The sequence below is a fragment of the Protomyctophum parallelum genome (genome assembly GCF_964188405.1).
Source record: "Protomyctophum parallelum genome assembly, chromosome: 10".
Classification (NCBI taxonomy): domain Eukaryota; kingdom Metazoa; phylum Chordata; class Actinopteri; order Myctophiformes; family Myctophidae; genus Protomyctophum; species Protomyctophum parallelum.
Window position 1 is genome coordinate 12,779,872 of NC_139704.1, and position 144,179 is coordinate 12,924,050.

At 42.3% G+C, this 144,179-nt stretch overlaps 2 protein-coding genes across 2 annotated transcripts in view; one reads left to right on the plus strand and one right to left on the minus strand.

The window, feature by feature from the left end:
• Positions 1-8,123: 8,123 nt before the first annotated feature.
• Positions 8,124-101,352, plus strand: khdrbs2 (KH domain containing, RNA binding, signal transduction associated 2; the record flags this gene model as incomplete). Its single annotated transcript, XM_083774883.1, has 9 exons — positions 8,124-8,218; positions 29,886-30,022; positions 55,581-55,697; positions 59,938-60,084; positions 75,972-76,114; positions 77,970-78,075; positions 96,666-96,739; positions 97,429-97,487; positions 101,258-101,352. Exons 1-9 carry the CDS (start codon positions 8,128-8,130, stop codon positions 101,350-101,352), a joined length of 969 nt encoding a protein of 322 aa, XP_083631009.1. The 5' UTR covers positions 8,124-8,127.
• Positions 101,353-128,169: 26,817 nt separating this feature from the next.
• prim2 (DNA primase subunit 2) overlaps positions 128,170-144,179 on the minus strand; it is a 53,404-nt gene continuing 37,394 nt past the window's right edge. Inside the window, exons 11-14 of the mRNA XM_083774632.1 lie at positions 140,455-140,581; positions 138,620-138,702; positions 133,122-133,190; positions 128,170-128,592 (exon numbers count right to left, since the gene is read on the minus strand). Coding sequence (XP_083630758.1) covers positions 128,341-128,592; positions 133,122-133,190; positions 138,620-138,702; positions 140,455-140,581 — 531 coding nt within the window. The 3' untranslated portion in view covers positions 128,170-128,340. The remainder of the gene's footprint in view (positions 128,593-133,121; positions 133,191-138,619; positions 138,703-140,454; positions 140,582-144,179) is intronic.

The window sequence follows — 144,179 nt, forward strand, 5'->3', positions numbered from 1 at the left end:
CCAGAGGGCGCCCAGGGCGGCCCCTGAAAAGTTGTCTAGCCCGGGGGCCCTTGGGAGGGTTAATCCGGCCCTGCATGCACACAGCACCTTCAAGCACCTCAATTGAGCTATAACAAACACACTGTGTTATTCTGTCTTACTATTTATTACTGCTATAATACATTGCTGCATGGAATATAGTCAAAGAGACTATTCATTTTTTCGTGTTTTCATTTATGTCTATTTTTATTTCAACAAATATTATTATTATAACAAAATAATTGTAGGCCTACTGTAGGCTAATATTTTTCCCCCCTCATGAGTTTGGGTGTTTTCTACTATATGGCTGTCTGTTTGTGTATAACCTGCACATTCTATCCAAAAATAGCAGTAGCCTACCAAAAGCTTAATTATTATTCAAGTGACGAGCTGTGTGTGTGTGTGTGTGTGTGTGTGTGTGTGTGTGTGTGTGTGTGTGTGTGTGTGTGTGTGTGTGTGTGTGTGTGTGTGTGTGTGTGTGTGTGTGTGTGTGTGCGCGCGCGTGTGTCGTTTGTTTTCCATTATTCCACCTTTTTCTCAACATAAGTAGGCCTACTGTGTCCAGTCAGTGTGCCCACACGTCACACTTAATCCCCTTTTAGACAGTGAAAAGCAGTGCAACAACATGATTGCACTCTCTGATCATCCAGCCACAGCCGAGTCTGAAAATATCAATTGCTTATTTAATAAAGAGCTAGCCTACGATACAGTGCCTGCAGCAGTTTGAAAGAACGGTCACACAAAATAATCACACAATCACACAAAAGGGCTCGTTTCTTACCTGTTCACTGTGAGATCGTTCAGTGACCTGAGAGTGTTGAGGGGAAAATCTGCCATAGGCCTACAGACAACTAAAGACAACATGGCCATAAACAGCAAATAATTACCCTAACTCCGGCGGCGTCCATTCAAGAGTTCAAATGGGGGAGGGGCTAGCTGCACATGGTTCACTAAGCAATTCACTACGTCAGTTATTCTCAAAGTGGATTCTGGGGCCCACCAGGGGTCCTTGAGAGAGTTCCAGTGGGCCCCATACTGTAATCTAAATGTACCAAGTCTCTAGTGTGTGTGTGTGTGTGTGTGTGTGTGTGTGTGTGTGTGTGTGTGTGTGTGTGTGTGTGTGTGTGTGTGTGTGTGTGTGTGTAGACCTATGTGTATATCCACATACTGGTAACTCGAGATACCGTTCACCCCACCTACTTCAAATTCGACACACGTTCCACACTCCTACAGGGAGTGCAGTGTCCAGTGTCGAGACATCACTTCTGACATCTGTCCAGAACCGCCACAAAAGTCCTCTGCCTGGGCTCTGGGCAGGGCCCCTGCTCAGGCTCCCACGGGCACTGGCCGCCCGGGCACCGCTCTAGTGTAGGCAATAGGCATGATAATTCAGAATCATAGGTTTCACTGTCTCCACTCTTACCCCTCCTTATATGTACTAAATCTATATCTAACCCAAGAAGAAATGTTCTTCTTCTATGGGGGTCCCTGGCTCAAAATAATTTCAAATGGGGGTCCACAGCCGAATAGGCTACATGTCAGTTTTTTGTCATGTCATGATCATGTTTGGGAACCACTGCATTTCAACATGAAATGCCTCTTATCTTCTTTTTTAAAGTGACCTCTTATCAATAGTTACAAAAGGCCAGGGACGCTTGGTCTTGGACAACTGTGCAACTGAGGCAAATGAGGCAATAAAATTGACCATACGGTTGTAAAATGCATGTACAATTGTCACATATTGAGACAAACCATTTTTCATTTTTCAAACCATTTTTCATTTTTCATTAAGACATGTAGTCTTAATCCTAATACTTTACGATGCTGCATTGATTGCAGTCAATTAACTATGCACATTTATATTTCTCATCACAGATCATTATCAAATGTGCCATTGCAAGAAACAAATTCAATTCACATTCGATTCAATTACATTTTATTATATAGTGCTAAATTACAAGTTGTCTCAAGACACTATAAGGACTGCTACTTATAGGGTTTCCACTCTGAGCAAAATTAATTTCAGTGAGAAAATGCACTGGATGTTATTCACTTAAAAACAGCAGGAGGGACTAGAGCAATAGTGTGGATTATTAATGCTGTCATGGTTCTGCATATTATTCAGTGCCTGAGGCAATATAAACAAATATATAGACAAAACATAAAGTAAAGTTCATTTATGTAAAATAACAAGACCTCCTCCTAATAATAGTTAAAGCGGCACTATGTAACAATATTTGAATGAACAAAAAGTAATTTTGTCCATTCTATATGCAGTATGTTAATATAATACAATCTGTATGGTGGAGTATGTTAATACAATATAACTTATACAATCTGTATGGTAGAGTACATATGTTAATACAATCATCACGTGACACATGGTCACAAAGCTGTGACCACATTTTATGGAGTCAAATTATTGTACTGGCCTCAACAGTATGACAATGTAAATATTAATTATTAAAAACGCATAATAAAAAGAAAATTAGGGTGGACAATACTGTAGAAACTAGAAGCAGTGCAACTTGCATAGAATAAAATAATGTAAGAAGGAAGTAAAATTCCATCTACACAACCATAAATTGTGAGGCTGTACAATTGATATCCTACTCATGGCCATACATGGCTGTACAAGCAAAGTATGTACTGTACTGTACATTACAGCAAAGCAAGCATATTTAGCCTACTTGATGTTCTGCAACTGAAAAAAAACATTTATAACCAAATGCTGCAAAAATCAATCCAAAGGCAAAAAAATGAATGTTGCAATGTTCTACTTTGACCACTAGAGAGCTGTAAAACCCCATAGTTTATGACCTGCCTTTATAAAAATATACTCTTATGGGGAATTCTTAGTATGTTATAGTATAACAAAAGGCAAAACAACACTATAAATCATTAAAAATATGTTCATATCTGTGATGTGAACTTTTCTTCATTGAAACATGTGTGGAGCTGTTTATGTCTCTATTTCTCTTTGTTTTGTCATATCATGTGTAACTAGAAAAAGTGCCCTTCTGGGCACAGGTCTCCACCAGGATAGGAATGTAGGACATTGCAGCTTGCCTTCATCTGGTGGTTGGATAAAAGGGCAACAAAAGTAAATTATCCACAGATCCGTGCAGTTAGAGGTAAAAACACTTTTCGGCCAGTTATAGCGCCACCTTGAGGCTGAGTTGAAATTGTTCATGTGGCATTTCGTCCTCGGCCTAGTGGGAATGTGCGTGCACAATTTCACGGAAATCACGCGATGTGTTCATGATTTGCAGCATTTTGTTTGAAACTGAGCACTCCTGTGAACTTTGGAAGCCAATCTTAACCAATCAGGATGGAGTCTGAGAAATCTGAAAGACCGGTTTCGTTGAATGGCTCTAGAGAGACTGTGTACCAATTTGCGCGATGTTTGGACAAAATCTGTAGGTGTACTGTGCAAAAACTTGTTTTGCACAAAGCGGCCTCCTGGTGGCGCTATAACAGGCCGTTCTGGAAAGTTTGGTGCAGAGGTTCATCGTTGGCATCCAGGGAGTGTGTGTGCAAAATTTGGCATCGACCGGGTTAACGGTGGCCGAGATTAGCTGCTCACGGACACACACACGGACACACGGACGGACACACGGACGGACGGACGGAGTGCAAAACATACTCTCCCCCCATGCCTTCGGCCTGGTGGAGACAATAATAGAAATGCTCATAATTCTCATCATAGTCATCAATTGCTTGGTGATACATCAACAACTTTCAAACTGGCAAATATTAAAGTATAGGCAGTCAAGAAATATCAAAGATAGCAGATCCACAAGCTCACAACACATCACATCAGTGTGAGCTACTGAGCTTGTTGATCAGCTATTTTGTTCTTTACTCCACCGTCCATAGTAGGCTCTATAGCGGCAACGTAAGGACCTATATTTTGGTATGTAACCTAGCTATTTTTAGATATATTTAGTGTATGGTTGAAGTCAGAATGAACTATAAAAACAATATTAACCACTTGCCCTGTATACTTTATACTGTCATTATGTGATGTGCTTGTGGATCTGCTATCTTTGCTATTTTTGACTGTTTTTAAAACATTTTGTAAAATTTGCCTATACGATAATGCCCAAATAGGCATGCCACGGCTGAAAGTGGTTAATGTATCACCAAGCATGTACTGCAATAATAATACTGGCTTCATGCTGGGCTGCTCATCCATCCTGGAATTACATCTAAGCAGATGAAAACAACAGCTCATATGCCTGCATAGAAAGCAGAAGAAAAGCCCATTTGCAATAAAGAATAAACAATGTTGCAGCGAGAAATGACCCTGGGATGACCAGTGATGAGTAGGATGAGTTGAGTAACAATCTGGTGGGTTGGATATTGGATTTTCTGACACAAATAAGGGTAAAAGTAAACTGCATTTCATTATGTTCGCCTATACTGACTCACCCCCTCAGGGATATATTGCATCTTCGCTTTATATTCTGTACACAAAAGTAAAGAGAGGACCATATGAAATGTGCAGGCGAAACAGTCTGCTGCACAATAATGAATCCAGCCATGGCCCAGACATTGAGAAGTTGGAGTGGAATCTTTCTTGGAGCTAAAGTACATAAAAAACAAATGACATGATCATACATGTCAGAGGTCATTATAAAAAACAATATAACTAATACTCTCAATACTAATGATAATACTAATAATAGTAATAATTAATTCCTTCAACTTTGACTATGATCATTAAAGTCTGGACTGTGTAGGAAGCTGCAGTATCGTGTAACATGTATAGATTCACACTGAGTCTGTTTGTTTCAAAGTTCAAACTGTTCCCGAATACGATTGCCTTCATTCAACTGTATTCAATGCTTTCTCATTGCAGCGATCCATATCCCTGTACACTTCATTCAACTGTATTCAATGCTTTCTCATTGCAGCGATCCATATCCCAGTACACTTCATTCAACTGTATTCAATGCTTTCTCATTGCAGTGATCCATATCAGAGTACACTTCAATCGGTCCCAGACTACCTCCAAGTGGTCCCGGGAATGGTTGGGTGATCCGCTCTGAGGAACAGTACGCAGCATTCACACTACCACAACATCTGCCAAGTGGTCCCGAGTGCATACCCAGGACCATATCTGCCCATAAACTAAATTGACTTTCAACAGTGTGTTTTGTCTCAGAAAACTGTCCTGTTCTCATTGATAAAACCATGATCATACTCTCTTATGTGCTTTGTATTCAATCAATCTGGTCCACTACATCCCTTCTGCCGTGCATTGGGAAACTTTCTCTGCAGGACTGCTGCACTTTCCACGGCGGCTCAGGTGTATAGTTGCCGGTAGACTGGGTAGAGTGGCCAGATGGAAACCGTGAGGTTCCCAGTTCAATCCACTTCCACATACGTCACTGTCTATGACTTGACCACCGTGTCCACAGAAATGTACACTCAGAGGAATGTGTCCACAAATGTGTGCTCAACTGACTCAAATGTATATATTTGGGATCCAGCTACTATTTGGTACGGGCGTTTAATTCACAAAATGCTGTAAAACCCTGGCTACTATTTGGAATTATATGGGTAACCAGAAAAGCATTAAAGCTTGTTTACATTGGGAGTCCTCCATGTTCAATTCATCAGTGGAAACAAGCAAATATGTCTTTCTTGGGTTTAAATCCTCTTAGCATACAGTGTATTGCACTGTACTTTCCTGTGCTTTTCTGCAAACTGTTAATAAAGTATTCAATCAATACATCAATCGCTATGCCCATGTTAGTTAGTGCGTGCGTTTTTTATCTCTGGATTGGTGAATCTCTCATCTGTACAACAAATGTACACTTTGGCACCATTACCCACTTCAGCCCTCTATACAGATCTGCAATTTTCAAAAGAATATTATACATTTGAACACTTAATAATATGGGATAAGATAAGATGGGACAAATTCTGCATAATCAGTACTTTCTACTTTAATGGTACTTTAAGCACATTTTGATACCAATACTGTTGTACTTTTACTCAATTAGGCTAGATTTTGTATTCCCCTTAGTTACTTTTATTTATTTTTTAAACTGAACTATCTCTTTAAGGTTAAATTACAAATCACAATGCAAAACAGCCATGTGTGCAAACATGCAGTGTTGATTACGTCAAGTAAAACCGAGTGTAAAATCAGTCTACAAAATCAACTGTACACTTAGACAAAAGATCTTTAGATATTTAGTCGAATAAAACTAGACTAAAACTAAAACATTTCAGATTACTAAAATGTGACTAAATGGAATTTTATTCAAAAGACTGACATAAAACTAAATCAAACTTTTCTGTCAAAATCAACAATACCATTTTGCTGCATGTTGCACACAAGGCTGTTTTTCCATTTGTAACTTAAGCATGGTCTGCAACATGCAGCACCATTGACAGCGACAGCATGGTCTGCAACATGCAGAACCATGGACAGCGACAGCATGGTCTGCAACATGCAGCACCATGGACAGCGACAGCATGGTCTGCAACATGCAGCACCATGGACAGCGACAACATGGTCTAGTCTGCAACATGCAGCACCATGGACAGCGACAGCATGGTCTAGTCTGCAATATGCAGCACCATGGACAGCGACAGCATGGTCTGCAACATGCAGCGACAGCATGGTCTAGTCTGCAACATGCAGCACCATGGACAGCGACAGCATGGTCTGCAACATGCAGCACCATGGACAGCGACAGCATGGTCTGCAACATGCAGCACCATGGACAGCGACAGCATGGTCTAGTCTGCAATATGCAGCACCATGGACAGCGACAGCATGGTCTGCAACATGCAGAACCATGGACAGCGACAGCATGGTCTGCAACATGCAGCACCATGGACAGCGACAGCATGGTCTAGTCTGCAATATGCAGCACCATGGACAGCGACAGCATGGTCTGCAGCATGCAGCACCATGGACAGCGACAGCATGGTCTAGTCTGCAACATGCAGCAGCAGCACCATGGACAGCGACACTGGCCATTCAGGTGCAGGTCTGTGTGTCTCTCTCTGTATCTGTATCTCTCTCTCTGTATCTCTCTCTCTCTCTCTGTATCTCTCTCTCTCCCCCCCGCCCAGTCATGAAAATAATGAGCAGCCCGCTCTGCAGATTACTGGAGTGCCAATTACCTCAAACACACTCGCCTGGGCCACCACCACATTGTAATGTATTTGCTTGGTGTTGCTGAACTTACTATAATAACTTACTATAGCGCTGTTTGTCAATGACATTATCGTTTTGCATACTGCGCTGACTCTCTCTCTCTCTCTCTCTCTCTCTCTCTCTCTCTCTCTCTCTCTCTCTCTCTCTCTCTCTCTCTCTCTCTCTCTCTCTCTCTCTCTCTCCTCCCCCCCCCCCTCTCTCTCTCTCTCGCTCTATCTCTCTCTCCCTCCCCCAAAATCACTGGAAGCTAAATGGCAAGTTAGGAGATAACATTTGACAAAAGAAAACTGCTCCTCGTTCCTGCAACTTCAATTGTAGCCGATCGATAAGCTCACAATTAAGGCAGGCGAAAATGTCATGGTTTATTTTATATTTTATTTCTTTCCTTCTTTTTTTCTTTTTTTTGGGGGGGTGCTCTAAATGCCAATAGGGCAAATGCATTGATGTAGCGGTAGCCTATATGTTATTAAGAGAGACCTATATATTGATTGAATTGGGTTCCTGCCAAGTGCAACTTCAATCGTGTAGTGTCCTGCCTGGACAGCAAGATGTCTTGCCAGCAACTCCAGCTGTCCTAGGATATGGCCAATAATGGTACCAAGGGGCGGGGAGCATTCTAGACGGCTTGCAGCTCTGAGAGAGACAGACTGGCAGAGAGAGTCTCCGACGAGGTGCTGAGTAGCCTACAAGAGGGAGCACAGGGTTCGGAGAAATGGGCTCACACTCACACACCTCTGAGTCTGAATTCAACTCACTCTTCAGTCAAACCCGTTGCGTGGATGATCTGTGAAGTCTGAAGATTGTTTGGTTTCCTTCACTGTGCTGAACCGTACAGACGGACTTGTGATCAAGAGAGTTGATTTCATTCCGACGAGCATTACTTCTTTTGTCTCACCTGCGCAATCGGTGAAGAGATATACGCTATAATGCATCAAGACAAGTACTTACCTGAACTGACGGTCGAAAAGGATACGCTAGACCCCTCCTTTGTGCATGCGATGCGCCTGCTCGCAGAAGGTAAGCTGTTCAAATATGTTATTTCCCCCCCTTTTTGTTTGTTTGTTGTTCCCCCCCTTTGTGAGTGAGTGGGCATCATGGCTTTGCATATTATGATACGTTTCTCTCAGCGATAAGTATGGGCAAATGGGCAATAAATCAAAGCAAACCTGCTGTATAGCGATTCGTCCTTGACTTAGAAATATGTCCCGTTTAGCAGAATCCATATAACTTTGCCAAGATGTTCTAATCAGGAGAGAAACGCAGCGTGCAGAGTAAAGTGAATAAGACATATTGGCGCCTAACTACTGATGCGTCCTCTGAAGAGTGGTATAGGCCTACAGTATAGGAACCTAACCTAATGCTGCCCTTCAAGGTCAACATTTACAATGTTTAGTTCGATTAGGAATGTTATACTGACTGACAGTCAGATTAGCCTGTTTCAATAAGAAATGAAATTGCTCCAAATCTATTGTGAGATTGATCCGATATAAAACTTCCACGTCATGTGTCCACATCTGGCATATTCACTCAAGCTAAAGGAAGCATGGTGTTGTGTTTGCATCTAAGTTTATTTTATTTTATTCAGTTTATTTTGATTTATCAATTAATGTGAAAACGTATTGACTGACTGACTGACTGGCTGACTGACTGAATACTTTATAAACAGTTTGCAAAAAAGTAGCCTACAGTCGTATACAAATATCATATACTAGTTTAAAAATAGAAAAAAGAGGAGCTGCAGGAACCAGTCAGTGGCTCTTATTAGGTGCTCTTTGCAGGTACTGTAGGAACAAAAAAAGTGGTTTTCAATGTACTGTACACTGCTTCATTCCCAAAACGTGTAACCTGTAGACTTGCAAAGAAAAGGATTAGAAGGCACTTCGTCTTTGATGAAAAAATATATGGATTTATTTTGAGCAAGGCAGCAAACATGACCGCTTATCAAATGGTCATCATCGGGTCTGTTATCGTAATACAAAAAATAAATGTGATTTCTGGTATCAGGGACAGGGACAGTTATACATTGTAAATACCTTTGGCGCTCTTGTATGGCGGTTTTGAAGGAGATAAGGAGCCACACTTTTTTATGACTGTCTGTTGGTAGCTGGCATTCCATTTGATGTCATAACAGTATTGAGCCTATATAAAAGGCACTAAGTGCACCTTAAAACTAAGAGAAAAAATGTGCCCTCTTATAATGTAGCTTCCCTTTAGCTAAATATGACTTTTATTATGTTTATAAAGCATAATCATCAAACATTACCAGCATTTATGGCATTTGAGATTAGGAAAGTTGTTTTTGGTGCTGAATTAAAGATGTAAAACCAGTATTGTTTCTATACCGTAACATCTCCAGTGTTAAGTTAACTCTGGAACATATACAAAAATGAATCCGCAGAGTTATCTACAGTAGGCTGAGGATCTTTACTGTGTGCATCAACAGTTGTGAGCAGTCCTGTACTGTGCCACTATGTGTGTCAGCCACAACACACTGAAGGAGCACAACACATCACTTATACCAGTGGTTTCTCATGCCACGTTTTCATGTCAAGGACCCCCAAATTGACACTTCAGACCCCCATTTGAGCCAGGGACCCCCATATGAGAAGATTTTTACGGCTCTAGCAGTGATTCTCAGCCAACCCAGGTTTGACATGCATTAGGCTGTGGACTAACCTGACTCCGCCAGATGGTACTGCCACCATCTGGCGCAGTCAGGTTAGCTGCGGACCCCAATTTATATTGTAAAATCAATGTTAATTAACTCTGAGAGTGTACAAATGTCATGGAAGCCATAAGGGTACATTTGGTTCCTAACTATTTATCATTTAACCAACTCCCTGGAACTCCCTTAAGGAGAACCACTGACTTACAATATTAATATGTTACAATGAACAGCTGTTGAAGGATCATTTGCATAACACACATTTTCTATACCTGAATATATTGTATACAATGAGTCGGTTATTGCAACACAAAATATTGAAGATCTACCCACTCATACAGGGTCATGTAATCAATTTGAACCCACAGCCTTATATACTGCCTCGGTTTCAGTCACATATGAGTCTGTCAGCATTTAACAACAAATCAAAGAACTCATTTAGAAATGGAATTTTAAGAATGAGTCCAATGTAACCTAATTGGATCCAGGCAGGAACTCACCCAAAATTGTCTTTTGCATCATTTCAACTTTATTTATTATGAACGAGAGAGCTGGAAATGTGTCGTTGACCTCATCCTGTAGGCTCAATGAGGCTCAACATTGTTTAAAAACAAAACATCAATAATAAACAAACAATGGCAATACAAAGAAATACCCCCAAAACCTCAGTGCATAAATAACCCACGCTCTGGCCTCTCTGTGACCTGATGTGGAAATACAATTTACAATTTACAATTTACAATTTAGGCATTTAGCAGACGCTCTTAATCCAGAGCGACTTACATTAAGCAAGAACAAAAAAGCATGGGAATACATCACATAAAAACATTTATCAAGAAACATGCGTAAGCTAAGAAAATACATCTTTTCATGTCAAGGACCACCCAGAATTATATGTATTTGGCCACCCACCCCCATCTCAAAATGTTTGGTTCCAGGGACCTCCTGAAGCAAAGATTTGAAATGTTCGCTTTATAAAATATATATTCAAAGATTAGCACAGATTTTCCAGATTTTTCAAAAATAGCAGATCTGCAGATCGATATCTGCTATTTTTGAATATAAGTATAACAAATAAGTATAAAAAATGCAATAAAAAATACCTGATTGTGCACAGATTTGAGTGTGCGGAGCCTGACTTTATTTTTGAGGGGCGCTAGCCCCTCCTATATCCAGCTTTTGGTGTGATCTCACACGTCTCAATATTTGCCATTGACAATGAAAGGAGAAATTCGGTCAAATGTCAAATGATGAGCGGTGACTTTTTTCATATTTTTGTCGAATAGCCAAAGTATAAAATAATGATTAAAGTGGTTAAAAATGTAAATGACACAGATGCTTTCCCGATTTGAATGGGTTAAACAGTGGGCGCTTGCGTCTTCCCCTGCCTTTATACAATCTCAGCATCTCAGCAATAACAAAAACAAATCACTGTCTGCAATAAGATGAGGGACTGTATATATGACTGAAATCAAATGGATATGTCATATGTGCATGCAACATTATGTCTTTGTACATTAATACTTTATTAAGTTATCAAATATTTTCCATCAGAGGGGAATTTATTCTCTGGTGGGAGAGGATGTTGTCCTTTGAGATAGGATACCCTGTCTGAATAACATTGACGAGACACCTGTAAATTCAAAAGAGTGTTAATTGAACTCTTAAAGAGTAAAAATGGACTGTCCACCTTTCAGAGGATGACTGTTGTACATTGATGGTACATTTTCATGTAATGTAGAGTGGATCAATTTTGCCAAATTTACGTAAGTAGGCTAAACCCCAGCCTACAATCCGTTAACTCAGGGGTCTTCAACAGGGGGTCCGGGACCCCTAGGGGGGTCCTCAGAGTTACTACAGGGGTCGTCAAATCTTTGTGTGAAATTATATATATGTTCTTTTTACATAAACCACCTGAACCCTAGCATCGCTATTCTGGGGAGAACTTTAGCCAAAAATAGCAGATCTACAAGCTTGTAGATCGGTTATTTTTGGCAAAGAGATTTGGTGTAGTGGGGAAAAGGAGCAGACCAAGTACAGAGTGAAAGTTTAACTTATAAATACACATTAACATGAATCCAACACATAGCTTCAAAGTGCAAGTTTGTTAAGCTATCTATGAAATCTGTGGATGTTGTGAGGTTGTAGATTGGATATTTTAGCCAAATTCTTATTTGCCCGCTACATGCCCAGAAAAGGGATGTTAGGCTTCACGTGGTTACGGATGGTACAATATGAAGTTTAGAGTGTAAAGGCTGCTCAACTGTTGTAGAAAAGACACTATTACGTTGAAAACATTACATTTTGGTGTAGTAATACCTTCAGATAGAAACTGGTACAATATTAAACTAAATATGTTTTTTCACAAGGGAAATCCAGCAAAATCCAGCAAGACAGCACAGCAAATAAAATAATGCATCACAAGCACAGCAAATTATGCACATCGAAGAGATGCACAATCGTGCACAATTTAGTGGAACAGCATACAGTTTTATGTATTCAAAGCTATTCATCACCAAACACAAAGATATGTTCACCATCCACAACATGAATATGGAATAGATGTCATATTGTACAGTAGCATTTCTCAAACGATGTGTCTCAGTATATTTATAGTCATTAGAACAAAGCCTGTTCTTTGAGAACAGAAGAGTTTAAAATCTCACCCACAGAGGCAGTAGCACTTCTTAAAACAGACTTACAGTAAGTGAATTGTAGAGAATAACATTTCTATTCCACTAATTAAGAAAGCATTTACCACTAATTACATACATTACGACAAAATGACAAAATGTATACAGTAAAGGTATGTCTGTCAAAAGGTGGTTTGAAATGTTGAATGTCTCCAGAAGGTGAATTTCCAAGCTTATAACGACCAAAGCAACAAAGCATGGACCACGTTTGTGGTGTTAAAGCCAATACTTTAAAAGTGGACCAGGCTAGCCCAGGCTGTGTGGAGCTCTCACCTGGATTAACCCATGGAGGCGAAACAAAACATCTACAGCACAGTCAAAGAACAATCCAATTCAATTCAATTCAAAGGGCTTTATTGGCATGAGAAAACATACGTTTACATTGCCAAAGCAGAAAGAACAGTACAACAATACAGCAATACAATCAAAACAAAAACAAAAATTATGTACTTTGTCAGATTCTTCAATAGATCAACTTCTACAATCCATACTAGAGAGACCAGACCAGGGCCTCTGGAGAATATAGAACTCTGAAAACTGATTGTGAAAGTCGAATCACTGTGGAGAGCCTATGGTTAGAGAGCTGTGTGTTATCAACCAAGTCCAAGAAACGAGCTGGATGTCAGTTAAGGGACATTTATTCACAGTTGGGTTGTATGTGTAGTTCTGGAAACATAACAGAAAAACTAAAAGCAAGTAAAGAAAATACTCGACAATTATTTACCATACAGTAGGTCACCTGGGGTGAATATACAGCGACATTGTGAGCTTTCAGATCGGCGATTTTTGGGTAAGATATTTGGTGTCGAGGGAAAAAAGGAGGGAGCCGCCCTATACCCCTGGGGGATTTCAGTCAACTAAGTACAGTGTAGAGTTTAAGTGGTTAGGTGCAATTCAAATGTGCATACTAAACACATTATGGACATGTCTGTATTCCACCACTCAGGAATCTACGTTTACATCATTGAAACTATTGTTGTTGACATTGTTCAGCCGATGTAGTACATGAGTACAAGGTTACCAGTTGTTAAAGAGAAGTAGACCTGGCCTGTTTAGCAAAGATATGACATGACGACACCAGGCCCAGGAAATAATTCCTAATGCATTTTCCCCATAGACATTTCAAAAAGTATTTATTTAAAGACCTTATAAGCGTACAAAGCCAACTAAGTTGTGACAAATCATGACAACAAACAAAACAAACAAATAATTAAGAAGAAAAACAACAAAAAAGGGTTGTAACCTGTCGTTTTGTTCTTCTTTCTAATTATTTGTGTTTATTGTCATGATTTGTTACAACTCGAGTTGGCTTTGTCTGCAGCGTAAACGTCTTTAAATAAATACTTTTTGAAAAGTCTATGAGGAAAATGAACGGGAATAATTTTCCCGGTCTCTCGAGGGGACGGGACTGCGACGCTCTATACCTTTGTATCTGACTGCTTATCCAACACTATATTTAAATACAGTCTGCAATACAATATAATCTGATACATTAGGACACTGAAATGGGAGACCCCTTAATACATACAGAGAAAACAGATCTTTTTTTGTCCTTTATTTTCCAGACCCATTCCCAACCTGAGTAATTTCTGTCAATATCAGACTAATCAGGCTCACTAAAGCATATACTTTTTATGCACAGCTTTGTGTGTATAGCACGGAATGTGATGATTTTTATTTTCCATGTTAGCTCACCACATTATGATTCATAGATCAATTTTGATCAAGTAATCCACCAATTTACATAGCATTCTTCCATTCAAATCATACACTGAAGAACATAAAAACAAAAACAAAATTTACAAGAAAAATAAAACCAAGGGCAGTAAGAATTAATGTTCTTTAAAAAAAAAAGAGGCATCCCTGTACACTGCAGGTACAGTATGTCTTGAATGGGGCTTTAAATGAGCTCCTTTTGACAGGGCATGCAATGCCTATAGCTGGGAGCACTGCCACTGACAGGTCACCTTTTGTAATAAGCTTAGTTCTCAGGACAGCTAAAAGGGCTCTGGCAGTAGACCTCCAGCCGCTTTGTGGCTCATAAGGGATTTACAGATGTGACATATACAGCTTGAAGCATAGATCTGGAAGACCAGCTTAAAATGTATCAAACAAATCACTTTCAAGAACCACTTCCAACCTTGTGTCCCTATGTTGTCTAGCCTGGGTCCACACAATAGACCCCGCCCACTCCACTGAGTGGACTGCTTCAGTCTGATAATCAGGCTATATGTTGGCTATACTGTGTAGGTTATATATATATATATATGTGTATATATATATATATATATATATATATATACATATATATATACATATAAATATATATATATATATATATATATATATATATATATATATATATATATATATATATATATATATATATATATATATATAGGGACAAGGACCAACAGATACAGATATCTCATTAATATGGGCATAAAAGGGACACCGGTAGACAGTATAAAATAGGCTCATAAGGGCGTAAGTTGTTAAAACTAATAGCAGTCTGTCTAAAATGGAGGCAAATTGGTCCTTAATCCTCCTTTCTCCATATTGAGTTAGAATTCTTGCAGCTGCATTTTGACTGCACTGATGTGGACAGAAGTACAATAGTCTAAACACAAAGTAACATAATTATATGAATAATTCAAGGTGTTTATTTCTCATTTGGAACAAGCAAGAATCACTTTACCTGATCATCAAAACAAGGTTGTGTTCTGCATCTATATATTTCTTTATAATGTATCTTTCTTTATAATGTTTCTTTATATGTAAGGGATCAATAATATTGATCCCTTTATTATCCCTTTATCTTGTAATATTATTACAAGATAAAACAGCTTGCCCCAATGCCCCACCATGAATCAGCCCAATAATGGAACATCAGAATGAGGCTTATTATAATGATAAAGATTTCTGTGTTTGATGGCTATGGAAATAATGATTTCACCCCCCCTGAATCCTTGCCCTGGAGTGGTGCTACAGTGTAGACGCAACCGAACAGCCTGCAGAAGGAAATCTACACTCAGTGCTATAAAGGGTACCTTTTGGCAGGACAGCAAGCCTTATCTCAAGGTGCATTCTGCAGTGTATTCAGTAGTCCTATCTAGCTACACAGATCCATAGAAAGCATATGCATGCGCGCACGCACGCACACGCACACGCGCACACACACACTCTCTCTCTCTCACACACACACACACACACACACACACACACACACACACACACACACACACACATACACACTCCTGAGTCACCCACTGGCAAAGCAACGACTAGCCTTGTGTTTCTATTTCTTCAATTTCTACTTGATTTGAATAATGCCAGCAGAGCACAACTGTGACCAGCCAGTGGGGAACTGAACATACTCACATTTTTTACTTAACTTAAGTAAAAGTATCAATGTAGAAATACTCTGTAACAAGTAAAACTCTGGGATTCAAAATTAATTTGAGTAAAAGTAAGAAAGTATTGGTATCAAAATGTAGTTAAAGTACCAAAAGTAGAAATTACTCATGCAGAATGTCCCATTTCATAAGTTTTTAAATGCATATATTTTTTTGAAAATAGCAGATCTACAAGTGCACAATGCATTGTATGGTGATGTGCTGTCAGCTTGTCAGCTTGCTATTTGCAGCGAAAGATTGCCCCACGATACGGATGCTGGGGTTTAACACATTCAGAACGGGAACCCCTTTTGATGTTTCAAGCATTATGTTATACTTTAGCTATTGAAAAATATCAGATCTACATGCTCATAGCGCAGCGAGCTTGTAGGTCTGCTATTTTTGAAATATCGCGAAATGTGGCACACATCTTTGAATATATATTCGTTCAGAGCGAACATTTTTAACTAAAATCTTTGCTTCTGGATGGGTCGCTGGAACAACATATTTTCAGATGGGGGTCGGTGGCCAATTACATATAATTTTGGAGGTCCTTGACATGAAAATGTTTGAGAACGACTGACATAGAAACATGGGTTTTTCTGAAAACTGATTTTGAAGACATTTGTAGAATCGAACTTGGGTCTCAATGGGTTGTCATTGAGCCTAATTCATACTGGTGAGCCGGTGTCGCACGCCGAAAAATAGCCAATCTACAAACTGGGAATAGGTTGCAGCACAACGCGTTGGGAGCTTGTAGATTGGTTATTGTCGAGACGGCACAGTTTTGATTTCTAAACTTTCAAAAAGAAAACAGAGGTGTCTTTGGTTGCTGGGGACTGTCTGTGGGGAAGAACAGGGGTTATTATTAGTCATCGAGGAGAGGTAAGCAACTGGTATTATTTTCCTTTTTAGAACAGCTCAGCTGTGTCTCATCTCTAAGAGTGATGCCCTAGTTAATGGCTTCTTTTAACATTTGCATTACTATAGATTTTATATATTTAACAGTGGAAAATGATAGAGTAATGCATTTCCCCCCATTGTGAATTAGAACTACCATTAGTTGCTATACAATACAGTACATAGTAGGAAACCTGTAGTGCCGCTAAAGGTTAAAGTATCTTAAAGGAGATTTCCGGACTTGCAGGTCGATTAACCAGTTCCAATAATATTACATATCATGTTACAGTTTTTAGAGCTGGGGGCGTGTGGTATGTCATATTGCAATTTTGGGCATGTTAAGAAGCGCTTTCGACACCCCGTGGATTGCGCAAAAACGGCCTTGAATTAGTCATGGGTGTGTTTAAGGCGTGTTTGAGACGTACCCAATCAACATGTCCGTACTATTCTCTTTACCAGTCAGCTGATGTCACATACGGAATGCGCACTTTGGGGATCGTGGTATTACATTTCTTCAGGCTGGCACCATAGAAGACATGACATGACTTTGTCACATTTGGGTTAATTATTCCTATTGCACTGCATGCTGTCACCTTTATGCCTCAAAATAATTTGTTTCTATTGAAAAACACCAGTAAAATAACGTGTATTATATTTTATTTCATTCAAGTCATGATGAAGGAATGAGTTGAATGTTGCTGCTTAATGCTGTGCCTGTGGCCCCGATGTTATATGGTCTTCGCTCGTAGCATTTTATTGAAGAAGACTTGAATCGGGTGTGATACAGCATATGAAAGCAAACTTCCCAAGGATTATGGAGATGTTTTTATTTATTTTTAAGGTTGAGAAATGACACAGAAATGATACAAAAGAAAGACGCAAAAAAAGGCAGTTGCCATGTCTCATATTTTGATTGTCCACAAAAATAAAGTTCTTCCTTATTTTTAAATATGTTCTTGCACATTGTTATAATGATCATTATATCCCCCTGCAGTCAGAGTTCATAGTTTTAATGAATGAATGTGATGCATTGTGAGCTGGTATAGATCTTTCAAAAGTAATCTTGGAATTTTGTTATTTAATTTTTGGATTAGCCGTCCTTAGTTGGGCAAATGCATTCATCTGGGGATCCTTGACATGGGAATGTGCTGTGTGAGGATCACTGGTTTAAACAACATTAGGAGAAAAGCCCAAATAACCACTTTAGAAACAAGAAAAGCAACCACAAAATAGTACAACTACCAATATTTACAAGCAACTTTACAGAAAAAGAAGCCGCTTATAATAAACAGACACTCTACCAGCCTCCCAGAGCCGCTCAAGTGTAAAATCAAACAGTGCTTGTTGCGTTTATGAGGTGGTCAGACCCACGTCTAATCGTTATGCGCTGAGTGTCTTTAGGTCAAGGGGCTTAATAGCAAATTGCGCAAAGCGAAAATAATTAACATATGGACACTCCCACAATGCTAAAATATTCAGGAATGCCGCATGCCATAATGTGTGTGCGTTCAACACGGGCCGAGTGCGTTCAACACGGGCCGATATGCCTTTCATAATACGAATGTGCGCAGAGCGAGGCCAATTTATGTATTACCACATGGTAAAACGCACCTTCAAAATCTAGGCCTAGGTGTTTTCTTATTGTCTCCACCAGCCGAAGGCATGGGGGAGAGTATGTTTTGCACTCCGTCCGTCCGTGTGTCCGTCCGTCCGTGTGTCCGTCCGTCCGTGTGTCCGTCCGTCCGTCCGTCCGTGAGCAGCTAATCTCGGCCACCGTTAACCCGGTCAATGCCAAATTTTGCACACACACTCCCTGGATGCCAACCATGAACCTCTGCCCCAAACTTTCCAGAACGGCCTGTTATAGCGCCACCAGGAGGCCGCTTTGTGCAAAACAAGTTTTTGCACAGTACACCTACAGATTGTGTCCAAACATCACGCAAATTGGTACACAGTCTCTCTAGAGCCATTCAACCAAACCGGTCTTTCAGATTTCTCAGACTCCATCCTGATTGGTTAAGATTGGCTTCCAAAATTCACAGGAGTGCTCAGTTTCAAACAAAATGCTGCAAATCATGAACACATCGCGTGATTTCCGTGAAATTGTGCACCCACATTCCCACTAGGCCGAGGACGAAATGCCACATGAACAATTTCAACTCAGCCTCAAGGTGGCGCTATAACTGGCCCAAAAGTGTTTTACCTCTAACTGCACGGATCTGTGGATAACTTTGTATGCCAACTCCCTAGAGGCCAAGGAAAAACCTTTGCCTGGAATTTTTCACATCTGCTCTTTATAGCGCCACCAGGAGGCCGACATATGTAAAACACATTTTCTATTATTACTCCTTCACATTTTATCCAAATTTCACGCAAATCGGTACACATGATCTCCATAGTCATGTGATCAAGACAGGTTTGTTTGATTTCTCATATTCCATCCTGATTGGCCACGATTGCCTCCTACAGTTTTCAGGAGTAGCAAATGACCACAACTCCTCAACGCAGCGTCCGATTGCGATGAAACTGTGCACGCATATTCCCACTAGGCTGAGGAAGAATCCTGGTGGAGACCTGTGCCGATTGGCACTTTATCTAGTTTCATCTGATGTTGTCATATCCCAGAACGAGTGGTACGGGTGAAGATTTTCATAACTCCATCCCGAGTCCACTGCAGCTCCGAGCGTAAGCGGTGGGGTTCTGCGATAAATTGCTTATTGCGACGGTAGGTCGCATTTACTATGAAAACCTGCATCTCCCGTCCATCAGTTATAGTTAGTCACCCCACGCCTCCATATATGGTCACGCCTCATGACGTCACACCTCCATATATGGTCAGGCCTCGTGACATCACGCCTCCATATATGGTCACGCCTCGTGACATCACACCTCCATATATGGTCACGCCTCGTGACACGTAACACCACCATATGGCCATCTCCATATAAGATCACGACATTGACCTCATCTAACCCTGGATAACCATACAGTACATGGAGAAGACTGGATCATCACCAGTTGACCTCAAAATGTTAGAGCATCATGTTGGTATTTCAGGCACTGCCCTCACATGGTTCCAATCGTATCTCTCAGAGAGAACATTCTCTGTTCACTTAGTATCACCTGTGGCCCCCTTTCTTGTGGAGTGCCCCAAGGCTCGATACCGGGTCAAATTTTATTCCTCCATTATATGTCACCCTATAGGAACAATACTGGCGAAGCACAACATGGCCTTTTATTGCTTTGCTGATGTTCAAAGTTACTTTCCACTCAAAACCAACTCCAACAATCCATTCCAGCCATTTCTCAACTGCCTACATGCCAATGTTCTCAGCCTCACTGAAAATAAAACTGAAATCAACAGACCGCTACTTGCTACCGGAGTGTTATGAGCGCATACAGTACATAAAGTACACAAAAATACACAGTTGATAATCGTAATTAATTAAAATAGGCGTCGAAAGGCGATCTCGGCGCCCGGGGCCTTTGGAAAACATGCGCCAAATCGGCTATTTTCCAATGGCCGAAATGTATATAGGGCTGAAGTGATTGATTTTGTAATAATAATCAAAACTTATGAAGTAACTACAGTGGTAACTAAAGCTTTCAAATATTGTACACAACTACATCTTGTCAACTTGTATCAATAAATGTAGCAGCTGCCTGCTACCTGCATAGGAAAACATGCATTTTACAGCTCAACTTTACTCTCTCTCCGACTCCAACTCCGACTATCCATTAGCCTCTGTGTCTTGTGTAAACCCCACTGTGCTGGCATCTGCCACCAACAGTTGAAGTTGCAGTACATTTCCATTCTTGCTGGGAAATGTATGCCAACTAAAGCATGATTATAACTCACATGTGCTTTGCACGCCTTCCAATTTGTAGGCCTAATTAACTCATTTCTCAAGTCAGCATCATTGCATTTATAATCTTAGCAGAATCCTGTGGTGGCATTAATCTTTGGAGTATAAGGTGGAATTGAAAACTTAGGAGAAGAATATATTTACCAATCGAGGTCTTGCCCTTGAAATATTATCGCTCACACACACACACACACACACACACACACACACACACACACACACACACACACACACACACACACACACACACACACACACACACACACACACACACACACACACACGAAAAACACTCCTTGGCCATAGCCAAATGAGCTGACCTTGTTTTTAGGCCAAGGAGAGTTTTTCGTGCAAAAGTAATGCTTGGAATGGATTCAGAATCATGAAAAAACCCTAGTTTGACATGTCACATGCTACTAAAAGCATGATGAAAATGTGAAAATGTTGCCTTATATTGGTTGTCTATGGTGTGGTATACAACAATGGCCATAACATTTTTTTCACAATGTTTCCGGCAGAGCAGGCCTCTCATTCTGTGGACCTTAATAACCAAATGAATAGAAAAAATCACACCCGTGTGAACCGAGTGGTGCAACTCCCCTCTCTCTCTCCCCTCCTCTCTCATTAGCAGGCAACAATCTGTCAGCACTGTCTCTCTCTGTTTCTGCATGGCACAACAGCGCCCCTACTGGTACTCATACTGGTGCTCATCATATAGGTGAACGTCACATACATAGGTGAAAGAATGTCACATACATAGGTGAACATCACGGACATTGCTAGTTGTAGGAGTGGTTGCACCACTCAAAAACACAAATAAAAAGTACGGCATGACATCACAGGTCGCGACTCGTGTCCAATTTTGGGTGAATGGCTCCCCGGCTACAGGAAATCGGGAGAGAGATGGGGAATGACACATAGCAAAGGTTTCGGGGTTCGAACCCGTGGCGCACTGTCAGGCTATAGCCTAGTTGCCCGGACCGCTACGCCAGCGACCCGGGCAGATATTTTAGTTTTTGTCGCATTCCTGAGCCAATCATTTGATCAACAGCGGAGTCTCCGGATTGAGACCCCATTGAGTCTCCTACTGACCAGCCACTCAGTCATCGAGTCATTGACTTAAGAATGTGATAAAAACAAACTCCATGAATTCAAGGCTTCATAATATTTCTTTGGTTACAACACATACTGTATAAGGTGTTATTGAAGACTGAATTCATAAGGCCATAAAGATCGACACAACCCACAACTTGAATGGAAGTGTGTTTATTAGTATGACTTTGTGGTATAGTATCAGAGCCAGAGGAGTCTGTGCTTTTGCATGAAAATGAGCTTTATTGTCATTGCAGTACATCCAGAAGTGGACCAGAACATGTAGCCAGTGTACTGTGAAATCACCTGGGGAGACTCGGTATTGCGGTGCCCCCCAATTGCTCTTGGTAATGTCTGTCTGGGGATAATACGTCATTCACATCTCTTTTATCTAGAGACTTCGGTTCGTATTCACACATATAATAAGCTGTCCCAAATTTCCTATGCTACAGTATCTTGCACAAAACAGAATCAAAAATAATAATACTGTATATCATTGTCAGGTGTAAACCTTGTATGTCCGAATCAGTTACTCCTCAGGAAAAGGGGCACGGTGGCACAGTTGGTAGTGCAGTCGCCTCACAGCTAGAAGGTCCTGGGTTCGATTCCCGCTCGGGGCGCTGTGGGTGCTGGCGGTGTGTTTCCTCCTCCGCGTCATCAGTGCCCATACCCGAAGGCGGGGTTGGCGAAAGGGCCTTTCTGTGTGGAGTTTGCATGTTCTCCCCGTGTCCCCTAGGGTAGGTACCCTCACAAAAACATGCAGTAATCCTGGTCTCTAAACTGCCTCCCCCTGGCCAGCCGGGACGCCTGATGGAGGGGAAAGGAACTGGTTGGAATAACGTGCTCCTTCCACGCGCTACGTCCAACCAGGAAAACTCCCCCCTGTCAGGTGTAAAGGAGCAACTTGGACACTCAAGCATGAAGGAAGTATGAGTTAAGTCCGTTGCTCTCCCTAGGTTGGCGGAGGGTGTGTAGAGCCCAGGATCACATCACAGGATGATTGACACAGGGGTGAAAAATGGGTTACAAAATCGTGGGACAAAAAAACAAAACAATAATAACAATACAAATCCAATAGATCTAATGTACTGTAGTTATTCATTTGAGTCACTGGCTGGCCATTGGTTTAATATTTATAAAACCCACATAACTACTTTAACATAAAAATAACACAAATAGCAGTTCTAAAAGCTCACGTGTCACATCAGATGGCAAGCTTGTACATCTGCTATTTTTCTACTTTTGTCTGTTTGTAGGGCAAACAAAGTAGGGCATTCATTAACAAAAAATAAACAAAAAGTTGAAATATGGAGATACGAGGTTTAATTTTTTTTAAATTATTATTTAGAGTAGCCAATTATTTTTTTCCCGGCTTTTTCTCCCCAGTTTAGTAGTTATGCCAATTGATTGCTCCCCATACACATGTTCTGTGTTGTCACTGCTATCCTACTGGCTCACCTGCAAGTGAGGAGGAGCCCCCACCGGGAGTACGTAGAGCTATCATCCTACTCCTCCCGCCCACATGCTGACAAGTGCCGTCCCAGCTCATAGGAATATAATGCAATGACTAAAATGACCCTCCCCACCCGGCTTCCCTTCCCTGAACACATGCCAATTGTGTTTGCATAGATAGACGGACGGTCGACACCACTGTGGACTCGACCACACAACCTCCGTGGTGGTGTGCAGGGACCCGAGCACACAAGATACAAGGTTTCTGCCTGACAGCGACGATAGAATCATTTCAAAGGCGCGTTCGTGTTCTGTGAGCTTTTTCCCACTCTTTTGGGACTTCATAGAAACAAACATTGCCATATTATACATCAGAATGTACACCATCAGCAGGGCTCAGGGAATACAAGGTACGACAGGTCATCAAAACAGTTACCAGGAAGAAATCTTGTGTATAACTAAGAGCCAGTGTTTCTATTCTGATTTATTTTTTTGTTCAACTCAAACAGTCTTTTACAACCATAGAGTTGCAGACTGGATTTAAAAATATACCAGCACACACAAAGTTTAATGCATTTAGCACAATCCCAATTGGCTTCTTAATAGCATTATGTTGGACTGCAATGGCACCATCAAGCAGTCTTCAAATATAATAATGCAACTTTGACTTGCCTCAGTGAACAGCTTTCAATGCAGTTTCTAACTTTGACTTTGGATAGGCAAATTCTCGTTCGTTCGCACACATGCACGCACGTGCACGCACACACACAGTCGCACACGTACAAAAACACACTGCACTCGCACACGTAGACGACATGTACAGACACGTCCAGAGAGACATTTTAAAGGTTCATTTCCTTGGAGCGTCCTCTATTTTCAGATTAGTTTAGCCACTAGTCTTTTGGGAGAAGCGGTGAGAAAAAGGAGAATGTGTTACACAAGTGAAACAACAGAACAGAAGGACAGAAGTGAAACAATTAGGGCTGTTGGGATTATGGTTGATGATTGTCGTCCAAATGATTGTGATGAATGGTTTCACTGTGATTTTGGCATTGAAATTTGAAACATATTCGATATTCCCTTTCTGGCTTTGTAAACAAGAAATGCACTGCAGCGCAGATATGATAAATAACTTAATATACAAACTAAAGCTTATTATACTGTACAAAGACAATGACTGACAATGCTTCCCAAAGGACACATGGTGTAAGAGGTATGGTGTAGCACATGCTCAGATGCCCTCTAGGCCGTGCACAGAAGCCTGTGAACATAGACATTCCGTGCATAGATGTGCCACACAATGGTAGGCCTCAGGTCTACCATTCTGAAATTTAATTAAATAATATTTGGAATGCTGGACAGCTGGCTATCTTTACTCTTATTTTTTTTTAATATATATATATATATATATATAGTCCTTACCCATTCTGATATATTTCAACTTAATTTCAAATAATAGGGAGTTGGTGGAGAGCTAAGGAGAGACACAGAGCGCTCTGACCACGTACGTTCAAGACAGTTATATCTCACACACACGCACGCACGCACGCACGCACGCACGCACGCACGCACGCACACACACACACACACACACACACACACACACACACACACACACACACACACACACACACACACACGCACACACACACACACAGCAAAAGTAGTTTTTAAAGTTTACGTGGGCTGTTGATGTCGGTAGTGGTGGAAGTCAACATGTAAAAGCAGCAGTGGATCCAGCAAAATTGTATAGGCCACTGTTTATTGTGTTGCGACGGGGTGACAGTGGGGTTACACCGAGAACAGTGGCCTGTGACGCAGGTGTCGCTAGGGGGTGGAGGTGTGAGGTTGCGCATTTTCATGTACAGTAAGTAGATGGGGAAAATTTTATTCACTAATAAATTAAGTATTCATTTATAATTTGTGAAATTATGGTCAATGCCTGTGTGAAAAGTGGGAGTGATTGGTGTAGGCAGTGAGGAGCTACTTACGACAGTGTTTCTGACACACATTCAGACAGACAGACACACAATCAGACATCCATGCTAACGGTAGGCGGTTAAGAAAACGTCTCCATTTGGCCACCCCGAGTCCCCGACAGATAAGCATTCCGTTGTGAACGTGCTGTTCAGTGGGTCACGCAGCCAGCCAGCCACGCTGGGTGCGTGCAGGGCTGTAACCTGTAATTTCAGAACGGTAGACCTGAGGCCTGAGGCCTACCATACCAGGCCTCGATCAGGCCTGAGGCTTGAGACCTACCATTGCGTGGCACATCTATGATGGAATGTCTATGTTCATAGGCTTCTGTGTGCGGCCTAGATGGCATCTGAGCATGTGCTACACCATACCTCTTACATCATGTGTCCTTTGGGAAACCGGGCCAATGACTGCTACCAATAATCAAATCATAGTAAAGTAATTTACTATGGCTAAAAAAGCCCATATAGTACTTAATTTTATACTTTCAAAGACTTTCAAAAATAGCTAAAATAGCTACAGTAGAATTCCCAAAGTATGTTGCATTATGGTGCATTGTGAGCATGTGGATAAAGATTGTTAACTATTTATCTATTTCCCCAAAAAAGAAAGTGGTAAAAATCAGTGTCAGTGTTACCAGGTGTACTAAAATTATATTTTGTACAATAATGTTACGTTCTGTACCATCAATAATTCCAAAAATGCCCAAATGTACATTGATTTCGCCATATTAAAAAAGTGTGTGAATTCACTAAATTCCCTGGCTGCTGCTTTGGGATCCGGTTTGGCTTTTCAAAATAAGACAGTGAATCTGTAAATCTGTACTTGGCATTAAAACACTGCTCACGTCTTTCCAGTCCAGTTTCAGGCTTTTATTTGTGTGGTCCAGGAAGTTGCCTACTTCAAGCGTTTGTCACATAAGAGTCTCAAACAAAGTCATTATTTTCACTAACACCTACGCTATTTTTGGTGAAATTGCCCATTTACACCTGTTATTTCTCTTTTTTTGGCCGCTGTACGATAGTTTTCGTTCAAATACGATACTTATAAGCCTGCGGTACGATAATTTAACATTTCCCATCTGGCAACACTGGTGAGTGTGGACGAGGATGACATACAGTATGTTAATTTCATTGAGGTCGTTTTGATACAGATGATGTCGTTCAACAGCATCATAACCATATATATGTTAAGCAGAACTCTCCCACACCCACCCAGGCAGTGCAATCGTTTGTTTCTCCCTCTACTTTCCAGGCACCCAATTGCCCCGTGATTAATAATAGAGAAGTGAGGCATCAGACAAAAGCTCACGTACAGTACGACCCCAATCCACCTCGACGGCAGTCATAAAAGACTGCAATGAATAAATGTCTGAACACAGTTTGGAAATGAGAGATCGTTAAGCTAGATTTATGGACACGCAGAAAGTCGTACATCATGGAGACGGAGACCTCACCTGGATCACTCCATTTGGGTGCATAATTCAAAAATACAGTGATTGGATTAATTTAGCCTGACGCATTAATTATGCAATACCTCCACACAGGAGACAACGCATATTGATCATTAGCCAAATTGTGAGGATCTCAACACCGTCGCTCCCGACGTTACTAACCCGTGGCTCCCGACATGCATGGCAGGTTACAATTAACCTGTGGCAGGTTAAAACTACGTAGCTTCCTGTGAGGTTAGGTTTAGGGTAGGGTGTCGGACTCATGACTGTAGGACTGTTAGTACGTCGGACTAAACACATGCACCCGTCAAGATCAATGGAGCCACACATACGCACATGAAACCCATATCTGAATTTAACGTATACAGTACTTAGTTAGAAACAATCTATATTCAGTGGTGGAAAGTAACTAAATACATTAATTTAAGTACTGTACTTAAGTACAATTTTGAGGTAGTATTTGTCACATTCTGGTAAGGTGAGGACCAAAAGCAGACAGCCAGGCAGGTGGTGATCAAACCCATGGTTGCGGCAGAAACGAGGAACACAAAGGTTTAAATTAGTACCCTCACCCGCCAAACCCGAGATTCTCGGGTTTGAGGGCTTGTATTCTTTAATCCATCTTTTAATCCGATCGTATCGCTAGCTAATGTTGCTACCCGCATCAACACAAAGTGGGACACTGGCCGCGGCCATTTTGAAGATGCGCTCGCATCCACTTGCATTATAAGCCCTGTATTCAAAGCTCTGTATCTCAGAAAGGACATTGAGGGGGCAGTTTCTGGTGAATACAAGGGTTTTCAACGGGCTGTTGCAGGCGGGCTGACACTCACGGTTGGGTTTTTCCACCACCGACCGAGACAACAACATCCGGGCATGACACCACACACAGCAGTTTGTCATTGTAACATCCGGTTACGGATATTTGGCTCTTCAAAGTAAGTGTTACGCACGATAAAATCTTGGCAATATACTATCGAGGGATTAATTAATGCTGGCGTGAATTGGGTTTTAATAAAGGTGAACAGAGATAGATAACACAAACTCAAACTAACATGATGAACTGACACCAAACAATGACTCGACAAGGACTGACTGGGGAACAAGACTAATATACACATGAGGGCTGATTACACATGAGAAACACCTGGGGGAGACAACATAGAAGCAAAACAACTTTACTAGAACATAACAGAAATACAACATCTAGTTGGGCAAAGTCTGTGACCGTGACAGTACCTCCCCTCTAGGGACGGCTCCCAACACCCCACAACTGGAAGTCTGTACTGAAAGTGAGTTCAGGACCCGGCGGCGAAGGAAGGGAAAAGGAGCATTCTTCCACTGCCGAACAGGAACGCCGACGGGGCATAGACAGGGTCCAAACGGCAGGGAAAGGGGCTGGAACCACCTAGAGCTTTCTTCCACTGCCACAGGGAGACGGGAGCCGAAGGACACGGAAAGGGGCTGAAACCCCCCGGAGCATTCTTCCACTGCCAGAGAGAGGAGAGGTACCAGAAGATCCCCGACCAGGACATCACAATCTACCAGCCGGTGCTCCAGTAACATTCTCTCCAACAGTCAAACCAGCTGCCACATCACATGAATTGCACCTCCAACAGTCAACTAGCCAGAGCTTCATTGATGTCCATTTAAACACCTCAAGGCCTCACCTGCAGGTGTAGACAGGCTCAGGTAAGGGTGCTGTCTGCTGGGTCCATTCTGGTCGAGTCATTCTGTCACGTTCTGGTGAGGTGAGAGGACCCAAAAGCAGGACAGCCAGGCAGGTGGTGATCCAACCCATGGTTGGGTGTTTTAATACAGGTGAACAGAGACAGATAACTCAAACAAACATGATGAACTGACACCAACAAATGACTGACTGGGGAACAAGACTAATATACACATGATACACATGAGGGCTGATTACACATGAGAAACACCTGGGGAAGACAACATAGAACCAAAACAACTAGAACAAGAACATAGAAATACAACATCTAGATAAGCAGAACATAGAATCAAAACAAGTAGAACATAACAGAAATACATGGTTATACTTTTACTTTTGCTCCACTACATCTCAGAGGCAAATTGTACTTTTTACTCCACTACAATTATTAGAACACTTTGGTTACTAGTTACTTTGTAGATTTCTGATTGTTATAAAACACACTAACCACTATATATTTCGTCCATTTGGAAATAGCAGATGGCTATTTGAAAATAGATTTTTTAAAATATTTTTTTTATATACATATTTTGAACTTGCAACATGGGACATTCTGCAAAATGAGTACTTTTACTTTTTTGTATTTTTTGATGCCAATACTTTTTTTTACGTTTACACAAGTACATTTTGAATTCCGGACTTTTACTTTTAACAGAGTATTTCTGCAGTATTGATACTTGTACTTAATTAAGTGGAAATTAAGAGTACTTTTTCCACCACTGTCTATATTCGATTTCAGCCAATCTATGATGCACTATTTAAAGTATACATCTTCAGACTAAAGAGAGGATCTTGCCGACAGAGAGACATGACTCTCTGCTAAACTGTGGTCACATCTATTGTGTTTGGTTCAGCCACTGCAGTCCAGCTTTATAATATTATTCATCCTGTTGAGTATTAATTAGCTACCGACAGAAGGACGGCTCCTCAGGTGATAGCCACCTACTTAAATTAGAGCTTGGTAGAAGAGCATTCTCTTATCAGGCTTGTCAAAGGTGCAATAAACTCTACAAGGGTAATGGATTATTTTTCATTATCTTGCACGTTAATTATGTGAGACAAAATAGAAATACACTATGTATGATATAATTCATTGTACAGAATATGAGGTGGGTTCCCTGTGGGTTAGGGTTAGTTTTACTCTGATGTTTTTAATGTTTTACTTTTATTGTTATATTGTGTGCTGCATATGTATCAGACACACGCGGATGGACGGACAGGGGCAAAAAACGTCTTATTGAATATAGGTTGAACATGTGGTAAATTACATTTGCGTAGTTTCAAATCTATAGGTGAAGCTGATGACGAACTATTTATATGAAAAAAACTTCTGTTTGTGCTGATGCAGACTGTTAAATACTGAGGCACTCTGTCATCAGGTGAAACAAATATTTATGTCTAATACATACTGCATGCGTTTGCTCATATTTCTTATCTTTTCTTCTGATTTTTTTTACTCCAGAAATAGAAAAGTATGAGTCCAACGAATCAAGAAAAGATGATGACGACATGAAGAACAAGCAATATCTAGACATCATCAGTAATAAAAATATCAAGCTCTCCGAAAGAGTTCTTATTCCAGTCCAACAGTATCCAAAGGTAAGAAACACTTCTCCAACCCAAGACTTCAAGTCCTTTATTTGCTTTCTCTTTACTTTCTGATTGGAACAATATAGAATATCACACACACACACACACACACACACACACACACACACACACACACACACACACACACACACCAAGTAGGCCAGTGCCCAACGGGCACCGCTCTAGTAATGAAGATAATGATAATAGCAGATCTACACCAGTTGTAAGCTTGTTTATTTGCTATCTTCAAAAAAATCTATAATAATAATAATCGTTCTTCAATTGTAATCAAGGCAAACGTTAGAAATAAGTTGGATATTGAAGCCCCCAGCCCTATAGGAAATGCATATGCATTCTTGCCAAGGCTTTCATGTGGGTCTGGGAACTTCATCTGGCCAGTCTATGTCGTCAGTCATGTACCAGTCTGTGACATAGCTATTAACGATTATTCAACCGAAAAACTGATTAATCATCCAAAAACACCATTCAGAGGTTGGAGGGAATATGAATAAAGACAATTTGGTTAAATGCGAAAGCTATAGGTGGTGGAAATCGCCGCCCCCTGGAAGCCCAAATGATGGCCCTGCCTTGGCTTGTACATAATGTACACAGACCAGCGTGATGGGGCAACATTCCCGCCATGGGCAGGCAGTGGAAAAGAGGCTATAGACTAAAGGCCTTTTCAGACAGGGAGCGACTGACGCGCCTAGTCTTCTTCTGTCGTATGTCCTTAGACCTTCAACTCCGTTGCAGCAAGCCAGTCCAGTGTGTCATTGTCTAGGTCAATTAACCCACGATCACCATTCGGTGGCCGGTATATGGGGCAGCTGGTCAGCACGTGTTCCACAGTCTGTAATGGATCCTCACATTCGCAGTGGGCACTGTCTGTGAGACCCCACTTATGCATTGCTGCACTAAAACATCCGACACCCGTCCTCAGGCGGTTGAGGGTTGTCCACTCCTTGCGGGGGAGGTGCTGACCAGGAACATCTGTGGGATCCTCGATGTAGTGGTGAAGCCTGGATGGTTCTGCTGCCTTCCACTGGTCCCTCCATCTCGCCTTCACCCAGGAAGCCTTGGAGGTGTCGGCTGGTGTTGTACGGAGCAGTTCCTGGGCCTGTGTGGCAAAGGGCCGTCGGTGTGTGCGCTGTGGTGTCTCCATGACGACCTTGTGGAGGAGGTGGGCTTCGCTCAACTGTGCCTTCCGAGCGAGGGCCAGCATGGCTGCTTCTCGCCTGACCTCTGCTGGGGCGATTCCAGCAAGGACTGGCAGTTGGTTGGTTGGTTGGTTGGAGTGGCTCGTAGGCATCCGGAGACAGTCCGTAGGGCGCTGTTGAAGGCAGTGTCCAGCTTTTGGACATGAGGGCTACGGCTCCAGACTGGGGAACAGTACTCGCCTAGTCATTCATTTTCAATGAGAGGCTTGTCACATGTGTTTATTTTAAACGAGCTGAGAAGTTTAGGCAAGCGCATTTTCACGGTCGTGGTCCCGTGAAATTGTCATGCGTGTGCTTGTTTTATGCACATGCCCGCGGACGACTAGACCTGGATTGTGGTGAGCTTTTTTGTCTGCTACGCTACCTTTAAGAGCAGACCTGAGGAGCAGTCCTGTCGTTGATCCAGGCAACAACGCCATATACAGATTGAACTAACAATGCAGAATCTCATACTAATGTACTGTTGCTGTGTCTTATCTTTCTCTGTTTCACAAGCTCATTTTCTGGGGTCAAAGAGCCTGAAAGGAAAATATCAGCGTCGCTGGTAAAAATTATAATCTCCACTATTTCAGCCAAAAGCGTTTTCTTCTGGAAATAATAAGTAAATAATATCTTCAGAGCACTGCTACTACAAATATAAAATACTGGATCCCACGCTTGCGAGGCGAGGTTTTCCCGTCGCCTCCAGCCAGGTTGTGAAATAATTGAACCATGGCAACAATATTTCTCTCCAGTAATGTCAAATATATCGTTTCTATGGAAACACCCATTTTAGTCTGGCAGTCTTCAGTGGGATGGAATTAGTCCTTGAACGTTCTCAAATAATCTTAGCTTCTTTGGGTAGAAATATCTTTGGATGAAAACTAACAAAGTTTGAAACCCTATACTGGATATTTGGTATTGGTTTTGATTAAAGGCAATAAGGCATAGTTTTAGTTCACCGGTTCACCCCCAATTTCTTTCTTTTTTTAATCGATTACTCACAGCTTTGGAGACTTGAATTCATTGATATGTTTTTTTGTTTTTGTCGCATTCATAAGCCAATACGTTGATGACCAGCAGTGGTCATGGAGACGCAGAGTTGACTGTGTTATTTTTTGGGGTGAACTATCCCTGTAATGATGTCTTTCATTTTCAAAGATGATTGTGTTCATAAATTACCATAAAACAACAAACTACCAGACATATTCTTATGTAGTATCTTCTCAGGGTATAATATTTGATGTCACCATGATCTATCTACAGTACCAAATACCATGCAAGCTGTCTCCTGTGGAGTGGAAGCTTGATTTGAAACGGTTCTTATTTTATTTATTTGCGATCAGCATGATAGAAAGACTGGCCCACCACTGTAGACATTTCATACGCTATATCAAAAGATAGCTTTCTGAAACCCACTGTCCAGTGTCCATGTCCTAATGTTACTAAAACTAATTGAGTGCTTTGAGACAGAAATTCTACAATGGGACACTGAATAATATAAGATTTAGAAACTATATTCTTCTCGGGATTGTCTTGATCATAGATTTTGTTTGAACATTTTCTGGTTGTTTCTTGTAATGCAAATTGTGAGCGCTTTGAATGCCATTTGAAGCGCCGCTCCGAGCGCATTTGGATGTGTGCTCTATTTCAGTGGTTCCCAAGCTTTTATCCTTGGAGCCCCCGTCATTACATCTGACAAAATCTGAGGCACCATGCGCACGCACGCACAGTCGCACACTCACACGTGCACGCACGCACGCACGCACGCACAAAAAAAGGACAAAATATGCAGAGAATATGTTGTGATCATGTTGATAGGAAAGATTGCATTAATCAGGGAGACAGGGATGCAAAGTCACAGAGAGTCAAGAGTCAAAATGAAACCAGCGAGCCTACTAATTAACGAAAGGTTGAAGACAGCACTGCTAATAGTTGTTGGCAAAACTGTCACAGAAATCCTGACTGTGTTTAATTAACATTACATAACAGAAGTTACCTAAAGTAAGCAAAGGAAAGAACTATTTACTGTAGTAGTTGTGCAAATTGTCACTTTGTCAGCAGCACCACCACGCTACTAGTGTGAGTGTCACCATGCTGCTACAATGTCCCTGTCTTAAATCTTAATGACATGTTGCAACCAATTAAATACAAGTGTTATAATTAGTTACATGTATGGGCCCTTTGATCGTGTGTCCTTCTCAGAGAAGTGCATGAGAAGCACTTTGAAAGATGCGTAGACCTTATTAAGTTTAAATTCTTTGTGACAGAATCCATGTCTCTGGCCAACACCAGAGACATGGATTATGATGAAATGTGGCACTTGCTGTGCGATGTACATTTTTAATAACATGATAACACTGACAACACCTGACCTACATTTAACCAGCTTTGTATAAATGTACAGCATTATACCATATATATATATATTTTTTAATGGAATTCCTTTGAAAAATGTTTGAATTAGTTTTTATTTCAGGTTTTGTGTTTGTGATTTTGTTAATCTTTTGAATATATATTTTAAATGGTTGGAAACGAATAAAACCTAAAGGGGGTACAGTACTTACTTGCGAAGCATGCAAAACGTGTCCACAACCCGCAAATGTGTCGGCGACCCTGTGTTTGGGAAACACTGATTTATCATCCACTTGATAGTGGACTCAAACTCCACTCTCCCTGCCCCCGCTGGACAATCCGCCTGTTGCGCTACAGAACTCTTACTATTGTTAGGTATAATTTGCTGCTGAGCTGTCGAGAGGTCTCAAAATAGGATTCAGCCTGCATGGTTCCTCGTGCTGTTGCAATGCTGTGACAGCTTGGTGAAAATCCCAACATTATTTTACCAGTGGCCACATGCTTCCACTTCTGAGGATTATTTGATTACTGTCAAACATGCTACATCGCTCAGAGCTCAATTTAACCACATGAGTCCCTTCTCTTTCAGCAAACGCTCAGAGGGAAAATTGTAGATCATGCCACAACTCAATGCATTGCGAGCTGTAGCGAGTGTAGACCCCTGGGGGACTCCAGTCAGTGAAGTACACAGGGTTTTAAAATGGTTAAAGAATTGGTGGTCTATCCCCTGTTGGATTAACCATAAAAGCAAAGAAACTGAATCTTGTGTGGATGCCTCCATACAGTGTGTGCACTATTTGTAGGCCTACGCAGTTCTCAGCCTCCCATGTGGTTTGAACTGTACATATTGTGCTAGTATTTGTGACATTGTGCCACATACAGTATATGAAATTAAATATTGTTGCTGTCGGGCAGAAACCTTTTATTTTTCTTGTTTCTTTTATGTAAATGAATACTTCATCATACATCCGCGATGTGACGTGTTATGAACTTGTAGATTGGCTATTTTCACTATTTTAAAATGTTTTTAAAATAATAATTAAGGAACAGTTTTGGACATGCAATGTTTCCACCCATTACTTTTGGATGTGCAGTTATGACTCACTGAAACATTTTTGTGCCTATTTTTCTACAGTTCCACAATAACATGCAGAGACTTCCTTAATGGTCCGGGTGCCTATGAATAATTCCATTTCTAGCTTCTAGCTGAAAAACAAAAAAAGCCGGTCAATCATAAAAGCTTTAAAGCAAATAGTTTGGATTGATTGTATACTCTTCACCAAAACTATACCTGCCAGTGGGTTCATTTACATGGATGGACACTAAAACTCTACCACAGTCTAATTTAAATAATATTGTTACTATAGAGGTTTACGTGAATTGCTTTGATCGTCAATGTGAAGAACAAACAAAAACAGAAAATCCATCTCATTGCTGGATGTCGTTATCAGATACATCCATATACATCTCTTGTTACGTGATGGAAAAGTTCCTCTGAATGATTTGTTTTCTTATCGGAACAAGTTCAAACCATTTTCACAGCAACTGGAGTGTTGCATGCATGTAAATGTACCCATTATCTTAATGCAATTTTCTCAGGTGCCCGAACGCAGGCGTAAGTGGCTGTATATAGCTCATGCTGATCAGTATTATACAGTAATGCCATCGTAAAGTCAGCCGATCGCAAGATGACAAAATATGCATGCCAACCTTTGGCCGTAGCATGGTAAACATCATGTGACATGTAACAAGTTAGAAATCAGACATGATACTTCCTTTCATATCTCTCTCTCTCTCTCTCTCTCTCTCTCTCTCTCTCTCTTTTTAACACTTTGCCAAAAATGGAAGACTCCCCTTAACACAGCACTGTATGATTAAAGCTTATTATAATCATTTCCAACAAGAGGCACATTCCAAATCAAAAGGTTCATCTGTTCCATACATAAATGGGGAGAGCAGGTGCTGCAGTAATGTAAACCAATTATATATTCACAGATAGAGCACGTTTGAGATTGTTCAAATTGTTTGTGAGATCATTATTTACTCAGCCTAAAGCCCTATTAAGATGATGAGCATATTTATTTTCAACATTGCTGGATGAAGTTTGTTTTTCCCTCTGCTGTTTACCGACACTGACTGATTACCGATTACCATCTTATGACCTGAAAGGCATGAAATGGATTTTCAGTACTTGATACTGTCAACCCATGTGCAGGGTCCAGCAGTGTGAATAGAGTTTGGGTGATTGAGAATTCCTTCAATTTATCCAAGAGATCCATTCATCTATCTTCAGTCGCTTATATTATCCGGAGTTGGTTCTAGCAGAGAGCTCCAGACTCCAGGCAACATTAGCCACTTCATCCTGGGGGAACCCGAGGCATTCTAAGGCCAGTGTGGAGATATTATCCCCCCTATTTGGTCCTTGGTCTGCCAGAGTGCGTCTGTAACAAATGCATTTATTGAAGTTAAGGGGGGGTGCGGGCAGCTCAAGGTTATACAGGGGGGACATAGCCCCTCTCGGAACCCTCCATAAAGCTTTTCTGAAATTTTGATGAGTTTTATGTAGGGTCCCTGTTCATAACTATATTTTCGTATGGGAATTTTGGAACGCGGACATAAATATGCTCGCTAAGATCGTATCTGCGGCGTTTGACGGCCTTTTTTTGTTTGAGTTATTCTGAATTCGTGAACTATAAGTACCTATACATCCCGCTGCGAATATCTCCTGTGGCGCGGAAGCCGTTAAGTATTTTTAATCTATGTTTGACAGATTTGGTCGCTTTGATTCTTGTTTGTTTACCGTTTATTGTACCGCCTCCCGGTGTGCGGTTGGCTTGTGCGGCTACGTCCCTGCCTCTGATCTGCTCTGTCATAGATATAGCGCCACTAGCTAGCCAGATAGGCGGTACAATGAGGTGTCAATAAACAAGGAAGGAAGAGAAGAATCAAAGCGACCAAATTATATGATATGATATGATATGATATAGTGATATGATATAGTACTTTATTGTCAGTTCACACTGAAATTTGTCTTGCGACACAGCAGCCAAGTATGCAGAAACACATATACAAAACACAAATAACAAGACAATTTACATACATAAAGACATGAGCAATATCCACCGCTTAGATTATCCTGTGGCTACTACATCTCCTGATTAAGCCTCAAGGTCGACTGGTAGACAAAGGACCTCTTTAGTCTGACCTTATTGTATGCTGGTACACCATATCTCCTTCCTGAAGGTAGCAACCTATATTCTCCATACAACACATGCTTAGTATTAGAGGTGATATTCCTTGCTAACCTTAGGATGCTGTTATCATATGTGGATGTATAAAGTTTCTGAAGTTGTTGTCCAACAATCTTTAAACAAATGTTCAGTTGTTGCAGCAGTTGTGACTTTAGGGCTGCAGACAAACATCCATACCAGGTGGTACTACAGTACTGAAGAACACTCATAATAACAGAAGTGAAAAACAAAAGAAGAATCCGTCTACTAGCACCGAAGGATCTTAGACGGCGAAGGAAGTTCTTTGCTTTGTTTTCTTACACACTGAATCAATCTAATCTTTCCATGACAAAAGATGGTCTATTACTACTCCTAGGTATTTGTACGAACATACCTGGTTGATCGGTTCACCATGAATAGTAATGGGGGATCTGTGTATCTCTGGTGGTGTACCAAAAACAATCTCTTCTGTCTTTTTTGTGTTAATGATGAGAGCGTTGTTATCACTCCATTCAACCACCTTATTGTCTCCACCAGGCCGAAGGCATGTGGGGAGAGTATGTTTTGCACTCCGTCCGTCCGTTTGTGTGTCCGTCCGTGTGTCCGTGAACAGCTAATCTCGGCCACCGTTAACCCGGTCGATGCCAAATTTTGCACACACACTCCCTGGATGCCAACGATGAACCTCTGCCCCAAACTTTCCAGAACGGCCTGTTATAGCGCCACCAGGAGGCCGCTTTGTGCAAAACAACCCGGTCGATGCCAAATTTTGCACACACACTCCCTGGATGCCAACGATGAACCTCTGCCCCAAACTTTCCAGAACGGCCTGTTATAGCGCCACCAGGAGGCCGCTTTGTGCAAAACAAGTTTTTGCACAGTACACCTACAGATTGTGTCCAAACATCACGCAAATTGGTACACACTCTCTCTAGAGCCAGGAGTGCTCAGTTTCAAACAAAATGCTGCAAATCATGAACACATCGCGTGATTTCCGTGAAATTGTGCACCCACATTCCCACTAGGCCGAGGACGAAATGCCACATGAACAATTTCAACTCAGCCTCAAGGTGGCGCTATAACTGGCCGAAAAGTGTTTTTACCTCTAACTGCACGGATCTGTGGATAACCTGGTGGAGACCTGTGCCCGGAAGGGCACTTTTTCTAGTTTACTCTGTGTTGGTGCAGTCCAGGATCACTGGAACTATCTAGGAGAGAAATCAAAACTGTATCATCTGAGTATTTTAGAATGTATTGGTCTGGTGTGTCAGTGCGACATTCAGACAGGCATTCCTCAATACGACAGCTGTCAGTATAAAGGGTGAAAAGTACAGCTGAGCTCACACAACCCTGGGGAGCACCAACATTAGTAGTTAATGCTGATGAGAGGGTTGTGTTCACTTTCACCCTCTGTACTCTGTTAGTAAGAAAAGAAGCATACCAGTGAATTAAGTATGGATTCAGTTCCAACTGTACCATTTTTGACACTAGTATATCAGACTGTATTGTGTTGAAAGCTGAAGAAAAGTCTAAGAATAGCACTCTTGCATGATTCTTATTTGACTTATCTAGGTGTTTTGTAATTAAGTGGACCAGTGTGACAACCGCATCCTCTGTACCGCAACCCTTTTTGTAGGCAAACTGACTGGGGTCGAATTTGTCTTTGGTTATACTGACAAGATGTTGTAACAGTATTCTTTCAAGTGATTTCATAATCACTGAAGTGAGAGCTATGGGTCTGTAATCCTTGGACATTGGATTTTGGGTAGTGGTTTTATGTGTGAGGTTTTCCAAGACAGGGGAATTGTGTGTGTGTCTACAGAGGTTTGGAATATTGGTTGCCACACTGGAGCCAGCTCAGATGCAAAGTGTTTGAGGAGAAAAGCACTGCATTCATCTGGCCCATTAGCTTTCCTTGTGTTAGTACACTGAAACACTTTCCTTACATCCTCTTCAGAGATGGTAATTCTGTCTGAGGGGGCAGGTGTTACAGCCTTCAGTATTTCAGTGCACTTTGAGGAATTGTCCAATGATTCAAATCTGGCGAAAAAGGTGTTTAGGTCATTGGAAAAGACAAGTTCATTTTCGGTCACAATAGGTTTCGTTGGGGTTGACATTCCTGTCATAGATTTCATAGTATCCCATGCCTTTTTGTGATCGTTGGCATTAAATGCATCCTCCAGACGCTGTCTATGTGCCAATTTTGCCTGCCTCATTTTCGTTTTTAACTTTTTATCTGCCAATTTAAGTGCACCAAAATCTTTGTTTATGAAAGCTGTTTTCCTTTCATTTATTAAATTTTTTATATCTTTTGTCACATATGATTTGTTGTTTGGATAGATTTTTTTCTCCTTTGTAGGAACAACCAGCTGTACACAAAAATTAATATAATCGTTTGTAACTGTGGTGATTTCATCTAATGAACCATCAATGAACGTGTCCCAATCAGTCCAGTCCAGGCATGCTGCAAGTTGTTCCTTTTTGTCATCTGTCCATGTCCTGACTACCTTCTTCTCTGGCTTCCCTCTTTTTAATTTGGACTTATAGACTGGGGTCATGCACACAACATTGTGGTCAGAGGTCTCTATCGGTGGGCCAATCTTGGCTACATATGCATTTGGAATGTTTACATAGCACTTGTCCAGAATATTATTTTTCCTTGTCGCATCCTTGACGTATTGTTCAAATCCCGGCAGCACAGTGTCCAGATAACACTGGTTTAAGTCTCCAAGCACGACTGCTGGTGCGTCCGGGTACTGCAGTTGGAGCTCATGCACACAGTCAGCAATGGTCTTTGCTGCTTGTGCAGCTCTTCCTGGCCCTTTTGGGGGCACATAAACAACAAACAGCAGAACGCATCCAAATTCGCGGGGTAGGTAGAAAGGTCTTAACGTCATTTTCCACCACTGCATAAGCTGAACCTTGTGTTGCAGCATGAGTTGACCTGTATACTATGGACACAGCTGCTTTGCCCAAACCCCAGAAGGTTGACAATGAATGAATGAATGAATTAATTAATTAATTAATTAATATTGATGCAAAATAAATTAGTTAGGCAAATACATAATAATGGGACTGGGTGTAAGAGAACAGAAGAAAACAGGCCTGTTTAATACATGTGTTTTACAGTCTGACGGGCTGCTGTGCGCCAATAGCCACTTAATACTAAATTGATTTCTGTCAAACATTCTCTGTAATCTGCTATGACTGATTGTTCATTTCTTCATGCCAAATATGTTTATCAGTCAATAAGGGGTGACTTGCTTTTCGCTGCATACACCAGAGTGCATGTATGCATGCATGCATGCACGGCTGGATATAGTATGGGTGAAGCCGACTGATGAGTTTTATGTTAATCTTTATTTCTGAACCCAACGAAGAAACTAGAAAAAATGACAAAAATACATAATGAATCACCACAAACATGTCATATTTGCAACAAACAAGTCAAACATTCATATCCAACTCCACATCTTAAGTTGCATGTTTTCCATAGACCTTCATTACCAATACAATTAGAATGGATACATAATAAACCACTATATCAAAATGCATTATAAAAGGATAGCAAGAATAAAATACCTCATATCAGTGACAGCACAAGAATGACAAACAATAAAATGATCACCTTTTTCCCCTTCCAGCTAATAAAGTGGCATTTTGATCCAAGATCTGTCCTTCCCTTCAGTCTTGGCCATCCTTTCCTTATGCCATTCCTCGCTCCTCTACACCACTACATGTTTCCATCTGCAGCCTCATGTTGGGCGTCAGCACCACAGGTGAAGTTCATCATTTCAATCAGAGCAATTAGTCCCAAAGTTTGTACAGGAAACTGTCTCTAGGGACAACACATTGTGGCCATACACAGTAAACTATCCAGGCTTTGTGTGTGTGTGTGTGTGTGTGTGTGTGTGTGTGTGTGTGTGTGTGTGTGTGTGTGTGTGTGTGTGTGTGTGTGTGTGTGTGTGTGTGTGTATGCGTGTGTGCGTGTGTATGAACATTGCTGTATAGTAAGAGCTGAGCTATGATTGGTCTACCTTTGTGCGGTACAGAGATAGAGACAGACACACTGTGCTAGACAGCTAGGTCATGCACTTCCGCGCCGTACGCTGTAAAAATATGAGACATTTAAAAGATATTGACCAGGTACTGTACAAGGCTCATAAATCGTATTTTGCCCCATGGGTCCCATAAAATTCAGCTTATCACTCTTCAGTTATTGTGACCTTTGCATAGTGGTATACTGCTGTATTCTCTTCATTATGAAACATTCTATTGTGGTGCAGAGAATTGTAGTGTCCAAAAAGAAAGGCCTAAGGTGTTGTAGTTAGATAAGAGCTGAATGCTGTAGAAGCTTCAGAATTAAGTACTTGTACTGTATACAATACAATCACAGCTGCACAAAGTTGTTTATGATATAGGTACTATACTAGGAGGCTGAAACCTTAGCTGGCTCATTTTACCTGATGGCCCACTTTACCCGAGACCACCCTATACAATATTATCTCTCCGCACTATGTAACAAGTCTCCGACCAAAGGCTATTGATTATGAGCAACAACAGAAAAAAAGAGCATTGTGTCAAGGCTGATATTGACTACCTGTCATTCCTTTTTAGGATGGTGGTTGCTTGTCAGGGGATAGCAAGAGATGAACAGTGACTTGTGAATTCTTTATTTTCTCAACCTAAAAGGCTGTATTACTGCTGTTCTGCCTCCAAATATCCATTGTAATGGTGCTACACAACCTTATTGTGTGTTCAATTAGTATAGTAGTAGTGGACATTCCATAATGATGTATGGCTCTAGAACAGGGGTCGCTGGGTGACCTAAAATGGCACTGTTGAGCATTTATTTGTTTACATATTGCTATTTATATGTTGTATTTGTGTTAATGTGTATTTTCAGACATTTAACCACTTTAGTGGTACTTAGTAAACTTAACTGTTGGCCCGGTATTTAGTCTGCTCTTTTTTCCCTCTACATCAAACCTCTTCGTCGACAATAGCCGATCTACAAGGCAAGGTCACGCTGCCAAGCGTGAGCTTGTAGTGTAGATTGTAGTGTAGATCGGCTATTTTCGGCGAATCTCCCCCTGAATGCTGAGGTTAATGTAAAATATTATAATAAAAGGTTCCGATCACACAAACTTTTAGCGTCCGTAAAAAAATATAATAAAAGGTTTCCGATCACACAAACTTTTAGCGGCCCCCCTGTAGTAACTCTGAGTACCCCATAGGGGTCCCGGACCCCCAGTTGAAGACCACTGCTCTAGAATTAATAGGAAGTATACTCAGGCTCTATGTGATTAGACCATCTGCACCACAGTTCAGTGTACATGAGAATTATTTGGCTTCCCTTCAACATTCTTTGCCATTTAATTCCGCTTTATTATTCACAATGGCATCAGTAGTGTCCACACTCAGTTCAAAACCTAACACTAATCCCTTCATTTTGGGATTCCATGCCTGCAACCAAACATATTTAGAACTATTTGTCAACATGGAAAAGCAGCAAAAGCCTTTTCAATTCAGCCATCTAGTGGTGTATTTGCAGTGGCGTAAAGTAGGCTAGTAAACAAAGTACATATACTCAATACTGTACTTAAGTACAAATTTGAGGAATTTTTACTTTACTGGAGTATTCCCAATTTTCAGTACTTTTACTTTTACTCCACTACATCTTAAAGATAAAATGAATGTTGTACTTTTTACCCCACTACAATTATATGAAAACTTTAGTTTTAGTTACTTTGTAGATTTTGATTATCATTATATAACATACATTTGACATTTGACTAAACGTTGGCTATTTTAAAATAGCCGATCTACACAGCCGCACAGCGTGTCGCATCAACGCATTGTGAGCTTGTAGATCAGCTATTTTCACATTTTATACATACTGAAACGGGACATTATGCACAATGCATACTTTTACTTTTGGTAAGTACATTTTGAGGACAATACTTTTGTACTTTTACTCAAATAAATTTAAGTATGTACTTTTTCCACCACTGCATATTTGTCCCAACAATGGAAAGTTGGTACTTAGATGTACACAGACGGAGAGTCCAGCTAGGTCAGCTAGTCCAGAAGGAGAAGAAATGAATGGCTGATTAGAACGGATCCTCGTTTTACGAGGCTGCCATGATGATATTTGATGTTACGGTGCTGACAGATCAAGGACAGCATATTGTCAACTAGATTACTAGAAGACATGAAAGTATGCAACAAACACAGTTACCCAAAGGATTTATAACCCCTGAAGACATTAACAGTGCCATTCTTTATTCCCATACTTTCCAGATATTACTCATGGTTAACAGCTTCCCTTCAATCAATTTGTTTAGAGCTCAACACTTTCTTTACAGCTGCAAATACAGTAACAACTTTCCTCTTCTACCCCGGATTTGAACCTAGTTCCCTGCAAAAGTTTGTTTTATTTTTTGTATAGCTAATAGAGCCTGCCTGCTTGCTCAGGGGATAAATGTAATCTTGTCAAAATTTGTGTCAGATCCTGTGTCTAGGTGAGACATGACCTACAAGTACAACCACCCCAATTGTATAATAAGTTATATTGTATTAACATTCTCTACCCACATTTTATTAATGAAAAAGTTACAAAGTGCCAATTTAAGCTCTGCATAACTATTCCCTACTGAAGGCTGTGTCAATTAATTTGGATTAAAGCAAAAATAAAATCTCATGGCTGAAAAAGGTTTTTATGGCCAAGTCTCGATTTGTGAAACAGTGTGAAAGGATTCCCTATACACTAGCGCTGTTTCCTCAACAATAATATATACATTTAAGATGTATTAGTAATATTGTTCCTGCTATTTTACATAGGCCTATAGGCCTACTGTAAAATGTTATATGAAATACCCAAAACTATTAGGATTTTACAGAAGATGCTGTTGATTTGAATATATCGATAGTTTCTTAAATCAAAAACATAACAAGAACTACTAGCCTATCTACAAGCTCTCAATGCGACGCATTGAGAGCTTGTAGATCGGCTAGTTTAGCTGTACATTATGCTTCCATAGAAGTATGCTGGCTGAGACCTTTAATCCATGTATGACACATGCCTGCCAACCTCTGCTTGCCCTGATCATGCAGTACCTGCAGGGTTTCCCCAACAGCACAGTTGACTGACCAGGCAGTAACAACCTCAAGATGACCCAGTGCACACTGCATTTCTGGTTAGATTTGAAAAGAAGGAGAAGATACCGTCTAGTGAAACACACAAGCAAGCTTAGCTCTCATATGTTTATATCCATTCGTGGAATAGAGTGCATTGGGTTTGATCTGATTCAATAGAGATTATCAAGACTTTATTGCCATGTCAACAAAGTTGATTGGAATTTGTTTCAGTGCACTAAAAACAGACACACAAAAATACATATTCACATCACATATTCAGACGGTAGAAAAAGATACTAAAGTACAAACATCATATGAGGGGGACCAATAAATAAGAAGAATTGCATTCCTGACGTTACAATTCATGTTGAATAAATAGCAATTCATTGCAGTTCATCGTTTTTACAAAGCAGCTTCACGCTGTAAAGTACGAGTGAGCTTTCAGGAGGCGAACAGCCTCGGGATAAGTGCTATTCTTAAAGCTCTTAAACTCAATGATGAGAAATACTAAAGCAATTCAACCTCATGCCACCAACAGACCACATGCATTTTACCAGTGCACTCACTGCCTACACGGCCACATGTAGAATACCGGTAGTTATTTTTCATGTCAAGGACCCCCAAATTGGTTTATGTATTAGGCTGCAAACCCCCATCTGAAAAGGTTTTGTGCCAGGGACCATCAGAAGAGATGATTTGTGTTAAAACTTCCCAAACATTTTTAAAACATTGCAGATACTGTACAAGCTTGTGACGTGCTGTGAGCTTGTAGATCTGCTCTTTTTGAATAGCCAATATATAGATAAAGCTGTCAAAATGGTTGTGATGCTACTGTATGTTAACTACTTTTGCTGGGGGCCCCCTGGAACCCCCGAAGGACCACTACACTACACGACACTATACAACACAAACATTTCAGATGACTAAAATATGACTAAAACGAAATGGAACAGTAAGGGTCACATTCTAGGGGCCCATTCTGTGTAGTGTCTGAGGCTCTCTGAGGACTCACCTCTGGGATGAGGAGGAATACGTGAGTCTGGAGGAGAGATTTGTCGGGTGAAAACCACCTGCAAGTCAAAAAGGAGCAGGTCGTTGACCTCCAACACAACTAGTCCACTCTGTTTAGCATCCAGGAAGATAATAATCTCCTATAATGTACATGAGCTAGGGCATAGCGCAGCCCGTTGGGGGATCTGAACAACAAAGCTCAAACTGGGACACACTTGAAAAGCACTGTTTCCCCAACAGGGGACCATTTTTATGGGTCACGACTGGAGTGAAAATCCCATTTTCTTTTGTACATTTCAAAAAAAATATATCATTTATTTCAAAAGATAACTATTTTTCAAGAATATAGAAAATAAAATAAAATAAATATAGGCTAAGGAGTAGTGAAAATATCTGATCTGCAAGCTCGCAATATGCGGCGAAAAGCGACGCGTTGCGTGCTTGTATATCTGCTATTTTTACTAGTTTGGCTCCCGGGCATACGTTTAATCTCTCTTTTGGGTCTCGACCTGAAAAGTTTGAGAACCATGCTCTAACAGTCCTTAGAGACCAGGCCACTGCTCTGTGCCAGTGTGTCCTCCAGAGATAACATTGGGCAGAGGACGCCAGAAGGAACACGTTTGTCTCTTTGGGCTGAGGCGCTGAGCGAGCGCAGACGTGTAAAATGTGTTGTTGACAGAGGATGGGCTTCACACTGAGCTCTGTGGTGTGTCAGTAAATCCTGTGGGATTATCAAAGACCCCCGCCAACCACCTCAACCATGGGCTGTTTCAGCTGCTACTGTCTGCTAGCATACGGTACGGTACGGCAGCCTCAAGGCTCGGAGCAGCATGGCTCCACTGGACAGCTTTCTCCGCCAAGCAACCAGGTGTATTAACAATTGCACGCACGCACGCGCGCATGTGTGTGTGTACGTGTTTCTAAAAGAAAACATCTAAAAGGTTAAGCAGTACAATCTGAGTGTGTTTGTTGGGGGGGTCTCCCTGTCTCTTATTAAAGAGAACATAATACATTTTCAGGTGGGTTACACTTTTCATCCAATCAGGACAGAGAACCTGACAAAATCAATTATTTGTTTAGTCACTTCAATCCTGTATATGCTGTATGAGTTCCTTTTTCCCGCTATCGAATGATGGATCTTGCGCAAAGATTTCACTCGATTGAATTTTGACATAAGAATACAAAGAAAAGTGATCTAAAAAGGTTACAAAGGCATTTTTTCATACATGTATACACTTAGTCTGTGTGTTTCGTTTCTCAACATGTTTCTTCTGTGCATCGAGTAACCAAGGTGCATTAGCACCACTATGTCCCAACGTCCGCATGCTTATCTGTGTTTAGACCATAGGAGGCACATTGCCAACACCACATTTAACACCGAACCATGCCTCTTCATAATGCACAAATAGCCCACCACAGAGCTTCAAAGTGGTTCCCGGCGTTCATTAGCAGAGCGCTCTCCTTCTGTACGGCCCAGAGAGGGCTTCGTCGCTGCAGCCACAGCGGCCATCTGCTCTGCAGCTTCCCTGCCAGCGGTAGGATATTCCTGTCAGAGCAGCTCCTGTGAAGTATAGACAGCCACAGGCCTGCTGTATGCCTTCTTCAGTTAGGGGCAAGGACAGGGCTGTGCGTTTGATGAATTCCTGTTCTGTTCTTTAGCTACATAGAAGTGTCTATTTGTATGTCTCTAAATGTTTTGATGAATTGAACAATGTGGACCCTGTTGTAAACAAGTGTAATGCTTAATTGGGTCGTCCACTCACAGTTAACAGTCTTTGTATTGAGTTTGTGCTTAAAATGTACTGTAAATTCTACAAACTGTTAATAAATATTTCAATCAATCAATCAATTGTAATGCTGGGTTAAACCCAAACCATATGTTCAGTGTTGGAAAAGTTACTCAAAAACTGTAACTATTACAGTTACTTAAACATACTGTGTATATATATATATTATTACTTTACATATGACTCCCTTCCAAAAGTAACTAGTTACTTATTACGTTACGTTATAAATAGTAACATATTAGTAATATTACTCAAATTGTAAAGTAATTCGTTACTGGGGAAAAAAGTTATAATATTACTTTAAGTAATACATTAATTTAGTTACTTTCCAACACTGCCCATGTGTGCTTCTTAAACTTTAAGAAGATCAAGTCTTGCGATGCGTGTTTGTGTTTTCCTCAACTCACCGATCTAACAACGGCATGTACCGAACAAACTAGCAGACACGCAGCAGTGTTAGGAGAGTAGTAAGGCAAAAATGTATACACTCCTTCTGCAACAGCCAGTGAATCTGAGACCACAGCACTCTTAAAAGCCAAGGTATAACACTTTTCAACCTCTCTTCATATAATTGGTCCTCACTAATGTTCATGATAAATTACCACAATTGCTATACTCAATCTGTGTCTCATAGGAGGGCTGTGGGCAGTAGTAGACAGAGAGAGAGGAGTGTGTGTGTGTGTGTGTGTGTGTGTGTGTGTGTGTGTGTGTGTGTGTGTGTGTGTGTGTCAATTTAATAAAGGTGTAGACGATCAGAAATCAGCAGAGAGTGATCGTCGTTTGCGCAACTCTATGCCGAATTGAAGTGGACTCAGTCCCAGCCTTTTTTTTCTCCCTGGAAATAAAAACGTCTGTGTTTCCGAGGCTAGCAGTTCAGAAACCCATCCACCAGTGACATCATTGTTAGGCAGATTTTTTTCAAAAAATATTTCGATTTTTATTATCGTGAGATCGATGGCTGCCATGAACGCATTGCAACTTTTCAAGGAATAGAAAGCCTGCAGTTTATATTGGCTTGGATGATGTCACTGGTGGACAGGTTTCTGAACTGCCCACAGCCCTCCTATGAGACACAGACCGAGTAGAACAAAATTGTGGCATTTTATCATGAACATTAGTGAGGACCAATATATATATATATATATATATATATATATATGAAAAGTGCTGAAGTGGTCCTTTAAGGTGAGAGGTGAGATTTAAATGTTTCAATGTTGGACGTCTGAGTTTATTATGGGAGGGTAGCTCATTCCATCAGTTGGAGGCTATACTAAAAAGGCTCGTGACCTCTGGTTTTTAAACGGGTCTTTCGGACAAGTTTTAGCTGATCAGCGGACCACAATGCCTTTGAAGGAGTATACAGTACAGGTAGACATGTAAAAGGTCAGACTGAGGCTTCAAACCATTCAATGATCTAAAACCATGCAATAAAATGATGTGGTCATGCTTGCGGGTTTCAATTAAAAGACATGCCACAACATTTTGGACTAACTGAAAGTGTGAAAAAAGGCCTAGGTTAATGCCAGCATAAAGTGCATTACAGTAGTCCAAACATGAGAGATGAAAGCATGAATCACTCGCTCAAATCACTCATTTAACTCAGATGATCGACTTATGTGGTACAGTGTGTGGTACTATACAAACCTTTTATTTTATTAGCATGTATAAAATATACTGTATAATATACTTTTCACTGAATGAATAGCTATACGCTGAGTGGGAAAGGGTTGTCAAAGCCCCGAAGCAAGTAGTTTGTTATCTGGATCTCTAAGGTTTTAGAAAATAGACGATCCACAGCTTGCGTTGTGAGCTTATTGTAGTAGTGAGGCTACTGATTCGGCTATGGGACACAGTTACTTTCCCATTGAGAAGGAACTGGTTATTATTCACTCCCTCTTGGCCTGACCACTGGTGCATTCCCAGGAACATGATAGGTTTATGTCTACATTATGTTCTTTCATACTGTATAGTTCTCTAATCTCTATACCACATGGATGACCGGAGCACCAGTGCACAGGGTATTGTTCAACACAGACAGAGGACCGCATAAACTATACTGTGCCACGAATAAGAAACCTATTCTCCTCTGTAATGTGCTGTATTGGGAACAATTATTTTTGATTTATTATGCGTTTTTCCCTCCCTCACTCGAGATACTGTGAACAGAATGCAAGACTATAATATTGTTGACCCAACAATCAATCCTTTTCATTAACCTCTTCTCCAAATATATTTTATTTTCCATTCTGCGGTTGTGATTACAGAAAGTAAGACAAAGGGAAATTGCTCTTCATATTCCCTTCATTAAGTAATGCATTTTACAAAAGGCATTTATGTCAGGTATTAAAGGGACACTTCACCCTTTTTTTCAAAAAAATATATGTTAATGACATTTAGGAGCTTTAGAACACTTTCCTGGGGGTCTTTATGTGTGTAATATGTGGTTTTAGATATTTTAGATTGTAGCGGTGAGCCCAGTGTCTCTGATGTCATGGACACTGGGATCACTTACTTCCTGGACTACATCAAGGACTGTCTAAAGAGGACAAGAAGCGAAGACCGTAAGGGCACCGCCATGTTGCTCACATGGTGCTCCATGGAAGGAAAGAAACATGCGCAGTTGAGACCAAGGAAGCTGAACGAGGAAGTGATGGCTGCATAAAGCCCATTGCGCATGTTTCTTTCCTTCCATGGAGCACCATGTGAGCAACATGGCGGCACCCTTACGGTCTCCGCATCCCGTCCTCTTTAGACAGTCCTTGGACTACATGTGGTCTCAGTAAGATAGACCTCCCCTATCCACAAGGAGGAGCAGTGCACCAAAGTATTATGGGAATTGTCCAGGAAGGAAGTGAGCCCAGTGTCCATGACATCAGAGACACTGGGCTCACTGCTACAATCTAAAATATCTAAAACCACATATTATTACACACATAAAGACCCCCAGGAAAGTGTTCTAAAGCTTCTAAACGTCATTAACATATATTTTTTAGCAAAAAGGGTGAAGTGTCCCTTTAACAATACAATATAGACCAGAGATGGGCAGCCGTTTTATTTTCCTATAGGCTGCTAATTAGAATAATAGAATAATACAAACATATAATAAGTATGTTTGTAAAGAAGACAGCTTCTCAGTTATCAAAAGGTGACAACACAATACCACAGAATGTAACATGCAGTCTTGATCATGCAGAAAGGAATCACATGGATCACTTGATCCTGCAGAAAGGAATCACATGGAATCCAATTTCACATCTGTTGCTGTAGAATGCAGACCTTTTTGGTGGATTTGCATTGCTAAGATACAGCTTATTGTGTCCAAGTTTATTTCCTGTATAGCTCACTGATATCCACAAACACTGCAACAGGTAATAAACATGGACCCATTTATAATCTTTATGTAGTCAGGTGTGAAAAGGTCTATTGCAGCCAGGAAAAACTCTTCTGTGGCCATGACTCTCACCCTTAAGTGTGAGAGCTGGCACTGGGAACCCGCTGCCAGTCCGTTAAAGTCAGGCTTGGTTGCAATTCTCAAATAGGCATGGCATGTAGGCCTACTGTAAATAATGTGGAAACGTTTAAAATCTTCTTTCATGAATGTGCCTTTACAGTTTTCTGTTATTGTGGGGAAATCTTTGGATGAAAATAGTCTGCAATTTTCAGCGAAAAACCTTCCCCACATGCTGCATGGGGTTAAGTGGTTAAGACCTGAGGCCGATTGTAAAAAATAAAGAAAAACTCATGTGCTCAAGACGTTTTCATGTGAAGGACAAAAATAGCAGATCTTTATTGAATTGAAAAACCTAGGTTAAAATTGATTTTCTAATTTTTATTTTATTTTACAAAGGACGAAAAATAAGGGCATTTTGTCTACCATTTCAGTTAGTTTTTAGTTAGTTTTGTAAACATTAGGTTACTTACAAGGTAACCATGGTTATTTACGTGAAATGAGCGAAGTAATTCACTGTGGGAACACGCCTTCCAGGCGTGAGACAACAGAACAACTATAAACTCCCATATAATGATATTAGATGTGTTTATGCCGCGTGACGTCATCGCGCCCAGGCTCCGCCTGAGGGTATGTGTGGCGCGGTGATGCCCTTTTGAAACCAACGTGGCATGCCGTGATGGCTGCTAGGTTGAGTTTCACCGATGCAAAGGATTTTCCCTCATCTAGGAAGCTCTGCAGGAAGGTTAGGATGACTGCTAGAGGGGCCTGGTAAGGGACTATGTTACCAGGTCTCCTAGAGCACCAGCGATGTCGTACTTGTCTCTTGACTTGTCGCTATGACATTGGGGGGCAGGTCGTTGGCGTCCAGGTTTAACCTCTCACGGGCCAGGCCCAAAGGTCTAGCTCGTGCGGTCGGGGATGGAAAATCTCGTTCCCCGCCTGCGTGATCATGTCCGCTCGTAGTGGGAGCTGCCACGGTGTGTCGTAGAGGAGAGGAGTCAGTTCCGACCTTCATGAGCCCCAAGCCGGGGCTATGAGGATCACTCTCAGACCCTGAGTCCTCACTCTCTCCAGAGTGGGACGAATCAGAGACAGGGGGGGAAAGGCATACAGTAGGCCTCGTGGCCAGCTGTGTGCCAGAGCATCCAAGCCCAGGGTCCAGTTCCCTTGGATCGAGAAGTACAGTCTGCACTTCGCGTTGTCCTCTGCGGCGAACAGGTCCACCATGGGGGCCCGAACACAGCTGGGCGGTCACCTCGGGATGTAGAGACCATTCCGAGTAGCGAACCGGGCCCCTGGATAGCAGGTCTGCTCCTGTGTTCAGGAGTCCCGGGATGTGGCAGGCTTTGATCGAGAGGACGTGTGCATCGCAGCACAAGATCAGCCTGTGTGCTAGTGAGTGCAGCAGTGGGGATCTGAGTCCTCCCTGCCTGTTTATGTAGCACATAGTCGTCCTCACCAGGACGTGGCAACCGAAGAACCGCGTTTTTTTACATTCTTTATTTGAACAAAAACAGGCATTGTATGCATTGTAACAACAACATTGGGAGAAATAAGTGCAGCTGGAAGGACGGTCGTCGCAGTCCGGTCTGTGTCTCTCATGGGTGGTCGTGGGGTGAGACCCTGGGCCACTACCTCCAGACTTGGTCCCGGAACGTGGGCGGGTGGGAAGAGGACTTCTTGCCTCCCCCCCGAGGCCAGGCCTGGCCTGCTATTTGCCACCCCTGGGTTTCTGACCTCTGCCTGCTCCTTGTTTAGGGGCAGGTGGACGTGGGGAGGCGGGGCGGCGGGTGTCTTCCTTCCTGGGACTGGGAGCCCTGTCTCTCACGGCTGGCAGAGGAGGTCCTGTTGGAGGATGCGGCACGACCGCCCTCCTGGCCGGCGCGGCCTCTCCAGGCCCCGCGGTTGCTGGACCTACCTCGCTCGTTGTCGCTGTCAGCCATGGCCTCGTCGACAACACGATACTGGCCGAGATCCTGGTAGGGAGGAAGAGCATCTAAAGGGTCTTCCATGCGGTCGTCCCAGTCCCTACGGCTAAGAGGTGGCCATGGGACAGCATCATCATAATCTGCAGAGGCTCCATTAGGAGCTACAGCTGCAGAGACTGGGGCTCTGGAAGCGGAGGCGCTGGGCGCTCATGGGTGCTTATAAAGCCCCTATCATCTACGTACCCTTCTGGAGCTCTTCTAGCTCTAGCTGCGTGGTGGGAGCTTCCTTGGCCCCTTTCCAGATCCTCATTAAGCCATGGCTCCTGGCAGAGAGCAGGCCTGGGGCCTCCACGTGGCGCATAGTCTTCATCACGTTCGTTGTTGTAACGAGGAAGGCCTATTGCATCTCTTACTCTCGTCAGACGGTGAGTCTTTGAGGCCTCTCAGAGCATGGTTGAAACCCAGGCACTGTGTGCAGCGGTGGTGGCCGTCCAATCCCGACATAAGGTTCCCGCAGCCCGCATTGCTACAACGCTTCTGCGGGACCGAAGGAATCCCGCGGCGGTTGCGTCTAGCTGCTATTTTTTTTGTAAAAATAGTGAAGTGACGGTAGAAGTTATGAGCTTCTGTCGCTGTGGTAGATAGAAGAGAAAACTTATCCGTAGAGAATTTTTGGCTCAGTTGAGTTGTAATAGTGCTTGTTGTCTTCATGCAGAAGAAAGAGCGAATGAGCGGGAGGCTTCACCGCGCCACACATACCCTCAGGCGGAGCCTGGGCGCGATGACGTCACGCGGCATAAACCCATCTAATATCATTATATGGGAGTTTATAGTTGTTCTGTTGTCTCACGCCTGGAAGGCGTGTTCCCACAGTGAATTACTGAGCGAATTAAACTTAAAATAACACAATACATGAGTTCAGTTAGTTGTTGTTGATTTTATTCTTGTTTAAAAAAAAAAAATCAAATTGTTTGTGGTTTGTCCAAAAATGTATGTGCAGGTTCCCTTCCTTCGCTCTCGCTACACAGTTATATTGTTACAGATCAGACAAATGCATTTCCCATTCGCCATGAGGAAATACTGTTATGACCAAGCGGGGTTGCTGACTCCCAGGATAAATCCATGACATGTCTTTGTTGGTTGTAAAGTGTCTTGAGACAACTTGTTGTGATTTGACACTAATAAAATTGAATTGAATTGAATTGAATTGAATGTGCCTTCAACAGGGAACTCTTTTATTTCTGGCCTAGTACACACACAAATTGGCTCCAAAAACAAGCTAAGAAGAAGGGCATCGCCTCCCCTAACCTCATCATCACCCTAGCCTCGGTCCCAGCCTTACTCATCTGCAAAGAGAAAAGCCTGGTCACAATATAAGGCAGAGGCGGGGCATGGTGGCACAGTTGGTAGTGCTGTCGCCTCACAGCTAGAAGGTCCTGGGTTTGATTCCCGCTCGGGACGCTGTGGGTGCTGGCGGCGTGTTTCCTCCTCCGCGTCATCAGTGCCCAAAAAGGGCCTTTCTGTGTGGAGTTTGCATGTTCTCCCCGAGTCCCCTAGGGTAGGTACCCTCACAAAAAACATGCAGTGATCCTGGTCACTAAACTGCCTCCCCCTGCACAGCCGGGGCGCCTGATGGAGGGGAAAGGAACTGGTTGGAATAACGTGTTCCTTCCACACGCTACGTCCAACCAGGGAAACTCCCCCGTCAGGTGTAAAGGAGCAACTTGGACACTCAGGCATGAAGGAAGCATGAGTTCAAGTCCGTTGCTCTCCCCTTGTCCCCCATATATGGGAAATATATTAAAAAAAACAATATAAGGCAGAGATTGCATAGACGGAAGTGTCGGTCTGGAATATCCGTCAGATGGATTTCCACCGGATACGATATTTTTCGACCAATCACAACACTCCCGCTACTTCCGCCAAATTCCATGCACTCTACACTTAGAGTATATATGAATAGAGACGGCACCCGAGTTCTCCTCCCATCCACTTGCATTAAGTTGCTCTAAAGCGCATGAGGCGATTTCACTCCTACTTCCGAGTAGGAACAGAGTGCATTCTGGGATGGATTGGGCCCAAACACATGAACACGCTGCCGTTGACTATCATTGCACGCGTTCACGTGCGTTCACGTATGAAACGGCGTTCATGTGTCATCGTGAACGTGCACAATGATAGTCAACGGACCAGCGCGTTCATGTGTTTCGGCCACTATGTCCATTTCGCCTTAGGATTTCCTCCGGGTGCCGTCTCTATTCATATATACTGTAAGAAATTAGAAATCTCGATTGTGCCGTTTCTCGGCACCACCTTGGGCTTGGTTTACACCTGACAGGGGGAGTTTCCCTGGTTGGATGTAGCGCGTGGAAGGAACACGTTATTCCAACCAGTTCCTTTCCCCTCCATCAGGCGCCCCAGCTGGCCAGGGGGAGGCAGTTTAGTGACCAGGATTACTGCATGTTTTTTGTGAGGGTACCTACCCTAGGGGACACGGGGAGAACATGCAAACTCCACACAGAAAGGCCCTTTCGCCAACCCCGCCTTCGGGTATGGGCACTGATGACGCGGAGGAGGAAACACGCCGCCAGCACCCACAGCGTCCCGAGCGGGAATCGAACCCAGGACCTTCTAGCTGCCTGGGCTTGGTTGCCTGCGGAACCATTGCGGCTCGAGAATCCACCATTCCTGAAGTGCCTGGTGCTGGGAACAGGGGCTGGACCTGGTGAGAGCAGGAGCTGACCTGGTGAGACGTAGGAGGGGCCCAGACAGGAGTCAACCCACAGAGCCTAGTCCTTCCACTCGCCGGAATAGTGCCTCTCAGTCCCGGCAGAGCAGTTCAGGAGGAACGGATTGTGTGGCCCTGATTTTTCCCTAATGGGACTGATCGAGGGTAGCTACTGGGACGTAAGTCGGGGCTTGATCACCCTGGCTGGGTCACCTGAGTGAGGGTATGATGTTGGGAGACCCGAAACCCAGATGACCTTGGGATACATCACTGAGGATACGTCCCAGGTGCATCCATGCAATGTATTTTTGTTTTAGTTTTCAGGAAATTATATTTTGAAAACAAAGCAATACTGACTCATCAGAGTTGGTGTTGTGACTTTATATATTGTCAATTACTTGCATGAGAGGGGGAGAGGTGGTGGAGTTATTTGCTTTAGCAGACAGTTTGAGGGTCCAATAGAGTCATAAGGTTTTATCCAAATGTATTTTATTACTTTCCAGTGGTTCAATATTTTCAAAACAAGTAAAGGGTGTTTAATAGTACTGATTTATGGAGAAAGAAACCTCAAAGAGTTAGGAGGTTTCCTCCCGACAACAACGATAAATTCTTTTTAAAAGAAAATTGGTTTGTGACCCACAAATGGGTCCCGACCCACTGTTTGGGAAAAGGTGATCTTCTAGAGAGGGTTTAAGTGGTTAATTAGATTTCAATCATCCTTTTCTATTTCCTCTGTTTCAGTTCAATTTTGTGGGGAAGCTGCTGGGACCACGGGGAAATTCCATGAAAAGATTACAAGAAGAAACAGGAGCAAAGATGTCCATCCTTGGTAAAGGTTCAATGAGGGATAAAGGCAAGGTAATTAAAAATTTGAGCTTTTTATTGCTTCACGTACCGGTAATTCACTTATACTGTACAGTAGACCTATAGTTAAGTGCCTTAGAAATATCCATAGCAGTGCTCACTGTTCATACAACTAAAGTATCCCAACTGTACATGTGAAATATGTACACTATATCGAGAAAGTCAACTAACGTAGATACAGAGTGTATGGAATTAATAGTATTTTGACAGTTAAATCAAACATCAGAGAAAAAGACAACTACAGAACAGCATGCAATTAACACTAGCACACATAGCCAGTACATAGCAAGTTCTCTGATATGTACTCTCTGTGAAAGTTATGGTTGTTAAGTCTGTGGGTTTTTATAAATATTTTACCAATGAAAAGTCTTTTGACTAAGCTCGTGACTAATAATAACTACATTAAATCTGTTGGAAGTTCATATTCCAATTTGAACCCTGCGGGGTTGGCCTGAAAAAGTGACCGTTTTACATAGAAGGTTTCCACTGACACATCGTCGTTATCCTGACGACAGACTTGTTGGTCCCCTCGACGCGAGAGTCTTATCCATGTGTATACACAGTGTAAGTGCTGGATCTGAGAGCTTAGCCAAGGCCATGACAGGCCTCAGTGCTCTTCGGTCATAGAGTTACACTACTGAAGGTAACATACTGTATACCAGGATATGACAATAGACTTGCTCATCTTGCTGTAACAAACAAAACCTCCTTCGTTAACGTGGAGCTGCGCACTTACATGTACGTTTCAATGGTGGTGGACTGGTGGTGCATGCGTCTTTAAAGCTGCTATCCGGGACTTAGTTTAATGAAAATAAAAACTGTATTCCAAACTGTATGGCAGAGTATGTTAATGCAACATAAGTAACACATCTGCAATGTTTGCAGGGTGGTCTCCCTAAACTCTTCCATTGAGATATTCTGATCCTAGTGTCAGGTAGGACACTAGGTTGGTTGGCTGGTTGACAAGTACTGTAGCTCTGCCTGATGCTCATACTGTAAGCCCAATATCTGCACTAGACAAGTGGGAGTTTCTTCGTAGATGAGACGATAGACCCCGGTTCAAATCCCAGGTGTTACATTTGTAATTGCAGCACCTCATGTACTGTAATTATGACTGTAATAATGTCACCAGTACCTGGGAGAGAACACAAAACATATGGATTCCAGCTTCAACTAGCTTTATTGATTGATTGACTTTGCCAATTGCAACAATGTCACATGGGGTCCCTACCCTGGAAACATATCACCCTACAGGGTAATATAAGGATTAACAAGTGCCTCTGCAGCACATGGGACTACTCAAATTTTAATCCTTCCTCCCTTGCAGGCAGTGGAGATTCATGATCACTCAATCATTTGAATGTAAAACAGAGATCTGGCATATAGGGAGGGAGTCATATGATTAGTGTGGTTTCCCAAAGGGCAACCAGACTCTAGTAATTGTAACACTTTATTATTATTATTAGTGTGGTTGCAACCATACTATTGTTTTTCTGCCCTTTTATTTATTATTATAGATAAACTTTATTTTGTTGTGTTATAGCTCCCACAGTTTTTGTCGCACGCACTCGAGCCATATGTCAAAACGACGGGCTACATCAGGAATCGTGTGCGTGTATTTTGCTAAGACATTTGTTGGATAGTTTAATTAGTGCATTACATTTCCCCATAGACATGAATGGGAAAATGCAAAAACTCACTTTCAAGTATTTTTTCCTCTGAGACCATAAGGGCTATACTTACAGGACTTGGAGGAGAGATTCAGAATAATTACTAAAATGTATTACCTTAGAATTATATCGGTCGGCCTCATGGTGGCGCTATAACAGCCAACTTTACGTTTTGGGGTATAACTCTTGAACCGTAGGTCATAAAATCTAAAAGTTACCGCAAATGCGAGAAACGTTTGTCGCAAAAACATGAATTTTGGGGGTTAAATCCCCTCCGAATTACTTACGCATGATCTAAGGTGTGACTTGAAATTGTAATTGGCTGGCAATATTAGTGGGAGGGGCATATGTAAGCCACTGCGGCAACCACACTCTGCAATTTTTTAAATTGCGAATTTTCTAGTTTTAATTATGAGCATATTAAGAGTTGTGTGTGTGTGTGTGTGGGGGGGGGGGGGGGGGGGGCTGTATTGACTGCCAATGGAGACAACAACTGAAGCATCGTAATGCATGTTAATGCACAAGCATTATTGTCATCACATATTACCCCACAGGGCAATGTTAATTTAGAAACTCCAATCCCCTTCTTTGAGCCGATGTGCCCTTTGTTGTGTCTTGCCTACATGTTTTGACATTGGACTAAACAACATAACAACCCACATAAAGATCTTTCTCCAATTTACACGTGTAATGTTGCTGGCATGTTAAAACGGCATAGTCCACTTCTTTGTGCTCATTTCATTTTTGAGGAAAATTGTTGTAAATCATTTGTAAATATTTCTAAACTGCATGTTTTCAATCAGCAATTTTGTTCACTATAACAAAATACATACATAAATGGATGCACCTGGGACGTATCCTCAGTGATGTATCCCAAGGTCATCGGGGTTTCGGGTCTCGCAACATCATACCCCTCACTCAGGTGACCCAGCCGGGAGTGATCAAGTCCCGACTTACGTCCCAGTAGCTACCCTCGATAAGTCCCATTAGGGAAAAACCAGGGCCACACATCCATTCCTCCTGAACTACTCTGCCGGGACTGGGAGGTACCATTCTGGCACATGGAAGGACTAGGCTCTGTGGGTTGACACCTGTCCGGGCCCCTCCTACGTCTCACCAGGTCTACTCCTGCTCTCACCAGGTCAGGCCCTGTGCGTTGCACCAGACTCCCAGCACCAGGCACTTCATTCAGGAATGGTGGATTCTCAAGCCGCAACGGTTCCGCAGGCTCCACCTTGCCCTTGGTGGTGCCGCAGGCTCCGCTTGAGGCTTGCATGGCCCTCCTAAAGGCCTCACCGTGGGTTTGTTGGGCTTCTTCCTCACGGAAGACACAGGCTGGGGCGCTAACCCATACTGCTCCCGGGTGCCGTCTAATTTCCGGCTGCCACTCGTCTCTCCGGTGGTCACCAAAGTATTCCTGGTTGTCACTTAGTCTATTCCTATGAGTCACTATAAATAGAAGAACTATAACAAAATACATACATAAATGGATGCACCTGGGACGTATCCTCAGTGATGTAACCCAAGGTCATCGGGGTTTCGGGTCTCGCAACATCATACCCCTCACTCAGGTGACCCAGCCGGGAGTGATCAAGTCCCGACTTACGTCCCAGTAGCTACCCTCGATAAGTCCCATTAGGGAAAAACCAGGGCCACACATCCATTCCTCCTGAACTACTCTGCCGGGACTGGGAGGTACCATTCTGGCACATGGAACTGACCTTAAAGAGACAAATTCCACTTGAGAGTAGACAAATCACTTGAGAGTAGTTGAAATACATACTGTAATTGTCGACAAAATCGACTGTAGATGTAGTCGACAAAGAACTAAAACATTTCAGATGACTAATATATGACTAAAACTCAATTATTTTACTCAAAAGACTTGGACTAAGACTAAATCAAAATGTGCTGCCAAAATCAACACTGGTCGTCATGGGAACGTACTACAGTATACCACTCAGGTTCTTATGGTCCTATAGCCTAGGAAACATAATGCTTCTAAATCTTTCACATCAAAGCCTTCAATGTCTGAAACGTCTGCTAAGCCAAAATATGTTTGTAGCAATAAGATGACAATGAATTGCAATGCTGGCAAAACTCATTATTGAAATGCTTTTGTTTTTTAGCATCCCCCTGCAATTGTAAGACTTTGACACATGACTGGTGCCTTAGATTGGGCTGTCCTGGCATTTTGGAAGAGCTAGTCAAGCTCTGGCGAAGCCTCAATAATAAATGATCATACAACAAAAAATGTCAACAATGCTTTTTCTTTGGTAGCACACAAACCATGACTGATGTGCTCTAATTCCACATGCATGCCCCAATTCCAGAATTGAGGCTAATTATAGAAAAAGTACTAATCACCAAAATCAAGAACTTCGGAAGTTTCCTTTGAAGTGGTATAGGATAGAGACGTAGTCAGTCATGTACGTGTACAGTACAGGAAAATGTTTTCTAGTAAAAGAACCTTCTGATTAATCTCATTGTTTTATTTTGTTTGTTTGTTTGTTTGTTTGTCTTAAAAAACAATAATTGATCTGTTTTCTTTTATCCACATGCAGGAAGAAGAGCTGAGGGGAAGCGGGGAGGCTAAATATGCCCATTTGAGTAACGATCTTCATGTTTTAATTGAAGTCTTTGCGCCGCCCGGGGAGGCTTACTCACGCATGAGTCATGTCTTGGAGGAGATAAAAAAATTCCTAGTTCCAGTAAGTTATCTTTACATTAACTTCTTATTCTGTGGGAATGATTATTTCGAAGCGGCACATATTCACCTTGACAGCTGCTCTGTCAAGTGTGTATTTTCTTTCTTTTTTTTCTCCGCTGGGGGATTGAGCCGACTTGGCTGACAAGAATTGTCCTTCACTGAGAGAGAAAAAAAGTGTACGCCACTGGAATTTAAAATAAATTGTGTTTTTCACCGAACATTCATTTAAATGAAAAATCTAATGGCCCGTTGAAGCAAAATGATAATTTCTACAAATGCACAGGCCGATTAATTTGTACAGTTGCAGTCACAAGTGAAGATAATTACTAAATCAACTTGGTAAGTTAAACTACCGTAGTATAAGGCGCAGAGAGTCACTGCCACGACACATTGTGCAAGCGCAATTGCTAACAAGAAAATATAATGTATTCCACAATTAACAAGTGTAGTGTATATGGAAACACTCTCCTAGGCTCCTCTAACGTATGGCCCGGAGCACTTAGCAGTAATTAATATGCAAAGTGTGTACCCTCCCCGAGTCTAGGCAGTAAATATTAATAGTGCTTTAAGTGTGTGATGCCTACTGGAAGAGGTGCTGTGAGTGTATACGGTACTTACTGTTTATTCCACCATCGATTGGATATCCAAAACTAGCAGATATACAAATTCATAGCGTCACGAACCGCACTATGAGCTTGTAGATCTGACAATTTGGGCAAATTGAACATGTTTAACTCAAATCTTTGCTCCTGGCTGGGGAAATATATTGTGTGTTTTGATATGGGGGCGACGGCCAAAATACTAGGGGTGCACGATTATGACATTTTGACCGATATCCGATCTCAGATTATTTGCAGGGAAACAAGTCTAGGCCCTATAGGGGCTTGGCCCAAAGCCTACTGTATTAATAAAGTATTCAATCAATCAATAAGTTGTTTTCACAACTGAATGACTACGGAATGAGATGAGTGCTTTTTACTGGTGAAAACTGAATCAATAATATTATTATTATGGCCCATTCTGATTATGCTACCGATTATATCGTGCATCCCTACAAAATACATATAATTTTTGGGGTCCTTGACATCATGAAAAAGCACCACTAGGAACATTTCAGAAAACCATTTTAGAAGACATTTTCTGAATGTCGGCCTCAGGTCGTATTGGGTTAACAAGTCTTGCCTCCCTTACTGCTACTGTGCAGACCGAGGCATGTCCTCCCTGACTCTAAATCGGTAAATCTCCTCGCCATCTGTGAGGTGCATTCACTTATTTATCAAAGAGTGCTCCTGGTCTTCTCTTTTTCTGGACACATACCTTGCAGTAAAACTCTGTGGTTTAGCTTATTGGGTAGAATGGGTACAGCATTGAGTTCAAAGCCAGGCCGCTGTCAAAACAGCAGTACTTGATTCTGCAGGAAGTTGAGTTTGGTCAGCGTCGCTGTCTGCTCGTTTGTTTATCGTGAGCCCATTAGCTTCCAAGTTTGTGCCTTCTATCCTTCAACCGTGTTCATCAACAAGCAGAGTTTTCTCACAGGACTGACACTGACTGATGTCTATTGTTGGATGCACCACTGCTGTGCGAGATAAAAAAAATACTAAATCCCAGAGAATTGTAGTCTCAGTAGGATCAATTGGAGCTGTGGCACGTACCGCCTGGCCCAGCTCATTATTGTATAGGCCCCATCTCAGATGGCCAAGTCACATGTTTTGCTTTAGCAAGCCAATGTTACCGTACATAACTCACTGTCTGTAGGAATGATCCACACTCATGAACAAGATGGTATGCTTAATTACTTAAACCCTATATACTTTGTTGTACGTCAAATGGCGGAAATATAGCCTCCTGTGGTAAGTGCTGAGAGCTGATGTTAAAGGCAAACTTCACGCTTTTTGCCAAAAAATAAATAATAATAATGTTAATGACGTTTAGAAGATTTAGAACACTTTCCTGGGGGTCTTTATGTGTGTAATATGTGGTTTTAGATATTTTAGATTTTAGCAGTGAGCCTAGTGTCTCTGATGTCATGGACACTGGGCACACTTGCTTCCTGGACTACATGTTGTCTCAGTAAGACAGCCCTCCCCCTATCCACAAGAAAGAGCAGTGCACCAAAGCATTATGGGAATCTAGCCACGTTCTGCATTTGAAGTAGAGCTTATGGGGCATGTTTTCCAACAATTTAACCCGAATTTATATGAACTTATGGTGCTTGCAGACTGATTTCCCACAATTTTTCCTACAGTTTTTTTTTTGCATCATGGACCTTTAGACTTAAGAAATGTATTGGGATACTGACGAAAAACATCTACAGGCATATGGAGAAACACACGCAGTGCAGAATGCAGATGCGGTGGAAACTTTCACATTCCTCCCAAAATGTTTGAATTTAACGTTCAATGATCTGCTATTTCATTTGTCAATCTTATTTTTTTATTATTTTTTAGATATAGCATTTTTGGAATTTTCTGCCTTCATCGATAGGTTGAAAGTAGACTGACAGGAAATGGGGAGAGAGATAGCGGGGAAGACGTGGGGAGTCGAACGCACAGCACACGGTCAGGCTGGCTCAGCAGCCTAGGTGCCTGGATGGTTGAGCTAATCACATTTTAAGTCGGATTTTGTGCTGAAAATGATCTAGCTCTACAATTAAGCATGGCGGATGCGATGCGTTGTGAGCTTGTGGCTCTGCTATTTATTTTCAGCGTGTGACACCATAGTAGAACAGAGCATAAATTAAGCATTAGAACATTGCGGAGGGGGGAAGAAATGCATCGGTCTGAATTGCCCCTTAAGCTCTACTTCAAATGCAGAACGTGGCTATATGAAGGCGCGGTCCCACTCAGCGACTGAGTAATTAGCTGCTACCTTCGTAAATCAGACATTAATTCCGCCGTGTACCTTACCAGCACAAACCACTTAAGGCGCAGGCAGGGCAATTTGCACTGACTGCACCTGATTAATGTAAATGTGGCCCTGAGTGTAGTGGAAGTCAATCGAGGTTTCCGAAACAACAAACAAACAGCAAAACATTGGCGTGAATACTTTATATATAGATGCATCTTATCAACAGAACCAATATGCCTTGCTTAGATGACCACTTTTCACTAATGGGGACTCTACCTCGAAGCATGTCCCACTTAATGGTCAGCATTGTATTCCATATACTTTTTCTCAGTTTCATTTCATTACCGGAATTATACCCACACTGGTTCACTATTCAAGTCCATACTGGATGGAACAAGTCCAAACATACGTGTTCATTACTGTCTAGCGCTTGTCTTGCATATTGCCTTGGTAAAGCAGGAGCCAGGAGGCAATAAAATATGTCAGACTTGCTGCCGATCACTTCCTATTCTATAGCCTAATTGGCGAGCCTCACATGTTTTACTTGCGTAAAAGTGTCAATACCCTTGTTGTACAAATAGTCTGTACAAGTACAAGAATGGGACCTTGCAGAAGGTCCCATTTTTTTATGTATCAAAATAATTTGAAATCTGCTTGAATCTACAAGCTTTGTCACTTTGGGACATGTGAGCTTGTAGATCAGCTATTTTCAAATTGCCAAAGTATCTTATATACACGTCTGTAGTGGTTTTGTAATATCAATTAAATTGTACAAAGTAATTAAAGTTATCAAATAATTATAAGTAGAGTACAATATTTGCCTTTGAGATGTTTTGGAGTAGAAGTAAAAGTAAATACCTACGAATATTACAATAAATGCACCGAAATGTTGTTCATACGTATGTACAGTATACGTCTGTAATCCATGTAACTCGAGAACAGTTCGCTCCACCAACTTCAAATTCACCACACGCATCGCGGATGACCCAAGTGAGTGCAGTTCCCGGTGTCGAGTTGGGCCGGATAGGCGGTTGTCCAGAACCGCCAGAAAAGGCTCTGCCCATGGCCCAAATGAGCCAATTGGCAATGGCAACACTAGCATTAGCTTGATTTGGCAAATACCCCACACCTGCCCAATTCCCCAATTCCCTAATGCCATTTCATTAGTTAGTCAGTCCACTTCACACTTTATAGTCATCATAGCTTATTTTTTAGTTTTTATAGTTTTTGTCTGTTTTAGGTAGTCGACAGACATTTTTCATCATAGTTTTAGCAGCAGTGCAGAGGAGCCTACATACCCTATGTGGTCAATGGTCATACAATAATCCATCTTCTGTACACAGCTGGCATATACACACACTTCTGCCTCCCTACTGAGCGGTGTAGCCAGAGGCTGTGCTATTTGTCAGTAGAACAGAAAACCGGGCAAGAAGGAAAAGCTATGCTCTAATGGGAGCTTTTGAACCGTTTGCTCATCAATCAGTCAACGAGCTCCAGCTGAGGGACTGTGTGGGTCACAGAGTGCCAGTACTTGATCTTTCTCATGGTAAGCAGCGAGCTCGCTCCAGGTGCGTGTTGAAGGTGACTGCGTACCGCTCCCTGTGGACACAGGACGGAGGCGACAAGCACAACCTCTGCCCCCTGAACCCAGTGGCTCGCAGGCTTATTTATTTTTTATTTGAAGGAACCCATGCAGTTTGGTATTCATTTTGGGACCCATGGACCCCCATTTGTAAGGGTCCATTTGGTTCCATTCGTACACCCTCCAAGTTACAGACCTGTTAAGGGTCCATTTTGGGTTCCAATCTTATCAATAATTAAGCAGGGGACACCCTGGAACCACCTCAAGGACCCCTGGGGGGTCCCCAGTCCTCACTTTGAGAACCACTGCCTTAAACACGTAGTCCCATCAGAACAGGAACACAAGTGACTTGACATGAGATCTATTAATTTGATGCAATGGAAGTTGATGGCGGGAGGGGCTCTGTTGTAGAGTGGCCAGTAGGACAGCCGGGCTCCCCCAGAGTTCGTGTCCTTGAGCAAGCTCGGAACTCCTCATTGCTCCCGATGTGCAGATTGGTGCCTTGCATGGTTTCCTCCACCATCGGTGTATGAATGGGTGAATGAAATGCACAATCTATGTAAAGCGCTTTGGATAAAAGCGCTATACCAGTAAGACGCCTGAGGGTGAGAAGCGACCTTGCGTGCACGCATCCGCCTTGTTGACGGCAGACTGCTGGCGAGCGCTGGTGCTTTGGCATGGGGGGGTCAGATCAACATGGAATGAATTCTGTACTGGCCATATATGGAGCATGTCTTGAGTGTACAGGGTTTGATGAGGTCAGATCAACATATGGAATGTCAGAACAGGTGAGCTCCATACAGTATATGGAGATCTAAGGGTGGTAGCGGGGACATTTTCTTGAGTGTACAGGGCTTGATGAGGGCCCAGGAAGGGCCTTAATTTTAGGGCCTGTTGAGTCGCCGGCTGCCGGGCGCGGCTGCACTAATAACTTTGAGAAGCGACCTCGCCCTTACTGGTTATTATCTCGGACTGGCTGAAGGCCAGGGAGGGAGATTATGTTTTAACATCTGTCTGTCCATCTGTACTGTAGCTCATCTCGCAAACCACTGGACTGATCCACGGCACATTTCTTGTGCATGCTGCCAATAAGATGAGGAAGACTCTTTCAAATTAACACATTCCTCTCCCGTTACACTATAGGCAGGATCGTGAGGCCAGTGCCAGTCAAATGCACGAAATCTGTAGAGCTCACGTCCAAAACCACTTTGACTTCTGACTAGAGTTGGGTCACAAATGTGAAAAGTTGAACCGTGTGTGGTGGTGGAAATGCCCTTTCCTTCTGCAGCTTTTCCTCCTGCCGGCTGCAACCCGCATCTTACAAGGCCCCATGTGTAGACCACCCAGCCTGGTGGAGATAATGCTCTCCTCAGTGCTGCCCTTTCTGGTGTTATTTGTGTGTTTATTCATGAATGTAACCGGGTGGAATTGTGGAATTCAAGTCCTTAGACTAGAGGAATACGCATGAGTGAATGTATTTCAGTCAGACAGCTTGATTATCCACAGAATGCAGGATAACAAACAACAACAAAGACTCAACAACATAATGGATCTCATTTACCGGCTCCCCAGGTCATATCAAATCTGTCTTTCATTCTGTATATTAAATTCATTCATTAATACCCAGTGGTGTAAAATTTCAAATAAAGTACAACATTGAGGTATTTTTTACTTTGCTGGAGTATTTCCCAATTTCAGTACTTTTACTTCTACTCCACTATATCCCAGAGAAATATTGTACGCCACTACAATTATTTCAAAACATTAGTTACTATACTCGTTACTTTGTAGATTAAATAATACATTAACCACTTCAGACCTATACATTTTGGCCATTTGAAAGTAGTCAATCTACAAACTCACAATACGTTGCGATGCGACGCATTGAGAGCTTGTAGATCTGTGAAATGGGGACATTTTACTTACTTAAGTAATTTCTTAAGTAATTTCTACTTACTTTTGGTACATTTTGATACAATACTTTTGCAGTTTTACATACAATAATATTTTCCATATTGCAGTATTGATACTTTTACTTAAGTAAAAAAACATGTGAGTACTTTTACCACCACTGTTCATCCCGCTGTGTTTACAGCTAGACTTTTACAACCGGGGAAAAGATCTAATTGGCCACTGTTACTTTGGAGACTATCCAATGATTAAATGTTTTTAGGGCTAATTCATGCTTCATTTCACAACCATTTAGTTCCACAAAATGACAATTATTTCCAACTGAAATAATTCCTTTTTGTTTAGCGACCTTTTAGCTTGTTTTGTTCTAAGAAAAACAATGCATTCATTGTGCAAAGTCAAATTCTCATTAATGTAATGTGATCAAATGGACCCTTGCAATTACACTAACAGAGTTAAATGAACACAGTGTACTACATGTGTAATGGTATGCAGCATAGTGAAAAAGAAACACCCCGCCAGTAAACTACAGTACATGTGTAATGGTATGCAGCATAGTGAAAAAGAAACACCCCGCCAGTAAACTAGATAAAGTGCCAATCGGCACAGGTCTCCACCAGGATTCTTCCTCAGCCTAGTGGGAATATGCGTGCACAGTTTCATCGCAATCGGACGCTGCGTTGAGGAGTTGTGGCCATTTGCTACTCCTGAAAACTGTAGGAGCCAATCGTGGCCAATCAGGATGGAATATGAGAAATCAAACAAACCTGTCTTGATCACATGACTATGGAGATCATGTGTACCGATTTGCGTGAAATTTGGATAAAATCTGAAGGAGTAATAATAGAAAATGTGTTTTACATATGTCGGCCTCCTGGTGGCGCTATAAAGAGCAGATGTTAAAAATTCCAGACAAAGGTTTTTCCTTGGCCTCTAGGGAGTTGGCATACAAAGTTATCCACAGATCCGTGCAGTCAGAGGTAAAAACACTTTTCGGCCAGTTATAGCGCCACCTTGAGGCTGAGTTGAAATTGTTCATGTGGCATTTCGTCCTCGACCTAGTGGGAATGTGGGTGCACAATTTCACGGAAATCACGCGATGTGTTCATGATTTGCAGCATTTTGTTTGAAACTGAGCACTCCTGTGAATTTTGGAAGCCAATCTTAACCAATCAGGATGGAGTGTGAGAAATCTGAAAGACCGGTTTGGTTGAATGGCTCTAGAGAGACTGTGTACCAATTTGCGTGATGTTTGGACACAATCTGTAGGTGTACTGTGCAAAAACTTGTTTTGCACAAAGCGGCCTCCTGGTGGCGCTATAACAGGCCGTTCTGGAAAGTTTGGGGCAGAGGTTCATGGTTGGCTTCCAGGGAGTGTGTGTGCAAATTTGGCATCGACCGGGTTAACGGTGGCCGAGATTAGCTGCTCACGGACGGACGGACGGACACACAGACGGACGGACACACGGACGGACGGACACACGGACGGACGGAGTGCAAAACATACTCTCCCCCATGCCTTCGGCTGGTGGAGACAACTACATGTGTAATGGTATACAGCATAGTGAAAAAGAAACACCCGCCAGTAAACTACATGTAAACTACATGTGTAATGGTATGCAGCATAGTGAAAAAGAAACACCCGCCAGTAAACTACATGTAAACTACATGTGTAATGGTATGCAGCATAGTGAAAAAGAAACACCCGCCAGTAAACTACATGTAAACTACATGTGTAATGGTATGCAGCATAGTGAAAAAGAAACACCCCGCCAGTAAACTACATGTAAACTACATGTGTAATGGTATGCAGCATAGTGAAAAAGAAACACCCCGCCAGTAAACTACATGTAAACTACATGTGTAATGGTATGCAGCATAGTGAAAAAGAAACACCCGCCAGTAAACTACATGTAAACTACATGTGTAATGGTATGCAGCATAGTGAAAAAGAAACACCCGCCAGTAAACTACATGTAAACTACATGTGTAATGGTATGCAGCATAGTGAAAAAGAAACACCCCGCCAGTAAACTACATGTAAACTACATGTGTAATGGTATGCAGCATAGTGAAAAAGAAACACCCCGCCAGTAAACTACATGTAAACTACATGTGTAATGGTATGCAGCATAGTGAAAAAGAAACACCCCGCCAGTAAACTACATGTAAACTACATGTGTAATGGTATGCAGCATAGTGAAAAAGAAACACCCGCCAGTAAACTACATGTAAACTACATGTGTAATGGTATGCAGCATAGTGAAAAAGAAACACCCCGCCAGTAAACTACATGTAAACTACATGTGTAATGGTATGCAGCATAGTGAAAAAGAAACACCCCGCCAGTAAACTACATGTAAACTACATGTGTAATGGTATGCAGCATAGTGAAAAAGAAACACCCCGCCAGTAAACTACATGTAAACTACATGTGTAATGGTATGCAGCATAGTGAAAAAGAAACACCCCGCCAGTAAACTCGGGTGAGGTGATGGAGCGAAAGGGAACCACTCACACCTTTTAACTCGAGACCCAAAGAGAAATGTGATGTCACCCCGCCCCCGGGACCCAAACTAGTGAAAATAGCCGATCTAAAAGCTCACAACACACTCGTGATGATCCCGACATGTTGTCAGCTTGTAGATCTGCTATTTTCACTACTTCTTAAAACGATTTTTCCCCCCTATAATTAATGGATTTGGGGGTTTTTTTCCCCCATGGAATTCTTTTGAAAAATATTTTGGGTAAGTTAGAATTTTTGGGGAATATTTAGAAAATCTTTTGAAATAATAATTAAAAACTAAACTTAGGAAACAAAAATAAATAAAGAGTATTTATTTGCGACCCATAAAATTTGGTCCACGACCCACATATGGGTCTCGACCCACTGTTTGGGAAACGGTGCAGTGTGCAGAGGGCTGCCTTTTTTCAGTGTAATGTTATAACATTTTGACCTCTGCAAAGCCAGTCAAGGTTAAACTGCTATGCACGGCTGATATTCTCCATTTCTCAAATATTATGCCTATATCAATATTACAGGCTTTACAAATAACCCCTGCAGGAAATAACCCCAATTTATATTATTCATTGTCAGACAATGAATAATGTGTTATCCATGCCTGTTATCTGCTATGCGATTCTCATCCATATCATATTATATGGCTCGTACAGACAAAATGCTTTAGAAACATGAGAAGACTGCAATTATCTTTTACATAAAATTGTTGGAAATATCAGCCCGCCGAGTGCATAAAGAAAAAGAGAAAATTGCTTTTCCTGTAGTAATTTATATGAAAGGGCACCCTTATTTAATATTATGGTTTTGACTCCTAGTGAATATAGAAATATGGAAATATTGTCTTGTACTACTGTACGTCCTGTGCTATAAGTAGACCAACCATAATAGTGCAAAGTTGTCCTTAAAAAGGCAACAATAACATACACAAAATATTTTCGCTCTTCAGCCAAGTTGCTGTATGCCTCCACCAGCAATAGCTGTGGCCACAGGCAATAATTATGTTATCCGGTTGTCTGTACAAATGTAAGTCCGTACGTAGGCTACACATACAGCACAATACGTAGCCTATACGTACATCCTATTATCATGAATAATGCAATATCTCAGGAATGCCTGAAGGGAATTTCATTTAAATTTCACTGACACAAACATCCACTTGAATTCGAGGATGAACTCGTTTATAATTTGGTGGTCACAGGTCAATGTGTGTGACTTCACAAATCACATTCATGAAATTGCTTTAATGTATTCAGGGTTAGGGTTCCTATATACAAACCTATTATTAACTTAAAACTCACCAGAACCAAGGACGAGTGTTTTCAATGAATCTAACATGGTTAAAATGGAGATTGAGGTTACAATAGAAATAGATAAATGGAAGCGCTGCAGGGATCTGTTAGTGGCTCTTAGATGGGTGCTCTTTGGTGATACAGGTAAAACCATATAGACAAAAGGTATCCTTCCTCTCTCACCAGATAGACCCTGACGAAGACCTTTTAGTCGAAACACGTAGGTCCTGTTATTTATTTGCCTTGCTCATCATCAAATAAACTATTTCATTTTTCACTAAAGACGGAGTGCCTTGGACTCTTTTCTTTTCAAGTCTGCAATTTACACTTTGACAAGCAGCACAACTTGGAGGAAGGATACCTTTTGTCTATGAAGTAAGGGGTGAAATGAATACCAATATCTAAATACTGAATCAAGCAACTTAGAAACTGTCTGAGGTGTTCACAAAAATGACACAAAACATGTTTGAAAGTGAAATATCGCTTTAAAAGATAATATTTTTTTAAGTTCCTTCATTAACGATCTCTCATCTAGTTCATTATTCTAAAACAGACTGGACACCCAAACCGAAGCTGACCATGTCATTCTTCAATGAAAGAATCAGTGCTCAGCAAAACTATACATATTTTCGGTGTGTGTCGAGAGTTTTAATTTGATGACATTTTGCTGCTGTTGCAAGCAGAAAAGGGGCTTTATGCGTGTGTAATCAGCTCGGAATTCATTGCGAATGGATTTAAACCTTGGGGAACGAGCATCACTGGATGCCTTTAAAGCAATGCTCGAGGAATGGCAGGCAAGGCAAATCAGACTGTCAATGTTTCTCAAACTAATATAATTTATCTTTTTGATCTTGCACGCTATGCTGACTTTTGTTTTTGTCAAATTTTACTGGTTCTCATGCTGATCTAAATATTATGCACTTGTGTGAAGTATAACTTTTAATGTCTGCATTTTGTTATACATTGTTGTTTGGCTGCGACCACGTTTAATTTAAAGCTTCAACATTTAATGTCCCTGTAACCTGGTTGACAAGATCATGTATTAGCAGCATGAAACTCAAAGCGCAATATATCCTCCACCAAACAGGGCTTTCTGTCGCAGCGCAATACTACTAAGTTCATGTGCACGTGTGGCATATTGGCCTATATACCCGGGCTTAAACCCCAGGTGGGACATGAAAGTTATAGATCGCAGCTTAATGTGCCTTCTGGCCGAGACACTCTTGTAAAAGAGATTTTTAACTTCGATAGGCCTTTTTCCTGTTGTGTTTTGAAGACAAATGTCCTTGTTTTCCTCATGTGACGCCACGCATGTTTTGTTCCCTGTGGTAGAAGTAGATCGTAGCAATACCACAATATAGAAATACCTGTTACAAGTAAAAGTATAGGCTACTGTGTTCAATATTAGAGTTAAACTAATGGCATCAAATTATAGCAAGTTATTTATGTTTTACTTTTGTCAAATGTTTTGGAAAATATGGTTTTGTTAAGTATTCGTTCACGAAATACTTCACTCTATGGGATGTTTCCCTTTGCGGAGCAAAAGGGCAGAAACTTCATTCATGAACTCCCACAGCGCATATTGCTCCTAAAATATGTGCCTGTGGGTTTAAGAGCGATGACGTAGATGCCCTGCTTCTCGAAGCATCTAGGCTGCGTCTACGTCATAGCGCGCTCATTCGCTTTTCTTCTGCCGAGCTGAAAGGACTGACTTCTGTTACTAAGTCAAGTCTTTAGGGCAATTTATACCTTAAAAATCGGACAAGAGTGCAACTCGAGTACCGTGAGGTTCCCTGATACTTGGACTTTTCTTCCGACAGAATCTTTCGCAAAAACTCTGCAGAAACAAATCTCCTAAACGGTTACGTAAGTTCTATTATCAGAACATTTCGAAAAGACCGCCAATTCAAAAATAGAAGGGTAAACAACTAGCTTACAGCTAGCGCCGCTTAGCGGTTAGCTTAGCAAGGCGTTACCTTCTATTTTGCTATCTTTCTCGTCTCGGGGCCGAGAAGCCCACTACGGTTAGCATAGCTTCAGTCTCAACGAAGGTGCTACCCTTTCTAGCGAGCCAGCTCGCTCTCGTAGCCTGTTACTCACTAGCTTAGCTCTAGCATAGCACCTTCAACGTTAAGCTAGCCAGTGCTTTACTGGGCCTGTAAGCCCGTTTTCGCTAGTCTAGTTTTTCACCTAGAGACTATACGATAAGCTACCTGGTGTTTTACTGGGCCGGGAAGCCCGTTTTCGCTAGTCTAGTTTTTCACCTAAAACTACACGTTAGCCTAGCTGGTGTTTTACTGGGCCTATAAGCCCGTTTTCGCTAGTCTAGCTTTCACCTAAACTACGCGGCCGAGAATCCCGTAGCAAATTAGCTTTCTTCACGTTCGCGGCCACGAAGCCCTTTCACAAAGTTAGCTAATTCCTGGTCCCCTTCTCGACGGAAAACTACGAGCTACAAGCATGTATTCCCCGGTGAAGGAGACCGCCGCCGCAGCTAGACGACGCCGAAGAGGCATCACTCCCGAGCCCCAGAACAGGTGCACTGTGGCGGGATGCGGCAACAAGATGTCCGGCACCGACAGACACGAAGTATGTCTGTACTGCCTCGGCGTGGATCATGCACGCAATTCCCTTCTCGATTTCGACGACCATAATGGTTGCGAAAAATGCAGAAGGATGGACTTCACCTACCTACGAGGTAGGCTGAGGCGCGTCGATGAGTTCTACAAGAAGTACACACGCGACGACTACGAGCACGAGCACTATGGACCGAGGCAGAAGTTGGACTACACCCCAGCTTTGCCTCGCACAGCCAGAGGCTCCACTCAAGAGCGGCCTATACAGGAGCGGCCTATACCGGCTCCTCGTAGCCGTGCTACAGCTACAGTCTCCTCCCAGGCAGCGGCAGACAGGGCCACCGCACCCCGCTACGAAGCTGACGGAGCCAGACCTAAGAGCAGCACTCGCTCTCTGATACCTCGTCAAGTGAGTACACCAGCAACCGGGCCTCGCCGCGAGATCCCGGCTACTATGGAGGAGCGCTCCGCCAGGCCGATAGCAAAGCCTCGTCTTCGCACCGCGGTCTCTACTACCATGGCAGCCCGCCTAGAAGCCTCTCCACCACGCAGCAAAGCCCCCACTGAGGCCTGGGCTGACGTTGAAGAGGGGGAAATCGACTATGACGAACTCCCCTCCTTCCAGGAGAGAAACTACGAGCTGTATGAAGTCGTAGACGAGGGCAACTATCAAGAGAACGACTCGTCAGAGGCAGACGAGTACACTCGCCAGACAGTGATGACGACGAGATAGAGGAATTTCCTCCCCCCGTCAACAGACAGGTAACACCCCCACCTCAGCCTCGCGCTGCTCTCCCCAAGGATAATTCAACCTTGATGGAGATCTACAAGAGGGCTGCTATCCGATGTGACCACGCCTGGGAGGAGATCCCCAGCGAGACGGTGAAATGGGATGGACGCAGTGATGAATACGTCCCCCCTCCTGTACCAAAGAAGCAAGCCATTCCTCAGGCTTCAGGCTTTGAGACCTTGCTCAGCAAAGCCTGGACTAACCCTGTAGTCAAGGTAGAGGCCATCCACCGCCGTGGCAAAAGGGCAGCCACTGAAATGAAGGGCATGGAGAAGCTGAACCTGCTCAAAATGCCCTCCATGGACAGAGCCATGGCCTCATACCTGGCTAACCCCCAAGCCCCAACTGTGATCCCACAGGACAAAGAACCAGTCTTCTCCAGTGCAGCCGACAAAGAAGGGTCTAAGGTCAACAGGTGGCTGTATGACCACATGACTTTCGTCGCCAGGGGACTCAACGCAGGAAGCCTCCTGCATGGATCCATGAAGGCTCTCCTGCTGAAAATGGGCAACGTATCCACCCCAGAAAACCTGGCCGAGATGCGTCGCCTGGTACATGAGCTGGCCCAGCTCCAATACGACGTCACCAAGCACACTGGAGCGGCTCTGGTGTCCTCCATCCTCCAGGAGCGGATGAGGTGGGTGAACCTCGCCCCTCTCCCCGATTCTGTTAAGAGGGACATGGTGGGGAAGAACATATCGCACGAGAGCCTCTTCCATGGGGTTCTCGAAGACATGTCAGTCTCCATCCAGCAGGCAGAGACCTCCACCAAGACGATGAAGGCTCTCCAGCCACTGGCTGCCAAGGCTCCACTGGGCCGCGGCAGGGGCAAGCGTACCCCATGGAAGCCCAGGACATCCAGCAAGGACCCACCCGGGCCCCCGAGGGACTACTCTGGAGACAGGCAGCGTCCACCACAGGGTCCACGCACCGACCGTCGCCGCTCCCCCCCGCCCTACAAGCCCAGAGGAGGAGCGTCCAGGGGCCGAGGCGCTGGGAAGCGGAAGTGACCCGCCTGGCAGGTCCCAGAGGGGGGTTCTAGCCTCACCCCCCCAATTTCTCCCACAGAGTTCGAGGCCGGAGGTAGTGGTCACGGACCTCGCCTCCGAGCCGGGGTCAAAGCCGGCGTGTAGTGGACACAAAAAAAGTACTAATTTGCCTATGAGATGTAATGGAATAGAAAAGTATATGTAGTATCGAAAAATGGACATACTCAAGTACAGTACTTAAGTAGCCCTTAAAACAAGGCTCCAGACCTCCCAAAACAAACTGGTCAGGCTCCTACTTGGCCTCACCCCCCGAACCCACCTCACCCCTGCCCACTTTGACAGGCTGGGATGGCTTAGGGTCGTCGACAGAGTACAGCATCTTGCAATGGGTCTGGTCCACAAGATTCGATACACCACCAAGATACCCATGTACCTGTCTAAATACTTCCTTAATGTAAACGAAGTCCACACCCACAACACCAGAGGGAGTGCAACAAACCATGTACAACCCAGATTCGGCACAAACAAGGGACTAAATTCTTTTCGCTCCTATGCCACCAAAATGTGGAACGCCCTACCAACAGTCATTAAGACATGTGAATCCCTTGACTCCTTCAAAACCGCTCTCAAAGGGCACCTACGGATGGCTGCAATTCGAAACTGGCCTCTGTAAAATCTGAATCCCCCCCACCCCCCCACCCCATTTTCCCTCACTGTATATTGTATCTTTTCCCTTTTTTGCTTCCCATATGATGAATTTAGCTACATAGAAATGTCTATTTGTATGTCTCTAAATGTTTGTATGTCTTTAAATGTTTTGATGAATTGAACAATGTGGACCCTGTTGTAAACAAGTGTAATGCTTAATTGGGTCGTCCACTCACAGTTGACAGTCTTTGTATTGAGTTTGTGCTTAAAATGTACTGTAAATTCTACAAACTGTTAATAAATATTTCAATCAATCAATCAATAGCCGACAAAATCAACTGTAGATTTAGTCAACTAAAATACTTCCGATATGTAGTCGACTGAAACTAAAGCATTTCAGATGACTAAAATATGACTAAAACTAAATGGAATTTCATTCAAAAGAATATGACTAATGGTGTCAAAACTTGCCGTCAGGCCCAGGCGGTGGCGTAACCGTCTGGGCACCCGACTGGTAATCCAGTCGCAGTGTGCCGCGGGTTCGACTCCCGAGCCCGACACAGCCTTTACTGCATGTCATCCCCCCATCTCTCTCCCGTTTCCTGTCAGCCTACCGTCTGTCCCTTCAAAAAACCAATAAAAGGCGTAAGCCGCAAAAAAAAAAAAAAAAAAAAAAAAAGAACTTGCCGTCAGAATCAACACTACTTTCCACCACTGTGTTGTTTTCTCCCACAGGACTACAACGATGAGATCAGGCAGCAGCAGCTGAGAGAACTGTCCTACTTGAACGGCTCAGACGAGTCCAGTCGAATAAGGACCAGTGGTGGTCCTCCTGTACGGAGTTTATTACGACCAACATCCACCCTATCCACAACAAGGTAACACAACCAGTGGTGGAATTAAGTACTTTACTTAAGTAAAAGTATTAATGCTGTAATATAGAAATAGTAATTTTAGTTACAAGAAAAAGTCCGGAATTCAAAATGAATGGTCATATAAACCCTAACCTCACAGGAAGCCACAGTTTAGTTTTAACCTGCCACGGGTCAGTTTTAGTGTAGCGTCATACAGTATATCCTTATATAACTCTGGGAAACGGACCGAGGACCTAAGTACAACCTGGGCATTTGATGTTGGCAATTTTAGAATCGCTAACAATTCCCTCCCCAGATTTGACTCCTTATGGTTAATGTAAATCTTCATGAGAAATAGGCACCAGTTCCTCCGAGTGTTTATATTCGGTTCACATGGACTGTGAAGTATATCTGCTATAGGAGTTCGCCTCCCTGCATTCCTTAAAATGTAACTTCCTCAAAAGAATACACGTCATTGTGACCCTAAATCCAGCCGGCAATCCTGGAGATGTTTGCTCGACAGATAAAACATAAAACATAAAGCATAAAATACAAAACCGTATCCATTCCCACAACGCTCATTTCGGGCTCAGGCACCAGGGCTCATAAGTACCATTTGCCGTTGATGTGTGTCTGTCGAGGCACATTTTGTGCCCATAATAACTCCTGGAAATGATGGCCGCCCTCAGTGCCGATAAGTGCAGACACGGCAGAAAATGTGAGAAAGATGGGGTTCATGATTCCATGCAGGAGGAGCGTTGTTTCGTCGCAGGGTAATCAAAGCGACTGCTTTACGCCATGTCCAAAAGTCATGTTTACAAAGCAACGAAACAGACATCATGCTAAATAAATACTTCAATAATAAATCAATCTTATTAGCATTTACTCATCGCTTCCGTTATCGATTAGCAATGAGCAATGGCCGAAAGATATATAGTGCTGAAGTGGCTAATATTTGTAACTAACTAAAGTTTTCAAATAGTGCAAAAGTACAATATATTTGACCCTGAGATGTCTCTTGGAGTAGAATAAATAGTAGAATAAAAGTATTGAAAATTGGAAATACTGAAGAACAAAATTGTACTTGTAAATGTATGTGAAGTTACTTTACACCAGTGTGTGTGTGTGTGTGTGTGTGTGTGTGTGTGTGTGTGTGTGTGTGTGTGTGTGTGTGTGTGTGTGTGTGTGTGTGTGTGGGACAACGCTCCACACGTCCCAAACTCTTCTCCCTTCTGGCTCCAAAACTGTGGAATGCACTTCCCATTGCAGTCAGAACTGCAGCATCACTCCCAATCTTCCGCCGTAGTCTGAAAACCCACCTTTTCAGACTCCATCATGGCCCATAGCACTTACCCCACCCCCCTTAGATAGCATTTCTGTAGACTTAGATAGCATTTGATACAGACTTATAGCATGTTATGTAGACAGCACTATAATTGCATTGTATGTAGTCATAACACGCCATAGTACATATGTATAGCATAGTAGTATATATGTATAGTTTATATGTATAGTTTCATTATATAGATATTCCACTGTTACTTTCTTAGCTTACGCATGTTTCATGATAAATGCTTTTATGTGATGTATTCCCATGCTTTTTTGTTCTTGCTTAATGTAAGTCGCTCTGGATTAAGAGCGTCTGCTAAATGCCTAAATTGTAAATTGTGTGTGTGTGTGTGTGTGTGTGTGTGTGTGTGTGTGTGTGTGTGTGTGTGTGTGTGTGTGTGTGAGGGTGTGTGTGTGTGTGTGTGTGTGTGTGTGTGTGTGTGTGTGTGTGTGTGTGTGTGTGTGTGTGTTTCCCCAGGAGTCATGGGGGTATAGGAAGGGGTGCAGCAGTGGTCCGTGCTGCAGCAGGAAAACACAGTACCCTTCCCAGTTTAACCAGGGAGGTGAAAGCTCCCCGAGCCAGGACCGTGTCCGCCAATCCACTAGGATACAGGATCCCGCTGTTATCAATCACACACGAGACGTACGACGACTACGTAAGTCTTTAAGCTCACAATGGGAAACATAGGTTGCAATGTTCTTTGAATTGTACTAATTGTATCGTATAGGGGGTGGCAGTGCGGCCAGTTGGGAGACTCCCAGTTCGAACCCGGGCTCCCCCAGAGTTAGTGTCGAAGTGTCCTTGAGCAAGACGCTGAACCCCTAATTGCTCCCGATGAGCAGGTTGGTGCCTTGCATGGTATCCTCCGCCATCTGTGTATGAATGAGTGTGTGAATGCCTTGGATAAAGGCACAATATAAATGCACCATTTACCTCCTATAATCATGCATTTGAGTATGATTTCACCACCGCAGCGTCTAGGGTTTTAAATCCACCGTAGTGCATCAGGCTTTGTCGAGTCACTATCTATAGATACGAACACAATTGGTGTTCCAGGGGAGGGCTGGGCAGGGTCACGGGGAGGGTGATATTTGTCATTTCACAAACTCCTATGGGCTGGGGCGGCAACTGTCTGCAGGGAGTTCTGGGCAGGAGAGGTAGGATGGAGCATAATCAGTTCAGACTTAAAGAAGCTTGAGTTGTGAACATTTTCTTCCCTTTGGGCACGTTACACCATGTTATTACGCAGCTTGGTTGAGTGCTTGATTCTGATTGGTCAATCGCTGAATTCAGCTGTGTGTTATTTTATTTCTTGATAATGACCGCTTGGCTCTATAATAGACTATCTAATCAATGGCTCAGAGCACCTGTTCATATCAATTTGCCCTGCTTGTTTTTGTGCCGTATCCAACATGACAGCCATGTAAACAAACACACCATGTTACAACTAAACATTGCTGTCCATAATATTAGTTTTTAAGCCAGAAATAGACAATGCAGTAAGCGACAATTGATTCCATTTGATCAACACATCCTTGTTTTCCGAGGCGACTGTGTCTGACTGTCCGCTCAGCACAACACTTAGGCCTGTAGATACATTCATTATCGTAAGCAAGGAAACACTCCAATTTATAAATGTATTTATTAAAGAACCCATTTTCAACTCATCTTCATATAATTGGTCCTCAGTCCTCACTAATGCTCATGATATGGTATGTGTCTCATATACTGTAGGGGGGCGCTGTGGACATTATTATGAGCATTAGTGAGGACCAATTATATGAAGATACATTGAAAATGGTTGAAGTCGTCCTTTAATATATTAAAGACAAAAAACAAACAAACAGAAGAGGCTATTGGAGAACCTGACAGGATATGGACACATGATCTGATGCAGGACAATATCACTATGACAGAAAGAGACAAGATGGGTCTGTTCCAAACCAAATAATGCCACACTCATTCATTCGCCCAATAAATCCCAGTGGAAGTGAGGGTATATTATGTTGTGAAATAAAAAGTCAGTTTCTAAGACTGGAATTAGGGGAAAAGCCTAATATATGCTCACTCAGGCAAACCAGCCGGGGTGATCAAGTCCCGACTTACTATTGGGACGTAGGTCGGGACTTGATCACCCCGGCTGGGTCACCTGAGTGAGGGGTATGATGTTCGAGAGACCCGAAACCCTGATGACCTTGGGATACATCACTGAGGATACGTCCCAGGTGCATCCATGCGATGTATTTTGTTATATGCGTCAGCATACAGTTGTTTAGAAATGTCCCCGTTCAGGATGATCAAACAACTAGGCCTGTCGGGCGTTATTTCTCAACAACTATACAGACGTGGCATATATTATGCTTTGTTTAGAGCAGGGGTCAGTGCAGGCTGCACCTCGCCTGCAGGCCACGTATTATGGATTCATACTACAGCGTGCGAGTTGCTGTGTCGAACGTTGCCAAGTCGCTTGCGCCGACTCAGCCCCGTTCGAGTTGCAACCCGATAGGCACATAGTAAATCCTAGTCCCCGCAGAGTGCCACAAGGGGGACGTCACCATTTACTGGTACTGACACCATTTCCATGCTCGGTAATGTGACACGTGACTAGAGGCAAAGCAGTTCCGTGCACATCACAGAAGGGGACGTTCAGTAGGCCAATAGAGGCAGACGGGGGCGGATCTTTACGGAACCGTATCGGTGTCTTGAATCACGTGGGATCACCATAATCACAAAGATTTCACCCTGCGATCTGCCTATTGGATTATGAGTTTGCAGTGTGCAAAAGTGGCATTTCGACCTAACAGTGCTGGTGCTATAGAGGAAAGGCCATGGCATCACTGACATATCGGTCGGGGAAATCATCTGGGGAGCATGAATGTGATCAGCAATTTTAATGGCAATGCACCTAATGGTGGTGCTAGAGGAAGAGTCACCCAAATCAGTATATGGTTCATCATCTGGCATGAAGTTGCATAGCAATTTCCATAGTAATCCAGCCAGTACTTGTCAAGATACAGTACAGCTTGTTTGGGAGTCAAGTGTTTGGACATACAGTACCGATAGACAAAATGTTCTAAACCATTTTTGGCCATTAAAATGCTATGGTTTTGGAATCCTTATTCGGCATGAAAATATTCAAGTTATTAGCATGCGTGTTCTCAGAATGTGTGGATTTTCAAGGTTGTGTTGAGATCCCCACAAGGTGAGCTACCAAGTTTCATCCAAAAGAAAAAAGGCAACACTTTCCCCAGTCAATTTCCTCAGAGCTTTCCTGGCAGAAGCAAATCCCTGCCTATGTGTGCTGGAAATTGCAGATTGGTCTGCCTGTGTGTGCTCAGTGTTAATTTAACCCAGAGAGTGTACGAATGGACTCGAAAGTGTCCATTGGTACACGCTCAAGAGTAAAATTAACACTTCAGGAATTTGCAGCATGGGGAAATGCACAAGCACAGCCTCATTATCAAACCAAATTGAGTTCGGGTGGAGAGCCTGTGTGTTTCCAACGAGGAAGAAAAAAATAATAAGCTAGACATATTTTTTCTCTCTGTGTAATTGGAGGTTGGAAGGACTGGGGTGAGACGAGGTGATTGTAGAATGGCGAGATTGTCCAGAACACTTTCTCCCTCAAATCGCACCATGGTGCATTTATCTGCGTACAGTACATCGGTGCTCGATTTTCTTTGAAAGAGTTCCAAAAGTGTAGCTGGGACTTTTCTGCACACAATTTATTCCCCCCCGCACGCCGCTAGTCACTTGAAGTATACCTGATATTGCAACGCTGGTTGTTTTTCTCTCATCATGTGGAGCACAGAAACAGATCAGCAAAACGCAGGGCGTCTACACCGCTAACTCTCTCCAATTTGCCTTGTCGAGGACATGCAATGTGTATGTTTATCGTGTAACAGGGATTTCTCTGGAGACCGCTTTGATTGATGGAATTTGTCTAGTTGTCAGTGTCTCTCCTAAAACTGATACTGTGACATTGTGACAATATCCAATAATTGTATCTATTAGATTAGAGGGTGATATTGATTCTAAACTCGACAGCATTTTGGATATTCCCATATGAAAAGAGAGAAGATGAGAGTGGCTGTATGTCAATGGGTTCTTTATAATTCATGATTGTAATGTTTTCTCACTATTCTGATCCCAGCACCCCATACGTGGCGCGCACACACACACACACACACACACACACACACACACACACACACACACACACACACACACACACACACACACACACACACACACACACACACACACACACACACACACACACACACACACACACACACACACACACACACACACACACACACACACACACACACACACACACACACACACACACACACACACACACACACACCTATATCCTCTGAGTCTACGTCTGTTCTCAATTATCTTTGAAAGTGTTTCTCCCAGAGTGTATAGTAGTGAGACTTGCATACTGTGGGGTCAGGGTATTATTATTTATTTTTCCAGGATAGCTCACCTCTTCCTCTTGTTGTTCATACACAAAGATTCTGGAGAACACACATGGATTATAAAACCAGGCACGATTATCTGAGTTCTGCTGTACTTCCCCTGTGTCTTTGTGAGAACCAGGCAACCAGCGGTGGAAAAAGTACTTTACTTGAGTAAAAGTACAAACTTATTGGCTTCAAGAAAAGTACTCTCTGTGCAGAATGTCCCGTTGTTCCGGAAATAGCAGATCTACAAGCTCACAGTGAGCTTGTAGATCGGCTATTTTCAAATTGCCGAACTGTATAGGGCTGGTTACTGTATGTGGTACGGCATAATAACAACCCTAAACCTATTTTGGGCATATGTCATATATTTTCAGTCAGTCGGTTCAAACCACTTTGACCTAGTTGAGTGTATATAGTTGGGTCTTCTTGTGTACGATATTTGTCTACAGCATAAATTTGTATAACGATATATAAAAAAATGATACTGTAAATTCTCAGACGCCAAGACAGTTTAAGTGCAAGAGAGCTAAACGTGGCAGCCATTAAACAAATTGCATTACTGATTACCAAGCAAGCGTGCCCCTTAGATTTTCAGGGGTTGAGCAAGTGGAGTGCAGAATGGTCAAGACATTATTTTCGCTCAACTCACTCCCACTCTTTTTAAAACAACTTATTCTGACGTAAATGTAAATGATGCTGCCTTGTTCATTTTTAATGAATAGTGCAACTGTAGGCTCTTTTGCGTTATGCCAAATAGTTAATTAACTTTGGATAGAATGTTTACAGAATGTTTTACCGAAGGTTTACAGAATGGCTAACAAAAAGAAAAGTCCTTCAGTAGTTCATGTGCTGTGTCTTGAATACTGGCTTGAATGCTGGCGAGTGGCAGTGCTACTTTTTCTCGACCGTTTCGGACGTGGGATGTCTCGCCGGAATAGACTTCCCTGGGCCTGTTCCTCGGGGTCTGGATGTTGAACAGACTTCCCTGGGCCTGTTCCTCTGGGTCTGGATGTTGAACAGACTTCCCTGGGCCTGTTCCTCGGGGTCTGGATGTTGAACAGACTTCCCTGGGCCTGTTCCTCGGGGTCTGGATGTTGAACAGACTTCCCTGGGCCTGTTCCTCGGGGTCTGGATGTTGAACAGACTTCCCTGGGCCTGTTCCTCGGGGTCTGGATGTTGAACAGACTTCCCTGGGCCTGTTCCTCTGGGTCTGGATGTTGAACAGACTTCCCTGGGCCTGTTCCTCTGGGTCTGGATGTTGAACAGACTTCCCTGGGCCTGTTCCTCGGGGTCTGGATGTTGAACAGACTTCCCTGGGCCTGTTCCTCGGGGTCTGGATGTTGAACAGACTTCCCTGGGCCTGTTCCTCGGGGTCTGGATGTTGAACAGACTTCCCTGGGCCTGTTCCTCGGAGTCTGGATGTTGAACAGACTTCCCTGGGCCTGTTCCTCGGGGTCTGGATGTTGAACAGACTTCCCTGCATGGGCCTGTTCCTCGGGGTCTGGATGTTGAACAGACTTCCCTGGGCCTGTTCCTCGGGGTCTGGATGTTGAACAGACTTCCCTGGGCCTGTTCCTCGGGGTCTGGATGTTGAACAGACTTCCCTGGGCCTGTTCCTCGGGGTCTGGATGTTCCGGGGACAACCACGCGGTAAGCCTGTCATTTCTCGACCGTTTTGGACGCGGGAAGGCTCGCCGGAACCGGGCACATTCATGGGGGTCTGGACGTTCCGCGGACCCCCTGGGTACCCCCACACGGTAACTCAGTCATTTCTCAAATATTTGCAGTACACTACACTACAGTACAGAGCACAGTGCAGTACAGTAACTATAAAAAATAAATGTATAGTTGCACCGCTCAGTTCACACAGGTGTGATTTTTTTAGCATATGGTGTTAGTGTTTACTATTCTAAAACTCTGATAATTAGGGTACATCATTTGATAAGGATTGTCTGAATACAAACATGTCTGTGGATGTTGCAGGTTTTACCAAAACACCCCAAGTTGATCGTTATGCATTCACTCCCATGGTACTTCCACCCTTTACCCATTCTAAACTCATTCTAAACCGATTCTAAACATGCCAGTAGTTCAGTAGTTCTCAAACTTTGTTTGGGGCCAAGGACCCCCAAAATTATATGTATTTGGCCGCGGGACCCCCCCTCTGAAAATGTTTTGTGCCAAAAACACTTTCAAAATGGGGGGGGGGGGGGCTACAGGACCGACAAACCGAACGAAGTGAAGCAACTCCAGATGTTCTAGGAGTAACCAGTGTGCACGTATGCATGGGTGGTGTGTGTGTTTTGTTTTTCCTTCACTGTGGGGTTAATCTAACAGTTTATCCATTCCTCCCACATGCTCAATTGATAGTCATGGGTGGATACTTATTAGCTAATGAATGCTTGATGAATTCTTAATAGCTGCTTCTTGTGAGTAAATTCTTTTCAGTTTTCCGTAACTTTAATTATATACAAAGACTTTTTTGAGGCACATGCGCAGCTGTCAATAAACAGCTGATAAGGATCGGCCTTTATTCAATATTTGTACATTGTTAATGAATTGTGTCTAATTAAGGAAACAAGCAATCGATCATTCACGTGCATCAGTTTGCAGAATGAATGTGAATTTGAGAAAGTGGGAAATCATAGGCTCAAGAGTAGTGTTGATTTTGACAGCATTTTGATTTAGCTCTAGTCATAGTTTTTTGAATAAAATTCTATTTAGTTATAGTCATATTTTATTCATCTGAAATGTTTTGGTTTTAATCTAGTTTTAGTTGACTAAATATCATAAGATCTTATTCTAAAAATGTATGACTAAAATGTATTTTGGCAGGCCTTGTTGGCGTAATGGCTGATTATACACTTGCTAGCATGCTGAAAATAGTCAATCTACAAGCTCACAACATGTCGCGCTGTGGCGTGTTGTGAGCTGTTTAGTTTTCATCATTAAAAAAGGTAGCCGGACATTTTTCATCATCTTATAGTCGACGAAATCAACACTGCTCAAGAGGCTTCCTCAATCCTCCCCATTGATACAAAACAATAAGCTTGTGTGTGTCAAAATGAAACCAAAGTTCTTCCTTCACAAGGGCTGTTGTGTTATTTTACAACACAACCCATGGACGTAGATTCAGACATTACTTCAAAATCACCCACCCACAGTATATACCCCATAGCCCTGCGTCTGAGCTCCGCTGCGCAATGATTGGAACATTCAAAAATAACATCAATCGTACATTCATTAGATTCCTTCTATTGTTAACTTAACAATCTAGGCCAACGAGAGAGAGAGAGAGGACAAAGAATGATGAAGAACCATCCCTATTCTGTGGCAAACGTTTAGCAAAAAATGCCTATTTTATTTGTTGACGAAATTGTCAATATATTTAGTCGTAGTTTTAGTCATCATAGCTTAGTTTTTATTTTGTTTTCGTCAGTGGAAAAAAGGCAGTTGACAGACATTTTCCGTCATAGTTTCAGTCGTCGAGCATGAGGGAATAAACACATGAAACCCAGCGTCACTATTATGGCTGAACAGTCAGTATAAATAGCTGGTGTACAAACTCACAATGCACCATGTTGTGAGCATGTAGATTAGCTATTTTTGGCAAAGATATTGGTGTAGTGGGACAAGGGGACAGGCGGGAGGAGTTAGAATAAACCCCTAGGGGACTCCGTTCATTACGGTTAAAAAAAATCACACCTGTGTGAAGTGAGTGGTGCAACTGTAGCCTACTGTGTGTGGGGGTCCCCGCAACATCCAGACCCCCAGGAACGCGCCCAGGGGGGGCAGCCCGGTTCCGGCGAGACTTCCCGTGTCCAAAATGTTTGAGAAATGACAGAGTTACCGTGTTGCAGCTTTCCGTGCTCGGACATACAGACACAGGGACAGACACGGCGACATACACACATTGCTACATAATGGAGTGGTTAGGCACCGCTCAAAAATGGAGGTAGGACACTAGTAGTATCAATTCTATCCTCATAAGTCAGAGAACGCTGGCTGCCAGGTATTGTAATATTTTAGGACAGGACCTCTTCTAGTGAAATTATATTATTATTATATTTATTGCATTCCTGGGCTTTATTGCATTCCTGATGGCACGCACGTGCACAAGCACACACGCACACGTACACGCACACACTCAGTGGAGGTATAGGCCTATAGTCTGTATCAATATTCAATAATATGTTGTCTGTCTATGTACCTTCTATGTTCCAACATGCTGGAAAGCTAAGCTGCAGAAAGAAATCATTCTCAAATATGAAGTTATAGCCAACAACACACGGACTGTGGGCTCCATCTTGTGCCACCCTTATGCCTTATCCCTAAATGTATTTGCCATTTTAAGTTATTTTATAGTTCAACTAGCGGATCTACATCGAGACATTGTGAGCTTGTAGATTGGCTATTTGGACTATTTTAAAAGTTTTTTTTAAATAATAAATAATGGCTAAGGCATGTATGTGTAAACTTGGCAGAGCTTTGTTCTTATGTGTAGAAATTAAACTCAGTCCTCCTCAATGTTGTTGGTGTTGGTGTATAAAAGACATATCCACAGTCACCTGGTAGTTGTTTGATTTTATATATCCACAGTATGCCAGTATCCCATAATCTACTCTGCACTATCTAGCGATTAATGTGTTGTGCCACAAGCTCCTCCTCAGCCAGCAGCCAGCACAGGTGGGGCTGATTCCAATCAGCCCAGCTGCTCCACAATCACCGTCAGAGACTGCCAATATAATCTGCTGAGAGCCGGCGCCCGATGCTTGGACGTTGCCTACTGTGGTTAGTGTTACCTGCAGTTTAGAACCAGTTTCCTAGCGTACCTTAGCGTTGTGCATATTGTAGATCTTCTATTTTTGTTCTAACTTTGTTCCTCTGTTTTTGTTCCAGGCTCCCTCCACAAACCCAGTGTCTCCCAGCTCCACCCCTCCTTCCAGGACTCCCCTCATGCTCCTACCAAACAAAGTTTGCAATAAATCTCCTTTTGTTCACCCCTGTCTCAGTGTCTTTGCCTTTGGGGTCCCCGGCACATTTGGCTACTTAACACTTTGAGCGTAACAGAACGGCCAAGCCAAAATGAGCCAAGCCGGGTCTCCAGGGGCAGAGAAGCAGACGTGAGCTAGTGTTTGGCCAGGCTACTGAACTTTACGTACTTCAGCAAGAATTAAATAAGGCGTTTCCCACGGTCCAGTCCCAAATTGCTGTTCTTGAGACGACATCAAAAGACACTGTCTTTTCTGTGGCTGCACTTTCTGCCCAGGTTAACTCCATATCAGGGGCCTTGGCAGGCATACAACAGTCCCTGGATGCACTTAGGGCAACGAATGGAAGACGGCCTTCAACACCCATCTCGGCCATTTTGAGTACCTGGTTATGCCTTTTGGCCTCTCCAATGCCCCGGGAGTTTTCCAAGGCCTCGTGAATGATGTGCTAAGAGACATGCTAAACGTCTTTGTGGTGGTTTACCTGGATGACATCCTCATTTTCTCCAGGTCCTTGGTCGAACACCACCAGCATGTCCGACTGGTTCTCCAACGGCTGTTGGAGAACCACCTCTTTGTCAAGGCAGAAAAGTGTGTTTTCCACTTTGACTCTGTGACGTACCTTGGCAACATTGTGGAAGCTGGTCAGATGCGTGCTGACCCTGCCAAGGTCATGGCAGTGGAGGAGTGGCCACGTCCCACTGACCGGACTCAGCTGAGACGCTTCCTGGGTTTCACCGGCTTTGTGCGTCGCTTCATTAAGGGATTCAGTCAAATCGCTGCCCCCCTCAATGCCCTAACCTCCGTCTCACGCCCCTTTTCCTGGACACCCGAAGCCGATGCAGCCTTCTCCAAGCTCAAGGGCCTGTTCACTACGGCGCCTGTACTCATCCACCCGGATCCGGCGAGGCAATTCATTGTGGAAGTGGATGCTTCAGATACGGGCATTGGGGCCATCCTCTCCCAGCGGTCTGAGGAGGACCAGAGGGTGCACCCTTGCGCTTATTTCTCTAGAAGCTACGACCCCGCTGAGAGGAATTATGACGTGGGTAACAAGGAGCTGCTGGCAGTCCACGACGCCCTGAGGGAGTGGAGACACTGGTTGGAGGGAGCGAAGCTGCCGTTCATCGTGTGGTCGACCACCACAAGAATCTGACCTACTTGAGGACGGCGAAGAGGCTGAACTCCAGACAGGCCCGTTGGGCCCTGTTCCTAAGCCGTTTCGATTTCACTCTCACTTACCGCCCGGGCTCCAAGAACGTCAAGGCTGACGCTCTTTCCCGTCAGTTCCCTGGTGAAAGCCCTGCTGTCCAGGAGAGTTCCGACACCATCCTTCCCCCTGCCTGGGTGGTGGGTGTTGTCACCTGGGCCATCGACTCGGTGGTGAGAGAGGCCTTACAGGCCCAGCCAGACCCGGGTAATGGCCCTCAGAAGAGGCAGTTTGTTCCTGATGTAGTCCGGCCTCAGGTGTTGGAGTGGGGTCACTCCAGTCGTGTTGCCTGTCACCCCGGAGAACGCCGGACAGCAGTGTTCATCGGTCAGAGGTTCTGGTGGCCCACCCTTAAGAAGGATGTCAGGGAGTTTGTAGCCGCCTGCACCGTCTGTGCCCGCAGTAAGGCTTCCCATCGCCCCCCCCCCGGCAGGCCTCCTGCAACACCTTCCCATTCCGAGTCGGCCCTGGTCTCACATAGCTATGGACTTCGTGACGGGGCTCCCCATGTCCCAGGGCTGTGACACCATTCTGACGGTGGTCGACCGGTTCTCTAAGGCGGTCCATTTCGTCTCTCTCCCCAAACTCCCTTCTGCTGCTGAAACGGCAGACCTCCTCACGCTCCATGTCGTTCGCCTTCACGGAATTCCCTCTGACATCGTTTCCGACCGTGGTCCCCAGTTCATCTCCAAGGTGTGGCAGGCCTTTTGCAAGGGAATTGGGGCCACAGCCAGCCTCTCCTCTGGGTACCATCCGCAGTCCAACGGACAGGCGGAGCGTGCCAACCAGGCTCTTTGCTGCGTTGCCGCCAGCAACCCCTCTTCCTGGGCCAAGTACCTAGCTTGGGTGGAGTATTCCCTTAACGCCATGGTGAGCTCTGCCACCGGTATGTCACCCTTTCAGTGCTCACTGGGTTACCAACCTCCTCTGTTTCCCCAACAAGAGCTGGAGGTGGCAGTTCCGTCCACCAAGGCACACCTCCGCCGATGTCGTCGCATCTGGAAGGCTGCCCGGGCTGCGCTGCTCCGTGCCTCTGCGCGTACTCAGCGTAGTGCCAACCGACGGAGGGTGCGTGCCCCTGTCTACCAACCTGGCCAGAAAGTTTGGCTGTTGGCCCGGGACCTGCCCCTCCAGACCTCCCAGACGTCTACCCGCAAGTTAAATCCCCGGTTTGTTGGCCCGTACACGGTGAGCCGTATAATCAGCCCTGTTGCAGTCCGTCTGGATCTCCCTCCCGCGCTCAAGGTTCATCCTGTGTTCCATGTGTCCCAGCTTAAGCCTGTGGCCTCCAGCACCCTGTCTCCCCCGGCTTCAGCTCCTCCGCCCCCTCGAGTCCTGGCTGATGGTGACCCTGTTTGGACAGTTCGGAAGCTACTTGCAATCCGTCGTCGGGGAGAGGTTTCCAGTACCTCGTGGACTGGGTGGGCTACGGCCCTGAAGACCGTAGCTGGGTGCCCCGGTCCTACCTTGCGGACCCCTCCCTATTGGATGACTTCTACCGGGACAATCCGGGTGCTCCGGGACGGTCGTCCAGTGCCTCCCCTCAGGGGGGGGGGGGGTACTGTTGTGCCACAAGCTCCTCCTCAGCCAGCAGCCAGCACAGGTGGGGCTGATTCCAATCAGCCCAGCTGCTCCACAATCACCGTCAGAGACTGCCAATATAATCTGCTGAGAGCCGGCGCCCGATGCTTGGACGTTGCCTACTGTGGTTAGTGTTACCTGCAGTTTAGAACCAGTTTCCTAGCGTACCTTAGCGTTGTGCATATTGTAGATCTTCTATTTTTGTTCTAACTTTGTTCCTCTGTTTTTGTTCCAGGCTCCCTCCACAAACCCAGTGTCTCCCAGCTCCACCCCTCCTTCCAGGACTCCCCTCATGCTCCTACCAAACAAAAGTTTGCAATAAATTTCCTTTTGTTCACTCCTGTCTCAGTGTCTTTGCCTTTGGGGTCCCCGGCACATTTGGCTACTTAACACTTTGAGCGTAACATAATGGTCATTAATCATGATTAATTAATATGAAATAATTTGACAGCCCTAATAAAATGTATACAAATGTTTTTATAAAAATCGAAAATAGAATAGAGGCCATTTTCAAATGGCCAAAATGTATATGGCTGAAGTTATATTAAAATGCTGAAATCTCCTGCAGCATGCTTTTGGTTACGATAAAATGCCTGTCAAACCTTAGATACTGCCTGTTGATTTGTATCAGCCACAATACACATGCATGATATAGCCACTAGTTTAGCAACCGTTTAGTTGTTAGTGGTTGCCGGGTGGATGGCATCCATAGTCTTACTCTTAAATGGGTTTTTTTTGTGGCTTTCGCCTTTCGCCTTTTATTTTATGGGGGGACAGACAGTAAGAGATGGGGGGATGACATGCAGTAAAGGCCGTTGGGATCGGGAGTCGAACCCGCTGCACACTGCCAGACTGGATTACCAGCCAAGGTGCCTGGACCACTGAGCCACGGCCCAGGCCAATAGTCTTACTCTTAACCCGTTAAAACCATGAAAGCATCCGTGTCATCTTCAATTCCTTAGGCTATTCAAAAAATAGCAGATATACAAGTTATCATCATGTCTCATGTTCTCATCACGAGTTTGTAGATCTGCAATTATTTTAGAAAAATCATGAAAGTGTGCAAATCTTTGAATATTATATTTAAATACTTAAATGGTTAGTTCAGATTTTTGGACGTAAAGCTGTAGGAAATGCTTGACATTAATAAAGGAAATATACTTGCAATTAATATAGTGTTTGCAAAGGTATTAATTGATGAGTCCTGTGGTGGGAGTTCTGGTCTGGTTTTATTTATATTAAGTAGTTCCGGTCATTTGGTTGGGGCACTGCATGGGGGCCACTCATTTAAAATAAATGAATCCACAAAACTAGTGTAATTTGTATTGTTGATCTACCATATAGCGCAACTTTCGTTTAACTCACATGGAGCTATGTTGTTTGTGCTGCTGCTGGCTGCAGTGATAGTGGACACAAAATATAAGTTTGGCTTCAGGCCAATTCTTAAATGCTGTAAACAATGAGTTTCATTTCCCCTTTATGAATAATAAATATGAATTTTGTGCAGGACTGAATGCTTCTCTTTTCCGCACAACACATCGCCACCTGAGCTGACCAAGTAGTGTGTACATGTATTTGCCATTACATGATAAGAATGAATGGAATGCCTTTCTCTCCTCACTGTAAATGGGACAGCCATTTTCACCTTCATAACCACATAAGTTTCAGAAGTTCCACGTATATAGTTGCCTTGTTCTAGAGGTAGTCTGTGAGCAACTCTCTTGTCGTGGAAACAGGCCTGTTAAAACATGTAAACATTTATTGTCAAATTCAAACTGTATTTGTTTGTTGCAATGTGTAGGCTATATGAGCTTTCATGTGTATGTAGCTCCCGTTAATAGCAACGACTGAAATCACAACACAAGGCCACACAAGGTCAGTGTGTGTGTGTGTGTGTGTCGTTTTGTAAAGCAATGAGACCCCCATTTCTTTCCTGGGGCATGCCATCCCTTGGTTACGCCATGTTATGTGAGGATGAAAGCTACTGAATGCCCTCCATTGTGCCTACGCCCTATAGTGTCAGACTGTTACTATAGCAATAACATCATTTTTTACTATACTCTTGTGCCCATTTTGTCGACTAAAACTATGACGAAAAATGTCTGTCGACTACCTTTTTTTCACTGACGAAAATGAAATGAAAACTAAGCTATGATGACTAAAACTATGACTAAATATATTGACAATTTCGTCAAATAGACCTAAAATATTAGGGAGGGACTAGTGGAGAAGAGATTAACTAAAAAACATTGCATGGATGCACCTGGGACGTTTCCTCAGTAATGTATCCCAAGGTCCTCTGGGTTCGGCGGGTCTGATAATATCATACACATCACTCAGGTGACCCAGCCGGGGTGATCAAGTCCCGACTTACGTCCCAGTAGCTACCCTCGATCAGTCCCATTAGGGAAAAACCAGGGACACACAATCCGCTGCTCCAGAACTACTCTGCCGGTACTAGGCGGGCCATCCGGTACTGGGTGGGTACTGGGTGGGCCATCCGGCGCGTGGAGGGACTAGGCAATATGGGTTGACTCCTGGCCGGGCACCTCCTACGCCTCACCAGGTCCACTCCTGCTCTCACCAGGTGCAGCCAGGACCTGTGCGTTGCACCAGATTCACAGCACCCGACACTTCATTTGGGAGTGGTGGATTCTGCAGGCTCCACTGGCAGGCTCTACTTGCGGCTTGAATGGCCCTCCTAAAGGTCTCTACTTTGTCTTGCTGCCTGGGAAACTAGTGATAATCATATTCTATTTCCAACAGTCAATGTATTATATAAAGATCTGCTATTTAACATTCAATGGCATGCCTTTTTAATGATATAACAGAATCATCAAAATCAGTAGCATTCCTCATCTGGGGAAGCTAAAGGCTCACGGCAAAGCATTCTTGTTTGGGACTGAAGTGGTTCACGGATGGAAAGATGGACTGACAGACATTCTCAGAGCCCTGCCACTATAGTGGGACTAATTCAAATTCATGATGGTGAATTTAAAAGTTCAGGTGGAAAGTTCAGTTGTCCGTGCTTTGTTAGACACATCTTTAAAGACCCAGTGTGTTAGATTCGAAGATCCCGTATTAGAGTAATCCAACTCAACTATTCACAGGAGATTTCAGGCTCTGGGTCAATATGTTATTTAATAAAATCAGCGTAAAGTAATGGGGTTGCAGCACCGTGCTGTACAATGGTGAAACACAATTGCTATTAAAGAGTGACATCTTTGACTGAATCCATTCTTCGTGTAGGCTACTCTTTACCGTTGATAAAGGTGTGGAGGGTGAGATTGCACCCTTTACAGCAAACCATAAATTCCACAAATCACTTGCATCAGAACAAGATGAATTGCTCGGTCTCAAGCGTGAGTGTGGCAACCGCACGGAGGCTATGCAGTCAGTGTCGTAATGTGATTAAACACAGAGCTTTGGGAGGCTTTGAGGAGAGAGAAAAAAAGTTTAATCCATTGACTGTCGAAATAGCACAAGGTCATACTTTGAAAATGGAGGAAATTCTTCCTGTATTATCTGTTTCATTGACATAAAAGATATGTAAAAGTTTGCGTGAACCCCAGTGTGAGTGCTCTAGATGTGTATAGCATTTACGGTACTTACAGATGGTATGAAAATACCTAGAGAATAAAATAAAATGAGGGCGCTCTGGGTACTTTTAAGGATGCCTTGCATATCTGCTGGATACACTGCCGAGCCCACATCTGTGAGATTAGCCAATTATGGGGATGAGAATTCTTCATGCAGAACTACCTTCAACATACTACCTCCAGTAGATGTTATTAAATCACTTAAATACGCATACTTTGTTGAACGGAGTCCCCAGGGTTCTATACTGTACTAGGCCCCCTCCTTCCCCCCCAAGAAATCTTAGCCGAAAATAGCCACTCAATAAGCTCACAACGTGACTGTAGATCTGCTAATGTCGTAGAATGTTCACGCGAGAATAGGGATGCTATAGACTAGAGCTTCATGTGGTTAACAGAAGCACGAGTTGGATCCCAAACACAAAGCTGAAATCCCGCCGGGGACATAGATCATTTTCTGTTGTAGTGTGCGCCCACACTGTGGAACGATCTTCCACCTCATGTTAGAGCTTCCCAAACCTTGCACGTTTAAATTACGTTTGAAAACTCACTGGCGTTTGAACATGCTGAAGAATTGCTTTATGCAATTATGTTGCCCTGTTGATTGATTATGTAGGCTATTGCTCTTCTTGGTATTTTTGTATTTTTTTCTTTCTCTGTTTGGTACCGAGTGTACAGCACTTTGGTTAACACTGTTGTTTTAAATGTGCTTTATAAATAAAGTGCATTGGCTTGGATAGAAAGTCTACAACTGTAGGCTGTATTACACAGCAGTCTGTGTCAAATGTAACAATTCAGACAAATGGAGACAAAGCTTGCCCTTTGTTCTTTATGAGACTCACTAAGATAATTACAGGACGTTTACTGTAGTTCAGAATACCTTATTGTGTGGTGACATTATAGGCCTGAAAATCTTATCCAACAAACAAAATATGTATTTTCTGGTGTGCTCATATGTTTGTATCAAATAAACACCACCAATAGTTGTCAGACGGATCCAATAGTAAATAGTTATTTTGATCAATGTGTGCCTGTACCCTCTGCTATGGTACAGTAGGCTACCTCATCAATAAGGCATTAGAAAATAAGTTTTGGGTCTGTGAGGCTAAATCTCATCAAACGGTGGTGCGTGGCTCAAACGCTGAATAAATAATGGACCTCGATATGAAAAGGGTTGAAAACCACTGACATGCAGGGTTTCAACAGACAATGGAACACTGTTCATGAGGACCCTTACGATGTTGGTGTCCTAATTAAACTGAGCCGACTCCCTACCACTGGTGTGAAGACGTGATTTATTTGCCCTGCTTTTGTTCAATAGGACAAGTCTTAATTGTCTTTCCAATTAGGTGTCAAGACTGTAAGAACCAAGCTTCATTATCTGGGCTGCACTTATATGCAAGCAGTACGTCGCTTTTAAAAATCCATTCAGAGTAAAGTGTAGCATGAAGCCTGAGAAGACAAATCAATGTTATTTGTAATAAGACATGCTGCAAGACATACTATTATATTTAAGAACCACTTACAGTATAAATGTATTCAGGTTGTTTTCTATAATCAGAACGATGTATTCTCTACACAGATATGGTATCAGTGCTCTAGCAAGCTTGCAGTACTGGTAGCCTAATACTATATCCACACAGTTATGCATTATCAATTTACAACCCATCAACATTTCACCCAAAACAAAACTGATTGGCCACACACACATACACACACACACACACACACACACACACACACACAGCAAGATGCTGTACTCATCAACCCTACTGTAAGCCATTCCAGCTTGTCAAAGTGTGCAGGGGTGAGGTGGGTTCGGGGGGTGAGGCCCAGTAGAACCTGACCAGTATCGGGTTTGTTTATGGTTACGTCTGTGTGAGTCATAGCGACATGCCTATATATGGCCGTATTGGGTTAGTTTATGGTTAAATCCGAGTCTGAGTGAGGTGGCCATGGGCCGCCGGCTCCCTTTATTCTCACATGGGAACACTAACAAAATGGTCAATTAGTGAGAAGGCTGCTCATCCCATCAGTATATGAAATGCCTTCAGCACAGAATGGAAATAATGCTCCTTTGAACAACTTAATCCCTGACATAATCCCCAACTTTTAATTGAGTCCAAGTTCATATAAAGGCACACTGGGACGTTGGAGAGCTCAGTGGGTAACTTGCTTTTGTAAAACATTGCTGACCTACATTCTGACAACTGACAGAATTTATGAAATTTGTAACATTTTGGAATTTTTGGCTTTAATGACATACCCAAAATGGGAACACCAGGTTGGAAATGCATGGTTAAATGAACACCCTAATAGTGATGGTTGACTAATGTGATATAGCTTTAGTTGATTGCCATTGCTTGACATTCTGTATATTGTCTGTGTACTTTTCACGTATTATTGGTTAACGTGCTGTTAACCAATAATACATCGGGTCAAACTGACCCATTGATTTGAAAGCAATGCACATTGTGTGCTAGATCACATTTAACAGTGAAAGGGTCATTATTTTTTGTGATAAAAGTTAATAAAATAATAATGAAGACATCTAGTGTCTGAGGGCGTGAATGCAAACACAATTGATGCGTTCAGAAGTTCGACGCTGGTGCAGCTGGTGTTAAAGTGCAGTGCACATTGAGCTCAGTCACTGGTGGAAGAAGTACTTTCTTACTTCGATCTACAACCCTAAACGTGTAGATGTATATAAGATAAGGTGGTTGATGTCTGCCTTATCTCGCGTATCTCAAGAACCCGTCTGACGATAGACTTCAAAACATACGTAAATTCTCCTTCAGCATTGCCACCCAAGAGTGGAATGCCCTGAACCCTTCCCTCAACAAAATGCAGATCACTGGCTTCCTTTAAAACAGGCTTGAAAAGCCACCGTTCAGTAGACCAAAGTGAGAGGAAATTATCACTTCACCTGACGTAGCCTGAACCAATCAAAGAACCAATAAATAGTAGTGCGTACTGTAGATCTCAACATTATTTGAGCGAAACCTCACTCAAATAGAGACCTCGAGCGAATATAATGGGTTTGAACTCGTGCCAGCACATTTCAAGGCTTGCTCGCCTTGCTGCATTGTGATAACTATTCAGCCCATTTGTATTGATATTTAACATTTTACCAGCAGTTGCACACATTTCTCTAGCAGCAACATATCAATAGTTTAGATTGATGAGTGAGTTGGCTAGGATCATGTCAATTAGGTCTGCACTATTACGATCCATTCGCCTGCAAACCTTAATCAATGCTCCCTGTTTGACATGACTTTACGTCCCTTCCTTTCCTGGTGTGGGTGAACTTTCTTGTGGAAGTAAATCATTCATAATCATTCATAAACTAAAATGAGGAGAGAAGCCAACCGTGCTGTTCACTTTGTCCACAGGGCTACGATGACGGATACGATGGAGAATATGACGACGAGAGCTACGAGGAAAACAACATCAATCAGTCAAAGAGGTGAGTCAATGAGCTTGATTAATGATATTTGGCTTAAAAAAGGAAGTTCCTCCAATGATCACCATGTGAAAACAAATGATGCTTCTGTAAATCTGACATCCCATCTAGCTACGTTATTTACCAGACATGCAACGGAGGAATTGTATTCTTTAAGGGCTACGAACAGTGAATCTTTTTGTCAGTGTAAGTGGTGTAAAGTAATACGTACATTAAGTATGATTTTGAGGTATTTATATGCACCACAATTACTTGAAAAGTTTAGTTACTTTGTAGATTTTGATTATTACAAAACATACATTAAACACTTCAGCCCTATATAGATTTCGTAGCCAATCTACATAGCTCGTTGTTTTCCACCACTGAGTGCTGGAATATTTTTTCCACCACCGTTTTCTACAGGAGGACTTAAAATGTATTAAAATGTTATTACATTTTATGTACTAATCCTGCATGTGTTTCCCATCTATAATACCAACACTGAGCAATAAATGTAATCCAATTTATATTCAACTCATTTACCATTAATGACATGCATAACAGCATTGTACGCCTCACTCAATTACTGTACTGTAGCTATATAGTTTTTTGGCCCAGAATTGAATTAATTCAGCATATTCTAAAATCATTTATAATTATAACATAACATTAGGCCCGTTTTGACAATGACATTTCCAACTTTTATATTTTAGTATTTCAGAATATTACGAATATGGACACGGAGCCAATGATGAGACCTACAATAACTATGGTAAGGGAAGTTAATTTGGTGAGAGGACACTTTACATCAACTTAGAGGCTCAAATTCTGACCCATTTGTTGTCAAGTCCATCCCTCAAATGCCCTGCCTCTCTCCAACCACTATATCTAAATGCTGTTAAATGACAAATAACTGACTGGTATAGTGAGAGTAGAAACAGCTTGGGATGCAACAATGCACAGCATTATCTTACTTGGCGAAAGTCAACCATATAACCTGAAATCTTTAATATTAATATATTTTCATTTTCATGGGTGGAAAGTAATGAAAGTGCATGTACTTGAGTACAATTTTAAGGTATTTTTTATATTTATATATATTTATTTGAAAAATAATAAATAAATAAATATGTACATTTATTTGAAAACTGTAGTCTACTCACTTGATTAAAGGTATATTCAGTGATTTCACTCAAAAAACGTTAGGTTTCGTTTTTGGCTGTGGGACCCAGCCTTTCGTCCAATCAGGATAGAGAGTCAAAAACGAAACCTAAGGTTTTTTGACCCCCAGGGGTTAACTGGGGACAGGGAGGAACTCCTTATATGGCCAGCACACTCTATAATAGGGAGGATTATCACAACAAAACAAAAAAATAAGTGATATTTTAATTAAGTGAAATCACTGAATATACCTTTAAAGTTATTATTAGAAAACATACATTAACCACTTCAGCCTTATACAGTACTTCGGCTATTTGAAAATAGCCGATCTACAGTACATGATCACAACGTGTCGTGCCTTGTGAGCTTGTAGATCGGCAATTTTCTAAGGATTTTCATACATAAAAAGAAACATGTGAAATGGGACATTCTGCATAATGAACACTTTTACTTTTGGCACTTTAAGTATATTTTGATTTCAATACACTTTTACTCAAGTACTTTTTGAATGCTGGTAATTTACTGTACTTGTAACAGAGTACTTCTACATGATGGTATCGATACTTTTCCACCACTGCTGATGCCCACTTTTAAAAAGGTGTCTTTTGCACATCGAGATTGTTTACCAGAGAAGCACTCTTAACAATTATTGTCTTGAGTAATACTCTCTGCTCTCCACATAAACTGGTTTTCACAGTGGGCCTGCAAGACCATTCATTCATTCATTCATTCATTTCCAATTGTGAACCAGGGTTTTGGAGAACCGAGGAAGAATCCAAAATGAAGACACTGACAGTGGTGGGAAAAGTACTCAAATGTTTTATTTAATAAGTAAAAGTATCAATACTGCAATGCAGAAATACTCTGTTACAAGTAAACGTCCGGAATTCAAAGTATTGGCATCAAAATGTACTTAAAAGTACCAAACGCAAAAGTACTCATTATGCAGAATGTCCCATTTCAAGTTTTCAAATGTATAAAAATAATTTGAAAATAGCCGATCTACAAGCTCACAATGCGTCGCGACACATGTGAGCTTGTAGATCGAAATGTATATAGGGCTGAAGTGGTTAGGCCTACTGTATGTTTTGTAATAATAATAAAAATCTACAATAACTAAACGTTTCAAAATAAATGTAGTATGAGTAGATCATACATTAAATATTTGCTTCCGTGATAATAGTGAAGTAAGTACAAACAATACTTACTGTGACTTGGACCTAAAGCTGTGTGCACTCAGCCAGTGGTGGGCAGTAATGTGCATATTTCAGTATCTATTTTACAATTAAATTTTGTATATACTTATGACCAGTGGTGTAAAGTAACCAAGTACATTTACTCAAGTACTGTAGTTAAATTGAGGTATTTTTATTTGTTTTTTACTTGACTGGACTTTTACTTCTAATCCACTACATCTCGGAGGCAAATTTTGTAGGCCTACTTTTATTCCACTACATTTATTTGAAAACTTTAGTTACTTTGCCCTGTCATAAACATACATTTTCTACTATGAGAAAGTCGTGAGCTTGTAAATGGGCAATTTTCACAATACGTATCTGTGGAAAACTAAATTGAGTAATTGAATGACTCAACTCTACAATTCCAAGTGCTTATCAGGGTGGGGGGGAGGTTTCCCCAGTTCAAATACGATTATTTTTGAAAAGATTGAAAACCACTGCTGTACAGGAATTGGGGCTTTCGGACTCAGTAAATATTTTTTCTTTGGAGCGAGCAGCAGTAACCCCTGCTGTGCCTCAAAGGAAAAAGAGTATCTCTTAAATATCCTTGGTCTGATGGGATAGAGCATATATGTCAAACTCAAGGCCCGGGGGCCAAATCAGGCCCGTGAATGAATTATCTTTGGCCCGCGGGATGATATTTAATTAGTATTAAAACTGGCCCTCTGGTATATTGCACGGAAAACCATAATACTACAAGTCCCACAATGCACTGCAAGTGCATTGTCAATGCACTGCAAGTGCATTGTCACATATCGAGGGCCCACAATCGCAAGCATGCGTCTTCTCTTCACTATTGATCAGCAGTGAAAGTATATCACTTGTGGTCAACTTTCAGCTACCCCTCTCCCCAAAAATGGCCCGTGTGTTGAAACACAGTCTGGCCCTCGACTTGTATCAATTTCTTTATTTTGGCCCACTGTGTATTTGAGTTTGACATCCCTGGGATAGAGCAATGGTTTTCAACCCTTTTCATATCAAGGTCCAGTATTTATTCGGCATTTGAGCCACGGACCACCGTTTGATGAGATTTAGCCTCTCAGACCCAAGACTTTGTTATCGTTAGATAAGATTTTGATTGAAAATGTTAACAGTTTGTAGAATGGAACGTACAGGTCAATACAAAAATAGATACAAAAAGATTTCATGCTGTATTGATGTGGTAGTACTAGGTATACAGCCATAGGAGAAACAACAGTGTCTCTCCTACAGTGAAAATGTTGATCAAAATAACAATTCTTCTACTTCTATTAGACTACTTTAAATTAAAGGTATATTCAGTGATTTCACTTAATTCAAATATCACTTATTTTTTTGTTTTGTTGTGATAATCCTCCCTACTATAGAGTGTGCTGGCCATATAAGGAGTTCCTCCCTGTCCCCAGTTAACCCCTGGGGGTCAAAAAAACCTTAGGTTTCGTTTTTGACTCTCTATCCTGATTGGACGAAAGGCTGGGTCCCACAGCCAAAAACGAAACCTAAGGTTTTTTGAGTGAAATCACTGAATATACCTTTAAATAATGCAGACATTTCATTCTTGAGAGCATACAATTTAAACGAGATGGACACGTACGGATTCATTTGGTTTCATTTCACGCTCTCAAGAGTTAAAAATCTATAAGGGTCCACTTGGTTATCAACTTTCCATCATTTACCTGGAACCCACCGCAAGGACGACTGCAGTGGTCCCCGGATCACTGGAAAAGTGGAAACCAGTGGGATAGAGATCAAATTATAGGAAGGTACACTAGCTGACTTACTTGATGGACTGAAAACGGCCCACTCCTAAATCTACTGAAGGTGCATTATGTCACTATCGGTCACTATGGTCCTACTCTCTGGAACTCACTGCCATGATGATCTGAGAGCTGTCACTACCATGTCATCCGTTAAACTCTTTCTCCCTGCCGTCCCCATTTTGTGTGAAAAAAATAAATCAAAAGGATAAATCGACAGAAACAGTTGAACAGTAAAACAAGGGGGCGAACGTTTTGCGTGTGTGTAAAGCATCCATGTTATTTTAGATTTATTTTGAAAAATCTAGAAATTTTGACAACTACTGATTTGTAGGCATTTGTAGACTCAGATCTTAATGGGGTAAATAAATAGACACAAAATGTATCTCAAATTCATGTTTTTGCAGAGGAGGAATGGGCGACCACCCGTTCAAGTCTCAAAGCTCCAGCAACACGGCCAGCAAGGGTGGCCTACAGAGAGCATCCCTATGGAAGATACTGAAGGACAGGTGCTCCAAATCTTTGGCCTCCAACGTCAAAAGATTCCTCATAAAATGTTGTAATAGACCTTCCTTCCTTTTGCGTCCACCATCACCTCCTTCAGGACATTTTGTCAAAGGAACGCACATTTAGCACAATATTCCCTTATGGTTCAACATCAGTATTTCGATAAAAATTGACTAACTTCTTAGAACGCACAAAGGAAATATCTTAAACCCCATCCCACCCCAAACCCCATTAACCACTAACCACATATACTAGTTGAGCGGAGTCCCCCAGGGATCTATACTAGGCCCCCACATTTTGTCCCTAGTCTATACTAAATATATTTCTCGGAAATATCCGATCTATAAGCTCACAAAGTCTTGTCAGATTGTAGATCTGCTATTTTTTATGCAAAGTGTTCGCCACCAGAACAGGGATGCTCGCTAATAGGGTTCATAATGTTTAAAGTTTGTTTGTTCCATTTTTGTTTTTTAAATTAAACGTTACCCGAGGTGACAGAAACTTGCACAGAAATATTCTTCTATTGGGACGTTCATTAGTCAGCTCCATCATGCAGTGGCTCTCCAAATGTTACAGCCACCCCCCCTGTTGCTACTGAAATGCTGGTGCTCTCCACTCCCAGTCACCCTGCAGTGTATTGATGAGCCTGCCACATAGCTCAGCTGTAATAATAATAATAAGAAGAAACACTGCTTTAATGGATTCCTTTGGTGTTGTAAGTGATTCATACGGGTCATTCATACGGTTCACCATAATGTTTTGTTCGTTATGAAGATACTTTGATGTTAACAAACATTATCAAGTCTCGACACCATTTGGCATACCTGCATTCTACAGAGGCATTTATTTTTACTTCCCATATATATGTACCGTTATATAATTTATTCATATTTAAATATCATAAACATACACAACGTAAACATATATTATTTACCCATTACAAATATATTACAATGATCAAGTAATGCAAAAACTGGAAAACAGTTATGTTTTCAGACTATTTTGTACAGTGCATGACTTTTGTATCATTTGATAATTACACTTACGAACTGGATGAAATCTTTCAAAACTAATGCTTATTATTCCTTATACACAGAACACTCGTATAGAGAAGAGATACTTTTGACATTGTGGCTAGCCCTGAAGCATTAAATAAAACCATACTGTTGTTGAAACTGGCACAAACGTTTTGATACAACATTGTCTCCTCACGTCTTTACTACAAGAACATAAACAGGTTTAATGTCCAAGAATCTAAACTAAAGCTTTTAAATCATGCAACTGTTCCAGAGCTCCATGATTTCTTGATGGTTAGTTGTGTACATTAGTGTATAAAAGGTAACACATATAATCCACGGTTATAACGTCATTTGAAACGTTCCAAGATGTTAGACGATGATCTTGGCATTATATTTCAGTTTATTTTGGGGGGCGGGTTGAAAGCAATTTGTTGTATACAATGACAATGTGTAATTTATACTAAGCATTGTTCTGTGTTTAACCTGTGTATTTGTACATAAAGCATTTAATAAAAACAACATACTGCAGATCCTGTGGAAGCCTCTCTAAATAGGTGGCCATTAACTGGTAAAGGAAGTATAAAGGTGATGGCTAAAATATTCCATAACAAAAGCAACACCTTTACTTGATGAATAACTTACAAGAACTTATACTATTCCAATTTGCCCACCGAGTTTTGCTTAGCTTTATAAAGGATAGTGGAGAGCAAATGTTCAAAGACTAATAACCTGATTTTCTTAATCCATTCTCTTAAGTTTTACATTATTAAACAGATATTCTGATTGACTGGTTTGCACTATTGTAGCTTGACTCTGAGAATCATATGGCGTTTAATGAGGTAAGACGTCCCCATGTACTCTTTTAGCAGTGTGTTCAATGCGGTGACACTTTGGAGCTGGTTCCTACACGCAGCATAATGTAAACGTATGTGAGTATTTGGTGATATTTACACTCATACTGTATGTTGTCGAGTGTAAATAGATATACTTAGTTGCCAGTCTTTACCTGCAACCCACTGGTGCCTGCTAATCTTTATTTGTTATTCAACATGAGGAAAATGTATATCAACTGTCAACTGTTCATGGTTTAAATATAACGACTGAAGGCCGTTTTAGCTATTTGAATTCTCTTCTGTGACTAGTACCGCCGACTGCTGACATTCATTAAGTGCATAGATCACAGGACTCAAAGGAAGGCTAAAAAGCTAAGCAGGTAACCCTAATAATAATTCTAATTTTACGATGATAGCCTCTTACGCTTAAAAAAGTAAACCTTTACCTTCTAACACCCCAATAAGTACCCATTTAACGGCCCCTATAACTAGATAATCCAAAAAACAATTAACCTAAATTGTGCAAAATGACATAACACACGTACGTCTCTATAAAAGACAATAAAGTCCCACCCCTACAGTACAAACTAAACATCACATGAGTGATATAACTAGAAATCAAAACGGTCACAATACCGAAATTTAACCTGGTTTACTTTTTTACAGTAATTAATTGTAAGCATCCTTTGTTACACGTTGCATGCAGTTTATGTATTGCAACAAGTCAGTCTTTCATCTTAATTCATATCACCATCATTTGCCCTATTTCAATAATGTTATATATATTTTTATCTTTCAGATACAACATGTTCTGTGATCTGCATCTGGTCAATTCAGATAAAGGTAAGTCAGTACATTCAGTCAGTATATTCCCCATGTCTGTTATGATGCTTACACATTGCTATTAATATGTTGGTTTCATGTCCATGTGTAGCCTATATTCAGACATTTAACCGCTTTTAAACCCTCAATACTTAGTCAACTTGACCTCTCGTTCTGTACTTCTTTTCTGAAAATAGGGGATCTACAACGGCTCGCGCAATTTTCCGAGTGTATACAGTACATAATCTCTTACCATCCGTGTCTGGTGACTCAGCCAGTTGGTGCGTACTGGACCATGGGAGCATGAGTTTGACTCCAGTCTTGTCTCTCCTCCCTCTGCCTGTAAAATAAAGCATAAAATGCCAAAAATATTTCTTGCCATCATTTGCGCTGTGAGCTTATCTGCTATTTTAATAGGCAAACGATGTGCTATACTATAGCGCCATATCCAATCCTATATAGACCGATTCACAGAGGGGTGCCCTGGGCGAGGCCATTACTGAAGTGTAATCCATGGAGCAGGTGCTCCGTAGGCCAGGTGTAGCTAATCTGTGCTGTTGCGCTTAATGGTACACCTCAGTAATGGCCGCACCCAGGAAACCCTCTGTGAATCGGTCTATAGCAGCTATAGGATATGGGGCGGCTCAGGAGGTAGAGCAGGTCGTCCAATGATCCATGGGTTGGCGGTTCGAATCCCGGCTCCTCCTGTCTACATGTCGAAGTGTCCTTGGGCAAGACACTGAACCGTACATTGCCTCCAATGAGTCGGTTGGTGTGAGCTTGCCACCATTGGTGTGTGAATGTGGGAAGTGAGGACGCTGGTGTCGACTGTTCGCTGCTTCACCTCCCAATGTATGAATGAATGAATAAACATTTTTAAAGCGCTTTGAGCACTTGGAAAAGCACTATAAAAATGCCATTCATTATTATTATTATTATTATAATAGCTAAAATCAAAAAAGTGCTACCAGTATGAGTACACCAAAAGAGGTGTGGAATAATTTGACCATATCCCTCTCACACCCTGTACATTTGTTAAGGTTTATTCTATGGCCTGTTTACGCACCAATACTATATTAAGACTCTTGCATTCTTTGCTTTATGCCTGTGTAGTGGTGGAAAGCAGTATCCTGCTTGCTTTTAGGCATAGAGCCCTCTATATTTACATTAATGCAGATTATTCCCTAGTCTGGAAACTGGAAATTCATGAATAACCATTACTGGACTTTGCATGTACATTAAAAAAATAATAAAAAAATACGGTTGAGAGATGGAAGCATTTCTAACCATGCTGCATTGAAGGAAATGTTTATGCAGAGAAACCGCTTGTTGTTTAACCCTAACCCAGTGTAGGTGGGGTGATGATATTTAGCACCAAACTAACATTTTTATATGAAGACAGTTGCCTTCTTTGCTTTATTTTGGCAGATACCTTGATTGGGTAGAGGTGATTACAAAATCTCTCGTCAGTTTCTCAACTGTGATCGGATATCAGATGGAGTGAACACTGGCATATGGTTAATTCAATTCCATGCTCATCAAACTGTGGCTGGAGACGTCCTAGAAGAACCCGTTCCCTTCCAGATGTATTGGCATGTACCTCACATATAAGAGGCTGTACATGTAAAGCAAGGTAAAGACAGAATTTGTTTTGCATAAAAATCTATTTAACCACCCATTTAAACCTAGATACATCAGCTATTTTCAAGGAAATCGTACGTTTGTGACACATTTGGAATATCTCTGAAAGATTTCAATATCACAAATCTAATGGGGGTCCCTGCATGGGACAAAATATTATAATATTTTCATGACGTGAAAAGGTTTGAGAATTGTTCTAGTTTGTACTATGCCTTTCATAAAAACTGACATTTTGCTTTAATGTAAAATTCTACAATTAGGGTAATTTTAGTAACAGTTGCTGTGTTGTCCTTGGTACCCATCTGTATCTAATTTCTCCCTCACCCGGATGCCAAACTGGTAATTGCTCATTTTGAAAAGGATCAATATAGATTAGAGTAATTACATTCTCAAATTAGATCAAATGCTCACAAGCTACCCAAATATGCTGTAGTTAGGAACGAGCTGCCCATTGCTTCCAAATAGTGGCGTCGTGATTAAATCTACTTTACAGACACTGTAAGCACATTAATCAGTTGTGGTTGTAATCAGTTACTTTGTAATTCTGTCAAATTATGCAGAATATACTGTACCACCCTAGACTGCAAGCAGGCTTTGCAGTTTTCATTTTCAATGACCACAGCATAATTAAAACACATTCTGTGCCAAAACGTATTGATACGTTTTTAGCAGCACACCCCTCCTGTACCAGAACATAACATTACCTTTTTATTTAAAAAAGAAAAGAAACGTGCATAGGTACATACTCGCCCACGCATATTTATTCTTTTATTTGTCCTTTTTCTCTGGCACCTGCACAACACTTTCTGTCCAACAGGTGACACTGTTAAGGAATGCAGATCTAATTAAATATCAAGGTATCATTTGCTTTGCTTGAAAAAAAAAAAAACATCATCATACTATAATTAACCGAATGTCTGTGTGTCCGTGTGTGTGTGTGAAGCCCTTTTTTCCATTTGACACATAATGATTATTAATTAATTTATTAGTCAATTACAAACGCACCCGGGCGCAGTACCCTTCACGGCCACAAGGGGGGGCAAATATCTCACAACGGGTAAGGACTAGTTATAATAAAATGAGATTGTCTGTCACAATCGTATTTTGATGATAGTCTGTGCAATCAATTTCACCATTGTTTAATTAGTTTACATTATTGTATGAATAAACATTGGTAAATACATAACTATATATATAATATAATTATATAGGCCTAGCATCTTCATCCAAAGAGATGTTATAGTTTATCTAGTTTTAGTCTAGTAAATATCATAAAGTGGGCCTTGATGGCATCATAATGCCTGATCTTACAACTTGATTTCATGCTGAAAATAGCCATGGAATAGTCCCTCCCCAACATTGTAGTCAAGTTTTTATTTGTTGACAAAATTGTCAATAATATAATATTTTACATTTAGTTCTTAGTCTTTAGTTTTAGTCATCAAAGAGGCCTTATTTGGCTTGTTTGTCAGTGAAAAGAATGTAGTCGACGAACATGTTTCATCATAGTTTTAGTCAACAAAATCAACACTGATGCACTCTCATATTATGCCACACTCACATGGCGCTTATTTGCAAAGTAGTACACTGAAATAGTTGTTCCTTATGTGTTTATTTCAATTGCTGAATGTAGGCTATAGTACACTGAATGTATAGTACACAAAGTGTAGTACAGTACACTGTAATAGTTGTTGCGTATGTGTTTATTTCCAGTGCTGAATGTGCATGAAGCCGCTCTGCGGGGACAGAGGGTTGACCGATCAGGATAGTGGACGCACATCATCAATCAGCCGTTTGTGCAAATGAGCTCGGTAGGTATCTCAAGTTGTGCTGTATAGAACATTTGTTGTGGAGGGAGGGGGGGGAGGCTCGTTATAGGCATATCGTTTTTGCCACTTTGACAGCACGGAACTGGTTCTCCTTTAACTGGTTGACAGGTCTGATAATTGAAAACCGCCTGTACCAATACTTAATATTATTACAAATTCTGTTGTTACTATTATACTTAAATTAGTTTTCCAAGTCAGCTTTACTAACAATTCTGTCCATGTCGTTCATCAAGTGTATAATAATTTTGATAATGGACTATTCCATTAATTTGAAGGATACATTTTCACATGCAGAGATTATATCATTTGGTGTCAGTCCATTTCCGTGGATTGTTTGCCCTTTATAGAGAGTTTGTGGTAGTCAAGTCATGTAAAGAATATTATATCATTTTGTCTTTAGTGGACAATTACATACTGATATCAATACAGTACAAGGGAGGGGTAAATTCTATTCATTGCTCTTCACATTGAAAAAGTAACCCTGACTAAATCTGATCTGAAAGGCTCAGGAAGTTTGTTCATAAGTGAATTTCATGGAACCTGTGTGTTTGTAACTGTGACTGAAGTGATTTGTGTGGCTGTCTAAGAGTTTTGTGTGCCAGTCTTGCATTCGGCCAAAGGCAGTCAAATCCATTTCCTTAACAAACCTACCGACATGCAGCTTCAGTAATAGATGAAATTCCAAAGCCTGTTCAACTTATGTGGCCTCCTGAAATCTCTCACGGTAGCAAAAAACAAAACAAAATTATAACATTTATATAAGATAATAAAACATTAGTGATCCCTGGAAGGAAATTCAGCTGTCATAGCAGCGACAGCAGTAAAAGTCTAGGATCGCTAAAGAAGGAAAGGCCTAGCCAAAATAAGAATAAATTAAAAATAATCTGCGATCCGGTTTGATATCAATAATAAAGCTTATCAGACGGAACATTACGCCAGAAGCAGTTGCTGGTTGGATTCCTTATGTCGGAACGTTCCGCCAGGAGCAGTAAAACCGTTAAGTAAATGTACTTAGTTACTTTACACAACTGATTGTCTGTGACTACGCCGCTTCTCCTGACAGCAACCTGCATACCGCGATGTCAGACCCATGTTGACAGATAATAACTGGAGGTGAAAGTGACAGTCGGTGAGCCCAGGGCAATTACAACACCATGCTGGCTATCCACCCACCCATGAGCCAAACTGTGGCCTTAAGGTGTACTAGTTGTGCAGAAGACACTAAGGGCATACGTTTCATCGGTCATACATGTCCACAGAATCATTTTAAAATTATCAGTATAACAACATTATATCAAACGATGAGTGGTCTGAGATATATGTCAATTCCAATGGGAATTTACTAATTCACATGTACTGTATGGAGGGAATTTGGGTGGAAATGTCTTGTCCGTTTCTTCATTACGCCGAAACAGAAGGCACATTTCTCGAATGGGGAGGCAACATGCTGGAGACAGTGTGGGTCTCGGGAGGCTAACCATTGGCATATTTTCTCAGTGATTAGAACCTTCTGGACAGAATTTCAGAGATCAATAAATATGATATTTGGTGCAAATTTGCCCATTATTTTTGTGACATGCACATTTTCAGACGGGAAGATCTGATGAATACCTATTCGGTATTCTGATATCTGCACGTAGAAAAGTATTTACACGACACTGGTTGCTTCCTGAGGCCCCACCATAAAAGAATGGATAGATATAGTAAATTATATTTATAATATGGAACGGATCACTTTCTCTCTCAGACTGCAGAGGGAGAAATGTATAAGTTTAGGTCTAACTGGGTGGAATATATTATTCCTTTGCGACCAGATTTTGTAGCGGCAAGGATTGAATGATTCTGTCTTACTCATGACTCTTTTTTGGTTTTGTTGTTTTTATTTAAATTACTGCTCACAGCTTCAAATATTCTCTTATGTCTCCCTATGAGTATTATATTGTACTGTACTTTCAATATTTCTGTACACATCATCCATCTCTCCAATATGCTTTATGTTATTTATTTATTTTTTGTTCCTTTGAAAAAAAGAACCTGTGGACAAAGAAACACGATTAGAAAAATGGTTGTATAATATGATTGTGGATGTCCCTAAATAAAGAATAAAAATAAATATTAATATAGAGTACATAACCACGGTACACTACTACACAGTGCTTTAAACAAACAAGAACAATCTAATCATGCGTTTTAGACTAGGCTGTATTTCAGAAAATGTGCTTATTTAAAGTGCTGAAGGCAAATCGTGTCAATTTATTACATGTTGTTTAGGGGTATTAAGGGCTGCTGAATCCAAATCTGCTGTATGTAAAGCAAAAGAATTGCCACTAAGCCCTCAAAATGGACCATTTAAAGATGGTGGCCACCAGTATACTGGAATATATTACATAGCATATTTTTGACCAAACAAGGTAGATTTGTTTTTTCTTTTAGGTTTTCATATATGGGGAATCCAATTAAATATTATGATTTGAAATAAAGTGTGAGGAAACTTCTTAAAACTTATATATTTTCAGTGTTATTTCACGTTAATCAGTTTAAACATGCCAAATTATTCCCAGATGTAGCCCAGGGCATGCTCTAATGATTTAGCTAGGGCACCCAAGTCAGCGACCTTCGGGGTTGCCACAGCGACCAAATCCAATATGGCCACCACCACCACCACCACCTGTAAACGTTTGCTCTAAAGTTTGAACCAAAAACCTTGAACCTTGAACAAATGCAAACTTGATATGTACAATTGATCTGACTTGATCTGGACAATTTTAGACAAGGCTTAAAGGCTTTATGATTGGGTGGACCCCTAATTTGCATATTTCCAAGATGGAAGCTATAGGACAATTTGTTATACCTGAACCTTTGACACTTTTGGTAAGCTTGCAGGTGGCTATTAATTTGAACAATACCGTAGGTTTATATCAGAATCTGTATTGAGACCAGTGTTTCAGTGATCTGTTCCGTGGTGAAAAAGACACAATAATGGTTTGGCACCTGGCCTATGCTGGGGCCAATGGCCATAAAGGCATTTGTCTGTACGGTCGACATCAATGTTCTGGTTCTTGCAATCCACTTATTTGAGACATTAAGCATCACAGAGCTCTGGATTGGCTTTGGCTCATGCAGAAAGAACTACAGGAACATTCCTGCTCATGAGATCTGCAATGCTCCTGGTCCCCATGAAGTCACTGGCTTTGCCTCTCTTCCATGTGCGAAGAGGATATGATACTACATCAGCCTTCCTTGGCCATGGGGAAATGTGCATAGGCAGCTTTGGAGGAAACGCTGGATCTCACAGGCACCCTATAGTTGCCCTCACCTTGAAGCCTGAACAGATCAACTGTTGTCCATATGCAGCAACTCTCAGACGAGTCCTTTATCTGCGTCTTCGGTCATCTCAATTCCCCATACATCTAGCCAGCTAGTTTGTGCTTCCCACATCAGCATCTTTCTTTTGCACATCCATGTGGTTGCAGTGACTGGCTAGTAGTCTCATCTCATCCTCCTGCCATTTGTGTCTGCATGGTTGTCATATTCCTGATGTCAGTACATATGGGACTTCAGTACATATAGTACTGCTTACTGCTTACAACAGTAAGCAGTACTGTACTAGTAAGTAGGTCATAGTGAGAGCTGGATCGAAGCCATGATCTTGTGGTTGAAAGGTGAGTGCTCTACTTACTGAGCTACCAAGGCACCCTCAATAATGAGGGTCCAGTAAATGACACAAATTTTTCTAATGCTCAAAAATAACATAAAATATCCACCAATAGTGTCAAAGGTAGGCCTAAACTAATTTTAATATAGCTGCCATCTTGAACATATGCAAATTAGGTGTCCAGAACACACCCAATCATAAAGATAAGTATTCAAAAAATGTGAAATACAAAATAACCAGAATCAATAAAATTTCCAAATGTAAATTATGGGAAGTCCCTTCAATAAATGCAAGTAATAACAAAGGATTCATAAGGGAAACCAAACCAGGCTTAAAACGGTTTTGCCTCATCACAAATCTTTGGTCTGAACCACGCTTTAAAGATACATTATAGGCTGTCACTGGGCTGAGTTTGACTATACAGTATGTTAGGTGCAGGTGCAACCAGCCCCTGGAAGCTGAGTTGTAATTATCAAATAGAATTACCCCCCTGTGTGTGTGTGTGTCCTAAAATTGCTAATAAATGGGACACCCAGTGCTGCCAACGTGAACATGTTAGTTCATTAGGCAAGTGTGGCCTGCTGATGGCATGCAGGCCAGATGTCACAGCTATTTGGCTTGCCAGGCCTGTCTCTGCCACCTGAACACACGTCACTATTCTAGACACTGGTCATACCTCACGCTGCTTTCTGAGAGTGCTGCTAGTTGAAATAAATGACACCGTCAGGAGCCCTGCATAATAATATGCTATGCAGTGATTAACATGAGATGAAAACAAGCAACATCACAACAGTTCAGTGAATGTGCACGTTCTACAGGGCAGTTCCAAGCTTATGCAAGGCATGTATATGGAGGACAGCGCAATGTTTTATACAACAATTTTTTTTTTAATTTGTTTTCCTGTCACACCACAAAACAACTGTGGGAAGCCAACGTAATAGCCTAGGACAACCTTTCCTATTTAAAAAATATATATTGTTCGTGCTTGCCTAAGATCTTCTTTGAGAAAAGAAATGGGAATTCAAGATTACCCATTTCCGCTTCAGGGGTGGACTGTCTGCCTAGCCTCCATCACAACATTTATCTATAATTTAGGCCTTATTTGCTTAATTAATTTGTCCAAAGACACACATTATCCACTGGGCCTCTCTGCTAGAATAGTACACCATTTATCTTCCTTTATATATTTGGAAACACAAAGGGCTGGAAGTGTTCTCAGTTAGCACGTACTGTAGATAGCCAGAACAGTCCAATGATGCAAAGCAGTGCACAGTTAGAGTTCAAATACACAGCAATTCCCCACAGGCAAGCACAGGTAACTGAGCGCACTCGGCTGTTTAAACAGCTGCTAGATAAGCCAAGATAGAAATGAGGGCACTTATACAGCAGAGGAAAAGTTATTCGCCAATATAGTATGTGAGTGTGACTGTGTGCATGCATCAAGAGTCCTTGACATCTGTTGGTGATTCCCTTTTCTTTTTGCCTTGTATTGACAGCTGGCTGGGACCCAAGCATCGCAACAGAATGCGGGGATGTTCAGGGTGAGCCGAGACCTGAAGGAAGTTGTGTGCTGCTGCATTCTGTGTCAAACTGTGGCTTTCTCACTCTGAAGCAGCCAGCCGCTTCAGCTCATTGGGAGGCTTTCCTGGGACAGTTGATTATCGCTAAGGTGTGTGCTCTGCACGGCTAACCATTCTTTCTACTAAAGAAGTTGTGCGGATCAGATCAGTTAATTGAGGTGCTATGCTGGTTTGTTAGCCTGCAGTTGCAGAACAAATGCATTTCAAGATTCTCTCATAGTGGAATTCAAAAATCTCCCACACAATGTTTTCAGATTGAAAAAGGGAATTTCCGGAGCGCCCGGTGGTGTCATGGTCGAGGCGCATGCCACATATCTATATAGGATCTGGCCTGACAGCGCGACGTGTGTTCGAATCCCGTTCATGACAACCTTTGCTATATTATCTCCCTATTTCCTGTCAATCTTCACTTTAAACTATCAATAAAGGCAGAAAAGCCAAAAACTTAAGATTCTCTCATAAAGAAATATTACAAATTACACTCTTAACCCATTAAAACCAGGAATTAAAGCATCTGTGTAATTTTAGATGTTAGCGTTGTCTATTCAAAAATAGCAGATGTACGATGCTCACAGCGCGGGGATTGCAGGGGTGCGGGACACCTGGACACATTGCCGGGCACAGTTTTCAAATGTGGTTTGCCTGTGGTTTGACAATATTTGACATTCATGGGGTGGAAGATCGTTCCAGTTTGGGCACTAGCGGAAAATGACCTGTGCATGTATTTTTTATTTGAGTATCAAATGGTGCATACTGTAAATAATATAAGAACTATTTTTGTAACATTTCAAGTTTGAGTCAGCAGAATAAAGACATTTTTGTACCTACATATGGTGTGCGAGCTCTATCCTTTGTGAAGCCTCTTTAGCCCAGCACTCCACCAGTTGATGAGCATTACTTCAAGTTTTGGTTCATTTCCAACATCCAGGTATACAAAGTCACAATTGCCCATTGACAAACTTGTAATTGAAACTAACCTGTTTAGTGTTAGCAGTTGGCAGCCCTCCTAATACAGTTGACTGCAGGCGATATGTCTTCTTCAGGAGTAACTCAGACAGTGTGAGCATCATCAAATCACTAATATGTAATATAAAGAACAAAACATTATTTTATAATGGCTAAATATGGCAAATATTCAAGCATCGCATCGAAAAATAGACCTACAAACTTGTAATTGAAACTAACCTGTTTAGTGTTAGCAGTTGGAAGCCCTCCTAATATTGCACTGCAGGCAATATGTCTTCTTCAGGAGTAACTCAACAGACAGTGTGAGCATCATCAAATCACTAATATGGAATATAAAGAACAACAAAACATTATTTTATAATGGCTAAATATGGCAAATATTCAAGCATCACATCGAAAAATAGACCTACTTGGAAAATATGACATGTTTGTCTATATCTGTCTAAGGACACTGCTGCTCTTTTTCCACACATATCCACTGAGTCGAGCTGGAAAACAGGTTCATTGCTGTCCCCTTTACACTTTACCCCCTGCAACTTCCCAAAGGTCTGACTCTGACCCTGTTTAGCAAGAGCTGTCTGTCTGTGTCTAGAGTTTGTGTGAATCTCTCCAAGGTGCAACCAATCAAGTCATTATATCAGCTTTCAATACATTGAATGAATTGTCATCACCATATAATTAGACATCCCCAATGACTTCACACCAGCAGCCAACACACACGACACAAGATATCACATACTGTACTAATCTAAATGGGACTTATTTACTCCCCAGGGCTGTCATTTGGGATTCCAGAGGTGGGAATTGCCACCCCTAGTAGTGCTGTTCGCATTTACAATTAAAGTATGTTATTCTTATTTCCTCCTTTTTTTGGCAGATTTATTTATTTTTGATTGATACGTACGTACAGACAATGTCTTACTTTCTGCAACCATACATTCATTAATCATTAATCAATTGGCTGTATTTTGCCATTATTATAGGCGTCTTCAAAAATATTGGATCTACAAGCTCACAGTGCATCACATCGCAATGTGTTGTGAGCTTGCACATTAGATTGGTTATTTTGCCAATCTAATGTACAAAATTGCCTTATAGTGGTCACTTTTTTGCCAACACTTCAAAAATCTGTTACTCCCTATAGCCTCCATATTCTGGTCGTGTCACAAAAGGCGGAGGGAAATTCAGGGGGAAATAGCAGATCTATAATATTACGATGCGTTGTTGGCCATTTTTGGTCAAGAGATTTGGTGTAGAGGGAATTAGTGTTTTCACTCTTTTCTGGCATGCATTTACAGTATAATAAACCTGATTGGGGGACCAGCTGCTTGGCAGTCTGCTGCTAGTGGCTCTGTGTGGCTATACTCCTGCCACCTGGTATAGCATCTGAAACAGTCCGTGGTTGTCATCATTCATAAGCCTGTAAGATTTTCAGACACACTGTCGCTGCACCGTCGTATAGCAGCCCACATGGGTATGCAAGTATATAGATGAAAACCCTCCAAATATGTTTTAAAAGCTATAAACCCTGCCGATATGGTGGTGTGTACAGTGGGGACCTCGTGTTTATGTATTGTCTTGATGTTTTTCTGTGCTATGTGTTGTTTTGTTGTGGGTGTTTTGAACAAAACTGTCACTCAACTCTCTGGATTTTGGGACAGTATACAATATTTAATCATTTATAATATGTTTTGTCAGCAAAATCCAAAACAGTAAACACTTCTTAAGAGTTGAGTTGCTGAAATAAGGTTTATCATTAGCTAACACATATAATTGTTCATGGAAATCGCCTTCACTCAGTTCTACATCGGGGCTTCATTAATTCTCTCTGAATGTTACTGAGATAAACAGGTCGTTTCCAGATAAAGAAGGACTTACTGGCCCAGGCCGTAGCGTAACGGTCTGGGCACCGGACTGGTGATCCAGTCGCGGTGTGCCGCGGGTTCGACTCCCGGACCCGACACGGCCTTTACCGCATGTCATCCCCCCATCTCTCTCCCGTTTCCTGTCAGCCTACTTTCTATCCCTTAAAAAATCAATAAAGGCGTAAGCCGCAAAAAAATATCTTAAAAAAAAAAAAAAAGAAGGACTTACTGCATATTGAATCCTAAAGTACACACTACACATTCAAAAAGTCCACTGCCTGCAGCAGGCTTCATCCTGAAGATCGAGTCTTGTTGACAAAAGTCTGTATCCAGGGGTCATCGCCGGCGGCGGCTTGTGTAAAGGCCATTTTTGTCAAAATTCCATTTCTGCCACAGACATACAAAAGAAACACATAAAGAGCTAGGCCTTACAGGTCCATTTGGTTCCATTTGTACACTCTCAGTCCTTGCAATAAAACTTTTGAGAAACACTAATACTAGTTGGACTTTTCTCATCATAGTGTAGTAATTGCGACATGCATACCATATATGGCCGCTCAAACCCTTAGATCTCCATATGGAGCTGACCTGTTCTTTTTTTTTTTTTAAGATATATTTTTTTGCGGCTTACGCCTTTATTGATTTTTTAAGGGATAGAAAGTAGGCTGACAGGAAACGGGAGAGAGATGGGGGGATGACATGCGGTAAAGGCCGTGTCTGTGCGGTCAAAACTCATGAGTGGAGCATGAATCTTCAACAAGACACCAGACAACTACATCTCCCAGAGTAGGTTCCGGGAGTCGAACCCGCGGCACACCGCGACTGGATCACCAGTCCGGTGCCCAGACCGTTACGCTACGGCCTGGGCCGAGCTGACCTGTTCTGACATTCCATATGTTGATCCCCCTCCCCACCCGTCCTTCCTCTTCGATGTCTCCCTTTTGACTCTAGACGGGCCGGCCCCAAAGTTATTAGTGACCCCGTGCCCGGCGAAAACTATAGTTCTCAACAGGCATAAAAATTAAGGCCTGGCCCTACCTGGGCCCTCATCAAACCCTGTACACTCAAGACACTGCCCCCGCTGCCACCCTTAGATCTTTATATATGGAGCTGACCTGTTCTGACATTCCATATGTTGATCTGACCTCATCAAACCCTGTAGTGACTCCCAAGACACACTCCATATATGGCCAGACCTCATAAAACCCTGTATAATCAAAACACTGCCCCCGCTGCCACCCTTAGATCTCCATACAGTATAATGAAGCTGACCTGTTCTGACATTCCCTAATTGATCTGACCTCATCAAATCCTGTACACGCCATATATGGAGGCTCCATACGGTATATGGCCAGTACAGAATTCATTCCATATATTGATCTGAAACAACTTATTTTATATTAATTGCTTGACTTGACTGACTTATGGATGCATGTCGTGTCTTAAAGGGAAAGCCAGCATGACTAAATCCCTCATCAACTCTTCCCCTCATATTATGTGTGCACCGTTGATCTTATGTGCTGCTGTTGATTGCAGGGTTTGGACCAAATACCAATCCTCTGCCCCACTATTATCACAATACATACTTAATTTTCATTCTCAATTGAATCATTCTATAGGACTAATGAAAAGCCAAAAGGCCAATCTACTTTATCTAAAATTGATGTCGCCTAGAAAGAGCTGCGCTGCACCAATAATGGGCATGCTCTCTCTTCTGCCGCATAGGATGTATTGCTTTCAGTGTGACGTGCACGTCCTGTCAGATAAATGCTGCTCTGACAGGTGACGCCATCGTGGTGGTGGTGTAGCTGACGAGACTCTATAAGGAGGCCGCTTACTTTAGCTTCTAATGTATTTCCTTTCAGAGCTGGTGAAGTGCACGGTGGTTGTATTTGATCTGCATGACAAGACTGCGTACTGTGCGTAGAGGAGCTGTTGCTCAGGCCACGCAGAGATCCATCCCACTGCACACAAGAAGTGTCAGCTATTGATTCAGCCCGCCAATAGCCAAGGTCATGTTTATAGCTCGGCGTGTGTAATTAAATGAAAAGCATCCGGCGTCATCCCACAATAATAACGTTCAGAGAGAGTGCCACACATCCAACAGGTGCAACGAGTCTAAGAAGAGGTGTCACATTTGCTCATATAGTACCTATAGTCAGTGTTTGTGACTGAATAAAACATGCAATGTGTTTTATATACATCACCACACTTTATGGTAAAAATATATATTAATAACTAATGGGACGACTCTACGAGAAGTCTCCCTGCATGCAGATATCAACATCATATCTGGGTCATGATTCAGCAACTGTACAACATATACAGTCTCCTCGAGATCCACTCAGAAAGAAACAACTTTCATTTAAAACTCTGCAAGACTGCAATACATAATCACTTTAACGACTACTCTATAGACCCCTCACTTTTAACGACTACTCTATAGACCACTTGGGGGAACCCCGGACCCCAGGGGTCTGGCATGCCAGGCTCATTGTCATCTTGTAGATCTGCTATTGTTAATTGTTGAAAATATTCCTCTAATTTATGACATACCAATAGGGACGCTAGGATTGATTTGGTTACTTAAATTACATTTTGTCTCTCATTCAACTGATAGATTGATAGTGTTCTATATTATTCTAAGCTAGGGTGTACGGCTGTAATCTGTAATAGTCGCATTAATGAAAACTGCAGCGCCGCATTATCCACCCTTTATCTTTTCTTGTATAAAATAGCCTACGCGGCCGAAACAATGGACATGAAATTATTCCACAAGCCTTGGATTTAAAATGGAAAATGGCAGCAATTCTACACACAGGCCCATATTATTCCACCACAAAACGCTTTGTTTCTGTGCTAAAATACATAGGAGGGGAGGGGGGGCAATAAGCTGTTGAAGTCGATTACGAGCTTACGTTGACCTCACCTTATCAATGTAGGCAACGCCTGGGGCTGTAGGAGGGGGGCAGGGGGGTTTAGTCAAAATCATTTTCAGGACGGAACAAAAGGCAACCGTGGAAAAAGTGGAAACAGGCCCTTTGACATTTTCCAATTAACATTCTCTGAGACCTGCATGGATTTCAGTTATGATTCCCCTGTCATGATGCCTCAACGGTAGCAAAACACTAAATGGCTTTGAAAGAATGAAATTATTGTGTGTGTGTGTGTGTGTGTGTGTGCGCGCGCACGCATGTGCGCGCGTGTGTGTGTGTGGCTATTTTTGTGTATCCCGGCCATTCTCATGTATGACTGTATGAGTAATGTTAAAGTGTGCTGAACCACATGAACCCTGCATGGCATCCCATTCCTGGGCATGTCATAATAGACGAAAACAGGCAAAGTATTCAGTGTGAGAGAGAAAAAGATAGGAGACCAAAGATAGATGCCTGGAGGACAGTGGGTGATAAAGTTGACTACACATCCTACAAAAATATACTTTGTGGTGTTAAATTATTTTCTTTAGGCCTACTCTTTATTATTATTACCCTTATTATTATTTGAGCTCATGCTCCTCATCAGACTAGAGTACAGCATGCACACCACGATGCACAGAAAACACGTTGCTGCACCTGTTGGCGTTTGATATGAATGAAAAAAACAAACTGTGTCTCACACACACACACAGCTCTTTTCGAGGATTCCAAGGGAAGGCTAACCATGCAGCTAAATGTGTCAATCAGTAGGTTATTGTATCTAATTCAGTTCAACCTATTTTGTACAGCTATTCAGCTTTTGTGGGGAAATAATTGAATTTTGGACATAATTAAACAGCACAAATCTTCTCTTATCCCATTGAGTCAGAGTCAGAGTCATTTTAGTATTAAAAAATAGCAGATCTACAACCTCGAACATCTATTTTTTATTTTTTCCTAAATCTTTAAAGTGAGAGAACATCTGATTTAGAAGGCATTTGTAGAATCGGCCTCCGGTCTCCTGGGTTACTGATGGGGGTCTGCAGTCGAAATACATTGACACGAAAACGTTTGACGACCACTGCTGCCATATACAGACAAGTGAGAGATAGTGATTTCTGGTTGCATGCAGCCGCACATGTGAAACACACTTAGAGAAAGACGTGGTCATCATCAGTCAGTGTGCAGTGAAAGATCTGTCAGATGTGTCCAGTGGTGTGCTTGTGAGTTTGTGTGAGCGCACATGTGTGTGTGCGACTGTGCGTGCGTGTTTGTGTGTGTGAGGGCTACAGGCAATCTTTTACACAGCATCTGTTCTACTCTTGGAAGCTCCTCATTGCAATTCTCGAGAGCGCTGCTGTGTAGACCCTGTGTGAAAATGGAAGGAAATGCATGTCAGCAGTGACAAACCCCAATTCCCCGATGTGGCTGTGAGATCTCTGATATTCTACCCCTGAACCTGAAATCCTGCTGTATAGCTAAAAGAAAATGTGCATTGTTTACTAAAATAAACAAACAATGAACCATTTTTATATGACTCAAATATCCAAAAGGAACTTTTGTGTATAAACATAAAATTCAGCATTGCTCACTGCACAGGAGGCTTCAAGAAATAAATGGCTACATTATTGTGACACTTTATGTGACTATGTCCCTGAGCTTTAATCACTTGCATGTGCAAGTCATTCCTGTTTCATCTGTTTCTTTCACATCTCGCCTTGGATTCCGTCTCAATGGGACATTATTTCACGACCGAATATAAAGTGCTGCAGTTCATATTTTTCCAGATGTGCTGACATGAACCTGGAAAAAAATAATTAATGAGCTGATGAGGTAGTAGAACAATGACCTTGTTGTTAATGTATTTAATGAAATAAAAAGTTGGTCACAAAAAAAGATTATTTAATGAAATCATTAAATGATTGGCATGCTTTCACCAAAGTGCCTTTTGCATTTTGATGTATAAGCATCAAACAGGGAGAGTACGATATTTTCGCTCGAACCAAGAATATCTGTCTTGTGTGTCTAACAAGCACAGCTGCAAGGTGAACGAACGTTCCCTCCCTATACGACGATTGATTTTTCAAAGGTTTTTCCTCTTGGCTGGAACTTATCACGATGCTCCCGTTTAGAGGCTTAACATGAAAAACAAAACAACCTTTCTTGTTTTTATCTGTCAATGTCAAAGGGGCCAATCTGCAGGCTTGCTCCGCGGGAGCTGGCTCATCAATCTATCAATCTGTCAAAGGGGAAATCCTGGTGATTGCTCCTCGGTCTGGTGTCTCACAATCACATCTTATCTCTGATCCATTCGGAGTGCTATCTGAATGGCAGGTTGTGTGGAGCGCCAGAAAGATACAGAGGCCCCATACACCCCGTGAAAGAAGTAGGTACTCTCATCTTTTACTTGAGTAAAAGTATCAGTACTGCAATGTAGATATATAGTCTGTTACAAGTACTGTATATGTCCCGTATTCAAAATGTAGGATACTTGAGTAAAAGTATCAGCATGAATAAAAAATATATACTTTAAGTAGTCATTGTACAGACTGTCAGTTATATAGAAAAACATATTTTGAAAATAGCAGATCTACTTCGCATGGCAACACATTGTGAAATGCGTAACGTGGCTGAAATGCACTATAGGGCTGAAGTGGTTAGTGTGTTTTGTAATAATAATCCAAATCTACGAAGTAAGTAGTAACAAAAGTTTTCAAATAATTGTAGCGGATTAAAAGCACAATAATTGCCTCAGAGATGTAGTAAATACAGAAGAAACTAACAACCAAAATGTAAGTACAGTACTTGCGTGTACTATAGTTACTGACTGTACACCACTGTCTGCACCCCCATTCTCACCCCCTGCAGGGAAAAAAAGGATTCTGTGCAGTCGGTGTATTGCCAGTGCCATTATGTCCCATGCACTAACATCCTCCACTTCAAGCTTCCACAATTCACTCCATTAACAGGGGGTTGGTTTCCATTTCCCCTTTGATGTGTCACACATTGCGGCAGATTTGTTTTTAATATGTGTGACAGGATCCACTTAACAGACGAAGTGAGGAGACTTTTTCTGTGGAGCTGGATAGGTTGCCCAATGGCAACGCTATAGCCTATGCTTTCAAATTCCACTTGATGTTAGAGTGTGTCTCAGCTAAAGGCACTGATCAGCTTAAAGATGAGTCATGTCAGGGAGGGGATAGTAAATCTTTGTATGTCGCACTAGCAAACAGCAAGACCAGTAACTGTAACTGTCTCCTGTATATATTGGTCATTTTATGTTCCACGACATCCCATCGTCAGTCTTGCAATTGTGGAAAAGGTGTGGATGTTAGTCATCAATAATGGCACCGTTATTCCCTTGCTTTGCATTTTCAAAAACAACGCAAGTTTGACAATGTGAACATTGGCCTTTGGTGGCGTCTAGTCTGGTGCATTCGATTCATAGCCATGGTTCACGTTTCAGGGCTAGTGCATTCAATGCTACTGCTCCCTGCAAGAATGTATCCCAGCATGAACTGGGGTGAAACCATCTTGTGTGTGTGTGTGCCGTTGTGATTAAACCGTGGTAACCAAACAGAGCTGAGGCGGTGACCAATATGAAAGATGATATGATGTGACTGAAAACATGGCTACAGGTGAGGCTTGCAGAGAGACACGTCTGAGTGAGGCTAATCACACGAATAGTGGCTCATGCATCTGTCACGTTAATGAGACAAATGCCCAAACACATAATGAGCAGTCTAAATACAACCACAGCGTGTTCTTTCCCCCTCAATTTTACAATGGCAGGGATGGTGGTTTACTCCAGTACATTAGCAGTTTGTAATAGTTTGTGATCTTGTGATGGAGATGAACTACACCCATAATGGTTTATGTTTGTCCTGGTGGGGATGATTTATGCATTGGCCAGATTTGGGATGTAAATAATACGTTCCTGTTAGAAGACTTGTTATTTTGGGCCTAATCACAAGCAGAGCAAATATCAAATTAATGTAATTTATCTCATTGGTACATCATTTTGGAATGCATTTATTGCTTATAAAGGCATCAGGGATATACTTTTTTATTTTTTAAATCAATCAATCATCACTTCCTAATGCACATTCAATACATGCTTTTGAGGTATCTTACATGGTCTCTACTAGGGCTTTAAGCAACTAGTCGACTATTCAACTAGTAAATCCACAAGTCGCCCTTGTTGGTACTAGTTGACTAGTTGTATTTTTTACATAATAGGTAGGCCTAGTTAAACAACTAGTCGACTAGTAAACTAGTCAACTAGTAAAAATCACTAGAAGTGAAAAATGTATCAACAGACCAAGAGTAGCGATATGGGATGGAAAAGTAATTAAACCCCTCTTTCTTCTTCTGAAAATAATCAATCTAATCAATTATTTGCTTTGCAAAACGATTCGATACAAAGTCAAACTATAGGATATTTAGCCGTTTGTATATCAATATAGTTGGATCATTTAAATTAAAATCGATGCACCGATGCAGTTACTGTATCGTTAGATAGATCGATATGCCCTGAGATCTATAACAGTGTCATCTTTTAAATTGAAGGCTTAAAACCTTCCTATTCTCTCCAGCTTATGGTTAGTCAGTGTGTGTGTGTGTGTGTGTGTCAGTGTATACCCAACCACCTGAGTCTTGATAGCCAGAGGAAACAAAGACCGACTTGCTAGAGTGGCCTTGTACTCGGGTTGAATTCTAATCTGCAAAGGGATGACTTTGGGACTGAAGCACAGAGGACTTGGTTCAGCCTCTGCCCAGAATGTTGTCAGCAATGCATGTATTTTCTTTCCCTTTTTTCCTCCTATTTCTACAGCCAGCAGAGATGCCAGAAAGCTGCCTTCTGATGAATGGGGCGACGGGGAAAGACTCATCCGTTTCCCTCATTTTGTCCTCCTCTAAGCTTCCACAACAGGGAACCTCTGGGAATATGCAGCTCTACCTCCCACACCGTAAAGGTGCTCAGCGTTAATTTAACTCTGACAGTGTACAAATGCAACCAAATGGACCCGTATGAGCCCATTTGGTTACATTTGTACACTGTCATAGTTACAAATGGATTTGTACCGTGCTGCCCTCCAGTTATGCCCTTGAAATCTGAGACAAGAACTTTTGTTTTTACATTTTTGATTCCTCAAGAAGGAATAGGGCTTAATGCTCGTCCACTGCGATGTTTGTGCATATTTGCATACTGACAACAGACGCTAGATGCTATGATATAGACCAGTGTACTGTAGGCTGAAAAATAACTCACCAAGTACAGCTGTGCTGTTTGTAAATAAGATAAGAGACACGAGTCCCAACGAGTGTTCTGTTTGTGAAACAAACTTCAAATATCTGAAAACCTTTACTTGTACATTTTTGTGGAAAAAACACTCAAACTTTCTTCTTTCCTGCCTTGATCTCCTTAGTACCCTTCTTTCCTTTCTTTATTTTCATGGAAAATATGACTCAGCCACTTTTACTTGTAAAACTGTGATGTGACAATAAAGCTGATTCTGATTAACTCGTTTAACGTTTTTACTAAATATAAAGGGTCTAGGCTAAGTATTTAAACTGAAGTGACATTGATAAATTCCAAATAGTATCAAAATAGTTGGCACACCTGGATGCCTTATAAATTAAGTAATGCAGATGTTTAACAATAATTTAACTCTTGAAAGTGTAAAATGAAACGTAAATATGTCCCGGTACAGTATAGGGCTGAAGTGGTTATATCTTTAGTAATAATAATTCAAATCAGCAAAGTAGTAACTAAAGTTTTCAAATAATTGTAATTGACTAAATAGTACAATATTTGCCTGTGAGATATGTACTGGAGTAGTACAAATAGGCCCATTGAAAAATGGAAATACCCCAATAAAGTTAAAGTACCGTAAAATCAAAAGTACAGTACTTGAGAAAATGTAAATAGTTACTACTGATAACATTATTGGTACATCAGAACTAGCAAACTTGAAGTGTTACTATCGTAAGCCAAAAACACATACAGTACTATAGTATATTGTTCATAGCCAAGTCATTAATTAACGTCTGAAATCTACATTTGAAGTGAGTATGTACTTGAAAATAGAAACTGGCTGGAAAAGGTTTCATTAATTACATTCCGACTGATGTGCTTGACCTTGAGTAAAAAAAAGATTTCTGACTCAGCATGTACTTAAGGGGAGGTAAATCATATTCAGCTTGGGAAATTCATTGAATTAAATCAGGGCAGAAGAGAGAACATCAAAGATAATTGATCAGTTAAAATCCCAACCTGAATATTTATTTTCTGTTGTTTACTAAAGAGCTAGAGAGAAAAACGTATTATTTATTTTTTGCAAGGCGTCTCTAAACCTGCCCATGTGACACTGCATTTAACAGCCATCATGGCCCTTCAGATCACTGAAGAACTTTATATCAGCAATAAGGCTAGTATGATACAGGGGTTTATTTTGGCTCTAAAGTCTTGTATTACTGTGACAAATGACAAGGACAACCAGCATAATGGTAGGAGCAGTTTTCAAAAAGCTTACCTGTGCAGGCTTGTGTATTGAAACGTTATCCAAAAGTGTCATCTCCACTAGGCAAGATGACAAGGGAACCTGCCCATGAAATACCTAAGAAGAGACCGTGGCAGTTTTGCATCTATTCGTGCCTGCCACTGCAGCGTGCTTTGCGAGCACTTCATCCATCAGGGAGACCATGTAATCTGCTGCTGCTGTGAAGTAGTTCCTCACATCACTGAAGAATGAGGAACTTTACATCTACTGAAACTCAATTACCTTGAAACAAACACATTTCCCTGCTAGGCTGCCAGCTCTGTTCAAACGCAATGAAGATGAATGTGTGGAGGAACACTTCATTTGAGTGGAATGCCCAAAGGAACAAAATCATCTTTTCCTGCTTCCATTATAGCATTACAACTTGGTACAGTATTTAATTGCCCTCAAGTTGCTTGTTATCGTCTTGTGTAAAGACTCACTGATTTCAGAACACAGCATAACTTGGGTATGGTATTCATCACCCCCCTTTAGAAAATGAGTACAATGTGCCAGGGTACTTGTATGCCGTCTGAAACAAGGTGGGGGAAGCATAATAATGATTAAGTGGTACTCACCAGCAACAAAGACATTTCAGGCTCAGCCCTTTAATGTTTTTCCTTTCTTTTTTTCCCCCTTTTTACTACAATCCTGTATCTTCACAGGATGTCCATCAGCCAAAACAATTAACTAAATAGGAAACTAAACAGGAACAATCTTAACTTCTAATCAAATTGGAAGGAACTAGATAAAGTGCCCATCGGCAAAGGTCTCCACCAGGGCAGGTCAGGTTGTGGCCTCCTGGTGGCGCTATAATAGGCCAATGTGAAAAGTGTGCCATTTGTTCTTACACCATTGATGGCAATTGGATGATTTGAGGCATTTTGTTCCAAAAATGTGTTTTGCAAAAATCAACCTGTTGGTTGCGCTATAATAGGCCGAAAATATGTGAAAAGGGTGGGATATATTCCTCAGCCTAGTAAGAAAATGTGTGAAAGACTTCACGTAAATTGAAGGCTGCGTTCATGATTTGAGGCTTTTGTTCAAAACGGGGCAATCTTGCAAACTTTGAAAGCCAATTATAGCCAATTAGGAGGGAATATGAAATATCGGACAGATCCGACTTGAGCACATGACTATAGAGATACTGTGTAACGATTTGTGAATTTAGGACAGAATCTGGAGGAGTAATATAAAATAATGTGTTTTACAAAAGTCGGCCTCCTGGTGGCACTATAAAAGGCAGATGCGTAAAATGCAGGTCAAAGGTTTGTCCTTGGCCTCTAGGGAGTGTGCATGCAACGCTTCACGCAGATCGGTGCAGTTTTAGGTAAAACATGTGAAAAGCTGCCTCATGGTGGTGCTATAACAGGCTGTTCTGGAAAATGTCAAAGTTTGGCATCGACCGGGTTAACGGTGCCGGAGATTAGCTGATAACGGATGGACGGAAGGACACGGACAGAGTGCAAAACATACTCTTCCCCCCATGCCTTCGGCCTGGTGGAGACAACTAAAAGACAAGTGTCACCGGGCTTTCCATGAAAGGCTGACCTCACGTCACCAGGCTTATCTATAACTAATCCTAAAAGTGGAGAGAAGAAAGGGTCAGCATGCTGCTACTAACCCAGGCTTTAAATACAATATATTTGTATCAAAACATCACACAGACTGAGAGTGTATATCTGACATATCAAAACAATTATTAACCACATGAACCCTAGCATGCCATAATAGGCAAATATTAAGTTAAAATAGGTGAACATTCAGTGTAAATAGCTTATCAGCATGTAAATAACTATTTTTGGCAAAGACATTTGGTTTAGAGGAAAAAAAGGAGGGGGGCAACTAAACCTTTGGGCTAGGCTATAGGATTGAAACCAACTCTGATAACGCACTGAATTCTATCTTCCAAAACGCAGATTATTGATAATGGACGCATTAAACTAATGACCACTGCGTCCATATGACGCAACTTTATCCTGCACTGAAGTCTATAGCACTCTCGGTCTCACACTGCCGTACTGAGAAGTATAGAGCACTCTCTTGGTCACACACTGGCATACTCAGAAGTATAGCATCGGCTAGAACCATGTAGGCCTATACTGCGCTGAAACTTTAATTCATACAGTACACGAAGCAATGAAATATGTAATGGCTAGGTATTGTAAATTAATTGGTGGACCTGGTCCTAGTAAGCTAAGGAAGACTGCCTACGAATAAGGGGCTAACTATTGCCCAAATGCAGCCAAGCTGCACCATACATTGAACATAAAGGTCTCTTGTTGACAGTAACCTGGCTATGCAGCATCATTATATTGCACATATCTCTGTCAAGCGCTACGCTTCATGGCTCCATGCAATTCATTACCAATTATTAGCTGAACTAAAATCCATATACTAACAGAAAAATAATTATGGGAGCACATGTACAGTACTAGCTCATTTACTGTTTAGACACACATTTACATTTGCAATAGTTCAAAATGTGTTTGAACTCAGAAAATCCAGCACTTTGTCCCTTTACTTTTCCAAGGGGTGACAATGAATGCATAACTCTTGTGTATAGAACCTGGAAGGAAAAATAACTCTATAATGTTGTGATCTTTATCCAGCCATCTACCAGCAAACAATAACGTTGAAGCCTGTACAATTCAGTGAGACTGGATATGAAGCATCTGTATACTGTATAAAGCAGGATGCGCAGAAGAAAACAACCGAGTGCATTCATACTTTTGTTTGTTTGTTAACCCATTAAGACCCGAGTCCAATTCTACAAAAGCCTTCTAAATTAGTAGTTTGCCCACTTTCTAGGTTTAAAAAAAGAAATCACACCTGTGTGAACCGAGTGGTGCAACTACACCCCTCTCTCTCTCTCTCTCTCTCTCTCTCTCTCTCTCTCATTAGCAGGCAACAGTGCAGTACTACAGCGCCCCTACTGGCCCCTACTGGTGCTCATTAACACATAGGTGCATGTACAACACACCAACACACGGACACGGATATTGCTGTTCCTTGGAGTGGTTGCACCACTCGAAATGAAGAACTAAAATACAAATAGCAGATGTACAACTTCGCAGAGCACTGTGAGTTGGTATATCTCCTATTTCAAATAGCCAACGCAAAAAATGACGCTTTCTTGGTTTAAATGGGTTAAAATGCCTAATGAGAGGCAGCAAATAACATCTCTACAAGGTTTATAATTGAGTAGAAAAGAGATTTATGCGACTTTATTAAACATTTTGGACATGAACATTCAGGACCACCACCATACCACCATGACTCAGTTTAAGTGAATAAAATAAGAAATAGAAAACCATCAGGCATCTTGGAAGAAAGAATCCAGGTCCTCAGTCATCTCTGCCACGTCCTGGACGGGTTGTTGTGCTGGCGTCTCACCGGTCACAGCAGCTCCTCTGGGGGAAAGGTTCTCCTGGCCTCTCTGTGGGGGATCCTGCCCTCTCTGTGGGGGGTCCGCCTCACGCTTTATCTCCTTCCCTCCACCCAGAAGCTTTTGGCTCTCTATGAAGTACTGGTTCGGGTGGCTCAGCGAAAACCCGGCGTCTTCGACCTGTGGGGGGAAATGTTCACTAGTTTGGGTCCTGGGGAGACATCACATTTATCTTTTGGGTCTCAGGATGGGAACTGTGGAGTTTGGCGGCAACAGGGACTGTTTGTGGTGCACTGTCTAAGGAGAATTGGCAAAATGACAGAGTTAATCTAAAAAGATCATGGCAGGGTGATAGAGGGGATGGTAGGCTAGTGTCTCTTAGCATCTAGACAAACATTTCATATACAGTAACTTAACAAAACGTCTAGTAGTGCAACATTCCCATGAGGAGTGCCGCTGATGCTCACATCTTAAGCATTACTGCCCAGTACAGATGACAGCAGGTAGCACACTGACTGCCTCATTTGTCTGCGTTAGCGTGTGTGTCAAGACTGAGGCTGCATTTCAACACTGCAACAATCACCAGCTTCCAGACACGGGGGTTACAACTCAGACACATTGCACAAACTGCAGTCGAGAATGGCCATGTTTGTTTGAACACAGAACGTGGTGTGACAGCGAAAATGGCCTTGTCTATGCACTTGTTCATTGTTATCAGACCAAGGCGTAAAAATAATATCAACTCGGGGCAGTAATTCCACAAGCGATGGTGAAACGCCTGAAGAGTGTACCCAAACAGATCTACTTCAAAGACAGCTTCCGTTTGAGGTTTCAAATTGAACTGTCACTTATCAGATAGTACACATCTAGGTGCTATTATATCCACCTTCTATCCGCGCTTCTGTCGCTTCCTATCATTTCAGGAAGGAAAGGGCATGAGCTAAAAAGGCAATCATCGGCAACTTGCATTTAACATGCAAGCGCACGCACACACATTTTCCTTTACTTCTTTCTAAATCGGACTGATTACTGGCAATCTTGAGTGTCAATGAAAGTGTCGCAGACTGACACTCGGTGGGGTCTAAAGTAAAAAGCTTTACATCAAATAAACGTCCATATGCGCTTAAATCATTCTAAATGCTATAAACATATCCCGAGAGACAGTATGGGGGACAGTATATACTACACTGTACTGTACTAGCCCTCCTCCCCGGCCTGTGTGTCTGTGTGTTAGGCTGTGCAACAGTGACACTTGGTGGTGAACAAATGCTATAACGCTATGTTCGTGCTCGGACACAGCCAGGGACCCAGGGACACAGCCAGGGACAGACCCAATGACACAAGGACACAGCCAGGGACACAGGGACCCAGCCAGGGACAGACCCAGTGACACAGCCAGGGACAGACCCAGTGACACAGGGACAGCCAGGGACAGACCCAGTGACACAGGGACAGCCAGGGACAGACCCAGTGACACAGGGACACAGCCAGGGACAGACCCAATGACACAGGGACAGCCAGGGACAGACCCAGTGACACAGCCAGGGACAGACCCAGTGACACAGCCAGGGACAGACCCAGTGACACAGGGACAGCCAGGGACAGACCCAGTGACACAGCCAGGGACAGACCCAATGACACAGGGACAGCCAGGGACACAGGGACAGCCAGGGACAGACCCAATGACACAGGGACACAGCCAGGGACAGACCCAATGACACAGGGACACAGCCAGGGACAGACCCAGTGACACAGGGACAGCCAGGGACAGACCCAATGACAGCCAGGGACAGACCCAATGACACAGGGACAGACCCAATGACACAGGGACACAGCCAGGGACAGACCCAATGACACAGGGACAGACCCAATGACACAGGGACACAGCCAGGGACAGACCCAATGACACAGGGACAGACCCAATGACACAGGGACACAGCCAGGGACAGACCCAATGACACAGGGACAGACCCAATGACACAGGGACAGCCAGGGACAGACCCAATGACACAGGGACAGACCCAATGACACAGGGACAGCCAGGGACAGACCCAATGACACAGGGACAGACCCAATGACACAGGGACAGACCCAATGACACAGGGACACAGCCAGGGACAGACCCAATGACACAGGGACAGACCCAATGACACAGGGACAGCCAGGGACAGACCCAATGACACAGGGACAGACCCAAGGACACAGGGACAGCCAGGGACAGACCCAATGACACAGGGACAGCCAGGGACAGAACCAATGACACAGGGACAGCCAGGGACAGACCCAATGACACAAGGACAGCCAGGGACAGACCCAATGACACAGGGACAGCCAGGGACAGACCCAGTGACACAGGAACAGCCAGGGACAGACCCAGTGACACAGGAACAGCCAGGGACAGACCCAGTGACACAGGAACAGCCAGGGACAGACCCAGTGACACAGGGACAGACCAAGTGACACAGGGACAGACCCAATGACACAGGGACAGCCAGGGACAGACCCAGTGACAGCCAGGGACAGACCCAGTGACACAGGGACACAGCCAGGGACAGACCCAGTGACACAGGGACAGCCAGGGACAGACCCAATGACACAGGGACAGCCAGGGACAGACCCAGTGACACAGGGACAGCCAGGGACAGACCCAGTGACACAGGGACAGACCCAATGACACAGGGACAGCCAGGGACAGACCCAGTGACAGCCAGGGACAGACCCAGTGACACAGGGACAGCCAGGGACAGACCCAATGACACAGGGACAGACCCAATGACACAGGGACAGCCAGGGACAGACCCAGTGACAGCCAGGGACAGACCCAGTGACACAGGGACACAGCCAGGGACAGACCCAGTGACACAGGGACAGCCAGGGACAGACCCAGTGACACAGGGACAGACCCAATGACACAGGGACAGCCAGGGTCAGACCCAGTGACAGCCAGGGACAGACCCAGTGACACAGGGACACAGCCAGGGACAGACCCAGTGACACAGGGACAGCCAGGGACAGACCCAATGACACAGGGACAGCCAGGGACAGACCCAATGACACAGGGACAGCCAGGGTCAGACCCAGTGACAGCCAGGGACAGACCCAGTGACACAGGGACACAGCCAGGGACAGACCCAGTGACACAGGGACAGCCAGGGACAGACCCAATGACACAGGGACAGCCAGGGACAGACCCAGTGACACAGGGACAGCCAGGGACAGACCCAGTGACACAGGGACACAGCCAGGGACAGACCCAGTGACACAGGGACACCGCCAGGGACACAGGGACCCAGCCAGGGACAGACCCAGGGACACAGCCACACACACATACTGTAGCTGTCTATAGTGTGGTTGAGTGGCTGCACCACTCAAAAATGACAGATGATTATTTACTAAATCAGTACAAATCTAGTCAGTATTGAGCAAGATGTTAACATTCATGTCCTGATAGTCATAGAACAATTAATTTACTCCAACAGGAGCACTAGCCCCTCCTATATTCAGTAGATTTGTGTCCTAAATGCCATTGTATGATGTATGATGATAAGAGTGACACTTCACACGGGTGTGATTTAAAAAAATAACAGGTCCAGCACTCGCACTCCCATCTAAAAATCCCTTACAGTTACACTCTTCACATCATGTAAAATAGAAAATTATATTCACTGGCAAAATAATGAATTATAATACAAATAAAATGTTTTGAGATGGTTTAGTGAACAGGGTCAGTTTACTTCATTATTTTAGCCTTAGTCAATTTAAGACATGTAGAGTAACATCCTCTCCTTATTCAACAGTTGAGCTGCATGTTTTCGTTTTTAATATATCCATTTAGTATAAGCCCTGGGGGGGGGGGGGGGGGGGGGGGTGTAGGACTACCAGTTGTATGTATCAAGCGTTTTATTCATTTACTCACACGCACGCACACACACACGTGTGCGCGTGCTTTATTTATTTACTCGCACGCATGCATGCACACACGCGAGCACACACACACACACACACATACACACACACACAGTGAGAGAAACGGACGCCGGCGTGTCCACACCACAGACAGTTTTTCCCGCGGAGCGACCAGCGGCGGCACACATCATGCCGCCCAGATGCAAGCAGAAATATCGCTCAGAATCATTAGTGACTCACGAGATTAGTCCGTCAGATAATTCTCCGGGCAGCGAGCTCGGTCTCGACCCCCACCCACAGACCCCCTCACCCCCCCCAAACATTTTTTTAACGGATTTGCATGAATCACACAGGTCCTATATTTGGGATAAAAACGGCGATTTTCGCCGAAAAGCTACACTTTTGCATGTCTGTGATCTATTGAAGATTCTGACTCTCAAATGTACATAATGCCCTTTGAATTGAATTGACAGCCAGTTGATAACGTGATTAAAGTTTTGGGTTCCTCTACATACAGTGGCTCTCAAAGTGGGGTCTGGGAACCCCCAGGTGTCCCCAGCTAAATCTTATATTTCGACTATTCGAAAATAGCCGATCTACAAGGTTGGTGTTGCAACACGACACGCTGTGAGCTTGTATATAATTATACCATTTTCTAAAAACTGTCAATGCGTCTTTTCTTATGGGGGTCCGGGGCTAGAGACGCGTCAATTCGGAGCCTTCATGCTCAAGTTGCAAAGCCATTCGCAGACTGACACAAGCAGCTCCGATTACGTCTACAGCCAAATGAAAGATGTCCTTACATTGTGTGTCAACTCGAAGTACTTCTGACACGCCAGCTGAAAGTGCATCCCCTTCACCAGCTCCAGGATCTGTAGAGGAATCAAAGACAAAGAGTACAGGTTATTGGAACTGAAATATGAACTTTTGGATAGAAATAACTTCACATTGACCAAAACCACAGCAACGCGTTTTGTCTTTTGATGGATGAAGCATTTAATGGCATGCAATGCATTAGAGGATAACAGAAAAACTGGGTATTGCAGGGAATGCATGCCATGTCTTGCTCCTTAAAGCAAGACCTGAGGCCGATTCTAAAAATCCCTTCTACATCCTAACCGTTTTCTGAAAACTTATTTTGCTATATTAGTGCAGCTCAAACCTTTTCATGTCCAGGACCCGCTTAAAAAGTTAAAATCATATGAATTTGGCTGTGTGCGCACATCTCAAAATATGTTGTTCTGTGGACCCCCAAAAGCAAAGATTTTAGTTTGCTTCAGTTCATTCACAACACCTGTGACTACTGTACATGCATATAATGGAATGTTGTCTATAAGTGGAAGCAATGGAATGCCTTCTAAATCAGTACAATCACTTTTTGTCGTATTTTGTGGGATGGGGAATTAATTAAACTAATTATAAATGAATTGGACTCAGCGGCACAGCCGGTAGCAATGTCGCCTCACAGCCACAGTAAAAGGCCCAGAGTTCGATTCCCACGGGGGACGCTGTGGGCCCACACCCTAAGTGGGGTTGGCGAAAGAGCCTTTATGTGTGGGGTTTGCATGTTCTCCCCGTGTCCCCTAGGGTAGGTACCCTGACAAAAAAAAACATGCAGTAATCCTGGCCTCTATACTGGCGACCCCTGGTCAGCCGAGGTGCCTGATGGAATACCATGTTCCTTCCACGTACGTGAACAATCGTGGCTTAACATTTTTGATTGAAAAAATAAATAGACTCAGAGCAAGGTGTGTAGGCCTACTGTACATACATACCTGTTGTGCATCACATCAAATCGATGCACTCACACACATTCAGATAGACTGTCTCGGTCATGACACGCTTCCATCTTGCTTTTATGTACGATTTCCTGTGGCCATATCTACCACATCAATACAACAAACGCACGGTAAGCGGCGTGTGCATGGCCCGCATGAAAATAAAGAAACCGCCGTCCGTCCCATCACATTCCGCGTGTCAAATTATCGAGTGATTTATTAAGTAAGCCGTGTACTGTAATAAGCAGGATAATGAACAGCGAGGCAGACATTAATGAGAAATATAAACCCCTTCAGGGAGATTCAAGGTCATGAATCACCCTGAAGCGGTTTATTTCTCGATGACCCTTACATATAAGATGCATGCTTTACGGAAAAATCTAATGTACTATGTAAAACACACTGAAAGATGTATTTTCTAAAATGCCAATTAACACTGGTCTCTCTCTTGTATAATTATAAGCCATTAAAACCGGGAAATCATCCGTGTCGTTTTAGATCGTTGCGTTGGCTATTCGAAATTAGTAGATATACAAGCTCACTTTGTGCCACGCTGCAAGCCTGTGCATCTGCTATTTTCGAACATTTTGAAAAATCTTGAAAAGTGTGAGAACTACTGATCCAGAAGGCATCAGCAATCGGACTTAATGGGATGAATGAAAAGGACCTTTCACATATCCAATTAACCACACGGCCTTCTGAAACCCACATTGCCATGGGCTGTAGAAATTGCACTGGACAACTATGAAAATACGATTAAATGGATGCGCTGGTGGTTTAGCCAGTTAGTGCACCTGCCACATGGATGTGATGCTGGGGGTTCAGAATCCAGCCCTAGAGCTGTGTTACCAGACTTCCTGTCTCTTTGGACTCAACCTTCAAATAAAGCAGAATAAATGTTGCCTTCAAATGGAGGGTTAAAGGTTGAGGCTTCTGCAAAACACATCATTTGGCAGAGTGCACACGCACTGTACTACAACCATAGGCTGAGTTCTCGAGACACAGATCGAATTGAGAAGTCGAATTTTCCACACCTCACAATAGATTAGAATAATAAGATGTATGTTGAACGCACAACACAAATGTTATGCATTGATAACTTTGATTTGGAATGAGGCACATCTTACAACTCAAATAAAGGCATCAAACGGGACGAATGAGGCACAAACCAAAAATATATTTTGATGCAAAATACACCAATTTTCGGATTGTTTATTCATCGTGGCCCCAGTCACCATCTTTAATAAAGAGCAGTTGTAATGGCTATTTTAGAATGCCAAATAGACTGCCAAATATTATGCATTATTGTGTATTTCTCTGCCTTCCATTCAGTCTCATTGAAGCATTCTCAGTCTAACTCAACTGCAGCTGTTAATCTAACAGCTGACTTGACTCCTCCACGCTGTCAGCAAAGGTATACTTATTTTTCATGTGTCACCCTTATCTTTAGCACAGATCCTTAAATGAACATTTTGTATAGCATCTCTGTTAAGACAAGACTATAAGAACTTTCTGAGAATAGGGTTGAGGAGGCTTGCGCCCGGAGGGGCTGCTGGAATAGGCAAGGAGGCCTGTTCCTCAATCTCTGCATGTTGTTACTCTGCTTAATCTTCTTAATACATTCTCAATACTTCACCCTGAAGAACTTCTGTCAATCCTAGATTATTATTTAATTATTTAATCTACAACACAGTGTATGAACTCTGGCCTGCAGTGCTACCGTTACCCCTGGTCAGGGGATGAGAGACGAGTTGTTTCACACTCAACTCACTCTTAGCTTTTTAATTGTGGTGCATTTCTGACTGACTGCGGGCTAAACACTTGACATGGCGCAAGGCAACACACACGTCACACACATGCACATGGATAGACACACTAAAGGTTCTATTGTATGTTAATGGCAGAGCTGGTGCTGAAGGGGACAGAAGCTGGATGATTAATTAAATGTGATGAAAGACAAGTCCCCCAGAGGGTTAGACGTTCACCTAAATTAGCTTATACGTGCCATTTTGTTCTCTCGGTCGTCAATGGCTTACTTGTATTACAGGTCAAATCAATATTTATTGACTTTGGCGTCACTATACTTTCAGCATGTCATTATAGCCGTGCATTTAGAAAGATTTAATGTTTGTCTTTAATTCAAAGATTGTTTAGTAAATTTATGTTTATGTCATATTGTCTCTTTATTGTTAATGGCGTTTAATGTTTGTGTTGGCACCGTTTGTTTTACATCACCATTATCACCTAATCAACATGAGTTAGACTTTAATATATTAGCGCCCCTCACTTCACACAGGTGTTATTTTTATTTAAAATAGGACGGTAAAGTTAAGTGGTTAAGAACTCCCTAAAAGCCATTTGGTTGTGAAACCGTTCCTGAGATAATTAAAAGTATCTAGTTTCTCGACACAAGGCATACCATTTCCAATACACATTTGAATAAAACCAGTGACATTGGGTACAGGCTTTAGTTCCGGCACTATTATTGGTCCGACAGTCATTAGATCGACAACCGACATCCGTTCACGCCGAGCGGCGCTCCGCTTGAGTGTTGGTGAGATGTTTCAAAGATGCATATGTGGCTATAGGAGACAGTAAGTATTGTTAATCTTTTTTTTTTAAGTTTTGGCTACTCTGAAATTCTCTCTTCCTCACTTCCTTGACTTCCTTGTTGACTTCCCATTGTACCGCCTCCCGAACGGCGACTGTCTAGCTGCACGTCCTAGTTACTGCCTCTGATTGGCCGACCGCGTACATGCAGGATGTTTATAATGCTGTTGTGTCGTGGGAGGCGGGACATGGGAAGTGAGAATTTCGGAGAAGCCAAAACTTTGGTTGATTTCCAACCCCTCAATGTCCAACCTTGCCGCCTCTGCTCCACACCAGCTCTTCCTAACTCAGCCCCCTCTCCCTCTGGCTGCTGTGCCGGACAGGCGAACACGCCACCTCACCATCGACAAACACCCCGTCGTGTTGACTAGACTACACTAATAAGGACACATGACGGCCAGCAACAACCCGAAAAACACATCTCTCGCCTATCGAACAGCAAACGCCACACAACTACGCTTGGTGAACGCAGCTAAAGCAGCTGCCGTACGGCTTCACAACTTCACAGTACACTGTGGAGGATTTTTGTATCGCATCGCCGGGACTTGAATTGACAAGTGTGCGAGTGAGTGAGTGAGTGAGTGAGTGAGTGAGTGAGTGAGCTACACATACTATTTACCCGGGGTGTGCGTGTGTCTACGATGGCCAGCCAGCCACACACACCTCTCATCGCCACAAAACACTGATCGGTTCTTCCGCGCATTCTTTATTTCCCAGTCCCACCACGGATTCAAAGTAACCAGTGACTGTGTGTGTGTGTGTGTGTGTGTGTGTGTGTGTGTGTGTGTGTGCGTGCGTGTGTGCGTGCGTGCGCAATAACCCATCTGTTTCTACACAATACTGGGTTTACAAACACAGCTGAAACATGAAGTCTGTCAACTCCCGCAATTTCCTTCTTCCCATATTGAGCTGCAACGTAACTATAGGTTAAGCCGCCCGAAAGGCGTCGAAATTCTAGTAATTTTCATTGTCTGAACCACTGAACTCAACTTAGAAATAATTGAAAGAGCTTACAAAGGGACTGTAATTATAGATCCCAGAGGAACCCCAGTCAGCAAAGTATATAGTGGTTAACCACTAAACAGACCCACAGAATCACGTGTGAAGTGAGGGGCGCTCTTATCATCGTACATCATCATGCATCATCTCATACTGGCCAATCAGAATGATACGTGTGGGGACAAAAGCTGTTTATAGAAGGGGCTAGCGCACCTCAAAAATAAATGTATATTCTAGCTTTAACCCTCAGTTTAACTTGAACCCATCAGTGTTATTTTATGCTATTCTAAAATATATATATATATATATAGCAGATATACTGTACAAGCTCACAGCAAATCTTTGAATACATATTTTTAAAGCGAACATTTCTAACTCAAATCTTTGCTTCTGGGGGTCCCTGGAACAAATTATTTTGATATGAGGCATCAGCGGCCAAATGCATCTGGGGGGGTCCTTGTCATGGAAAAGGTTTGAGCAGCACTGATAGCATTATAGCATTATTTTAATCAGCCTCTTCAGGAAACAAGGAGAGAGCCAGGTAAGCACGAGCCAGAAAAGCACGAGAGAGAGAGAGAGAGAGAGAGAGAGAGAGAGAGAGAGAGAGAGAGAGAGAGAGAGAGAGAGAGAGAGAGAGAGAGTGTAGGGACATTAGAGTGACATGCAGCAAATGATCTACTTGGCCCGGGGAGTTGAACCAGGGACTCGCTGTCAGGCATCAGAGCCTACGCGCATATGGTACACTCCCAAACCACCGGGCTATCAGGCACCTCCTTAACAGGACGTCTTTTCTTTCATGTTCACTGTAGAGAGACTAGGCCACTGTTATCATGGCCTGCCCCATCCATCCCCAGTGGCCAGAGAGGGCTGGCAGTCCATCTGAAGATGTCTAGACACAGAGGGCTAATACTGACCTGACTAATCCCAGTGGGAGAGACTTTATACGCCTGAAGCTTCTGTTTCAACAGCTCCGGGTCACTGTGGCGGAATGGGCATCCTAGGAAAAAATATAGAATAATGAAACATGTTAGCTGTGTCCGCCTAGAGAAAGAGAAGTAAATATGCATCACAACAAGCAGTGGTGGAAATGGCCAGACTTGACTGGGGGGGACCCGAATAAACCCAGGGCAGGCATTAGAGAACATTAAAAGCCAATATGGTAATTTTAAAGAAATATAGCCATGTTATATTAGTTCCTACTGGTAAACATTTCCACATTACCAAATTGGGATGTTTTAACTAGTCTACACAAAACGGTCCAACTGTCCAACCGGAGCTAAATGGTTACTTTGAACCAGTGGACGATGCCATCTTTAGATCCTCTCACAGGTGGGGTAATATGACCATTAGCGCCAGAATTGGGAGGGGGTAATGTCATATTTCACAACATTTTAAGACAAGTAGCAAAACATTACAGACAAAGAGTTTTGGTGTAGAATAGAGCGTAAAAACTACTTCTAAAAGTGTGGCACAACACCCCTGGCTATTCTCTTCTCGGAAAGGATTCCGGCTGATTGTTTAAAAGTTAAAGCATGGGGGAAAAGCCGTCGTAGAGTAATCATTTCTAAAACGTCCGCATGAGCTCACAGCTGTGCTCTGAAATGAGAGGCACCACCAGCGAGGCGGGAGAGAGAAATTAAGATACAACCCCTCAGGCAACGTTTTGCAAGCGACACATCACTTTGATTTAGCTGATTGAGTTGAATTAATATGAACGTATGAACATGAATCATTTTACAAGCCATTCGACTGTATTAACTTTAACATTGCATTTTGTGTGGTATATCATACAGTACATCAGGGGAGAGAGAGGATTACTACAGGAAGATGCCATGGCATACAGGTGACGTGAACTGCATTAACCTGTTAAAACCGTGAAAGCATCCGTGTCATTGTTTCACACACACACACACACACACACACACACACACACACACAAATGCAGATATACAAGCTCACATTCTGGCACGAAGTGAGCTTGCACATCTGCTATTTTTTGTTTTAATAGTTTAGCTTTTTCTATTATCATTTCTTTTTTACACAAATCTCTTCTGGCGGATCCCTGGCACAATTTCATTTTCAGATGAGGGGTTCCTCAGCCAAATACATATCATCATATTGGGGCTCCTTGGCACGAAAGGAATTCAGAACCACTGATTTACAGTAGGCCTTAGCTCAGGTCTTAATGGGTTAAACATGGGAGATTTTAATTGGGGTATCAAAGCCCTTTGAGTATATTCTAACACTGTTAATATACCCAGTCCCTTGGAAGTTATCAATGTCTTTCACTGGGTTTCCAGCACTGAATGCAAGAAAGACAAAACATGCACATACAATACACATAGGGCTACATATAAACACAACTAGGGGTGCAACTAATCGATTATACAAAACAATTATATCAATTATGATGATATAATTTGATTTGTTTTCAAAGTAGTGAAGACCTGCAAGCTCACAACAGTCTTTTGTACAGCCAGGAATAAAACAGGGCTTAAGTAGTTAGTTACTCCTACTAATCGATTAAAACATTTCCGATTATTAAATTAATGGGCAAAGTAAATCTATAGAACAATCGCTAAGAAAATAATCAATAGTTGCAGCTCTACTACACAGTACACACGCACACACAAATAGATTTTCATTTTCTTTGATGATAAAAACCACAGTCGTCTGCGCGTCACTCCTGCCAAGGCCAATAATTGAGAGCAGAATGGCTCATCACATGCGTAACAGCCCACTGACTCACCGTGATGGTCGCCTTGGCTGGGTGGGTTCGACAAAATCACCTTCATGCAACTGTAGGGGGTATAATCTGTCCGCTTGCCTTCTTTCCCAAACATGTGGCGGACGCTGTAGGCATACGCTTTATCAAACTAGAAGGAGAGAGGCAGAGAGGGAGACGGAGAGGCAGAGAGGTGGTGTTAGCGAGGATCGGAGTGGAAGAGAGAGACCAGGCAAGGTTGGGGTGAAAACAGACATCGTCGTACATCATGTCATTTGCGACAGGGTGTTTTCATCAATGAAATATAAAGCTATTAGAGGGAACCTGCTGTGGAGCTGCAGACGGATGAGGCCGAGCTATAAGGATAACATGGCCCTCTTCCCTTTCCCAGTCATATTTGTTGCCTTGTAATTTTTAGCCACACAATACTGTTTTGATTTCATACCTTCACAGAAATTAATGTATTATTCTATTTACTATATTATTTTTAGGTCTGAGTTTGTTTCGTTTTTTGTTTCGAAGAAAATTACTTGTCTTTTAGTTCTACTGGATCTCTTCTCCACTAGTACCTCCCGAACATTTTAGTCTAGCCTTTATTTGGTGACGAAATTGTCAATAAATGTAGTCATAGTTTCATTCATTATAGCTTAGTTTTCATTTACTTTTTAGTCGAACACTGTTGACTGTACAATTATTTACACCCTTTAATGAATGTCAATCACATAGCCAAATATGTCATTGAGCAAATATTTCACTTTCCAGTCCTTATAGAGAGTAATACCAACAAAGTGGATCTTATCATTACAGTTATCAGATCTTTACACTCAATTCCTAATCTATAAAAATAAAGAAAATTAAAGGTTTTTTTAAATACTACTATTGGTTTATAAAGCACTGAATTTATAGGTTTATAGAGCCCAAATACATTTGTGGCGTTGTGCTACATCAGAAGCATCCAGACCTCTTGTGTCATCTGGGACAGGCCTACTTTCTGAACCCAGAGTCAGAACAAAATGTGGAGAAGCAGTGTTCCATTTCTAAGACCCTCCCAGAATACTGTACTGCAGCAGGTCAGCTACAACTGACAGTTGCTTTTAACCGATTAAGACCGGTTCTCAAACTGCATCCATTTGAATTCACATGAGAACTGATTTAGAAGCCATTAGAAGGCAGGTGGAATCGGCCTCAGGTCTGAATGGCCTCAGTGTTCTGTGTAAAGGCACTTTGAATTGCCTTGTTGAAAATTAAATGTACTAAAGTTAACTTTCCACCTGTTGTTGAGAAAAATCGGTTGAGATGACACTACAACAGGACTTGAATTCAGGGAAACTATAAAAGGTTGAATGAATGTCATTTGGTGAAAAACAGAACTGTATCTACAGCACCAAAAAAGCAAAACATCAGAGCACAGTATACATGTGAATATTTACAATTTACAATTTAGGCATTTAGCAGACGCTCTTAATCCAGAGCGACTTACAATAATCAAGAACAAAAGCATGGGAAATACATCACAAAAGCATTTATCATAAAACATGCGTAAACTAAGAAAGTAACAGTGGAATATCTATATTATGAGACTATACATATAAACTATATATATATACTACTATGCTATACATATGTACTATGGCGTGCTATGACTATATACAATGCAATTATAGTGCAGTCTACATAACATGCTATAAGTCTGTATCAGATGCTATCTAAGTCTAGAGAAATGCTAATATAATTGAGAAAATATGGTTTGGGTTTAATCCTGTATCCTGTGGTCACAGTACTCAACAATCACGCTGAGAACATTTAATATGTTAAATCTAAAAGTGTGAATTACAGCTTTCCTGCATTAATAACCCTACTGACACATCAGGCCATCAAAAGTCCAATAAAACAACTGAACTTGACAATGTGACTACTTGTACCGTGGCTATAATACCGTCTATAAAAACTAACCAATCAAATAAATTAACGGTTGGGTCTAGGCATTTAAGATGCTAAATCCAGATTTAAGATCACCTCACACTGTACTGAAATCATTTTAAGAGCTTCACCACTGATAATTTACTGCACATTTCCATAATAATTAAAATTGGGAAAAGGGTGCGGTATAGGGAAGATATTAACTTTATTCCTGCCCTTGTTCAGGCAGCCAAAAACAATAACTTCTTGCTAAACTAAGGATAATGGAAACTCACAAACGGACTTACATTTTGCAAGCTTAAGCTCTATATTTAGGTAACATATTTACATTTTTTTAATTTTTTGGTTAGTTTATTCAAATACAATTCCAAAGACAGGGTAATCTGCAATTTAAAGCACTATGTCTCAGAGTGGCGCTCGTGGACCCCCAGGGGTCCTTGAGGGGGTTCAAGGTAGACCCCAGCAACATGAGGAACAGGTTCAAGAAAGTTTGACAAAGCTACTCTTATAGGTGGGGTCCCTGGCACAAAATCTGTAAATGGAGGTCTGCCACCTAATACACATCAATGTGGAGGTCCTCGACATGGACATGTTTGATAGCCACTGATTTAAAGGAGCATTCAGTGATTAGGAAAACCCCCCGGTCCGCCCCGGGAACAAGATGTGCACTGCATGTACGCACTACAGTGGGGGGGGGGGGGGGACACAGGCCAACAGCACGCACACCAAGGCCGGCCCCCGCTCGATCATGATTGGCGGAAGGTCCCTCTCCATCCTGATTGGATGAAGGCTGGGCCACCTAGCCAAAAACAAAACCTTTTTTGACCCCAGGGGTTAACTAGGGACAGTACACTGGACGCGTTTTTCGGAAAACCTACGGAAAAAAATCCGAAAAATGCTGCAGTGTGCAGGGACCTTTAAAGGATCTTATACAAGTAACATATCCCTGATATCACTTGATATTCTGTAGACGAGATGAAGAAGGAAGGAATGCTGAGCACTGGCATTAACACAGAGGAGGATGCAAATAGGAAGAAATACAACTGTGCCACTATTTGCTTAATGGGGGTCCGTCACTGCAGCATCTCCCTCACCAAGACATATTTGTTCAAACCTAAGGCAATGATGAGAGAATTAGGACACAATTCAAAGGGATTATGGATGACAGTGTCACACACATGTCAACAGGGCACAGCCTCAGGCAAGGTCTGAGACTAGACGGACACCAGTGTTGCTCTAGTCTTGCACCACGCCATTGTGTGTAAAACACTTTCCATTTTCACAAGCGTTACAGGCATTGTTAAACCTTGTAGGAATGCAAGGTTAAGTGCTATAAAATACAGCATGTAGCCCAAATAAAGCAAACTTGTTTTGGTGTTGCACAACGGACACATTAAAAACACGTTTTCCATGGCATATAAAATGTGGTTTGATCCTAAATATTCACAGTAATGGGATATTACTTATTCATAACAACTGGATGTTTATATCCAGGCTCACAAAATCATGCCATTATGGGAACTATTATAAACCACATAGGATTACAGACTGTGGTGGTTTGCTGTTCACAAAAGCAGGGTGCCCTACTTTATTTTGCTTTTATTAAACAGAATATTGAGCTTTTAGGCTAAACAGGCATGTAAAAATATAGCCATATTTACATAGAACTACTGATAAATTCAGGCTGTTCTTACATACAGTATATATTACTAGTAATTCATCATCTGTAATAATGGCATAACAGTCAGAAGCTGAATGCTATACATTACTCCTACATACGGGTACTGTACATTCAGCATTCTCAGGTTATCATTTTGCTAAGCACAGGA